The following is a 144,179-nucleotide window of genomic DNA, read 5'->3' on the forward strand; positions in this document are numbered from 1 at the left end:
TACGGTGACCGTAGCGCTAAAGATCGCTTTGTACCATGGTGCTTTGTTTGGTCTGTAGGTTATTCAACACCAAATCAGATTCCATAGTATAACAAATCCTTTCGTACAGAGCCTTCAGTGCAGGCAGAATCATCTGACAGCTGTGATTGAATGACTTTGTGTAAAAAAATTATTTTTTTAAAGTACATTCATCCAGTAATAAAACTGACCATATTACTTTGTGCAGTGTTTTTTAACACAATGACTTATGCTGAATGTGTGCAGAGATACTTTCAAGTAGGTTAGATTTGGTTTTGAACTGGGGTTGGTGTGTTCAAATTCCTTTTCTTGGAAAAGAAATTGGTTAACCCAGCCAAAAATATTTTTTTTATTGTGGCTTTAAGGCCATACGGTGCATATGTATACGTTTAATGGCTATTAACGACCTGGGCCTCCTTTCACAAAGCACTAAGGTGATCGTAAGTCACTAAGGTAACCTTAGTGCAATGTTAAAGAATGGGAGTTAAGGTTAACCTTAGTAAAGGTTGCTTTGTGAAAGGAGCCCTTGGTTATTTTTTAAGAGAACATAACATTACTATGGAAGTCTATGGAAAAACATTTGGTTTTGTGAAACCTGTAATGCTGTTAACAATTGACTACAAATCCCATAGTGTACTGGCCTCTTGTTTTTTGTGTAATGCAGTTAACAATTGACTATGAATCCCATAACACACTGGCCTGCTAGCTTGTGGCTAGTAAAAACCAAATCGGGCCAGAAAATCTCCGCAGTCACTGGCTCGACTGGCTAGTGAATTATTCATGGCATCATTTTTAAATATACCACTCTCTCAGACTTGTTAAGTTATGGGGGCGGTGGGGTAGCCTAGTGGTTAAAGCGTTGGCTCGTCACGCCGAAGACCCGGGTTCGAATCTCCACATGGGTACAATGTGTGAAGCCCATTTCTAGTGTTCCCTGCCGTGATGTTGCTGGAATATTGCTAAAAGCGGCGTAAAACCAAACTCAGTCAGTCAGTCAGTGTTAAGTTATGATACACTTTTAAATCATGTAGGATTATGGCCTGATAAATGATGGTATTTGATCTTTTTGTAATCTTTTGCTTAGTTTCTACATTCAAATTTCGTGCTAGTGACATATTTTGTGGGCTAGTATCTTTCAGGCATAGCTAGCCCGACTGGCTAGCAAAATGTGGAAACTATTTCACACACTGCACTGGTGCCTTGTTCTGTTTACAGCTATGCAGCTTGGAATTGGCTACATAATACCCTGAAATGAAGTGCCATCTTGAAGATGGCTTCCAGTCTGTAAACACATTTAGGGATACACTGACTGACTGAGTTTGGTTTTACGCCGCTTTTAGCAATATTCCAGCAACATCACGATGGGGGACACCAGAAATGGGCTTCACTCATTGTACCCATGTGGGGATTCGAACCCAAGTCTTCGGCGTGACGAGCCAACGCTTTAACCACTAGACTACCCCGCCGCCCCCATTTAGGGATACAACATAATGCAGTTATCATATATGTTATCATAAAGGTTCCCTTCACATCAACAGTGATTGAAGTGGACACAGTACACGGTCAGATGGTTACATGTGAGGCAGATGGCAGACCATGTACTTTGACAATTTGTTTAAAACAAACAACTGGAAACACCTGATACATAAAATGATTTATTCACCATGACTGATGCAACATCAGGATCTCATGTATCTTGTACTGTAATGTTGCAAATATACACAAACACTACAGGCATTGATCCACAGACGACGTCTCTACAATGAGCATGGATCATAACCCTTGGAGAATGGAAAGTAACATACAGCTGCCTTCGTTGATCAGGCCTGGACCAGACAAACCAGTGGTTGATAGAATGAGCATTCATCCACACAGATATTTGGTGTTTGAATCTGGTTAACTGCCTGTTTTACAAATGAAACTTTTTCAAGCTCATCATATAGCACCTTATGTCTGAGCATCTTCAGGAAACAAGCCTGTTTTAAAAAGAGTGTTCCTTGCCTCTAATTGGCACTAACACATCTTCATGTCCATTGTAGTGTTTTTAATCGTCAGTGCTGAAGTTGGTCTGTAGCGGCATGATGGTGGTGGAGACATCTTTGGCTGAGGGGTTCTGGAGTGCGTTGGCTGCGTGTGACAGCTGCATGGCGGCGCTGGGGTGCGCTGTTCCCGGCAACATTGTGCACTCCCGCTCCAACATGCTGGCCATCGCATCCAGAAGCTCCAGGAAGCCGAATGCCAAGGCTGCTCGACGTATCCGGTTCAGCTCCTAGTAAATGATAAACTTATTAATAACTTCAGCCTAAAATAGAGACTTGTGTTTCAGGTAATATTCTCTAACAGATACAGTCTGGCAGTTCAGTGAATATAACAGATATAGCCTGGCTGTCTGATAACAGACACAGTCTGTTGGGTCAATATAACAGATATAGCCTGGCTGTCTGATAACAGACACAGCATAGCTGTGATATATATTGGTAGAAATATATTGGCATTCCAACATCCCCAATGAAGTGTCCCTGATTATGTGTTGCCAACCTTATAAAACTGCTGCTGTTTTTCTGGTAGTTTCCGTGCATGTCGCAGGACTTTCTGTAGGTCGGCCTGTAACACAGAATCCATCAATAAATGGGTAGAAAGCTAGTTCAAATACATCATACATTACAAATATATACAGTTATCACAAAAAAAGGATTGTGCCATGAATTTGGAGAACTACCAAATAACAACTGCAAGCTCTGATTGAAACAGTGGGTTTTGAGAGCCACATTCCAAAAGAAGCTAATATGAATAAAAAAGCCATTCTTCCTCAATTAATTTGTGGTAGTCATTGAAAAGATAACTCATGTCTAAATACAGAACCTTCCTTCCAGATTATCACTCTCTAAGTTAAGACTGTCATCACTTCATGCACAGCAAAGACATACAGTGTGTGACAATCCAAATATATTGGTTTTAAACCCCACGCATGTCAATAAAGGGAGACAACTCAAATGTAACGTCAGTTGCCTCCCTTACAGTATCTAGTCAATCTAAGTCAATAGAGTGAGTTTAGTTTTACACCGCACTCAGCGATATTCCAGCTATATGGCAGCGGTCTGTAAATAATCGAGTCTGGACCAGACAATAGAGTGATCAACAGCATGAGCATCGATCTGCTCAAATGGGAACCGATGACATGTGTCAACCAAGCCAGCGAGCCTGACCACCCAATCCCATCTAAGTCAATAAATGGTTTGCGTCTTCAGAGTACAGTACTGATGGGCTACAAAGAAAACATTATACCTGTAAACCGGATGGTTTGATCCACACAACACAGCTCTGAGCATAGCTTCTCTTGTCTCCTGGGCGAACAGGAAATGGGGTCTTACTGTCATCTTCCCCGTACGGTGATTCCGAGAACTCAGACACGTGGGCTAGATTGTCGAGCTTCCCCAGCCAGCTTATCGTGTCCATACCTACAACAACAAGGTCATATTTCTAGTCTTAGACTTTGGATAAAACTGGAATAGGATTAGGGAAGTTTTCTTTCAGTGAAAAAGTGTCTCTTTCATTGTCCATGTCTGCATCTCACTTAATGCCAGCATTCTGATTTCAAGCATTAGACCTCTTCTTGGCTAGGTATTTCAAAACTCTAAACTCAAACTGGTAATATGGCCAGCTAAAGGAAAGAATGTGATAACTGCATCATAACGGACAAACAATACACAACAGTTACTGAACAGATCAGCAGACATCATCATTGGATGATTTAACACTGTCATAACACTTTATTTTTGCAGGCTATGCTAAAAAAAACAAGCATTAACTTGTTCATCTCCATTTATTTGAAACAAATTTGATAAATTCTACAAGTTAGCCATTGTGTCTGTGGGAGGTCTTAGTACAGTCAGTGAAGAGCTTGGATGGCGGCACTGGGTTGTGAGTGATTTTTTATCCCACGTTTACCAGTATCTGAGAAATATAACCAAAATGTCATGACTGTGTCAGGGATTTCAAGTGTTCACAAATTCTATGATAAAATTGAAAACAATTTTACCTGGGTAAAAAAAGGCCAACATGAGGTTTGATTTCTTCTTACTGTCAGCCCAGGAATACATGATCCCATACCAGTCTGGTCTGAAACAACATGGTGGTATATAGCATATATCTCACACACATACCAGTCTGGTCTGAAACAACATGGTGGTATATAGCATATATCTCACACACATACCAGTCTGGTCTGAAACAACATGGTGGTATATAGCATATATCTCACACACATACCAGTCTGGTCTGAAACAACATGGTGGTATATAGCATATATCTCACACACATACCAGTCTGGTCTGAAACAACATGGTGGTATATATATATATATCTCACCACACATACCAGTCTGGTCTGAAACAACATGGTGGTATATAGCATAGCACATATCTCACACCCATACCAGTCTGGCCTGAAACAACATGGTGGTATATAGCATATATCTCACACACATACCAGTCTGGTCTGAAACAACATGGTGGTATATAGCATATATCTCACACACATACCAGTCTGGTCTGAAACAACATGGTGGTATATAGCATATATCTCACACACATACCAGTCTGGTCTGAAACAACATGGTGGTATATAGCATACTAGTATATCTCACACACATACCAGTCTGGTCTGAAACAACATGGTGGTATATAGCATATATCTCACACACATACCAGTCTGGCCTGAAACAACATGGTGGTATATAGCATACTAGTATATCTCACACACATACCAGTCTGGTCTGAAACAACATGGTGGTATATAGCATATATCTCACACACATACCAGTCTGGTCTGAAACAACATGGTGGTATATAGCATACTAGTATATATATACCAGTCACTGAAACAACATACCAGTCTGGTCTGAAACAACATGGTGGTATATAGCATATATCTCACACACATACCAGTCTGGCCTGAAACAACATGGTGGTATATAGCATACTAGTATATCTCACACACATACCAGTCTGGTCTGAAACAACATGGTGGTATATAGCATATATATCACACACATACCAGTCTGGCCTGAAACAGCAGGGTGGTATATATTATATATCTCTCACCAATACCTGTCAGGTCTGAAACACCATGGTGGTATATAGCACATATCTCACACACTTACCAGTCAGGCCTGAAACAACATGGAGGCATGAAGCACATATCTCATACCCATACCAGTCAGGCCTGAAACAACATGGTGGCATGAAGCACATATCTAACAGCCTGAAACAATGTGAGAATGATTATACTTTGGCTACATTTAGTTTGTCAATCTAACTTGACATTTATCATGCAGTGATAAATAAACTAAATAAAGTTTCACAATTTTTCCTACCCCACTTTCGTGAGTGCCACCATGCCCTCGACCTTGAGGCTGCCATGCAGCAGCACCGTGAACGACGGCGTCTTCCCATCATCCAACTCTTCCTCTTCATCCCCTGCAGGCTTGCCGTTCTTCCCTTCCTTGCTGCCATTTTCTGAAAGGATGGAACATGCAAGTGCAGAAGGCAGCAAAATGAACACCCTCTAACACTAGACAAAGTTGTAAATTCACCATCTGTCACTGATATACTTAGCCATATCCCAGCTACAAGATGGCAGCCTGTCAGAAACTGAGTCAGTTACAAGACAGTTCAGTGATTGATAGTATGAGCATACATGCAAGACAGATTTACTAAGTCACCAAGCCTAACTAAACCTAACTAAGTGATTCATTAAGTCTAAATTCTATCCTGATTTCCAAAAAGGCAGCAGCCCAAGACACACCCGATACTGACATCTGGCTGTGACAGACAAACTGGATATAATTTTGTTCATGCATAAAAGGTGTGACATCTGGCTGTGACACAGGTGTGAATTTCATCCTTAAGATGAAACAATTGCATTATAACATCTGGCTGTCAGGTGTTAATATGTCATCTGTAGACATTGGGGACAGCCCAAGACACACCCGATACTGACATCTGGCTGTGACACAGGTGTTAATATGTCATCTGTAGACACACTGGGTCATCTGTAAACAGCCCAAGACACACCGATACTGACATCTGGCTGTGACACAGGTGTTAATATGTCATCTGTAGACATTGGGGACAGCCCAAGACACACCCGATACTGACATCTGGCTGTGACACAGGTGTTAATATGTCATAGACTGGGGTACAGCCCAACGATACTGACATCTGGGTGAGGTGTTAATATGTCCCAGGACACACACCGATACTGACATCTGGCTGTGACACAGGTGTTAATATGTCATCTGTAAACATTTGGGGACAGCCCAGGACACACCCGATACTGACATCTGGCTGTGACACAGGTGTTAATATGTCATCTGTAAACATGGGGGGACAGCCCAGGACACACCCGATACTGACATCTGGCTGTGACACATGTCATCTGTGTTAGATATGATACTCATCTGGCTGTGACACAGGTGTTAATATGTCATCTGTAGACATGGGGGGACAGCCCAGGACACACCCGATACTGACATCTGGCTGTGACACAGGTGTTAATATGTCATCTGTAAACATTGGGGACAGCCCAAAATACACCCGATACTGACATCTGGCTGTGACACAGGTGTTAATATGCCATCTGTAAACATTGGGGACAGCCTGGGACACACCCGATACTGACATCTGGCTGTGACACAGGTGTTACAAGACACAAAAAATTACATGTTGTGTGCACAAATCAAGAGAATGGATGCCCTTATCCCCAAAGTACATCTCACTATTATTTTTACTAAATTCCTAATAAAAAATATAATTTAATCATGAGGGGTCCTATGACCCCCGCATCTCTGTGATTTATAATAAATAGCGTGGACCCATTCACTTACACAGAATAGTTTTTTAAATCTTTTAAACTTTAAAACTGGTTTCTGAAACAAACCAATGGTGATGGGTCCATGCTACTTAAGTCAAGATACGCTGGATTAGTGAGTGAGTGAGCCTTTAGCAATATTTCAACAATATAATGGGAGGTGGACACCAGAAATGGGCTTCACACATTGTACCCATTTGGGGAATCAAACCTGTGTCTTCGGCATGATGAGTGAACGCTTCTACCACTAGGCTACCCCAACCCCCAACACTGGATTAAGGAAGATGACCCAGCTGTTGAGCTAGATCATATTTGTTCCTGATTGCTGAAGTATGTAAAGTGTTTTGACTGCAGTGGGCCTATGATCTAACATGTGCTTAACACAGACATAACATCTGATCTCTACATAAGACTGACTGACTGAGTTTGGTTTTACGCCGCTTTTAGCAATATTCCAGCAACATCACGATGGGGGACACCAGAAATGGGCTTCACACATTGTACCCATGTGGGGTTTCGAACCCGGGTCTTCGGCGTGACGAGCCAACACTTGAACCACCGACCCCTCTACATAAGAAGCATTCTCACTGCAGTGCCGAGATACAGAGCCGTAAGAGCATAAAGCATGGCAGTCTACCTTTTAAGGAATGAATTATTAACACTGTGATCAGTTCATCTGTAGCCCAATGTATCTGCAGAATATTAATGGCTCATTATTGAAATACCATCACCGTCTGACATTAGTACGTTATAATGATCTGTAGTTCATATACACTAATGTTCTTGGTAACATTTGTCTTTATATTCTCATACTATCTTAATGTATGTTAAGTTGTCTTCAATCACGTACTGGACTTCTTGAGCATGTTTCATGTGACCTTGACCTTGACCTTCATCATCATCTAGTTATATAACAATAATAATAATAATAATTAGTGAATTTATAAAGCGCTAAAATACTCCAGGCACAAAGTATCTGCTCTAAGTGCTATGATGAGTATATACACGGTATTTAAAATGAGTAGGAACACAGAAATCTAGCAGTGATAGTATTATCGGAAAAGGAATGTCTTTAAATGACATTTGAAGTTGTCTAGGGTTGGTGACAGTCTAATATCATGGGGATAGAGTTCCAGATAGAAGGAGCAGCATAGCTGAAAGAGTAGCCTAATATGTCAGATTATTCACATGATATATGGTGCAATTTGATTTGAGATATGGTTGTCCAGATCTTTCTTTGATATATATTGCCACTGACAATGTATGTATTGAGCACAGTACAGAAAGTACTGGGAACCTACCATCAGTGGGCTTGCTTCTGTCTTTAGGGATGGTCGGGAGAACAAGATGACGTGAGATGGTGGGGGGACTGGCTACATCTGCAATATCAAGGAAACCACACACTTCCAGGTTGTTGTTCAAGACGATCTGTTCATCTTCTCCCAATGCATTCTTCCTAGAAGAAATCAGCAAAAGCTTCATCAATGGTCATTCCTCATGATCTGCCCTATGTCATTTTGTAAAATATTCCACAAACAAAGAGAATTGGGTGATTGTAATCATGGCAATTTCAAACACAACATTTCAATACTTACTACCTCTTATCAAATGTACCTATTCAAAAGTGGACCTTTCATTATGAGGTGGTGAAAGATGGAATAGTGTAGTTTTGTACAGGTTTCAAGTGCTGATCAAAAAGATATTTCCAGTATTGTTACAATTCATATTCAGTTTTAAGGTTTTCTCAGCAAGCTTTGATACCAACAAATACCTTCCAGTGAGCCATGATATACTACATAGTTCTAATTGATAAACATTCTTTATTCATGTACTGATAACAGTAAAAACTTGCCCTGAGAAATTTTGTAGAATTGCATCTGATTTTTTTAACATGTCATTAGCATCCAGTACTATATATATTTTCCTAGTACAACCTGATATGGTACACATTTCATTAGCAACCATAACTACTTTTATGGACGATATACCAAAATGTTCAACTAGCACCCACAACTAGTTTGGTGGAAGATGTACAAATATGCTCAACTAGCGAACATAACTAGTTTCGTGGAATGTTCAAATGAAGGGAAACATTTTCTCGTTTCAGAATTCTGAAGGCATGTTTCAGAGATACACATTGTTGGCAAAGGTGTAGTGTCATAAACACAGATGTTTCAGGAATTGCAGAAAAGTATGTACACACAGTGGAACATGGGCAAGATTGTCCACAAAGAGGAACATGGACAAGATTGTCCACAAAGTGGAACATGGTAACATTACTATCATTAGCCTGTGTTACAAATTGCTTTGAGGAACAGGGCCCTGTATGGCTCCTAATCCCAACTGGATATCTTTACCTGGAGAGAGGTTCTGGGGAAGGAAGCAGCTGCACGTTGCACTTGAGATTGCCACACTGGATTGTTCCAAAGTAGGGAGAATAAAATGTCTCCCCTATTTTCTGAAACATCTGCTCCACTGATTTCATTGTTATGTTGGATTCTGGAATGAATATTTCTCCACCTTCTTGATTCATGTCAATGAGTTTCTGATACAAGGGCAGAGAACTCTGCAAGTCAGGATCATTTGGGTTAGCTACACATACAATGTGAAGTTTACATGGGAATGGAAACGGAAGAGGAAACTTGTCATCAGCTGTCTTGGACTGCAGGGATTCCTTTAGTGAGCCTTGGCCAATACCGCTGTTGCCATCGGTTATCAATATCACCTACAACAGAGTGAAGAACAACCATTTTTCAATCTAAACAATTTTGTCTTTTCTTGTTTTCCCTCCCTAAAAACAAGTCACCGTTGGATATGCAAGGAGAATGGTCTTCTATTTTCGATAAATAAAAAAACTGCATGGGGCGATGAAAATACATACAGAAATAACACCGAAACTTGGCCAACACCAATACAAAACCTTTTGTTGACTCAATATGTTTTCATGCCATGTACAATGGCTATGGTGTCCAATAGCCCATTACGTTGTTTTGACAGTTAAACTTCACATTTCATTCAAAATAACTGCTCCAAGAAATAGTTTAGTATGTAAGCTTCCACTGTATGTGAATTCCTTAGTCACGCTATACAAATTCTGCAAATAAAGTTTAAAAGAGCCCCGCCTCGAATACAATTGTCCAGCCAGCTGACATACTGAAAAAAAAAGACTCTGTCATGAGGGGCAAAAAGACTTTTAGTAGTATTATTGACAGTACTACCTGTATTGGTAAACAGTACTAGTTTATTACTACTGTCAGACATGGCGTGACAGTTATATTGTCACGCTTCCTCCTGACATGGTGTGACAGTATTATTGTCACGCCTCTACCTCACAGGGTGTGACAGTACTATTGTCCTGCTACTACCTAACATGATGTGACAGTACTATTGTCCTGCTGCTACCTGACATGGTGTGACAGTACTATTTTCCTGATACCACCTGACATGGTGTGACAGTACTATTGTCCTGCTACTAACTTACATGTTGTGACAGTACTATTTTCCTGATACCACCTGACATGGTGTGACAGTACTATTGTCTTGCTACTACCTAACATGATGTGACAGTACTATTGTCCTGATACCACCTGACATGGTGTGACAGTACTATTGTCCTGCTACTAACTGACATGTTGTGCCAGTACTATTGTCCTGCTACTACCTGACATGATACTACCTGACATGTGACAGTACTATTGTCTTGCTACTACCTAACATGATGTGACAGTACTATTGTCATGAATGTACCTGACATGGTGTGACAGTACTATTTTCCTGCTACTACCTGACATGGTGTGACAGTACTCCATTCCTCCACGACCAGGGACTTGATACCATTCAACACAGTCTCTATACATGTCTTGTTGAATATTTCTATCTTGTTCAGTGCTGATTTGATGGAGTCAAAGTCCCTTGTGAAAGTCACCAGTTGTTCCCATAGATAAGAAAACACCACCTGCATAAAACAAACATTTCGTCAGAAACATTTACCGATAACTTACACAATTATAATGAAGTGACGTTACTGTTGTTGCACTTAATTTTAAGCCAGGAATTAACTGGCCTTTCCATCTTAAAGATCGCATATACACTAAGAGGGTACAAATACATAAATCATTTAATGGCATCGTTATAAATCAAACCCTGTCATAAAAACTACTCATTCGACCTTTAATTAACTTAAATAGACCGTTTTGCACAATTCTCTCCCGTGAACGAAATTTCAACCAATCAGAGGGGCCCGTCTCTGTGACTTAATGTGACTGACTGACAGACTGAGTATGGTTTTACGCCGCTTTTAGCAATATTCCAGCAATATCACGGCAGGGGACACCAGAAATGGGCTTCACACATTGTACCCATGTGGGGATTTGAACCCGGTCCTTCGGCGTGACGAGCGAATGCTTTAACCACTAGGCTACCCCACTGCCCTGACATAATGTGAGGTATTGATATGAGGGGCACTGTAGAATTCATGTACATTTCCGGGGGTAAATTATCTTGTTTACAGATTTGTCTAAACCTGAAATCGTGACAATTGTTGTGAAAAATGAAAGCTTTATGTTTTTACTATCTACTGTCATTTAATCTTGTCACCTGCTTTGCCAACCTTCCGAGTTACAACTTGTTTTCATAGACGATTCTGTCAAAATCGCTTGTTGTCATAACGGTTACCGGTTGGCTAGGTCTGGCATTTGTTCCCCAATTTACTCGGATGTTAAACCATTTATGTCAAGTGATTTCAATATGGTTAATTCAGTGGGTTGTCATTTACAGTACAAAGCAGACTCTGACATGTCTGGAAGTAATTCAGACAGCGACAATCTTTCCATTCAATCTTCAATGAAGAAACAATTGCTAGGCCTTATTTGTTCGAGGCCTAGACACTAGTGATAGTTAAAACGATGATCACCTTCGCTCATCAGGATCGACTAGTATCTACATAGTGGTGAGCGGACGTTAACCACATGAATGCAGCAAGAAAATCGCACAATATTGTCACTTCGACCCCCACCTCGCTTCCGTGGAAGAAATCGTTATGTTACAAGTTGTGTCATGCAAAATCCTTTTGGTCATCAATCATATACATATTTTACTGCAACTGGTAAGTAGTTTTGATTTTTTTAACTCGATGAAAATGTTGAGAAATCAGCAAAATGACGAGCTTATTACACACTTTATATACAACTGACTGAAAATCATTCCTCACATAACGTCACTTCTGGTTCGCTGCAGTGCTCTGGCGACAGAGTTACGTAACCTCTCTGTGGTTTTGTTGGCGGGCGAGAGTGAAGCAGCTGGCTTTTAGGCAACTTTTAATTGCTTGGTATTAATAAACCACAATATTTTAAGAATGAATTTGGTGTTCCGCTGAAGACTAACCACAAGTCTTTCATATGTAATAGTTAAAAGTGTACAAATAGACAAAGTTCTAACATCCATTCCAACAAGTAAAACTTATACAGTTACAGAGTGAGTGAGTGAGTGAGTGAGTTTAGTTTTACGACGCTTTTATCAATACTCCAACAATATCACGGCGGGGAAATACCAGAAATGGGCTTCACACATTGTACCCATGTGGGGAATCGAACCCGGGTCTTCGGCGTGACGAGCGAACGCTTTAACCACAAGGCTACCCACCGTTCTACAGTTTCAGAGGAATCATGTATCAATAACAACATGATTCAAGAGACATCTGCTGATTCCAAGGGAAAGATGAACTCTCCCATTAGATATTCAGGATATCCCCATAACATGCAGGGGTTTAAAATGCAGTAGATGATGATAAAGGCAACATGAAAGAAAATAGTAATAATCAATAAACATGGTCTGAGAATGTCAAGGCAACAGCTAGGTACAAAACATAAATCATTTAAAAATGTGTGATCTGTCATTATTCTGATTTAATTATTCATCACATAGAGTTCATATCCAGAATTGGCTTAGTATGGGCTTCAGAAGCAGTACACTGGTTTTCTAGAGAAATACTTCATATCAGGGCATACAGGTTTAATATGCAAGAAAAAACTAAAGAAATAACAATAAGACAGATCGTCACGGCATGTCCATTGAATTAAATAAATTACACTGTAGAAAGACATTTAGTCCCAGAAATAGTTTCATTTTGAAAATATTCATCAACAAAAAAACACAATCCAAAAGGAGCCCCGAACAATTCATAGTTTTGGCAATCTGGACAAGCCAATCATTCCAGACTAATTGTTGGGACTCCTTTTTAAATATATTCCAACTGGTGAGTAAATATATAGCAGTATATGAAGACTTCAGTGTAACAAGTTATTGGGCACTCAGAGGCCCAGATAAGCTGCGTATCCGGGTAAAATACGGATATAAAATTTCCAATTTCGCATTGAAACATAATTGCTGCATACCAATTACGCATTTAAAATGTTAGATACGCAAAAAGTTTAAAACAAATGCGTACGGAATATATTTATAAAAATCGCTTGCGTAATGAAAAAGACATCGATTGCTATCAAGTTGTACTGTTAGTATAGGACAAGTGTTGTACTGTCAGTATAGGATGAGTGATTTTTTATGAAATAATTTCCATTATATTTAAGTTGGTTTTGATTAGGTATGACAAAAGGCAGAACATACCTGCTTAATAAACTTACTCAATGACATAATACTTAGGTGAGTAAAATGACTGAAATACGCACATATTTGAAAGCAGTGGGTAACGGAAAATGAAATACCCACTCAACATTCATAATACCCACTCCAAAAAAATACAGTGGGTACAGTATCCACACGAGCTAAATCTTATCTGGAGCTCTAGGCACTCATTACACCCTGGCCATTGACACCCACCAGAGATGTGAACTCTAACTTGCAGTTGACAGCCATGTAGTCCAGGAGGTGGTTTATGCCCTGCACCGCTAGGTGGCGCCTCTGAAACTCCCCCTGACTGTCGGGGGTGAAGACTGGCCGACTCATGGACAGCGACACATCAAGCGCCAACACAGTCGGCATCTTGACCTACTGCAAATAGAAATTCTTATGATTATTGATCATTGAGCAAGCCATTTTCACATCAGCTCTGCCTGCGTTAAGTGGGGATTAGAATCATGTATCAAATGAATCACAATAGTACTGTCATCACCCAGTTCTGGTTTGCGACATAAGCCATCGAAGACATCTGATTATCATGATTTTTACAGAATCTGGTCCCAAGGATCCATCATGTTCCAGAATATCAAGTCTATAGGGACACCAGCATCTGGCACCAAGGACCTATTCTCTTCCAGAATACCTAGTCTACAGGGAGACCAGCATCTGGCACCAAGGACCTATTCTCTTCCAGAATACCTAGTCTACAGGGAGACCAGCATCTGGCACCAAGGACCTATTCTCTTCCAGAACGGGGACACCAGTCTGGCATCAGGGACCTATTCTCTTCCAGCAGTCTATAGGGCACCAGCATCTGGCACCAAGGACCTATTCTCTTCCAGAATACCAAGTCTATAGGGACACCAGCATCTGGCACCAAGGACCTATTCTCTTCCAGAATACCTAGTCTACTAGGGAGACCAGCATCTGGCACCAAGGACCTATTCTCTTCCAGAATACCTAGTTTACAGGGAGACCAGCATCTGGCACCAAGGACCTATTCTCTTCCAGAATACCTAGTTTACTGGGAGACCAGCATCTGGCACCAAGGACCTATTCTCTTCCAGAATACCTAGTTTACTGGGAGACCAGCATCTGGCACCAAGGACCTATTCTCTTCCAGAATACCTAGTTTACTGGGAGACCAGCATCTGGCACCAAGGACCTATTCTCTTCCAGAATACCTAGTTTACTGGGAGACCAGCATCTGGCACCAAGGACCTATTCTCTTCCAGAATACCTCGTCTACGGGGAGAACAATGTCTGGCACCAAGGACCTATTCTGTTCCAGAATACCTCGTCTACAGCAAGACCAGCATGTGGTACTTAGGACAACTCCTGCTGCAGAATCCCATCAGAATACACAATTAAACATGGTAACCAACCTCTGTTCTCTAAATCTATATTCAGAAAAAACATTTCTTCAACTTACAGAATTGAAGAACATTGTCTCCATAAGTCAGTGTAGGTCAGATTGAACAAACTGATATAATCAGTCCTATTTTGACATTGAGGTGACTAGCCGTGTCTTGACATCAACAATGTCACAATAGTTATTAAGCCCAAACAAAGTGGCCAAATCAAGTCTCCAGCTTCAAGTGTAATATCTGCCATATAGTCATTACAGTCAGATAAAGTCTTTAATCAGTACAAAATTCAGTAAAAAATCAGTAAATGATTTGAATTAGCTTTGTTGAAGGGAAATATTACATTAGGAGCTACCTGTAATGCACAGTGATGTCTGAATGATATTACCATACTATTTCCCTTCCACTTGTTGTCAAGGCTGATTAGTTTATCAAACGTACAAATTTAGAATTGTTTTCATTCCCAAATGGACACAGAGACGAGACTTTACAAGTGGGAGTGGTAATAATATTTTGGAGACACCTGTACACAAGCTTAGAAGGTGAGCAATGTAATTTGTAATTTAACATATCTTTAACTAGTCTTCGGACAGTAACCAGTATACTGTTAGTAATGAAATAACCTAATTAATGCGAGTGTTGACCCCCTACCCTGAACTGCATCATGAAATTCATATGAGAAGCCTTGCCTTTGAGGTGAGGTGAAATGGGCTTTAACGTCGTACTTGAGAAAATTTCACTCATATGAGGACGTGCATATGTGTGTATGTGTGACTGCTTTTACTAGCCCAGACTTAAGCTGGTTTCATGGTGCTAGCCCGCTGAGATACCATTCCGCAGTTAAGAATGAATACCACACTCAGACACATTATGCTCTGAGCCGACCAGTCCTTGTACTCATTAATGCCGAGAGCCAGGCAGGGACCAACAAGTACCATATTTTATCGTCTTTTGGTATGAAGCGGGCGGGGATCAAACTTGCGACCTTCCGCTCTCTGAGAGGACACTCTAAGCACTACACCGCGGTGGTGGTATGCTGTGGAGGGGGATCGAACCTGCAACCTTCCTCTCTCCGGGCAGACACTATACCACAGTGGTAGTATGCTGTCACCGGGGATCGAACCTGAGACCTTCCGCTATCTGGGCGGACACTCTAAGCACTACACCGCCGCGGTGGTGGTATGCCGTGGAAGGGGATCGAACCTGCGATCTTCCTCTCTCCAGGCAGACACTATACCAAACTATACCACAGTGGTAGTATGCTGTCGCTCGGGATCGAACCTGAGACCTTCCGCTATCTGGACACTCCAAACACTACACCGCGGTGGTGGTATGCTGTGGAGGGGATCGAACCTGCGACCTTCCGCTATCTGGGCGGACACTCCAAACACTACACCACGGTGGTGGTATGCGTGGAAGGGGATCGAACCTGCGACCTTCCGCTATCTGGGCGGACACTCTAAACACTACACCACGGTGGTGGCCCCTTGACCATATTCCGCCTATATGGTGGCAGCTCTTTGTAGTCGATTGTTTGACTGATTGTTGTTTAACGCCACACTCAGCAATATTTCATCATATAGTGGGGTCTCTCTTGTAGGGATTCCAAAGCAGAAGAGTGGGGATTCCACAGCAGAAAAGGTCCCAAATTAGAGAATACCATGACTTTTCATCATGTTCGACATTCCCTTTTACAAATACGTGTTGTCAGAGGAACACACACATCATAATACTTATAGCTGTTGAATAGTTAAACACATCAAAATGTGCAAGCTTATAGATGTCAGAAACTGTAGCCCAGTAAACACATGGAGATGTGCAAGCTTATAGATGACAGAAACAGTGTAGCCCAGTAAACACATGGACATGTGCAAGGATTATAGATGACAGAAACAGTGTAGCCCAGTAAACACATGGAGATGTGCAAGATTATAGATGACAGAAACAGTGTAGCCCAGTAAACACATGGAGATGTGCAAGATTATAGATGACAGAAACAGTGTAGCCCAGTAAACACATGGACATGTGCAAGATTATAGATGACAGAAACAGTGTAGCCCAGTAAACACATGGAGATGTGCAAGATTATAGATGACAGAAACAGTGTAGCCCAGTAAACACATCTAGATGTGCAAGATTATAGATGACAGAAACAGTGTAGCTCAGTAAACACATCTAGATGTGCAAGATTATAGATGACAGAAACAGTGTAGCCCAGTAAACACATCTAGATGTGCAAGATTATAGATGACAGAAACAGTGTAGCTCAGTAAACACATCTAGATGTGCAAGCTTATAGATGACAGAAACAGTGTAGCCCAGTAAACACATGGACATGTGCAAGATTATAGATGACAGAAACAGTGTAGCTCAGTAAACACATGGACATGTGCAAGATTATAGATGACAGAAACAGTGTAGCTCCAGTAAACACATCTAGATGTGCAAGATTGTAGATGAAAGAAACAGTGTAGCTCAGTAAACACATCTAGATGTGCAAGCTTATAGATGACAGAAACAGTGTAGCCCAGTAAACACATGGACATGTGCAAGATTATAGATGACAGAAACAGTGTAGCCCAGTAAACACATGGACATGTGCAAGATTATAGATGACAGAAACAGTGTAGCCCAGTAAACACATCTAGATGTGCAAGATTATAGATGACAGAAACAGTGTAGCCCAGTAAACACATGGACATGTGCAAGATTATAGATGACAGAAACAGTGTAGCCCAGTAAACACATCTAGATGTGCAAGATTATAGATGACAGAAACAGTGTAGCTCAGTAAACACATGGAGATGTGCAAGATTATAGATGACAGAAACAGTGTAGCCCAGTAAACACATCTAGATGTGCAAGCTTATAGATGACAGAAACAGTGTAGCTCAGTAAACACATGGACATGTGCCAGATTATAGATGACAGAAACAGTGTAGCCCAGTAAACACATCTAGATGTGCAAGATTATAGATGACAGAAACAGTGTAGCCCAGTAAACACATCTAGATGTGCAAGATTATAGATGACAGAAACAGTGTAGCTCAGTAAACACATGGAGATGTGCAAGGTTATAGATGACAGAAACTGTGTAGCCCAGTAAACACATGGACATGTGCAAGATTATAGATGACAAGAACAGTGTAGCCCAGTAAACACATGGAGATGTGCAAGATTATAGATGACAGAAACAGTGTAGCCCAGTAAACACATCTAGATGTGCAAGATTATAGATGACAGAAACAGTGTAGCTCAGTAAACACATGGAGATGTGCAAGATTATAGATGACAGAAACTGTGTGTAGCCCAGTAAACACATGGACATGTGCAAGATTATAGATGACAAGAACAGTGTAGCCCAGTAAACACATGGAGATGTGCAAGATTATAGATGACAGAAACAGTGTAGCCCAGTAAACACATCTAGATGTGCAAGATTATAGATGACAGAAACAGTGTAGCCCAGTAAACACATCTAGATGTGCAAGATTATAGATGACAGAAACAGTGTAGCCCAGTAAACACATCTAGATGTGCAAGATTATAGATGACAGAAACAGTGTAGCTCCAGTAAACACATCTAGATGTGCAAGATTATAGATGACAGAAACAGTGTAGCTCAGTAAACACATGGACATGTGCAAGATTATAGATGACAGAAACAGTGTAGCCCAGTAAACACATGGACATGTGCAAGATTATAGATGACAGAAATAGTGTAGCCCAGTAAACACATGGACATGTGCAAGATTATAGATGACAGAAACAGTGTAGCCCAGTAAACACATCTAGATGTGCAAGATTATAGATGACAGAAACAGTGTAGCCCAGTAAACACATGGACATGTGCAAGATTATAGATGACAGAAACAGTGTAGCCCTAGTAAACACATCTAGATGTGCAAGATTATAGATGACAGAAACAGTGTAGCCCAGTAAACACATGGAAATGTGCAAGATTATAGATGACAGAAACAGTGTAGCCAAGTAAACACATGGACATGTGCAAGATTATAGATGACAGAAACAGTAGTAGCCCAGTAAACACATCTAGATGTGCAAGATTATAGATGACAGAAACAGTGTAGCCCAGTAAAACACATGGAGATGTGCAAGATTATAGATGACAGAAACAGTGTAGCCCAGTAAACACATGGACATGTGCAAGATTATAGATGACAGAAACAGTGTAGCCCAGTAAACACATCTAGATGTGCAAGATTATAGATGACAGAAACAGTGTAGCCCAGTAAACACATGGAGATGTGCAAGATTATAGATGACAGAAACAGTGTAGCCCAGTAAACACATGGACATGTGCAAGATTATAGATGACAGAAACAGTGTAGCCCAGTAAACACATCTAGATGTGCAAGCTTATAGATGACAGAAACAGTGTAGCCCAGTAAACACATGGAGATGTGCAAGATTATAGATGACAGAAACAGTGTAGCCCAGTAAAACACATCTAGATGTGCAAGATTATAGATGACAGAAACAGTGTAGCCCAGTAAACACATGGAGATGTGCAAGATTATAGATGACAGAAACAGTGTAGCCCAGTAAACACATCTAGATGTGCAAGATTATAGATGACAGAAACAGTGTAGCCCAGTAAACACATGGACATGTGCAAGATTATAGATGACAGAAACAGTGTAGCCCAGTAAACACATCTAGATGTGCAAGATTATAGATGACAGAAACAGTGTAGCCCAGTAAACACATGGAGATGTGCAAGATTATAGATGACAGAAACAGTGTAGCTCAGTAAACACATGGACATGTGCAAGATTATAGATGACAGAAACAGTGTAGCTCAGTAAACACATCTAGATGTGCAAGATTATAGATGACAGAAACAGTGTAGCCCAGTAAACACATCTAGATGTGCAAGATTATAGATGACAGAAACAGTGGTAGCCCAGTAAACACATGGAGATGTGCAAGATTATAGATGACAGAAACAGTGTAGCTCAGTAAACACATGGACATGTGCAAGATTATAGATGACAGAAACAGTGTAGCCCAGTAAACACATGGACATGTGCAAGATTACAGATGACAGAAACAGTGTAGCCCAGTAAACACATCTAGATGTGCAAGATTATAGATGACAGAAACAGTGTAGCCCAGTAAACACATGGAGATGTGCAAGCTTATAGATGACAGAAACAGTGTAGCCCAGTAAACACATCTAGATGTGCAAGATTATAGATGACAGAAACAGTGTAGCCCAGTAAACACATCTAGATGTGCAAGATTATAGATGACAGAAACAGTGTGGCCCAGTAAACACATCTAGATGTGCAAGATTATAGATGACAGAAACAGTGTAGCCCAGTAAACACATGGAGATGTGCAAGATTATAGATGACAGAAACAGTGTAGCCCAGTAAACACATCTAGATGTGCAAGATTATAGATGACAGAAACAGTGTAGCCCAGTAAACACATGGAGATGTGCAAGCTTATAGATGACAGAAACAGTGTAGCCCAGTAAACACATGGACATGTGCAAGATTATAGATGATAGACACAGTGTAGCTCAGTAAACACATCTAGATGTGCAAGATTATAGATGACAGAAACAGTGTAGTTCAGTAAACACATGGAGATGTGCAAGATTATAGATGACAGAAACAGTGTAGCCCAGTAAACACATGGAGATGTGCAAGATTATAGATGACAGAAACAGTGTAGCCCAGTAAACACATCTAGATGTGCAAGATTATAGATGACAGAAACAGTGTAGCCCAGTAAACACATGGAGATGTGCAAGATTATAGATGACAGAAACAGAGTAGCTCCAGTAAACACATCTAGATGTGCAAGCTTATAGATGACAGAAACAGTGTAGCCCAGTAAACACATGGAGATGTGCAAGATTATAGATGACAGAAACAGTGTAGCCCAGTAAACACATGGAGATGTGCAAGCTTATAGATGACAGAAACAGTGTAGCCCAGTAAACACATGGAGATGTGCAAGCTTATAGATGACAGAAACAGTGTAGCCCAGTAAACACATGGAGATGTGCAAGATTATAGATGACAGAAACAGTGTAGCCCAGTAAACACATGGAGATGTGCAAGATTATAGATGACAGAAACGGTGTAGCCCAGTAAACACATCTAGATGTGCAAGATTATAGATGACAGAAACAGTGTAGCCCAGTAAACACATGGAGATGTGCAAGATTATAGATGACAGAAACAGTGTAGCCCAGTAAACACATCGAGATGTGCAAGATTATAGATGACAGAAACAGTGTAGCCCAGTAAACACATGGAGATGTGCAAGATTATAGATGACAGAAACAGTGTAGCCCAGTAAACACATGGAGATGTGCAAGATTATAGATGACAGAAACAGTGTAGCCCAGTAAACACATGGAGATGTGCAAGATTATAGATGACAGAAACAGTGTAGCCCAGTAAACACATCGAGATGTGCAAGATTATAGATGACAGAAACAGTGTAGCCCAGTAAACACATGGAGATGTGCAAGATTATAGATGACAGAAACAGTGTAGCCCAGTAAACACATGGAGATGTGCAAGATTATAGATGACAGACACATCAGAATACTACACAACAGTACAACACGGTAAATGATATGCGAGATTATTACAAATAGGAAATTACATTTCTACATTAGATCGCTGCAGGAAATTAATTTCTACATTAGCTGCAGGAAATTACTTTTTGGCCAGAGTACTAATTTCCTAAAAATAATTATTCCTTTATATGTGGACACGAGAGGATGAATTACCGGATATTGCATGAGTCATACTGGCAGGTTATGTTTTTCCATCAGTGTTGGTTTTGTGATGATTGTTCTCCTGGGGTAGTAGACTGAAGACAAAGATAGACTTCAGGATCGGAGCTCATTTAATGTAATTGTTCAGTCAAAAACTGCTACCAATCATCTTATTCCATTTCTTGATATAAGTTAAACACCTCTATGAAAATGCTACATTGAAATAACAGAGGATGAAATCCATATTTGATCATTTAGACTAGAGCTAAATGTGAATGCCTCATCAGTTAGTGATCAGTGAGTAATGACAGTTGAGCAATCTTGCAGCTAAAAGAATGCCACATAAAGATACCAATGCTGCTGCTGCTGCTGATGTTGATGGTTGGGATATGTACTGCTACTACTTATATTAAGGATAAGTTCCTGCACATGCAGACTGAAGGAAGAATGCATGAATCACAGATCTATATTACCCTGGCGAGATATGATATGATATGATATGAGATATGATATATGATGAGATATGATATATGGTATGATATGATATATGATATGATATGATATGATATGATATGATATGATATGATATATGATATGATATGATATGATGATATGATATGATATGATATGACTGACTGACTGAGTTTGGTTTTACGCGCTTTTAGCAATATTCCAGCAACATCACGTGGGGGGACACCAGAAATGGGCTTCACACATTGTGCCCATGTGGGGATTGAACCGGGTCTTCCGGTGAGCCAACGCTTTAACCATTAGGCTACCCCACCGCCCTGATATGATATGATATGATATGATATGATATGATATGATATGATATGATATGATATGATATGATATGATATGATATGATATGATATGATATGATATGATATGATATGATATGATATGATATGAAATGATATGAATCAATCATGTAACCAGTTCAAGCCACTTGTTCCATTGTGTTTCCGTAGAAGACAAGTAATGGATGGTTCACGGATTCGAGACACCAAGCGATTTGGTGTTGAGAACCTGTGAACAATCTAATTTAGTGCATGCACATTATGAAATCCTAACATCAAACTGTGACCTTATGCAAATTTAATTCAAACTGGAGCTTTACTAGCGTAACGACATGTTAACACTTCGCAGCTGAAATAGAAGCCGCTGAAGACGATCTGAGCAAAATAATCTCTCGTGCTTAAGAGAGAAGATCTACTCTATGACTAAGATAATAGTGATCGCTTTGGTCCAGCAATTTGAGCGACAAATTGACAGAACGCCTAAAAGATCGGATAGCTAAGAAAACGAGCGCCAACTACAAATTTGCAACGAACACTTTTGGCGAGTGGGCAAACTTCCGGAATCAAAAGACACAAACGTTTTTCGAAGATTATTATCCTGTTCCAACTGACTTGGCGAAAGCTCAGGAAAAAGAAATTCCCTACTGGCTGACACCTTTTGTTATGGAAGTTTGTCTCAAGGATGGGAGTGATTACCCGCCTTGAACATTGTACAACACTGTGATGGGTATTCAGCGCTATCTACGTGAAGAATGTGGGCGTGTCCTGAAATTTCTGAATGTCCTGAAAGAAGATCACATTTGTTTCAATCCTTGAGAAAAACTATGGACGCGTGAATGAAGGAATTATCTGGAAAGGGACTCGGTGTGCAACAATGAACTGATCTTATCACTGAGGATGAAAATAAGCTGTGGGATTTTGGTGTGATGAATCTGAAAAATAAAACTGGATTAAGTTACGGTGTGTTTTTCTATTGTGGGAAGGAGTTTGCTTTTAGGGGATACAGTGAACACATAGAGTGTAATGTGGAGCAGTTCAGTGTTCAGTGGATTCAAGTGGACAGAAAGCATTGGTGTACCAGGACCATGGGAGTGAAACAGTTCAGTGGGTTCTCAATCAGTGAAAAGTAGAGCCGAAATGTGTAGTGCAATATAGTGACGCTTCTAACCCTCGTTATGTTGTTAACCTGCATGAAACCTAAAGTTCCTAGTTCTGCAAATGTCGTTGTTATTGAAGAAGATGGGCAGAAAATCCAGCTGTCACTGTAAAATTGCTGAAATACGTGTTAATATGTAGCATAGCTTGTGTGTTTCGTTAACCACGTGTAAAACATGTGGTAACTCCTCAGTGTAAACAAACTATGTCTGAATGATTCAGCCAATCCGATTGCTAGATTTCACCCAATACCAATCACGTGGTTAGCCTTGAACCAAGTCATACCATGGGATTTGGTGTTGGTGAAAACTAGCCATCTGATTGGCTGAAACACTTTGGCCATGCGCTAAGCACAGGTTGCTGACATGTATCCTTGATCTGGGGTAGATAAGCTTGGTTGTTATGAAAACTATGTATGAACATCAGACAGAATGAAGAGATGATGAAAAAGCACCCATACTCATAACTATGAAACATATACATGTTAATTTTCAAAAAACATTTAACACATTCAGTGGAGGAAATCTATTTTCTTTCCTGAATTTTTGTAGTGTTGCCTCATTATTTTCATATCCCAATTTCGTAGATCGGTACTCATACGGTTGATCATTGGATTGCCTGGTCCAGACTTGATTATTTACAGACCGCTGCCATGTACAGGTGGAAATAACTTTAAAATTGCTAGTGTACTCCGGTACAGTGTAAAATCACTTGCCCTGATAAGTTTTCCACTATACCGGCCGTTTTCTTGTTGATTTTTTTAAGTAAACAACATTATTAACATTGGAAAGTCAATTGGACACCGGTACAGCTTGGTATACAATGTGCTTGCCCGACAGAAAAAAACCTTGGACTCCGACGTCGGGCAATTGGTTATTCTTGGTGTCGCAAAGCTGTAGTGTTTAAACAAATGGATACAATTAGTATGTTTACCATCATAGGCGTTTAAAATCACTTCCCATAGATTGTACATACATGAATGTAAAACCTATGAAAAAATGAAGGGATTATCATAATAAACAAAACAAATGTGACACTACGAAATATGTCGCCACAATAGCGGTAATCTACGTTACAGAACGTAAAATGCATATATATTGACAAACATTTGTTTTGAAAGCTATCAAGTTTTTACCTGATATATTATATGTAGAAAAAGTGTCATCTTGGAACACATCGTACCTTATAAAACCGTACACAAAGACGAACCCGGTCTATAAAAATAGTTGTGTTAAGCATGAAAGCTGAGTTACCATTACTGTACGGAAACATGAATAAGAGCTACCTATAAAAGTGATTAGAATGAATGCATTGTGTTTCATAGTGTAATAAAACCGAAAAAGGGGGTGCAATATGCTTCCAGTCAAGATCATGGTAGTTTGCAAACGGTGAAAGTAATCTCCATTATGAAATCTACGTTACCACTACGTACTACCTTCATAACTATCACATGTTATGGGAGCTGTTATGAATATTTTATTTTTTGCTAATCATGTAGCAATAATGACTTTGATATATGGTAAGTTGTTGTAAAATCAGTCAATATGAGGACGATTATTACGTCCAATGAATTAGTTTGTAAGGTAACATAGATTACAAAAATATCATTGTTGAATTCTGACAGAATGGGCAAGACTCATGCCGAGATCCAGCAGGATTATGGAGAAAGAAGAATGAATGTTATTCATGTGAACAAGTGTTTTTTGAGCAAATCTGTAATCTACGTTACAAAGGCATTCATTCACAACCTGATCAATAATATTACCTTTCGTAAATGTTGTTGTATTGTCAGTGAAGTTCATGATATTACCTCTCAGATGTCGATTCTTTTTGTCGACTTATTTTACGTAAAGAACAGCATTTCACAGTATAACATAAAGTCATATTTTCAAGAGCTTTGACTTCATCAACTTTATTGTTATAATGCTAACAAACTCAATTGAGTGGAGAGGATGTTACATGTAATGTTGTTTCCTTAACGAAACACAACTTTGGGATTAACGACTGAACTTTGTGAATGATATGTCCCTTCAATGTGTTATGCAGCCATCATAAAGAACAGTCCGTAGATTACAACGATCGTGTAGGGTGGTATTGTCTGAGATGTGATGGATTTTTTACAAGCTCCCCTTGAGTGCTACAATTTCTGATTTTCGTTTGTGACACTTTCTTCAATGAAATAGCAACAACAAGTGATAGAAATATTGTCTTTAGTTTTTTTACGATTTGTGTCTTTCAAATTGGGCATTCTCTGTAAGAATTGGTGCTTAGCAAAGTCACAGATGTGTTGTTGGTACAATGAATAATATTGTGCGTTGTTCAGGATACAGTGAATTTGTTTTCTGCATCCATTCCCTAAATTTGCACCTACTGGACACACATTTGCACGTCACATAAAACCCTATAAAGGTATGTCAGGATAGAGTGGGAGGGCAGAACAATTCCACGCAGGTCACACCTTATCCAAAGGACAATAAACAGATGATAAAGGGGTGTTTCATTTTGAAAGGTTACCCAAGCCAATGGACCGTGGACGATGTTGGGTCCGAAAGGGGGCACATTCTCAATCAGAAAGGCAATCCAAAGGCTAAAGATAGAGTTGGAAGCTTCGATTTCACAGGATTTATCGGAGCTTGTAAACAAACAAATGTCACCAAGTGTTATTAAAATCCTCACCCAAGATTACATTCACACCAAATATAGCAATTTTACTCATATTTACACTGATGCTTCAAAGGATCCCAGAACCGGTCATGTTGGTGGAGCTTTCTATATTCCCGATATTGGTTTATCCAAAAGATTTAGATTGACTGATCATCTGTCTGTATTTGCAGCAGAACTGACATCCATACTTCAAGCTTTAAAATGGGTAAAAGATAATGAACACGAAGCAATAATTTTTACTGATTCGTTGTCAGCTGTACAAGCAATTCAATCAGGTGTACAAGGTCCATGCAGTGACACCCTATACGACATCTTGTATCTTGATACTGTTTTAAACTTCATGTACATCAGCTGTGATATTGTTTGGATTCCTGCACATGTTGGTGTAGCTGGAAACGAAGTAGTTGACACAATTGCTAAGATGGCTTGCAACAGACCACAGCCAGATATTCATTCAATTAAGCCCATTCCAAGAGATTACTGGTTTGTCATTTCATCTTCAATAAATGCATCTTGGCAAAATAAATGGGATAATGAAACTACAGGTAGACACATGTACTCTACTTGTCCTGTAGTAAACAAACATCTTAAAATTAAATTCGGGCGTTGTCGCAGAGATGAAGTTGTTTTAACTCGTCTCAGGCTGGGACATTGTGGATTAAAGGCATATAGAAGTATTTTAGATAAAGACTTATCTCCTCTGTGTGAAAGCTGTAACTTACACTGCCCAGAAACAGTTCAGCACTACCTCATTGAATGTCCAGCTCATGAAAACCCACGTAAGGCTCTTAAAGAAACTGTGCTTAACAAAACCCAAAATACTTTTTCAATGAACGCAATACTTGGCGATAATTTAATGTATGGTTGCATACAAAGAGCTGTTTTAGACTTCCTCGTTAAAACGGGTAAGTACGATGTTATTTAACTGAACAAAAATATAACAGTTTGTTAAGTGTTGAGCGCATATAGGCCTTTTAAGGCCCAAGGTCGCCCTAAAACCTAATATACATACATACATAGAGTTGGAAGGTAAAATGCATTAACCCTAATGCAGCTAACCCTAAGGAACAAAGAGGCATGCAAGATCAGTGAGAGCCACACTGGAAAGGGTGCAGTATATGACTGCAGCATGATGTTGCACTTATTGGCTCAGACTGCAGTCTCTGGTTTGCTTCACAGATGTTGCATGTCTCTTCAGTCATAAAAGTTGGGAACTCCTTTCCGATCAAACACCTCTTCGCGATTCTTAGGGTTGCGTACCACTTGCTGATCAAACACCCCTTTACAAATGATACAATCCTTTGTGTTGGGCATCTATTTGTAATTCTTAGAGTAAGTTGTGATGTAGGGTATGGGCCAGACTTATATAAAGTCTTTAGGATAAGAAATACAACAAATTATAATTAGATCTTCAGTATATATGCTGAAATATTGTGTGATAGTTTAGTGTAGCATCTCTGTTGTTATTTTACGAGAGTTTTTTTTTTGTCTCGTCCGGTGACAAGATACCTGTAATATGACCAGCATGAATACACCTGTTAAAACCCTTTTGTAATATGGGCCATGGCCTTGAATACTCGAAATAAATTGTCTATCTGTCTGTGTGGGCCAACTACCCTTTTAATGAATACATCCAATACAATTACACAACAGTACATACACTTTTAACAAGTTATGAGTTTCACCATATTGTGCAGAAAAGTAAACATGAATGGTAAACATTACTAAACAAATACTAATCATTTGTGATTGTCCATGGTCCTGTGGTAGGGTGTTGGCTAATGGGATTAGGTCCTAAGGCAAGTGCAGTTTTGCACCTGGTAAAGTGAATTCAATCATCCAAGAGCTGCTAATTGAAATTAGAAAACGGTTGACCAGTAAAACCAGGGAGACTCTATAAGGGGGAGTGGTCACTCCTCGGAAAACCCCTAAGCTATGCCTCGGCTCGTCACGTGACCAGTGTAGCCAATATGGCGGCAGCGTAGTTTTTAAGATTGAGCCCGGTTTATTTTCAACAGCTGATTACATACGCTGAGTGTTGTGACAATTGAAAACCTACATGTAGAAGATAAGTTACCTATTCTGTCACTTCATTTTAAGTCAAATAATTGTTATTAGTGTCAGTATTAGTACAGTAGATTTGTAGTAAAGTTTCAAGTTGGCTTGTTGTAGCTCACTGGCTTCAATTCTCAGTACACAGCGAAGAAAGACTAAATTCGATCGCTAAAGACTTCTTTCACATATTCGTTTAATTTTTAGAAGGGAAATATACCTTTAGTTCAAAGGTGTTTGCAAGTAATAGTGATAGTTTTATAACTAAATTTTTTTGGTTAGGGTGTATTTGAGGTGTGTGAAATATATGACATATCGACGATCTGCCATTGAAATACTACAGGGCGTTGTTTGAGTGTTTCTAGTTATTGTTCTAAAACATCTTTCACATACAACCTTTAATTTTATGAGGGGAATATACCATCAGGTGAAAGGTGTTTGCAAGTAATAGTGATAGTTTTATAATTTAATTTTTTTTGTCAGGGTGTATTTGAGGTGTGTGAAAAATATGACATATCGCCGATCTGCCATTGAAATACTACAGGGCGTTGTTTGAGTGTTTCTAGTTATTGTTCTAAAACTTCTTTCACATACACCTTTAATTTTTATGAGGGGAATATACCATCAGGTGAAAGGTGTTTGCAAGTAATAGTGATAGTTTTATAATTTAAATTTTTTTGGTTAGGGTGTATGAGGTGTGTGAAAAATATGACATACGCCATTGATGCTTGTGATGCTTGAGTGTTATAGTTCTAAAACTTCTTTCTTTCTTGTTGATCATAGTATAAGATATCTGAATTAGTTATTAATGTAAAAAAATGTCTGAAAGTAGATTTTTTTAAAAAGGACAGCTGATGTTAACACATGTGTTCTACCGATAGTTTTGCGTTCTTTAACATGTTTGGGGAGGGATGGCCGTGGTGTATCATTTATTCTTTCATTCATTCACATATGTTCTTTTTATTTTGTTCTTTTTCTTTATTTCTTTCATTCATTCACATATAATTCTTGCTCTTAATTAATTAATTCATTCATTGTAAAATTCCGACTGATACAATACACTGGCTGAAGTACTGTTAAACGCAGCCGAAGTTGCGCTGGGAATGAACCAAGTCACTGTGTGCGCTGGACCATGACGAGGCACACCCTAATTAGTACAAATGGTGAAGAAAGCCAGCGAGTGACCTATCCCTGTTGTAGAGTATCCCTGGTAAAACTGACTGACTGACTGAGTTTGGTTTTACGCCGCTTTTAGCAATATTCCAGCAACATCACGGCGGGGGACACCAGAAATGGGCTTCACACATTGTACCCATGTGGGGATTCGAACCCGGGTCTTCGGCGTGACGAGCCAACGCTTTAACCACTAGGCTACCCCACCGCCCCTTGACCAGTAAAATGCACCATCATCATATTCATCATACTAATATTTGTATAGTGACAATATCCAGCTCAGCTGCTCAAAGGCGCTTCGTTTTTCCCTAGATCATTGGATTATGGTATTTCAATCTCAACTCCCTGGGGATCATACAACTCGTGCAGCCATAGGCGCACAGAGTTATTGTGGCTTTCCCATCCTTACGAGGTGCTCATTCACAGCTGGGTGGACTGGGACACATAGTCACAGTACTTTGTTTTACTGCACGTTGCTGTACCCGCAACTAGGTGTTTGCAGCGTATTCATGTGGCCACCATCTGGCCATTTACCAACGGATTCGTGGGTTCTTTTAAGTGCACAGGGTTGTGTACTGTACACAAATGCATAAGGTGATCAAATGCCACCTGCATTGAATTGTGCTTCCCTCCAACACTATATATGTGATGTGCCATTAAATAACTGAAATATTATGGCATGGGAGCCTGCCGATGCCAATAAGCGCTGTGCTCGCTAAACTGCAATGTTCCTATTTTGTATTATATAGCCCTAGTCTACGTGACCGAAAACTGGACAGAATCTGTTTTGGAGAACGAACAGTGGGTGAAAATGACTGATCACATTTCTCTAAAAATCATGCACCACAAAGATAGAACACTGGTATCCTTACCTTCTGTCACGACGTGGGAGGGCTTGAAATGAAATACCTTAACTCAAACATTACAGTACAAAGCACTTTTGTGTACCACACGTGATCAAAATCGGGAAATAACTTCTCCCGTCATTGTGAATACTGAAATATGGAACCAAACATTAACGGAGGGGAAATATTTTGTAAACACGACGAATCACCGATTGGTGGGAACGGGAACGGGTAGGGGCACCAGATTAAGAAGGACTGAACGAGGATGAGATTATAAGGCTAGACAAAATTTATTTCTTGTTTTACGGATCTGCCGGTCGTATTTTTCAAGAATAAGAAAAAAAATTAATTAATTTTTCCCGCGCAAAAAAATAAATCCTAATGTTTTTATTGGCCAAAACTGTAAACTTACAAGAAAAACTTTTTAGACTGTTTTTTTTGCCCCATATACACTTCATAAATTGCCAAAAGTAAAATACTTTAGCATTTAAAAGGAATGTTACTTTGAATGATGATTTATTTTAAAAATTCCCGTATTTAGAGGGAGGTGGGCATAAAAAAAAATCGTCATAAGATGAGATAGTTATTTATATTTGCTCGACCGCTTCACCTTTTAAGAGGTTAAAAAATCATATCCTCGTGTTATGGGTTTCTGGACATTTGTTGTTGTCTCTGTTATTGCAAAGACATTATAAAAATATATGTCTCTGACGTATTAAAGACAACTTTTTCTTAAAGATAAACCATCTTTCGACTATTTCACAATGTTTGTGTGACGCAAGTCACGCAACCCGCCTCGTATATATAGCGAGAGTAAACACATCTGTCCGAAAACATATCATCCGACGATTATACGTGCCATATTATCGCACCCTGTAATTTTGAAAATCATATTTCGTTTTACTTTCCTGTATAGTTTTTGGCAACCTTAGCGCTTCAGAAGGGAGCAACTGTTTCACTAAATATTTCTTTTTTATATATTTTTGTGCTATTTGTCAGAACTTGATAAATAGAAAAGTTCAGGCTCCTTCGAATATACGAAATAATACACATGTACAATTCGTACAAAACATTTCCGTTTTCTGATATGATATACAATTATAAACGATACACAACCTCCAAACGGAAGTAGGTCACGATGATGCTAATTTGCATATCAACCTAGCAGCAGCTTCCTCAGCAACCAGATGGTCAGGAGCTTGGATTGCGATTTCTGTGACCTCCCGGATTGTAAAATTCTCCTTTGACAGACTGTCTGGTATAAAACTGTAAGTGGACAATACTGTTTATTTTATCAGTGTCGTTGATATTTATTTTCCACAGCGGACCGACAGAACGCCGCACTGCTAGCTCTTGTAGCAGGTGCCCTTGCGAACTATACAGCGAAGACAGCGTTCATATGAGATATCAGCGTATTCCCAGTGTTATAAGGGTTATCTTTAAAACGCGTTGGGCAGGATCTTCTAGGTAAAATACAAATATAGTTCCTCAATGTCATTTATTTATTTATTTATTTATTTATTTATTTATTTATTTATTTATTTATTTATTTATTTATTTATTTATTTATTTATTTATTTATTTATTTATTTATTTATTTATTTATTTATTTATTTATTTATTTAATTAATTAGTTCAATTAAAGCATTTTATTAATCCTTGTTCATGTATCACATTTCTCCAATTATATTTCTGCATAAAGCAAAACAAATCCTATGATGATAATTACAAATTAAGGCCATACAAGCATGCATTTTAAAACAAATATTTTCAGTTGTGTTTTATTCAGTTCATTCAGTACAATTAAATCATGCAAGTATTATGTTCACATTATATTTGTACAGCTTCATTATTTTAACATATGTCAAATGTAATAAGATAATGAAATATAATACCTTAAGGACACAATATTTTATAATGAATTTGCTAAATATGGAGATTTTTTATAATGGATTTGCAAAATATGAAGATATAATAAGTTATTAAGAGGGATTTAATACCTTAGTGACATTTGCCAATTTCATATTGAAGCGATACATAGTTTTGTTTCTTTTGGCAATAAATTTTGCCAAAATTAATATTTTCCATGACTTATTTAAATTTTGAGAAGCAGGCCCTTTTCTTTTCATACTGTTTACAAAAGTGTGTTTTGCATCTTTTTCAATAGTTGAGAAAGTTGACATATATCGATCCCCCTGAAAGAGTTTCATTGTTAGTAAATTGAAGAGTAATGATCTGTTTTGGATATTCTCGACATTAACAATTGTACATTCTAGATAAAAAGTGTTTATGTTTTCTTTTGCACTTCCACAGAATGAACAGGTATTATTGTCTATGAGTTTCATTTTCAACAGTTCCCTTTTTGGTAGACATAATTCTATGTAAAACTTTGAATTGAAAATTAGTAATTTGGTTTCCTGGGTAATTGTATACATTGCAGAAAAGCTTTTGAAAATAACTGAATAGTCTGAAGTATCAAGCTTTGTCAAAAGATGTTAATAAAAATACTTCTGTGGAATATTAAGTACTGCTTTTTCCTGTGCGACCTACTGATCGAAAGTAAGCATAATTGATTCCCCCCAATTGTGATCCAACCTTTGTCAAGACCATTCCTGCTTTTCCAAAGTCTGTTACCTGCACCACCAGGTTCTTTACGCGTTAAGATGACATGCAAGATGTATGTGAAATCTTGTTGAAAGGGCACTGAACCCAACTTACTCAATCCAGCCACTGTCGTACTATTGCTGTTTCTTGTTTTCATCTTTAATATTAGTCAATGAATGTAAATATTTAATTTACAAGGATGAAAGCAAAGAAATAAAAAAAAAGGATTGCCAACCCCACATAACAAGGAAATGTTGTGATTTATTCAACACTGCCTAAGCTTGTCATCTGTAACACAGACAACAAGAGTGGGTACCGAACTGGGTACATGATTTTTATGCTTCCTCATGAGTTCTTTTGACACATTCGTCAGGTAGATTATTTTGCGAAATCCCACACAACAATCCCCTGGTTGCCCTATTAGGGCAGCCCAGATAGGCCACTCGGAAAAAAGGTACCTGCGTCATAAGCAGATAAATCCACTCTAAGTGGTAATCTGGCAAATCTCTTGACAGCATTGTTAGGTTAGTGGAGACTGGACCAGGCTAACGCTCGGCCTACAGGGGTCTTGTACCTTAGCTGGGATAGGACATGCAAGATAGGCTTGCTGGCGATACAAGCTTGTGAACGGCAAAACTAGTGCAAAAACTCTTCATGAATATAATCATCAGTAATGGTGGATGAGGCTTGGAAGTTTGAAAAAGGTTTGTCCTTTTGACCTACATTAATTTTTGTGTGTCTATATTGAATTTGGTATTTGATCAGTCTTTTCTTAAATACTTTATAACAATTATATGTGTTGTTTTATACAGTTAATAGGGTTTGAGGTGTGGGAAGTTTTATTTGTTTTGTCATGCGATTTTATCCAAACATTTAATTTGTGTATTTTAAAGGTTTTAATAAAACATTAGTTTGTACTCTGCTTGAAAACAAACTGATGAGAAAAAGAAAATTCTGTTTTTCACAACACAGTGACTGGTTTAATGGTATGTAAATCAAATTTATCAGATTCTCTGTCTACACTAAAAAGACTTTTGAATAGTTATTTATTTAGCTGTAGGTTCTGTGACGTAAACCTTCATGAGTACAGCCTGTTCATTAGTGATCACTCTCTCCAAGGTCATTCGACAAAGACCAAACATTTATTGGCTTTGTACTACAACAAAAGATGCATAGGTTTTCCCACATAAGTTATTTTCTTTTGAAGAAAAACTATGCTTTGAAGCGAAATGTAATCATTCCCATGAAGATATACACTAGGGTGCCATGCATCAAAGTTACTGATGTTTAATTAACATTTGACTGTACACAATTAAGCCTCTTGGAAATATTATATAAGAAAGAGTTCAGCTTGTGGATCTCGAGGAGAGAGGTGAGGTGCAGATAACTAGCATATCAGCCTGTTATAGAAATTTATCTGAGATTTGAAACTTAGTCCCCCTTGCCTGAGAAATTGGGAAACATTGTTACTTTCTTCAAAATAATAATTTTTTAAAAGTTCTTATTCTTTGAAATTCAGTGGTATATTTTTACATTATTTTTATTTATATTGCATTGAATGCAGTAATATTCAACTGAGCGTTAATGGCTCTGTCTCTATACTGGTCCTGTTATTAGTAAAATACAAGTCACCTAACAAAGTCATAATATTTATTAATGAATTGGGAATGTTGAGCTCCAATTTAGTAATATTACTGATATGTTCAGAAGACTTTTGTGTACAAATCAGCCTTTGATCTGGTCAAGATGTATCCCTGAGGTGTCCATTTCTCTGCTATTTTATTTTTGTTCACACTGTGTGTATAGACACAAGTGTATAGCGATACTGGCGATTAGGTGACGGAATTTGGGTTCAAATCCCAAGTGTCACTCAGCCCAAGAAAGTGCTAGACTCTGTACGTTACTACTGGGTGGTGGGGGTAGCCAAGTGGTTAAAGCGTTCGCTCATCACGCCGAAGACCCAGGTTCGATTCCCTACAATGGGCGCAATGTATGAAGCCCATTTCTGGTGTCCCCCGCCTTAATATTGCTGGAATATTGCTAAAAGCGGTGTAAAACTAAACTCACTCACTCATTCACTATGTTGTTGAACTTGGCATATCTAGTATGGTGGTAGAACACATTCAGCTGTCATGCTGTGATTTTGCTGATGCAGAGTTTCACTTACTTATTGAAGCGAACAACACACAACTGGGAATTAGTTTCTTATCTGTAAGGGGAATCTGGGGGTAAAATAGGTGTCTTGACCCCTATGCTGGCATTAAAGAGGTGACTCAGTGGATTGGGTGGTCAGACTCAGTGCCTTGGCTGTTTGTCTGTCCTTGTAACCCGATGACCTGAGCTGTTGCTCACAGTATTGATAGCATGATTGTCTTATCCATAATGTATAATTTACAGGCAGTCTTATATAGCTGGAATATTCCTGATTTGATCTCAAGCAACAAACAAATCCTATTCTTGCGCAACCATTTCAGCAAATATGTAAACCAAAAATTCTTTCAGTTCTGTCTCCCTGCTGTTGCCAGTAAAAAGAGACATTTATTTTTTGTGAAAATGGTAAAATATATTTATTGTGAAAATGTGGAATTGTTAACAGACAGGAAGTAATGCTGGCCATATTTCCAGGACCTGCCATTCCATTTATGCCTAAGTTCAATGACACATTTGTATGCTCAAATTGCACTGTTTAAATAGCTGATTAAAGACATCTTTAGCTAAATTAAGATTCCGGAGGTAAGAAATAAGTTTCAATGCTGTTTACTTTCAAATATACACCTGTGAAGATCAGGGGATGAAGACCAAAAGGAATTGAGTGGTCAGGCTCGCAGACTTGTTTGACATATGCCATCCTATCCCAGTTGTATGGATTGATGCTCATGCTGTTGATCACTGGATTGGTTGGTCCAGACGTGATTATTTACAGACTGCCACCATATAGCTGGAATATTGCTGAGTGCTGCATTAAACAACAATTAATCAATCAATACTTTCAAATATAAGACAAAACTGAAAGTTATCACAACAATCCATATATCTCATAGATTTGTAGTAGGGTTGGGTATTGCCAAAATGTTGGTATTGCGATATATTGTGATATGTGTCAGCGTATTGCAATATGTATTGCAATATATTGTGAAAGTGTAACACATGGGTTAAGGTAATTAAATTACTGTTTCCTTTCTTTTGAAACAATGCCACTGGCCACTGTCAGGACTCAGATGTAATTGTACAAGAGATCAATTGAAAATGTTTCCAAATTGAAGACTTCTCTCTTAAGTTTGGAACTCGAGAAAAAGCGCCTGCAGCAGCGTCTGCTATTTTGGTTTGTTTATCCTTACAACGAGTGCCGGTACCAATCTATATTTTTTTATTTATATGATATAAAAGTCACTCAAATGTAATTATATGACCAATAAACATTCTCAAAACTATTAATGTATAATTATATAAAGGAAATACAAATGTTATTAGTAGTTTTGACTACATCACAAAAATTACCGATCGTATCAGGTGAACCGGTTCGCGAAAAGTATACTGCAAAATAACGTATTGTCAAGTTCAAATTGCAATATACCTGTTAACCGGTATTATCGCACGCACCTAATTGGTAGGTCAGACTCAATGATTTGGGGGAGGTGGGATAGCCAAGTGGTTAAGGAGTTCGCTTATCACACCGAAGACCTGGGTACGATTTCTCACATGGGCACATTGTGTGAAGCCCATTTCTGGTGTCCCTCGTCGTGATATTGCTGGAATACTGCTTAAAGCGGCATCAAACTTAACTCACTCACTCACTCACTCAATAATTTGGTTGATGCTTGCTCATGTACATGTGCATGGTTGGATGGTACAGATAGCCAAAATCAAATGCTTATGTACATGTATTATGGTACAATTGCCAAAAATTAATCTGTATTCCATTAATCTGTATTCCATGGTAATTTCTTTTGAGTGGAATTAAGAAATTGATGTGATGAACAATGGGGAGAGTTCTATGGATATACAACTTCTTTATCGTTAATATGAGCGACGTTTGGTTGTAGCTACTAACACCGTTATCATCACTTGCTTGATAAAGGTGTTTGTAGCTACACCAAAACGTCGTCAAATTAATAAGAAAGAAGTTGTATATATCCATAGAAATCTCCCCTATGTTCATCACATCAATTTCTTAATTCCACTCAAAGAAATTATCTTTTTAACGGTACGTTCTGGGACTGAAAATGGATTTCATATGCTTCTGCCAGAAAGGTTTATCAGTATTTTTCTTTAATTCACCTGATGTGATCAGAGGTAGTTATTGATACATTTTTTCACAGCAATGTGTAATGATAGAAAATTTAGCGACAGTTTTCTTCAAGCGAGCCACCAACACAAGTAGATATGTGTGGATGTATCGTCCCGCTGAAGACCTGGGTTCGAATCCCCACATGGGTACAATGTGTGAAGCCCATTTCAGGTGTCCCCTTCCGTGATGTTGTTGGAATATTGCTACAAGCAGTGTAAAACCAAACTCACTCACTCACTTATTGCTCTTAAATATATGTAGAGCTGCAACTATACACCATTGTTTCGATATGATACCTATCAGGGTATAGACCTCAGTTTGGTCCATGTCAGTTCAATGCACAAAGTGCATAAAAAATAAGAGAAATACAATACTTTTTGCAAACAAAGTATTATTTTTAACAAAACTAAGCAAATGATTAAATGTTAATCTCTAGAAATAGCATAAATAAAATATAAAATGATTATTGGCGTAAAGAATTGACCATTCAAGAGGCTCATTGTATTATCAGGAATTTGTCATGCTAATATTAGACTGAATGAGAGTACATAACAACAGAATTGAAAATTGAACCGATGGCAAATATCGCAGAATATTTGAGGACCAAAATACAAAACAACAAAATCGAAAATTGAACTGATAGTAAATATTGCAGCATATTTGAGGATCGATGTATACAATGGCGACTCTAAATATGCCACAAAGAATAACACACGAAGTGTATTTTTAAAGGAAATACTTATGTGTTTCCTTCAGGGCCCCTAGACATTTTACCATGTCATAATATGTTTAACCATAAATTAAGCACTCTGATACAAATTACTTAAACCCAGGGGGGTGCCATATTCCTGACTTACTGAATTTCTAAGGAATCACCGATATAAACCTGTACAGTCCGGCCTCTAAGAATGTTTTCAGTGCATGACTGGAATAGACAATGAATTGTTAGCCAACGCCATGATAAATGTTACATGTTTCAGGTTATCAGAGCCAAGCTCTACTTGACAGTGTCTATTGTTTATATAAACCAAACACATCCAGGCAGAACCACTCAGCACGCATGTCATACTCTACATGATCTTGTCTTCAGAAATGTCAATTATTTTGTGACATGTGGTGTCTACAAATTTGTCACCCATTTGTCTGTTAAAGTGTAAGTAAAGATTTTCTTTTCATTATTATGTCGGCAGTTTGTTACATGGCAAAAATAAACTGAAAGAGGAAAAGTACAGGTTTTCTTTTAATTATAATGTCAGCAGTTTGTTGTACAATACAATGGCAAACAAGAAATAGTTTGATAATTTAAATTTTGATTATTATTTAAAATTAAGTATTTTGAGGTATTATTTTTACAACTCAAGTTAATTCTAAAACCCCTGATTAGCAAGTGTGGTTTAAATAGCAAACTGATTGTGTATTACTACTAACAGGGGTGAATTAAGTGTGGTTGATTGTAACATTAGTTGTGAGGAGACTAGTGTTTTCATGTATATTGCTGGTATAGATTCGATGTATTTCAGGAGTATGGCTAGTTGGGGTGTGTCAAGCTACCTGCATTTAACATCAATAATATATTTTTAACATTTAAAAATATATTTATCAATTTAGCCCACCTTTAAACAATTTGTGGCATCATAAAGATATACACAACTTGAACTTTGCAGACAATTACTGCATGCTTTGTTAATGCAGGTCTATGATATACAGTGAGACCTCGGATATCCGGACACATTTGTGTTTATGTAAATCATCCGGATAATTGAATATCCGGATATCTGGATTTTTGGTTTTCATACACCTTTAGGATAAATCCAAAATGTTTATGATCATCAAGCCTTTATTGTACATGTATAGACATTTAAAAACAGCATCACAACATAACAATCATACCTTTACAATTATTCAGTTTTGAAAAAGTCTTTCATTGTTGACTGCTTACACTAGGTGCCGCTAAACACGGACAACATTTTGACTTGAATATCAATTAAGACACTGCACTTTTATTGCTTTTACTGGATAAACAACGTAACAGTTAGAACTCAATGTGTCAGCTAGGCCTACTTATCACCACCAATACCTTGCTGACTGATAATTAATCCGGATTAGCAGACCATGTCTCATGTCAAAACACGTGGGACTTTTGCGCTTCTCTTCACACTGTCAGCGCGAGATATAAAACGTTATTAATTAATAAAGATTCACATGTCTATGACATGTCAGGAATTACTTCTTTAAGAGGCATTTAGAAGCTGGGCAGTAAGGAAGGATAACAATATATGGATGAACAACTTCTTTATAGCTATGAGAGCGACGTTTTGGTGTAGGTTCCAGGAGTGGATACAGGTTTTTAAGAAAGGGGGGTGCACACTATTGAGAAAGGGGGGGGGGGTCACACTTCATTTCCACCTGAGTTTCAATGGTCATTTAATAAACTTTCAGGATAGGCCTATGGGTTCTATCACTGATATCAATCAAGTGATGTCTAATTGTGTGGACAGGGGAAAGTCTAAGGGTTGTAAAAGGGTGAAAAAGCTCATGCTGCTGGTCTATGCATTGTCTGGTCCAGACTCGATTAGTTACAGACTGCCGCCATATAGCTGGAATATTGCTGAGTGCAACATAAAACTAAACTCCCTCACTCACTCCTTTATATATGAAATTATGCCGTACCGCCAGTGATGGTCAACAATGAGACGACATTCACACAGATACAAGTTATGTGACACATAGCACCCATCACAATAGCACACTCTTTGCCTGAAAATATCTCTAGATATGGCTGTCACGTAAAGATAAACATGTTTAGATTAATACAACCCACCACTTTGGTTGAAAGTCAAGAGGATCGTTCCAGCCATACTGTGATACATGTACTGGTACTTTATGGAGCATGATATGCAGAAATATTAATTTTGCCTCGAAGCATATAAAGTGCAAATGCCCCTTTAACAAGTTAAATTGAAGCATAATTTTCAATTTCAACATAATTCAACTTCATTTTAAGACGGTACAATACAATGCAAGGTGTTAAAGAATTATGATTGCTGAACATTACAAGATTCTTTAAAATATAGACAAACTTTATGGAAAACAACTTCTTTATTTCATGAGTTTCTTTAAAAATGTCCGTGTCATTCCTGCTTGGCAACAGTACAAGAATCTGTATCGAAACATCGCTCTCACGAAATAAGGAAGTTGTTATCCGTAAAGTTTTCTATATTTTACTTCCCAACTTCTAAAATGCCACTCAAAGAAGTTAAGATTGTTCATAAATTGGTTTCAGATTGAAATGATGGGGAGAAAATGAATACATAAAGCTGTTTTATATTCAGCAAAATTTGCATACATTATCTAAGATCAGTCTAACACTACTGCAAAATTCTGTGGCAAAATATTGAAATAAAAGTTTAAAAAACAAATCTAAATGTTTCTATTTCATTGTTTGTTCATTTTTCAACATACATTGCATCAACCATGATTTTTCACTGAAAAAAATTGACAAGCCAAACTATAATGGCTATACTATGAAAGGCAAATACATTCGATCCTGATAACAGTTTACTAATGGAAGCTTGACAACAGTTGTTACAGTAACATCTGTGGAATATCAGTCATATTTTCCTATTGTACCAGCCTGACAACAGCATTACTGCACAGTGTAAGATCCACTTACAAAGGGCTTGAAATGGTCATTGTTCTGGTATGGAACATGTATTGGGCTTACCTTGCCTTGGTTGAATAATGAGCCGTATAGCCTATTAGCCTTTCCAGTGTATTACGAAATCTACTGTAATGCCTATGTGTTTTCTTTGTGAGGAGGTTAAAGGGATATGGTAAAGTAGTGTTTTAGAATGTGTGAGAATTATTGATGTGAAGCTCATGCAGTGTTTGAATGGCTGTTGTAATTGTTATTTCGTACGATGATATCAGACTGTAATAGGTTTTGTTGTATGCTCAAAGACTGCAGATACAGGAATTATATAGATATACTGATAGGTGAACCAGGTATGTTTTTATGATAATTTTATAAGATTACTGTACTGCGTTATCAGTCCTATTGTTTACATACGCAGTTTATGCAGTTTTGGTGCATATTGGGATAAAACAGAATGTTTTAAATTTTTAATTTAAATGGAAATATCAAGACATTTCAATGTATTTTGTGGAAGGAATTATGGAATTACCAGCATGGATTTAATTTTGAATCGAAATTACACTCAATCGTTATTTTATAGGATCAAAAACATCAAGACGGCATATTCCTTCCTTAGATGTATTTTTACTTGAATGTTATGTCTGATTTATCTGAGTTATGGAAATTTTAATATATCCAAGCCAGGTAGGATAATATTTAACACTGTTATATATATGATTTTACAGTAATGTATTCAGTGGTGATTGTTGCGATAAATTAACACTGTCAAAGATGTGAAAGAATATATTTTGTGATTGTTTCACTGAATATTAGGGGTGGGTATTGCAGAGAATTTTCACATTGCGATATATTGCGATGCGAAAGCATATATTGCGATATGTATTGCAATATATTGCAAGAAGGGTTTTTTTTAACAATAAACTACTTATAATCGAGTTAACGCCTTATTTATAAAGCAAAAACACAACAAAATCTCTATGCTTGATTAAGCTTTAATAAAAACTTTCAATCATGACAAAATAAGAATATAAATAGTATTTGGCACAAATGAAACAAGGAAAAGAATAAATTAACAACAGAGTGGATACTAGTTTGAACTAGTTTCTCCACTCTAAAAAAAGCCCTGAGAGTTTAGACAGCAACTTGACCTGGTCAGGGCATATCAGTGATCAATGGTCATTAATGAGTAAATATTTAAAACATTCTGATCCAAAACATTGCAAAACACTTGAACAAAATTAAGAACACAACTTCAAACCAAACTTAACAAACCAGTTAAATGTAAAATCTTTGAAGGGCATGTAGAAGTGGAATGCATAAGAAAAGCAAGATTTATGGATGTCAGCTTCATTCACAATATAGAAGTTGACATCCATAAATCTTGCTTTTCTCAGTTAAATGTAATTTTCACCACGATCATTCCCATCACCATTACCACAGTTGCCACGATCATCAAGGCTTCCTAGTGTTATGAAGTTTTCTGAATTCATGTCAAAATACCGGTTTTCGATCAGCGTATCGCAATACGTATCGTTTTCATGTCTGAACCGCTTAATACCAATAAACCGGTTATATTGAGCAGCTCTACTGAATATGATGAATAATACATAAGCTGATGGCATATTATTGTACTCATTACCCAATATTCATGATCAAATATATGCTTATCTGGTATATTTTCCTCATAATTGATTTGTTGCAGCTCAGTGTATCCTTTTACACTTTGTGTACCCATTTTTCTTCACATCGTCTCAACTCCACAGTGTTGAATAGTGCGTAAAGGTGCTACGTCTCTCTCCTTGTTGCTTAGACATGTGTGTCACGGATGTAATCAGATGTGGCAGGTTACACACTTTGGGCATCACACAAACAGGTGTAAATCAGGCCAACTGAAACACCATTTTTAACAATTAGATGTGAAGCTCATTTCCAGTGTTCCCCGCCGTGATATTGCTGGAATATTGCTAAAAGCGGCGTAATTACCCAAGAGCCTTTTTTGTGTGTTTTAGCCTTTCATGTGTACTTGATCATGTCAAAACTAACGAACAGCAAACTGTAAGGAAATAAAAAATAACTGACAATCAGCTGATCATGTCTGATCATTTTCGTACCATTATGACAACATTTTCCACAACATTAAATTCTGGCATTCTCAGCGCTTCGAAAAGGCACCTTTTCCCACCCTTTCCTTTTTAAACCTTAAAATATAAAACCAGGGCACCTAAGATGGATCAAATTTGTCATTTTGTTCCGAACAATTGTTATAAATAGTGAATGACTTCATATTTTAGTTTTATCTTGAAACCATTAGAGAAAATGGTCCAAAATGGTCTGATTGCCATGAGGGCTTGTGATTTGACTTGGCTGACTAAGTTTGACCTCACCTTGATAGCTTAATTGTACAGTTGTCGTTCAGTTGTCAGCTCCACCCACTTATATATATTTTCAGCCATCATAAAGTTGAATAGTTGCAGGGTACTTGTACTGTGGGAAATGCTAGAAAACTGCTTTTCTGGTATTGCTTCATTAATACAAATCATAGTGGTATGAAAATAGTATATATCAAAATGAAATCTACCTAATCTAGCCTGTCCTACCCACCCATACTCTCACTCACTCACTCAGGTGACAGATTCATTGATTCCCTCATTACATGTTGTCATGGTTTCATTCAGGAACTATTCCTGTAAATCAGAAATAGTAATTTTCAATATTTTGTCAATAATTCTGTCTGATTATAGTTGCCTAAGTTTATCATGGTAATGAAGTCTACTGCTGTCAGTATTAATTTGGGAAATGGTCTTTGGTGATGTGACAGTGTTTGGAATTGTTTGGCGATTTCAGCTGTTGATCATTTCATACTCTCATATGCTCTGCTGGTGGATAAGGCTTGGTTGGTTGGTTGGTTGGTTGGTTGGTTAACAGCTCAGCAATATTCCAGCTATACAGTGGCAGTCTGTAAATAATCAAGTCTGGACAGGACAATCCTGTGATCAACAGCATGAGCATCAATCTACGTAATTGGGATACGATGACGTGTCTCAACCAAGTCAGCGAGCCTGACCACCCGATCTCGTTAGTCGCCACTTACGACAAGCATGGGTTGCTGGAGACCAATATTCTAATGATAAGGCTATATATTCCTCCAGTGACGTCACTGTGTTGGGTTTAAGGGGGCCTTCATTTTGTTGGTAAACCTCAAGACGGTTAAGATCCTTGAAGTCTTTGACATTCTGTCAGTGTGTCCGAAGCTTTCCATCCAAATGCCGATATCACCCAGATTTTGTCTGACTTTGATGATATTCAACATTTTGAAGAACCTCTCACAACAAAAATGGTGCATCACAAACATCCATTTAATAGGTATTGGTTAAAAGTGACGATATCTATCACCTGTTGTGTGGACACACGTGACTAGAACATAATATACAATGGACTAGAACATAATATACAATGGACTAGAACATCATATACAATGGACTAGAACATAATATACAATGGACTAGAACATAATATACAATGGACTAGAACATACTATACAATGGACATGAACATAATATACAACAGACTAGAACATAATATACAACGGACTAGAACACAATATACAACAGACTAGAACATAATATACAATGGAGAGAACATAATATACAATGGACTAGAACATAATATACAATGGACTAGAACATAATATACAATGGACTAGAACATAATATACAATGGACTAGAACATAATATACAATGGACTAGAACATAATATACAACGGACTAGAACATAATATACAACAGACTAGAACATAATATACAATGGAGAGAACATAATATACAATGGACTAGAACATAATATACAATGGACTAGAACATAATATACAATGGAACGCTGTTCAAGAACACATCAGATATCTGGAAACCTTGCCAGTCAGGTGATGTTTTGTGAAACGAACATATACTGCATAAAATACTTCGTTCATTTGGATATTCAGATTCAAAATCCAGAAAGTGAATTGCGATTACCACCAGTGCCAAATACACAGTAATGTGTCCCTATTGTTTATCAACCAAATGTGTTATCACACATTCATTTACCCGAAAGTTCTGAAGGGATATAAAGTAGGGATTTTTACTGTACATACTTAGATTATCTTATGCAATATAATTAAAGGTTGTTGGATTTTTTTATGCCATAGAATTTGGATAGGGAGGTAACTGTACATATATTTAGACAATGTTTCATAAACTGTACAGTGAACTCCCAAAGTTGATAACTTGTGCTTTTTTCCAAAAAGGATTCCATACAACACCGAGGTAATATTTGAAATATTCACTTTGGTAAGCATCCACACCACTTACAAACATGCTGAGGTGTTCACCAATACAACCATAAACAGGGATATATGTTTGTTTTGAATGATGTTAGTTTAAACATTTATGAAAATTAAGTGGTTTGATAATGGTCAAAAACAACTGCATACACCTGCTACTTTCTGACAGGCATAAATTTGTCTCATGCACAAGGAAATACCGAAATGGTGTAGGTAATTAGGGGTGCTTCATGATTACTCAGATCTTGGTCTTGGAATTGGTCAAAGGGCACTTTAGAGCGAGTGAGTATGGTTTTATGTCGCTTTTAGCAATATCCCAGCAATATCACGGCGGGGGACACAGAAATGGGCTTCAGTCATTGTACCCATGTGGGGAATCGAACCCGGGTCTTTGGTGTGACGAGTGAACACTTTAACCACTAGGCTACCCCACCGCCCCAAAGGGCACTTTTTTATAGAAGCATGATCCTATTACAACAAGTATGGTGCAACTCATTCCTTATATATATGGTTTCCCTTCAGGTTGGCCTCATAGCCAATGCAAGAGTAAAATATTATGTATTTATTCACATATTGATTTTGTTTCTCTATGAGCGTAAGTTTTACAATTTCATATCAAAGATAGGTGTGTACATTTGATACATACATGTAGACATAACGCATTTCATATATTTTTCTCGACGTTAAACCCAATTTCACCTCACCTCATATATTTTTCTGATCATCCATTTTGACTTTTGATGGTCTATACTTTGCAGACTATTCGTCATTTACAGTATTTATTGCAAGTATATGGTAACCATGGTAACACAAGTCTGAGTAACCATTCTCAGCTTTTTGAATTACAAGATCGGAAAGGTAATTTTGATTTTCTCAGTCAACTTACTGTTATTCAGTCAGATAAAGGTTGTGATGTAGAATTGATTAAAGTTGTCAGCTGCTCATGCTGTGTAATATTAGCTTCAATTAGCTTACGTCTCAAACCTTTTATATAATTACTGTTTGTTTCTGGACCATAAATGTAATGTTTCACTTCAAGATGTCAGTACCTTCATTTACCCATGTACTGTTCTGCATTACTTAATTGGTACAAAAAATGGTAATGTTTCCCTTAATATGGCATCAACTATAAAACAGGTCTTTTTCATGAATAAAATCAATTACTTTATGAACACTTTACTCAGAGAATATTCATCTTCTCTTTATGAAATGATTATTTATTGTGTCCAATCCGTAAAGAAGCCTCTCACTGTTGGATTATTGACGTTGTTAATGCTTCATTAATGCACTGATTCAAAGTTCAGTGTATAAGCTAGAATCGACCTGGTCTCAGACATATGCTTAAGCACTCAGACAACGCACATAATAAAAAGCCCTGTAAGCCTCTTTGTACCCATGGAAGGCTAGTTCAGCTCACATAGACTTTCACTGAACATAATCTTGATGAACTCGCAGCTGTTGGACTAGTAAATATTAGAAGTACTCTGTAATAAACAGTAGTATGAAAATAGAAAGTTTCGATCTGCCTGAATCTGTGAGTACAGGTAGGTGAAGTACAACATAAACAGCCTGGTGGTGTTATTGGTGGAGTTGTTTGGAATGAGTGAGTTTAGTTTTATGCCGCTTTTAGGAATATTCCCGCAATATCATGGTGGGTGACACCAGAAATGGGCTTCACACATTGTACCCAAGTTGTTTGGAGAATTTTGGTTGGTAGTCAATCCACGTGGTTTAGGGATCACTTGTCACAAGAGAGTACTGGGTTTGATTCCCCTCAATGTCAACACTTTTCAGGTGTCCTCAGCAATTTGGCTGGAGTACTGTGAAATTTCATAAAAATATACTGCCTCACTGCCTAGTACCTAACCTCAGCCAGGTACAGTCAGCCTTATAGAAACCATCATGAAACTTCTTGAATGATGAAGCTTGCTATGTTGGCTCACAACCAAGGGAGATAATTCTAAATCACACTTCCAGTGCAGATTGGGCACAACAACACTCAATATATGTATATATTAATTAGGAAAGAATCAGTCATTTGCTGCCACAAACCCTATAAAAATAACCACAACAATCTCTACTGCCACCTGACAATTTGTTGATTGGTTTTCATTGTACTTTGGTTGTGATACTCATAATATCAATCGCTGGTTTGTGTGACCCGTTATTTACTGAGTGCAATCATGTAGTTGGAATATGCTTGGGTGTTTATGCCACATTCACTTACTGAGACGTAATGAAATGAATATGTTTTGGAAAAGATTGCACTACTTTTTCAGATCAATCCCAATCTATGCTAAGCTGCTTTAACCACCTACACCTTCAGGCTGGGAATTTGTGAGCCGTGTTGAAACAACCATTCTGTAAGCCCCTTTGTAAGCAGGACAAGGAAAGGAATATATGAAACATTAATAAAAAAAACCCTATGTATATTTTTTACGTTTGTATATTTTGTTACATTAGGGCTTTGACGGGTTACTAGGTGTTTTGGTTGGTTGAACAAAACTTTGCAATTGCAGATATGAAGTTGAAGCGTCTACATTTATGATCATATGACTTTGCCAGCTTCATCATGTGAAAGAAATCGTTTGTTGACAGCATAATGAATTGATACTACAATCATCCCTCGCAATAACGTCCTTCACGATACCGCGGTTTCAGTTAAACCGCAGGGTAATCTGTGACTCCCATAAACTGATTACCGCCTTGTCATCCTTGGACCCCTGAGACCTGTGTTATTGACTCATTGAAGTCATATTTGACAATTAATTGCCAGAATTTTGGTTTTGTGAGTGGCATGTACCGCGGGAAGTTAAAAGTGATTTGTCAAATTGTCCCATACGTAAAATGTATCCAGCTGTGTACCAAAAGTGCTAAGCCTTATGTTAATTATAATGTTACATATGTATGAAAAAAATGCATTATAATGAAACAATAGCGATATATTATCATTGTATAATAACTGCTTAAAATATAAATTATTCTGATAATGGAATAGAAATCAGTTATCATTCCTCTTCATCTGGAGAATCATATTTTATGGAGAGTACAAGATTTCATCAGGCAAGCCTGTTGTCATGGAAGCTAATCATTTTTGTGGTGTCAATGCTCTCATTATTTTTACAAAATGTACTTCATGTCACAGTAGGAAATATTTATTTCCAAATGTACTGATGCTGGACATGGTACACGGGGCCGCTACATTATCCTATTGTTAACGCTTAACCCCATGACAATAGATCAGATTCAAGACAGCAGTAACATTGATGACGGATTGGAAATAAGACAAACAATGACTCAGCTAAAATAATGATTAAACGACAGAGTAAGTGAATTGTGTTGTCCCACGCGAGACCTTTGTATCATTGAATAGAGAACGAAAAGAAGGTTGATCATGTTTCTGTTTTCGCCATGGAACCAGATTGCTGCCAACACTGAGAAAGTGATATGTTTTAGTGTCTATCAATAATTCTGGAACATATTTTATCATTATTGTAATCCCGTTTAATGGGCCTCTCTGGGGGAAGAGGCAATCACTGAAATTATGTCTGGTATGTATCCTGTCTCCGAGATCATTTATGACGTACACCTGAGAGTTCAGATAACTAAAGTACTTTTACAGACAATATTGGGCAGGATACGCTCACCTTTTCGCGAACACCTTGTGTCATCACTATTTCATAGTATTTCATAAACACATGCTCTGTCATCGCATCACATGGTGACAATCACTGGATTGTCTGGTCCAGATTCGATTTGTTTGAAACAAATATATGCTCATGATATAGTCACAACAGAAGAATCGACTCTGATTGTAGCAGAGGTTTCTTATGAATGTGGGTTTTGTTGCTTTCATTGTTGATAAACAACTATATTCATACGAACAATACCTAATCTATAGTAGTACCATATGTTACCAAAACAGTCCCATCCATCCTGGATTTCTTACCTTTCTGCAAACACCTGGTGTTGTCTATGATTTTCAATGATCAGTTCATATAGTTTTTATCGCTAATTTGCCTTTTATGCTGAGACAATGGAATCTGTTTTACATGGAATCAAGACTGCTTAGTTTTGGAATTAACTTTCTATGTTTACTCCAGACTCTTCTCTCCAAATAATGAACGCATGAAGACCAGGGGCGGTATTCATAAAAGAACTTAAGTCTGAAATATGACTTAAGTTTTTGGAAAAACTAAGTTTTTCACTTTTTCTGACTTAAGTTTTCAGATTTTACTCAAGTCATATTCATAAAGCAACTTAGGCTTAAGTTTTGGCGATTTCCGACTTAAATCTTAAGACTGGGCAGGGGTAGGCTTAACTGGAAGGTGTTTGACTTAAGTCAGTAAACAATATGGCTGCCGTAGCGCTGAGGCGTCGTTCATTTCACCAAAGAAGACAAAGTCTCGTTGAATACAGCGATGAAGAATTAATTCGGGCGATACCGCCTAGATGGGAATGGCATTAGATTCGCCGCCAGTCTAATAGCCAGACGTTGAGCCCACAACCACCTGTAACCACGCGACTGGATGCCTCACAAAAGACGCTCATCACATTGAGGTACTTTGCCAGCGGAAAATTTCAATTGTGCAATGGGGACGATCAAGGTGTCAGCCAGCCAACCATTTCCAGAGCTGTGAATGACTGCATACAAAGTTTGTCATCTGACAGGATTGTCAAAAAGTTCGTTCGCTTCCCACTACCAACTTCGTGACATCAGGCGTCACCAGACCAACTTTTAACAGGTTGCAAACTTTCCCGGAGTTGTGGGGGTGATCGACGCGCATGTTCAGATTCAAGACCCAACAGTAAATGAAAATGAATTTGTAAACCGGCATCACTACCACAGCATCAATACACAGATCGCTTTCGATAGCTTAAGACAGGATAATTGACGTTGTCGCCGGTGGCCTTGTTAGAAATCAACTATATGTATTATAATTGTGGACAAATAAGAGGCAGAGCATTTGGGAGAAAGGATATTTTTATAAAATAGGATTTCCTAATTTTTTTTATAAAAAGTAGGATTTCCTATTTTTTTAATTTTCCATGTATTCTTGAAATCAATTGTTCTAAAGTTGATTACACTTATGATGATAATACCTTTAATAGATATCACTCAAAGCTTTCATATTTAGTCATATATTTATAAACTAGAATTTCCTAAAAAAAATTATTTATAAAGTAGGATTTCCTATTTTTTTAAATTTTCCATGTATTCTTCAAGCCTACCAAAGAAAACTTTCCCACTGTGCAGAAAAACGCAGAAAAGCCCACATTAATCGTGGAAATAGCAACATAAACACATTACCTCGCTACTGAAACAGTAAAAACTGCAACGAAAAACTATGAAACTGCAACATTTTCATAGTTTTCATAGTTATCAGCGAACTTTGACTTCTACTGCGCATGCGCATTACGATCCGGGCTTCTTTCCAATTTCCGAGCAACCCTGAATCGCCTCGCGTAAAAAAAGTATTAAATATGTCGAAATAATTGCTGTCAAATTGTTTCATACGAATGGAAAGTAAACTAAACAAGTGTGCACACAAGTATCATGATGATATATGCCAAATAACACAACAGAAATACTTAAAAAGGAATGTAACTTTTGTCCAAGCTGGAAAATGTCAACATGCAGTCGAGACTTCCTCTTCCATGTGCGTATGCGCAAAATGTAAGTTGCGGGCTCCTCGTTTGATGATGCAGTGTTAGCGATTTAAAGTTGCCGTTTTCACTGTTTCAGTAGCGAGGAATTATGTTTATGTTGCTATTTCCACGATTAGTGTGGGCTTTTCTGCGTTTTTCTGCACAGTGGGAAAGTTTTCTTTGGTAGGCCTGTTCTTGAAATCAATTGTTCTAAAGTTGATTACACTTATGATGATAATACCTTTAATAGATATCACTCAAAGCTTTCATATTTAGTCATATATTTATAAACTAGAATTTCCTAAAAAAATTTATTTATAAAGTAGGATTTCCTATTTTTTTAATTTTCCATGTATTCTTGAAATCAATTGTTCTAAAGTTGATTACACTTATGATGATAATACCTTTAATAGATATCACTCAAAGCTTTCATATTTAGTCATATATTTATAAACTAGAATTTCCTAAAAAAAATGATTTATAAAGTAGGATTTCCTATTTTTTTAAATTTTCCATTGTTAGTAAACAAAACACAGGAAATTTTACAAATATTCCTGACACTACATGCTGTAGCCTCATCAAACTATTTATTTGTATGAGGTCATGTTCGCTTAAAAAAACTTTTTCGTTCATACATGTTCCTTTCCTTCGTCAGGTGACCTCGGCTAATCATCACCTACACCTACTACATTTTTCCAGTGTTTGATGCATTTTGGGCTGTTTCATAGGCGTACCAATGTAATTCAGAAAAGAGAACAGAAAATCGTACTTATTCAAAACAAATAAAAACTATGTGTGGCACGTAGTCTAAGACATTTCTGTATTCTTGACTACACCTTGACAGTCGGACCCAATGTTTACATTACCTGCCACGCCTCTTGCCGCTTAGCCGACGTCACGCCGGACTAAACTTCCCTTCCAACACTCTGCAGTTTGTTTTCACGAGTTCTGTCAAAAGCAGGACCTCGTCTTTAGTCCAATTAGGTTTTCTCTTCTTTATCTCAGACTCAGACATATTTTTCACAATGTATTACCATGTATCTCAAATGTCGTCTGCCGTAAATAGCAAAAGGGAGATCCCAACGAAAGCCATTTTCACACCTTTTTATAAAAGAGTTCCGCCGGAAGTCTAAAAATAACTCGGATTCACCCTAGTGATCACGCGGGTATGCACTACGAAAAAAACTTAGTTTGTCTTTGGAAACTTAGCTAAGTTTCTGACTTAGTAGCTTTATGAATAGCATCTTAAGTCTCAGACTTAGCTAAGTCAGTTTTAAAAACTTAAGTTTGGACTTAGGAAAAATCTTAGTTTCTTTATGAATACCGCCCCAGGGTCTTTAGGCACCCATGCTCCAGCTCGCTGACTTGGTTGACATGTCATCACATCCCAATTGTGTAGATCGATGCTCATGCTGTTGATCACTGGATGTCTGGTGCAGACTTGATTATTTACAGACTGATGCCTTATAGCTGGAATATTGCTGTGCGTAACTTTAAACAAAAACCAGCCAACCTCCAAGCACTGGTTTTAGGTAAACAATACACTGTTGTGGAGCAATAATCATGTTGTGTGGGAAAGATGGATCACTTTATGGCACTAGATTGCAGACTTGTCAAGTGTCCTTGATCGATTGGTAATAGTTCTGCCCTTCACTCCAATGACCTAATGTCCATTCATTTTCTTTATCAACCTCATCTTTGTGGCCGCATTCATGTTCCCTCTATATCTTCCTTGACCTCATCTCAGTACTTCTTTCAGAACATCTTCCCTGCTAATGTCATCGCAGTGTCAATGGGATTTGTTTAATACATTTTCTCTGCTCTGAACTTATTTTTATTCCTTCTCTTTTCCATGCCCCCTGTATTCTTACTGTATGCCCCATATATGTCCCCGCATCTTTCCCAATCTTATCCTTAATAATCCTCTTCATCAACTTCATCATTGTTGTCAGTCATTGTGTAGGCTCTTCCTTTATCCCCCCTGACCTAATTGTCATTTTGTTTCCTTCATTACCGCCTCATTGTCCGCTTTGCTGTCAGTAACATATAACAAGCTCTTCCTATTTCCTCCCTCACCTTGTACTCAGTCCTCAGCACTAATGCCCTGAAAATATGAAACACTTGTAGAACCAACTAACACCTCAGGAGATTCCTGAAGGTGAGTAAAATCGGGACGTGCTTCGTTTAGGGCTTTTGTATAGCAGGAAGGGCATGGTGGAGGAGACAGTCATGTGATTCTGGGACAATGAGATAGACTATACCATACATCTGCTTGTGAGTTTTACCAAAGGGTTGAACCTCCTGTGAATGGTGCGGTAGGGTAGCCTCGTAGATAAACGTTCTCTCATCACACCAAAAACCTGTATTCAATTCCCCACATGGGTACAATGTGCGAAGCCCATTTCTGGTGTCCCCCTATGATATTGCTGAAATATTGCTAAAAGCGGTGTTAAACCTCACTCACTCACTCACTCACTCACTGTAAATGGAATATTGCTGACTGCAGCGTCAAACAATATTCACTCACTCACTCCCCGTTGGCCCTTCATATCTTCCGACAAACATTTTCTATGTTTTTCTCTCCTCTCTCCATCCTTAAATTCCTTCATCACAAGGGCCTTCATCCCTCCTTTCACACACCAGAGGAACCAGGTAAGACATAGTCCTCAGCAGCCCATGCTTGTCGTAAGAGGTAACTAACAGATCATGTGGTTCTTTCTGATTTGTTGATGATCAAATCCCTGTTGTATAGATTAATGTTCATGGTATCAATCACTAAAATCTCAAATCCACACCGGCATATTCAGATAGGTGTAAAATAGCTGTAATATTTCTGAGTGTGGTTTTAAACAACAAACAAACAAAATTCATATCTTTATTCCTCCCTGTGGGTGGTGGGGTAGCCTAGTGGTTAAAGTGTTCACTTGTCATGCTCAAGACCCTGGTTTGATTCCCCATGGGTATAATGTGTGAATCCCATTTCAAGTGTCCCCGACCATGATATTGATGGAACATGCAACGTAAAACTAAACTCACTCACTCACTCATTATTCCTCCTCTGGTCTCTAATGACCATGCATCTGAAAACTCATCCAATATATGTCCACTTTGATTCCAAACCCATCACAATTGTGTGCAATACGTGACCTGGAAGTAAACACTGAATGCTGTCGCTGACAACTTCTGTATGATGTCCTCAACTAAAACCATGTCCTCCCTGCCTGTCAATGCTGGCAGTCTGTCACCTTTCCAAATGACCTGGTCACAATGATTAACCATTTTCAACTTTCGGTATGGCTGGCATTCAGTTGGAATTGATCCATCTGCTGTAATGTCCTAGCCTTTGGAGGTAGTGACAAACACTGAGTACCACGCAGTCCAAGGACTCGTCTCTATGCCAACCAATAACAGGTACATGCACACAAATATTGATCACCTGGGAAGTTGCTGATGAAGAGAAACTCTCCCAGTCATACAGGCAGGTACATTAACGTTTCGAGACAACAAACCAGCCCACTGAGCTGGACTTTATGAATTTACTTCAGAAATAATTCCTTTGCCATACAAATTAAAATACAATTTTGATTGCCAGCGCCATTGTACAAGTCGATATATATATGTGTGTATGCGTGATGCATTGTGGGACTGTATTCTCTGCCGTAGTTGTAGCCAGAAATACTTAGCTAAGTGATCAGTCATGCAACATGGCCGGCTAGTACTGAGGGTCTTGGATGGACTTATTGATGTATCTCCTGGTCAAGGAAACACTCACACAGGTATTCACATAATTCTACGGAGCTGTGTCCAAGAGACCACTTTGATTAAGGGAATATATACAGTTGTCCAGCTTCAGGTAAGTTTATTGGGCTCTTCATCATTTAGGAATTTAAGATAGAGTTCTTGAAGACTTAATATTCTTGTGTTTACTTCTTGTATATATTTTGTCATGTTTACATCAAGTAATCCATTAGAATGAGTTTTGCGGATGTCATATTAATCTTACAGTCAAGTATACTCAACTTCCCAGTTTGCTTTTATGAACTAAGAATTTGATGCACTGAAGAATACAAATCTTCTTTTTGATGTATAGTTATGTTGAATAATTCCACGTTTTGTAGTGGTGTAGATTTGTAACTTAAGACATTACTTGTCCAAAACTGTTACAGTTTGGGCTGTTTGGCCATGTTTTATGTGTTTTAATATCCTTGGTGGACCCAAGAGAACCCAGTTTTCAGAACCATTGTATTGTAGAAGTAGAAACAAAAATCCCTTGGGTACTATTTATCGTCATTTTAGAGAATGAAATTTGATGTTTCACAATTATTATTCCATACATTATGTTAGACTGAAGTTCCAGTAAGTTTGAATAAAACTGTGAATACTTTGTGTTAAAGAACATCATAATTGATTTGAATTGTCCTATATTCAGATTTGTACTGACCAGAAATAAATTCTTTATGAGTAAGTGCAGTTTCAATACTTTTCAGCTGATCACATAGGTACAATAACATGTGAGACTTATGCCAGGGCTGTCCAATAACTATCAGATTGAAGTGGGTGGGGTAGCCTAGTGGTTAAGGCGTTCGCTCGTCACGCCGAAGACCCGGGTTCGATTCCCCACATGGGCACAATGTGTTAAGTCCATTTCTGGTGTCCCCCGCCGTGATATTGCTGGAATATTGCTAAAAGCAGCGTAAAACTAACCTCACTCACTCACTCAGATTGAAGTTCCATGTTGAAACATTATCTGTGTGACTGGACAACCTCTAAAGGTAGATATGACTGTTTTCACACCATTTTGTCCTGTTTAATTTATTCTGATATAATTGAGAGTCTCGTATTCATCTTGATTTAATAAATAAATGAAATGAAAATGAACTGGGCAACCAAACAAAGTTTGTGGAATGTAAGCAAAGACTGATGCTTCTCTTTATGCTTTAACGGTATCAAATTTATCCTTAATAAATACATACAAAACATGTGAAACCTCTACACACTGTCAGATTTAGTGAAGGGTAACAAAAGGGTAACTTGTAACTATAAACCTTAAGATAACAGTTGCTCTCAATTTACCTATTTGTAGACTTTACTTTGAAAGGATTCCTTCAAGGTGGCGAAGGATGTATCCTGAAGGGTCTTGAAATTATTTGATCAAATGTTTTGTCTATAGACATTACATTTGTCACTGTTTTAATGAGACCTAAAAACATTAGATTCATAGATTTATAGAGGATACTAAATGACCTTCCGTGTAATACCATTTTTATCAAACGAGTTAATGATTTGATATCAAATGAGTGAAAGCGAGCTTGATACTAAATCTTTCACGAGTTTTAGAAAAATGGAATTTCACGGAAGCGAGTTTAGTATTCTGTTTATTACTCTCCAACATAACTTGATAGAAACTGCCTACAAGTGTGATGACTCTCATCTTTCCGTGAGTCAAGCAAGGTCTTATACCATTGTGACAGAGGTATTAGCATGATGACATCATAACTGTCAACCATTATGATAATATTGCAGTAAAACTATTACGCTGCAGTATCTTCCACGGGCGAGTAATAATACATGATATCCAATGAGGTATCTAACTGTATATTCTTGGAATCCACGATATTTTTTATGGATTAAACCTCTTTTTAATTTAAATTAAAATTGTAAATTAAAAGAAGTTTAATCCATAAAATATCTTGAACATCAATGTACAACTTCTAAATGCCACTGAAAGACATTATTCTTGGAATGTTTGAAGATGACAGAACGTTGGTTGCTGCTGGGATTATGGACAAGTAGACTTGAAAACTGAATATCTTCATAGCAAAACTTAAGTGCAAACTAATTTAATTTCATTTAGTTATAACATTAGTGTTTTGAGGTATCTCCAGACAGGGAGAATTTATTCATATATGTGGCCATGAGTTTAACAATATTAAAGATGATGTTTATGTAACCTAGCTGAATGCCTGTGTTTATAGGTTTTTACATAGCCTCTTTAACCTTTTTGCTAGGACATTGTTTCAAAATATAGCTTCATGTAAAATAATAATTGTGTTTTGGAATGTAGAAGAAGTATAAATTGTAGCCATTTGGGTTAACATAGTAAAAGCTGGTATATATTTGGGTCGTTCCTTATTCTATAATGGACATTCAAGCAATACATTGTACACATGTTCCGGTGTGCTAATACAACATGGGCATATAGCAATAGCAATATGCTCATCTTAAGATCTTCTGTAGGATCGAATCTTGAAATTAACTATACCATGTCTAAATCTTGTATAGCTCTTTGGTGCTGAACAGAAGTTAAATTTTTAACCTATATTTATAACCTACTTATAATCTTTATCAGTTCTGCTGCTTGTTTCTAACACAGTCTAATTTTGGGCATAACTTTTATGTCACAATTCAATAATGCACCAAGATGTGGTAATCATACTTTCTTTAGCAATTAACTTTGTTGTGTGTCTTGAAAATATGTAGGAAGTTATGCAGTTAAGAAAGGGTTCTACCTAGCCCACGGTTTCTTTGTCTCTCGTATAACTAGTTCATCTCTATGGTCTCTGTATCATCCATGTTGGATGATACTAGCCAATGTGAACCTTCTCGTGAACCTTCTCGTGAACCTTCTCGTGAACCTTCTCGTGAACCTTCTCGTGAGCCTTCTCGTGAACCTTCTCGTGAACCTTCTCGTGGACCTCGTGAACCTTTCGTGGGCCTTCTTGTGAACCTTCTCGTGAACCTTCTCGTGAACCTTCTCGTGAGCCTTCTCGTGAACCTTCTCGTGAACCTTCTCGTGAGCCTTCTCGTGAACCTTCTCGTGAACCTTCTCGTGAGACCTTCTCGTGAACCTTCTCGTGAACACTCATAAACTGAAGGAGTCAATAGTTAGATATGCAAGAGCAATACCCTGCAAACACAGGTACCTATTATTATACAGTACAAGCAGGCACACTAAAGCTCAATATTCATGGATTGTGTGTGACGTCAAGGCAGGAGTCATTCCCCTATTTGTGGCCCGTTGTCCTGATACAAGAACAATTGTTGAAAGAAGATTGACCTGGGAATCAATATCAGTATGTAAGTCTTATCACTCTGATCCATTCACGGTGTCTTCCACGCACAAGAGTCAGGAAGAATGCAGAATGAAGCATGTTGATACGGAACATGGTCACACGTACTGTCCGAGCTGTCAGGAGCGTTATGTAGTCTATACGGTTGCCGAAGCTGCGAGACACTCCTTCTCCACCATGTCTTAAGTGGGTAACAGAGACAGTCACTGAGACAGAATTTGCAGTAATAAATCAGCAAGTCATGGTTGTCCCTCGCAATATCGCTGGAGAATTTGGAAATTATATAAGAATATAGAAGCTCACTGCCTCAATGAGAAGATATCTTAAATTTTACTCAGGATTTGTTTTGGATCTGTCTCTTTTTTATTTTTCTCCACTTGTGTTAAAACTCATGTAACAACTGAACTAAGTGTCATTAAGAATTAATGTTTGATTAGATCATGGAATCTGTTAATCCAAACAGATTTAGTGTTAACTAACTTGTCAGATTAATAAGTTATAATGGTATAATAACAGCAGGAACATGGTTCATCATAAATTCAGTATACATTTTTATATGTAATTTACAGAAATTCAGATGTATTTTGAAGAAAAACAAAATTTAATGCATATTTAGGCTAAATGTACAGGAACTGTTCAATATAATGTCAACCTGGGAAGATCCGGAATAGAATTGATCTTCAGAAACCCGTGCTTGTCGTAACAGGCTACTAACAGGATCGGGTGGTCAGGCTCGCTGGCTTGTTTGACACTTGCCATCGTATTCCAGATGCGCAGATCGATACTCATGCTGTTGATCACTGGATTGTTTGGTCCAGACTTGATTATTTACAGACCGCCGCCATATTGTCCAGTGTGACATCAACAAACAAGCAACAAATATCATAGGTACTCTGGATAATCCATGCACTAGTTGAATCTACGTACTTTGTTTTGTATTGTTAAGCATACCTTGTCCACAAAACACAACCTGTGAAGGGCCGGGTTAGAATTGATCTTCTGTAACCCATGCTTGTTGTAAGAGGCGACTAATGGGATCGGGTGGTCAGGTTCGCTGACTTGGTTGACCACATGTCATCGGTTCTCAGTTGCGCTTATCCATGCTCATGCTGTTGATCACTGGATTGTCTGGTCAGACTCAATTATTTACAGACCGTTTTTTAACCCGCCATATAGCTGGAATATTGCTGAGTGCGGCGTAAACCTAAACTCACTCACTCACACTCTTACAGTGTTACCTCTTCTTAAAATAATAATTATTTATTGTCAATGAACTCATATGTGGCTTGATGACATTAGAAGTAGGTTACATTCATTCATCGTGCAGTGTAATATGAAATGTCATTGTATGTGGTACATTATCATGGCCAGTGTACCTGTCGGTAAAACTGATTGAAAACTCAATGGAAAAAAATGAATATTCATAAACAGAACCTATGTTGAAATTCATGAGAAAAATAATGTCAAAATTCCTGGCAATATAAGATATAATCTCAGAGATCTTTCACTGCAGGAGTTCATTTGGAGCATCATATTGTTGCATTTATGTAGTGGATTGATGTTTGAATAAAAAAAGAGACTTCTTAAAAAATCAGAAGAAGAGACGTCAGTGGGAATAAGCGATAATGTTGCAAATCAACAAACAGTAGTTATACAGTGATATGAAACTAAAAATACGAAACTAAAATAATCACTCCTGCTTTGTCTGTTACTTCTGATACTTTGTGTTGATCTGTAGCACAAGATTATGCCTGGATGTATTGCTTGTATATTTTTGTTCCAAATTTTATTAAAAGTTTTCAACTTAGTATCACTGTCTGTGCTTAATAACGTAGGTTTTACAAACTTAATGTTAGTGTCAAATTAAAGTCATCTTTGTATGTAATCAACTGAAGCCTTGACAATCCTTAGGTAGATACCTGATCAAAGCCAATGCTGAAATGACTTCGTTCACGGAGGAGAATGGAAGAATTCAAATCTGTTTGAGCTATCCTCAACCAGGTCTCTCTTTCCAATGTCCAATTATGAATCGGTCAAGTCGCTATGGTAACTACTGCCACAAACAGGGTACGGATGGCCAAGAAATCTAGGCATACCACGAACCTAGGATAATTGGTTTGAGTCTCTCATTTCGCATGATTATATTTCAAAGTGTACTTGAATAACTGTACTCTTGTTTACTCTCCTCCAACATCAAGCTGACCCACAACAACTGAAACATTGTTCCAATGGCGTTAAACTTACTAACTCACTCACTCACTCACTCACCTACAAAAAGGGATCAGGTGTCTGTGCGCTTTATTTCTTTATTTCTATGGGATGATGTATCATTATACATGTCAGGTTTTTTTTAAACTACTGCTTCTGTGCCAATTTTATGTGTAATCTTTTCTCTCTTCATACAAGTTTTACAGAAAAACTCAAAGCTGTGATTTTGTTCCAGTACAGGTCGAGGAAGCATTAAGCTAGTCTCGCTCCCTTACTCACATTCTTTAAGCAAAATGGTTAGTCATACATTGTTAACCAGACCTTCCAATTTTGTCTTGGATCACAGATGAGCGCCAAGTTTTTGAAAAAGCCAGAAAAATGTCCTTGAATTGTTCAGTGATTGCCCATGATTAAAAATCGAAATAATCTGCACGATGCCAACTGACAAAGTTCATATTTACAGTCCTGGATGTGTGGCACTGTTCTGGAAGAAAACTCATCAGAAAAAGATGCCTGTCTTTTTGCTGTAGCGAGATCTTTACGAATCATAATGAAAACTGACTCTTATTTTTATTACCAAAGTAATAAACACTCCTTCAGCGGGTGTTTGTACAACAAACCCTTGTTCAAGGGTTCTCTGTGTAACTGGCTCATATGACAAACCTCCATCCCGTCTATTTATTATTCAAACATTAGAATAAGACGTCAGCCAATCAATGGCCAAGAAAGCCATTTGCTGCGGATCTGATGTTGTTGCACACATGCAGCTTTGGCCTTAATTAAGCCTAACATGATCGGTATATGTATTGCCTACATCACACGGTATGACCACAAAGCCAGGATTTGGTGATGAGAATCGACTACATTAACGCTGAAGCCTAATAACCCTGTTCTCAGGGTGTTTTATATTCCATCAGAGAGTAATACCACACTGGACAGCATTACCTGTGAAACACATATTTATTTTGGTTCTTAGTGCCGCCGCTGATCAAGGTTTTATAATGTTTTCTCAAGTTGTCAAGTGACTGTTCTCTGTTGGAGTGGAAATATGGTCTTAATGTGTGTGTGTGGAGTGGGTGCTTAATGTCAATTGAAACATTTCAGTCTGCGTTTATGATGTTGCTATTCCTTGGTGTGTTTTATGTTTAGTACTCAATATGTTTGTGTAAATACTTGATAATGAGTCATGAATATATTGTCTTTGAACACTGCAACATGAAAGTATTGAATTATATAGGGAATGAGGTGTGATGTATATATTATCAGCTTTATTGAGGCAGAACTTATTCTTCATGATTAATCAAGAGCAGACTACTCTCTGTGTTCTAGTTGGTAGAGTGAGTGAGTGAATATGCGAGTGAGTAGATTTTTGCAGCACATTTAGCAATGTTCCAGCATTATTCCTGCGATACCAAGGAAAATGAGAAAAAGTGGAAAAACTTTACATGACCTTATTATCCCCTAAAACATTCAAGATGGTATTTTCATATATGAATTAGATAACTTTGGTTTATTCCAAATTGACTCCAGATTCTCCCTCTAAATAAACTGCCGAAGAGAAGAAGGTTAAAGAACGCCCAATTCTTTCATATTAGTAGCATCTAACTGTCATGACAGATTAATTACATCAAGATGAAAGGGTAGGGTGTTCCTCCACATATTTGTAGTAGGATTGATGGTGTGACAAATATTAATTAAACTATATTAATATGAAAAAATAGGGTGTTCATTAATTCTTTGGACGAGTATATCTTATACATCCACATTGCAACCATACTGTCAATGTTCAAGTTTTTCACATTCCAGAAACACGTCAATAATGGATTTTGGCTTTATTCATTTGTTTCTTTATACTGTAGTGTATAATGTTTTTGGTATCAATATATCATGCAGTTGTAATGGATGTTTACAGGAAGATATAGTTTCTCTCATTCTTACATTCTTATTGTATATCTCACTGACTCTTCTGTCCTAACAACCAAATCTGTAATGAAATATGTATCATGGTGACAGATCTAAGGGTGTGACTTGGAAACAGGAATTTATGTTTCCTGATGTTTGTAAGACTGCATTAGACAAATGATTCATAGTCCAGTGTCTTCACATAGGATGTCTGTTGGTGGCTATTTGACAAGCATGTAAGTTTTTGTCATTATCTAGTGAGTTACCTCAATAAAATATATATATTATGATGTTTTCTTATGGACAAATGTTCATTCCTATGTGTTGAAATAATATTACCTTTACCCCAAACTGTGACTGATTTCCTTACACGTCAATAGCACTGTGAGATGTTGGCTTGGTCAGAGGTGCTGACAGTACCTTTCTGATGATATAGTACAATCCTGTGATAAAGTACAATCCTGTGATAAAGTACAATCCTGTGATAAAGTACACTCCTGTGATAAAGTACAATCCTGTGATAAAGTACAATCCTATGAAGTACAATCCTGTGATTTGAGCTGTGAGCTGTTATAATGGACCGATGTCGTGATGCTGTTCAGTTTATCTAATGTCTCTATGGTAACTTGTTTTTTCATTTCTTAATTGAGAATAAATAAAATGAAAAAAGTCCCCAAATCGTAAAAAATGGGTTCTGTGTACAACCTACAATATGATGAGCATGCATTCAAGAAAAGTGGAGTGTATCCTGCCCCTCAACTAAATATGTTATGCTTTGAAGATTGTTTGTAAACATAATTAATGGGGAACTAGACTTGAATCGTTTTAGTGTCAAATTCAGTTGAAGATAAGCTGCTCTGACAGATGTTATCTTTGCAGATACTAAGACATGAACATTTTAGCTTATTTAACACATAAATGTCTATATTTGATTGTCTGAGACCCTTTATTTTCTAACAAGTAAAGTGCATTTCTTTTGTCTTGCCAGTCAAATTCCCAGGCAGTTGGCATTACATTTACAACATACCAACTGCAATTCTTTATCTCGCACTAATGATGTAAGATGCCATTCTCCAGATGTAACAATATTTTCTGAATTAAATAGATCGAGGGAATAACTCTGTTTATGTTTTTTAAGTTTTGAGAATATTATATGAATAATGAAAAATGAACAAAATTGAAAAATACCTAACCGAAGTATAATTAATGATTAGGACCAAAGTATGCGTAAGACATAGCATCAATATAATCAGGTTTATCATAAGATGATAAATATTTCCATTCACTCCCCATTGGGTGACAATGGTCAATGTTTGTTCGGTATTAGTTTATGTTCCGTAACCCCTAGCCCACTAACAGACAGGGTGCATAAAGCTGTATCCCCTCTGTAATCAGTGGAAATAGGGCTACGATGAGGGCTCCACTCTGAGGCGAATGTAATAGTTATCACGAATATCGAACAAATACAATGGTAACGAATACAAAAACATGTCAGCAGTTGTATCTTCATTTTATTTAGTGACACAATGACAAAATAATTCTTTGACATATTTTGACCATGTTGACAGTGTTAGTATCTCAACACAAGGACAAATGACCTCAGTGCTGTCAAATTTAATAAGTTTTCCTTATCCTGACTCATGCTTATTGCTTATCTCCCTTCTCCTTTCTGCGGTTAAGTGGATTCATTAACTTGAATCCTTTTCAATTCCCTAAAGCAATCGTATTATCACTCACCCAGAGTAGCCTCCCTTTTCCTGCCAAATTGGCCCCACGTGACCTGAGCCTAGCTCTCATCACTCTCTCCTTCATCGCCCAAGCAGACGGTTGGGAGGTCACTATGGGTGCCTTTCGCAGCTAATATCCTTCCTATTTAAAACAGTATAAAATACCAACTTTATCATAAAAATTACATTATACAAGCTCTGGCTGCTATCCTGCAAGGCTTGGATGTATTCCATTTTGTATGTCTCGTTTTGATAAATAACACCTAAATTCAAGTAAAAACACTCCTTTAAAAAATGTACAGTCGATTCTTGTGATTGCGAATAACAAATTGAATTGATGAAGGGATATGGTTTGATTCACCAAATATGCGAATAAATCACAACAGCGCATGCAGACAACCTATAATTTCCTTCTTTGGAAAATGGTAGATACTCCATGTATAATACAGTCTTGTGATGTGGAGAGAGGAAGGCCGTGATTATGTTGCTGCTTAAGATGGGTTGTGGCACACATGGTTTGTTTTGCAGATTGTGTTGGAGAATATACAGAAACTAAACAGACATCATGTATCATTTGTTTGTCACAATATGTTCTGAATTACAGCGTGAGTAATCTCCTGACAATCTTTTTCAATACCAGCGTATCTGCATGAGGATCTAACACCTCTGTCACAGAAGGTCATGTCAGGAGAACCTTGGGTGACCCTTGGCTGCCCAGTCTAAATACAGGAAGTCGCCAGGATAGTCTGTCTCACAGACCCTGAACCACATTATTTCCCTACTGCTTAGCCCTGCCTGCAATAGTGAAGCCCTACATGAAGTAAGTCTAGATTTTCCCAGGTTCAGGGTATGTTATTTGTCTGCAAGAATCTCCCATCTCACTGAAGGTCCTTTTCAATTTAAATAGGTTTATTTATTACTAATAAAATTATATATATCAGTGTTTAAAACTCCCAAAATTCCAAGCTAGACAACCAGACTGGTAACTTGAAAAAATTACCAGTCTGGATACAAACTTGCCTGTCCGGTTTTCAACAATGAAAATCAAACAAAATCAGGTTAGTCAGGTTACTGTTTGTAGGCATCGCAATGAACTACATAGCACTAACAGGCAATGCACCGAGTTTAGGTAAACTGAAAGTACACGTGTTGTCGTTGGTTATCGTAATATGAACTGTCCAATTGTAAGTAGTTTAACATAATCATCATAATACCGAAAACACCTCAAACTGACGAAAAGAAAACCTGTCTGATATTATGAAATATTTACTGTTAGGGGTAAAAATGTCTACCAGACCACCGGACAGGCTACTTTTGAAATTTGACCGTCCGTGATGAAAATAGACCGTTCCGGACAGTCGGGCAGGCGGGAATTTCAAATGCTGTATATATTTAGAGATCACCAGTAAACATCATTCTAGAAGTAGGACAGTTCAAATTTTTTGCTCTCACCAGATTTTGGATGCAGATACCATGGTTCCCCTATAATCCACAGTAATACATTATAACTTTTTTGAGTTAAGAATATGCATTACATTTGTTATAAGAATTCAGAAATTGGATATGATTGTCTGAAATCTTCACTCACCACTGTGAAGAATTTAGGGGCTTGAAGGATGAATGGCCGGTTAGAGGGGTCATCTGATGTCACCTCCTGAGCCATCTTCTGATCATTATTACTTATCATATCAGCATAACAATCTGATTTTATTGAACGTTCAATGTCTCTAAATGTAACCTACACATGCAAATACCTTGCAGGACAAAAGGTGTATTGTTGATTCCTAATGTACCAAAGGTACTGAAAGGTATGATAGTACATGAAGGGGTGGAAATAACCCATTGCCCGACGCCCGAGTCCAGTGTTTTTTTCTGTCGGGCAAGCAAATTTGTATATCACACTGTACTGGTGTCCAGTTGATATTCCAATGTTAATTATGTTGTTTATTTAAAAAATCAACAAGAAAACGGCCGGTATAGTGGAAACATTATCAGGGCACGTGATTTTACATGTGCCACTGTACCGGAGTACACTAGCAATTTTAAAGTTATTTCCACCCCTGACATGTATTATATGTAGTACTGAAATAATATATATAGATATATAAAAATAGTGTCATAAATGTTTTGGTTTAAGCTTATTACGGTATTCAATCATTCATTACATAATATTCTGTGAAAGCCTGTTACAGTCTAAATAGTCTGAAACAAGCACAGATTTATTATTTTGAGACATTAGATAAGTCAGGCATACTTCTACATCTTTCAACTATATGTAATTAAATCATGTGACACTGTGATCCTACTGTGAAAATTAGTTGCTTTCAAGATCCATGCTTGAAATAAAGCTCCCTTACAGTTTTGCAACGGAAGCTGTTCACCGTATACCTTCAGGCAGTGGTGTTTTATTAAAGAGTTCCAAATGGACGACATCCTCTATAGACATGGTACGTGCATTATATGTGCTGCTTTCTGGCAGTTGTTACATGGAGCAGAACATTACAGTGAAGTTTTGTTGTTGATGTTTTAGAACCTTAAGTGCCGATCAATGTTGTTGCTGCAAAAATATCATTACGTTATTTAACGAACCAGTTTAATGTCTTCTTGAGTATCTTGTTCAGATAAAATGGCGGTAATTTTTTAATGTGTCCATTATTGTAATTTATTGTCTATTTCTAATTAAAAGTAAAGTAGTAAAGTATTACTTTACTTTTTCTCTAGTGAAGTGGAAAAGAATCGATGATCTTAAGGGACCAACCTTTCAATAAAGACATTGTTGTGAAAAAATCAATACAACAATTAATTAAAGAACAAAAGATTTTCGTTACTGTTGTAATGGAATAACCAAAGTGAATGGATAAGAAAAAAACGAGATTAAGCTGAGGAGGAAATTTGCTTATACTAGTGACAAAAACTAAGGGAACTAATGATTAGAGTGTCAGCTGTCATTGTGTTGTGCATTTACGTTATTGTAGCCATAGATTGGAACCTTACATCAAATCACAATGAAATTTAATTACATGCATGAAGAGCACGTAACACACGTGCACGCAGAGGCCAAAGTGTGGGCGTCTATAGAGCAACTCACAATCACATGATTTGAATGAAACCACGAAGGCCAAAAAACACAACACCTACACAAGATCGTCTCATTACATTCATTGTACTAAGTAGATTCACATCTGATCATGTTATGGATAGAATTCTGAACAACACAAGGATGGCAATTTTCATTATCTTCTTTTAACTGTGCTCTGAGCAGCCAGCCTGGAAGCATGGCCTCCTGTACTAATGGTGTGACTGGTGATGCCGATTATTGGGGAGAACAGAAAGGGTGGGCCAGGCAACAACAGGGATGAGCGTGTGAGCCAATACTGTTACACCATATATACAGATGAATTAAGGTAAACAACTTCACAGATGGCAAAAAACGCTTTTGGTGACAAAGCTGCAAGAGATGCCAGGGCAACCATCTCTGACCGTGGGCCAGATGGGGGCAGTTGTGTTTTGGTGTGGTATGGTATCACATATGTCAGGTGACCCGTGAAGGTCCAGGTTAGTGTAATGATCTTCAGTAACCCATGCTTGTCGTAAGAGGCGACTAACGGGATCGGGTGGTCAGGCTCTCTGACTTGGTTGACACATGTCATCGGTTCCCGATTGCGCAGATTGATGCTCATGCTGTTGATCACTGGATTGTCTGGTCCAGACCCGATTATTTACAGACTGCCGCCATTTAGCTGGAATATTGCTGAGTGCGGCGTAAAACTAAACTCACTCACTCACATATGTCAGGTGAACTCATTTGTTATTGGAAATGAGCGTTTCACTGACCAGTGATATGTTGATGAAATTTTGGACAGAATTAAGGTTAAAGCCTCCTCACATGGGTACAATATGCGAAGCCCAATTCTGTTGTCTCCTGCTGGGATAGTGTTGGAATATTGCTAAAAGTGGCATAAAACTGTACTCACTCACTCACTACTCAATTCAGGTTGAATGGTGCTCAATACCGAGGACCACCATGTATATAAACAGCAGTATGCTATCAATGAGTCCAAGGACCACCATGTATATAAACAACAGAATGCTATCAATGAGTCCAAGGACCAACATGTATATAAACAACAGTATGCTATCAATGAGTCCAAGGACCACCATGTATATAAACAACAGTATGCTATCAATGAGTCCAAGGACGATCATGTATATACACAACAGTATGCTATCAATGTGTCCAAGGACCACCATGTATATAAACAACAGTATGCTATCAATGAGTCCAAGGACCACCATGTATATAAACAACAGTATGCTATCAGTATGAGTCCAAGGACCACCATGTATATAAACAACAGTATGCTATCAATGAGTCCAAGGACCACCATGTATATAAACAACAGTATGCTATCAATGAGTCCAAGGACCACCATGTATATAAACAACAGTATGCTATCAATGAGTCCAAGGACCACCATGTATATAAACAACAGTATGTTATCAGTGAGTCCAAGGACCACCATGTATATAAACAACAGTATGCTATCAATGAGTCCAAGGACCACTATGTATATAAACAACAGTATGCTATCAATGAGTCCAAGGACCACCATGTATATAAACAACAGTATGCTATCAATGAGTCCAAGGACCACCATGTATATAAACAACAGTATGCTATCAATGAGTCCAAGGACCACCATGTATATAAACAACAGTATGCTATCAATGAGTCCAAGGACCACCATGTATATAAACAACAGTATGCTATCAATGAGTCCAAGGACCACCATGTATATAAACAGCAGTATGCTATCAATGAGTCCAAGGACCACCATGTATATAAACAACAGTATGCTATCAATGAGTCATTCATGTATTGCCCAACATGGTGGACACACTAGATATTGATCTACAATACTGAAATACCCTTAAGTATCAAGTGTTTATCATCTCTGCACCCTCACTATCACGTCATCAGTTACCTTCGGAAGTATTTTATATTGTGGTGGAATGAGGCAGTCAAACACCGGAAGACCCGTGGAGTATGTAGAGGGGCTAGTAGACTAACAACTAGTCTCTGAAATGAACATATTTTACTGAAAAAAGTTCATGGTAAAAGAAAATATAATATAATGAAAAGGAGCCCTGAGACTTTCTTCATTTCCTGAAGCTGAGGAAATCTAGACTTGCCACATTTTCTAGACTTGCGTGGGCTTTCTTGGATATATTTGCTTCAGGGTCTGTACGACAGACTAGTACTGTAAGCTACAAGGCTAGAAATGGGCCATGTTAGACAATTACTAGTACTGTAAGCTACAAGGCTAGAAATGGGCCGTGTTAGACAAGTACTAGTACTGTAAGCTACAAGGCTAGAAATGGGCCGTGTTAGACAAGTACTAGTCCTGTAAGCTACAAGGCTAGAAATGGGCCGTGTTAGACAAGTACTAGTCCTGTAAGCTACAAGGCTAGAAATGGGCCGTGTTAGACAAGTACTTGTACTGTAAGCTACAAGGCTAGAAATGGGCCGTGTTAGACAAGTACTAGTACTGTAAGCTACAAGGCTAGAAATGGGCCGTGTTAGACAAATACTAGTACTGTAAGCTACAAGGCTAGAAATGGGCCGTGTTAGACAAGTACTTGTACTGTAGGCTACAAGGCTAGAAATGGGCCGTGTTAGACAAGTACTAGTACTGTAAGCTACAAGGAACTGTAACAGACTGAACCTTCGCCTGATCATAAAGTATTTATTTGGTCCTTTTACATACTTAATATTGTGTGGAAGAATGTTAACCCCTAGAACTTAGTTTGCCTGTCACATGGATGAAATAATGTTAACCCCTAGAACTTAGTTTGCCTGTCACATGGATGAAAGATGTTAACCCCTAGAACTTAGTTTGCCTGTCACATGGATGAAAGAATGTTAACCCCTAGAACTTAGTCTGCCTGTCACATGGATGAAAGAATCTTAACCCCTAGAACTTAGTTTGCCTGTCACATGGATGAAAGAATGTTAACCCCTAGAACTTAGTCTGCCTGTCACATGGATGAAAGAATGTTAAACCCTAGAACTTAGTCTGCCTGTCACATGGATGAAAGAATGTTAAACCCTAGAACTTAGTTTGCCTGTCACATGGATGAAAGAATGTTAACCCCTAGAACTTAGTTTGCCTGTCACATGGATGAAAGAATGTTAACCCCTAGAACTTAGTTTGCCTGTCACATGGATGAAAGAATGTTAACCCCTAGAACTTAGTTTGCCTGTCACATGGATGAAAGAATGTTAACCCTAGAACTTAGTCTGCCTGTCACATGGATGAAAGAATGTTAACCCCTAGAACTTAGTCTGCCTGTCACATGGATGAAAGAATGTTAACCCTAGAACTTAGTTGCCTGCCATGGATGAAAGAATGTCACATGGATGAAAGAATGTTAACCCCTAGAACTTAGTTTGCCTGTCACATGGATGAAAGAATGTTAACCCCTAGAACTTAGTCTGCCTGTCACATGGATGAAACTGACCTTTTCTGTTACCAGAGTCATGAACACCGTTTCATGTTGTTGTTTATTTTGATACATATGCTCATATCAGGTTTCTGCGTAAACTTTTCAGAAGTACGAAGACTGGCAAGGGGTTTGTTGTGCATGCAGCAATTGACTGTTCTATTTAAAGGAGAATACGAACGAAAACAAAACTTTTGATATATTGTAAAGGATATTCTAAAAGTCACATTCCGTGATTAAAATTGAACAAAAAGTTTGTAAAATCGCAATAAAAACCAAAAAAAAATGTACTCGTATTTCCGCCCATTACGGAAACACCCGACAGTTAATGAGCAGAGGGGGTATCAGGTGACATGACGTCATATGTGCCTGTTGCTGATGGCTGCCTCTTTGATTTTACCTCACAACTTAACAGTGCCCATGGATTCTGAAGCAGTAATAGATGTTCCTGATGTCATTTCTGAAATGGATGTTAGACCGTATCAATATGATCCGATTTTACATCTTGCAAATTTGGTCATTGATTCTAATTTGGTCAAAATTATTGAATATGATTAAATATATGCTGTAAATGCATAGTTTTTGTCAACATTGATATTATGTTCTTCATATAAAAGTTATTAGGAAGTAATATTTCTGATAAATGTTCCATTATTAAACTCATAACTATATACTTTTATGTGAAGAACATAATATCAAAGTTGACAAAAACTATGCATTTATGGCCTATATTTTATCATTTTAAATAAATTTGGGCATTTTAACTAACCCCTGGGGCAATTTGACTACCCGCTGGGGCAATTTGACCAAAACTCCGGGGCAATTTGTAGCTGGGGCAATTCAGCTGGCAATCGGACTTGATTTAATTCATGGTAAAAATACCACCGACAGTAAGTTATAACATGGAAGGATATAGTATAAATGAATCTCGTGGGTACTGCTTCCTTCTTCAGCCTAGCTTTGGGATTTTCATACCCCATGTGTGCATGTCTCTTTCATATGCGTCCGACTCGGAATGATCGGAACATTTCTCCTGCCTAAATCTGTCTCTTTACTTGGAAAACGGAAGATATGGTGGCTCTTTCCATTGTTCGATGATTCCGTGCATCCCTGGCAACGGAATACACCATCGTACCATTTACAAAAACGACAGAAACAACACGATTTGTATTACAGTAGTGCTTCTTTTTTAGCAATATGGTGCACTCAAGTCACATATAATGTCACGAGCAGAAAGGTCACGTGAGATCCCGCGGAATATGCATAAAGGCTGAAGCTCAGATAACAGAAACTGTTTTCGTGATAATAACATAATAAACCATGTTTTTTAAATTGGGGTACATGTTTCTGATGACTTTATCTTTCATCCTGCAAATTATTGCAATTGTCTATTATTCTCCTTAGAGACTTTCGAATGCCTGTGTTCATGCTGAATTCTCTCTGATGATTCATATTAAACCTGAAAGAATGCCAGTCATTTTGTTCATATCCTGAAATAGTAACATCATTGGATTTAATGTAAAACGGATTTCTTTGTCATCCAACTCGTGCATGCACCGTTTGCTTGTTGTGGTTCAGAAAACCTGTTCTGAACATTGTATTCAAACATTTCAGGTTTACATTAATAATTGAAGAGCTGTGTTGTCTGCATGAAAACATTCAAACATGCATGAAAAATACTCCAATAATATCAGATGTCCTGCTTTGTTTCCTGGTTGAGTCTGTTTTCCACCATTATGTTTTTTAGTGTGGTTTATTGGAAGCAGGTTTTCTGAACAAGATGTTTACAATTCATCATAGCAGTATCTCAGGGCAACAAAGTGTTTAACATCACACTCAAAAAAGTTGTGATCTGAAGTGGAATAATTGCTGAACAGAGTTGTTTCCCATAATTATGACAGGATTTCAAGCCAAATTTTGCAGTGATGATTCTCTGTCAGTCAGCAAGACAAATGTGTTCATGATAGACTAACTCTTAGTCTCTGACAATATATGTTGACAGAAACAAACTCCTGTGAAATGGAAAAGGAGCACCCATGAGCATGGAGCTTCGGAACCAGAGGAAATCTAGACTTGCTCATTTAGGGATTTTTAATGGCAGAAAGGACAGGGGAGAAGGGAATATTATGAGGTACATGGACTATGTGACAGACCATGGGTGTTGCAGACTCTGTTATAATGTGTCAGTTCGGCTTTCCTGTCACAGCCATGTTTGATGGTTTACTCAATAAGGCCACACAAGATTGATTACAAGATCTGTTCTTTTTAATGCAGGATACATTTTATTTTCATTTAGATTTTTTTATGTTGAAGTGATGTTGAACTGTTTAGGGAATCTTTCTCATCTAAGTGAGTGAGTGAGTAAGTGAGTTTAGTTTTACGCCGCTTTTAGCAATATTCCAGCAATATTGAGGCGGGGGACACCAGAAATGGGCTTCAAACATTATACCCATGTGGGGAATTGAACCCAGGTTTTCAGCGTGACAAGCTAACGCTTTAACCTCTAGGCTACCCCACCGCCCCCTCTCATGTAAGACACAAGCAGAATGAATGTGCAGCAGGACAATGCGGAAGGTGTGTTTGATGAAGTAGACAAAGAGAGATCTATAGATACTCTGTGTCAGTTAAGTTACTTGAGAAGGAATGTTTTGGTTGTGAGGCAGGTACATCCTCCTTAGTCTGGTAAAGCTGCACAAGTCCTGGATTCGTGCCCATGGTTCTTGAAAAAAAAAATCAGTTATTACCTGCCTTTCATATGCTTTACCATGAATTTACCAATGGACCAATGAGAATGCAAGTTACAAACCAGCCTCAATGTTGCGTTGGTAGTAACAGGGCAGCAAACTTCAGTGGCCATCTTGTCTGCAATAACATACTAATGTCATGCAAAGATACCAGTTACTTACCAAAGGTATGTTCATGTACTGAAGATCCACTGACATCGGTTCTTCACTGCGGAGCTAGGGTGGTGGGGTAGTCTCGTGGTTAAAGCGTTTGCTTGTCACGCCGAAGACCTGCCATGGGTTCGATCGCCCACATGGGTACAATGTGTGAAGCCCATTTCTGGTGTCCCCTGCCGTGATATTGCTGGAATATTGCTAAAAGCGGCGTAAAACCATACTCACTCAATGCAGAGCTACAGTGATGTTGTCAGTGATGTCATTTCAGGGGGTACGCTGCAAACAGCCAATCGTTTACAAGTGATATACAGCGATTCTCCTCACAGGGGAGGGCTGAAATTCAGCAGTCTGCATTTGCACCAATCGCTGGTTGAGGCTGTTTTGTGGTCAAACCAAACCACATCAAACTGCGGGATGTTTGAGTTGACGGCTGAACAAGAAATGTTTGCCTGGATCAGCTGGGAAATGGGCAGACGCAGTTTACATCCTCAGTTTGTTCCACATCTCAAAGTAGTCATCAATAGTCATAAATTGAACAGCTCATCATCGAGACTGTTCTATTATGTTCTTCATTAGGGCAATAGAAGCAAACGGTCATCATGCTGACATATTGGAAGAGTGGGCATGATTTATTGCTTATTCTAAGCAATTCACATCTTGCAATGCTCCTAGATCACAAGATCAAACAGACAGACATTAGTTTTATTCGGAAAATGGCCTCTGGCCGAACTACATGCAATACTATGATTATGTATGTGCATTTTATGTCAAATTTTAAAATGAAGGTAATTTCTTTACCTTTAGACACTTCTTCATATGAGCGAAATATCCTCAAGCTCGACGTTAAACCCAATTTCACCTCACCTCACCTTTAGACACCACTGTGACAGAACCAACTAAGTTTCAACTCTCACATGAGCTGTGATGTCAGTTGCCTAACTGAGACATGTTTTTAAGTACCGGTACACATGATACGCTGTTACCATGAGACTCAATCAGCTGTCATCAGCAGCATTGCCGTCCAACTGATAATTATACTTGTTTATCTGTGGGTGAGTAAAAACAGCCATCTCCTTCTTTCTCTGATGATGATTGCTAATTTCCTTCATCCCTCTACTCCAATATCCTGTCTCCTCCATCAGAGAAGGTCTTGCAGTGCTGCTGTCAAGGTATTGATGAGGAGATGGTTATGATTGATAGCTATGTACATGAGGTAATTCAATCACAGTTAAAGGTGAGGTGAAATTGGGTTTTACGTCGTGCTTGAGAATATTTCGCTCATATGACGATGTGCATGCGTGTGTATGTGTATGCATGAATATACCCCCACTCAGACACATTATACTGCGGCTGCTTGTACAAGCCCAGACTTAAGCTGGTTTTATAGTGCTAGCTCACTGAGATACCATGCCGACAGTGAAGCATGAATACCCCACTCAGACACATTATACTGACTCCGAGCCGACCTGTCCTTGTTGTACCCATAAATGCCGAGCGCCAGGCAGGAGACCAACAAGTACCACATTTTAACGTCTTTTGGTATGACGTGGTTGGGGATCGAACTGACCTTCCACTCTCCCATGCTGTGTAAATAGTACATAATCTTATCCAGTACAGAGTTTAGTCAAGGGTTCCTTTGAATGAGGCCACCATTATGAATGTTGATCTACACGAAACACTCAGAACGTGTTTTGGTTGATTGTTGATTTCAAACTCATTTGTGAAAGAGAGGCGATGGGGTAGTGGTTAAAGCTGTCGTTCATCACACTGAAGACCCAGGTTCGATTCCCACTAGTGGTTAAAACGTTTGCTCGTCACACTGAAGACCCAGGTTCGATTCCCCTAGTGGTTAAAGCATTCGCCTCTTACGCCGAAGACCCGGGTTCGATTCCCCACATGAGTACAACATGTGAAGCCCATTACTGGTGTCCCCCCACCGTGATATTGCTGGAATATTGCTACAAGCTGCGAAAACCATTCTCACTCACTCACTCATTTGTGAAAGACATGAGTTGAACTGTTGTTTATTCCCTTTATATCACAGCATACCATCTCAATGTGGGAAGAAAGTCCTAAGTAATGCAGATCACAGACATTTACCACTTTTGTGAAACACATTAGCCCAGGTATCGTGCAAACAAATCTAAGGATGAAGCAAGATTCAAACACGTGATCATAGAGTACAAGGGAGGCAACTCTACACAGTGAATTGTGGCACTTTATTAGAGAGCTGAAACGTGTGACATATCTCCCCACAAAGAGAAATCGCAGCGGGATCAGGGTTCATTCATGGCGATAAAATGCACCAGAAAAAATTAACGTACATCATTCCAAAATGGATAGGATGGAAAGCAAGGTATATCTGAGATCCAGCCACATTCACACAGGGATGTGTAAGAACCGATTCTGGGGTCTGCCGCAGGCCAGATTTCCAATTGCATGGAACAAACAAGTTCGTCTGCCTCATTTGTTACGTTTACTAATTGCCTGTCTTCCTCAACCAGCGTTTATTACTGAATTATTTGATCAGATTTGCACACTCCCTGAACATTGAAACAAAGGGGAGGACATCAAATATTTACTCAATCTAATTACCTAAATCCAGGCTGATTTTGTCAGGCTATTCTACTTCCCAGTAATTGTCGCAATCTGGTTTAGATTGTAGATAAGTGCTATAGATTCTCACCGTCTCTTCTCCTTAGGAAGTGGGTGCCTTGACAACTACCTCAGATGCTCATTAACATGTTATTTCAGCCACACCTTGGTCGGTTTGATTATAAATTTTATGTTGTTAGGCATGTGTGGTTTGTGTTTTGTGCAAACTGTGTAATGATTATTCAGATTTAATTATATATTCAATATGGAATTATTATTTTCTTTGAATAGAAGTATGACGCTCAGGAACCTGTGCTGTGGGTCCAGTGTGTCTACAATGATTTTTTAAATATTAAGCCATTAAGAGGACATCACGCCATTGCTGTTGTTGATTCCTAGGTAGAAAATCATTGGCAGTTCTAAACACATTTAACCAACTAATACTGCTGAAACTGTGAGTCATTATGCAAAGTTCCAGAGATATTATATATCAGCCCTAAGATAGTTTTAGTCTTGAGATTCTGTTGATTCCAAAAGTAACGTATCATGATTTTGTTGCGTTAAACGATCACAAAATTTCTGTTGCATGTATTTGGACGTGTACATATTGCTGTATAAATGTTGGAGACTCTTTTAATCTGTCATTGTTGCGCCTTGAGCATATCTGCTGACGTGGAAAAGGCGCATGAAGAAATCTCATATATATATATTTTTGACATTTGTCATTAACTTTAATTTAATGTTATCCTGACATGCTATCATGGTATTTTTAATATTTTGTTATTGGACATGTATGAGAATAATAAGTATATTATGTTTCCCCCCGAGTTGAGTTTCCATCGGTGTTGGCGTCAGCGTTCCCAGTGTTTCCGGAACATAACTATTCATGACTCATATATAGAAATCGTGTCAGACTATAAGTATTTGGGAACTGTTATAGACAATAAGCTCAACTGGAACAAGAATACGGACAGAATCTATGCTAAGTGCCAACAACGCCTGTACTTCCTGAGAAAACTTAGATCATTCAATGTTAGCACACCCACGCTTGTTTTATTCTACAAAACATTTATCCAAAGTGTTCTTTGTTTTTCCATTGAAGCGTGGTCGGGGGCTCTCACAATAAAACAAAGAAACAAATTCTCCAAAACAATAACTCAAGCAGGCAAAATTTCAGGTACAACCTTCGAGGACATCACATGTCTAGGTCAGCGGCAAGTCAGAAATCTAGCACTCAAAATTTGTACAGGTTCGAACCACTTTCTTCATCCCGAATATAAACTTCTTCCTTCAGGCCGCCGCTATCAAACTCCCCGCCTCAGGACAAAGAGAGCCACCGACTCATTTATCCCATACAGTATTGTTATTTTAAACAAACAGAAGTAGTTTTATTTATTCTTAGCATTCTACTGTGTTTTATGTATCTGTTCTGTATCCAGTGCTAGTCTTAAAGTGTTATACATTGTAGTTCATTTATTTATTTTCTTAATGTCCAGTTTTATCCTTCCCCTTTACATTCGTTTAATCTTTGAAACAACAACATTTGGTCATGTTATAACGTACTTTAAATCATTTTAACCACTGTTGATTGCTCACTGTGATCTGTGAGAGCTCCTCAGGTCGTGTGACTGATGTTGTTCGTGTTGTAATGTGTGTGTAATGGATATATGTATTTATTGTAATTCCAGCGTCCATAATGCAAGACAAATTCCCTTCTTGGGCAATAAAGTATTATTATTATTATATTATTATTATTAACTCTAAAACAACTTGAACAGTCTTCACCGAATTTGCTATACTGCCTCTATATATCATGTACATGTGCCTTTGGGGACTTGAGTTTCTTTCAATTTCATATTTTTCTGTTTTCATGGCAACAATTTGGACTTTGTCTTTTTGAAGGGTAAAGTTCGCTTCCAGAGCATAATTCTGAAACTAATTGACCCATCTTCACCAAATTTGCTGTACTGCCCCTCCATATCATGTAGATGTGCCTTTTGGGGGTTTGAGGGGTTTCTTTTAATTGTATTTTTTCTGTTTTCATGGCAACAATTTGGACTTTGTCATGCAGATTCATTCATGCATTTCGAAATAGAATCATTTAGAATTCTGAATGTTTTGTAAAATATAACTGTGGAGTTGTTGATTTGTTGATAAGCAATTAAGTTCAATTGAACATAAAACTATTAAATGAAGACTTGACAAACATATTAACATACTGTCAATAATATGTATTTTCATACTTAGAGATTTTGAAATTGAAGGAATCAAATGAATTGTATGAGGTCTCAATGTTGAATTGGGGGAAGGGGAAGACATCTGTTTTTACAAGTAAAAAACACTTTCTAGTTGTATTTTATTACTCTGTGGGGGTTTAAAACAAGGTGGTAGTAAAAGTTCTGTCAAACGAGAATTTTAATGTTTTATTCCTTGATTTTTGCAGTTGGTGATTTAAATACTCTGTCAATAGTGACCAGTGCTGACCATGCTCGTCCTGGAGTTGGCTTTTGTCACTTGCCAAATTTATAATAGGGAATCACAATAAATATGTTTGCTTCTTTAAAATTTACTGTAAGATGCATTGATTAGTATCAAAATATTGTCTGGTGTCAGATTTAACTTGATTTTGAGGGCTGGGTTCCTGGTTCATTTAGTTTTGATAAAAGAGTTTTATTCACCTGAAACTATGGCCATCCATGTGTTTCTCATATAGATGCTCATTCATCAGGAGATCTGGCATTCACAAAATATAGAATGAAAGTGTTTTTCACTGTTTGTGTGACTTATTTTATTAATTTTTTAAAATTTAGATCATTTGGCAATATAAATAAATTGATGATGTAGATTGAGTCACTTTGCTTTAGAAGCAATTTTTTTTGTAAATGTAGTTGTGAAACGGTTGGCCGCCATTACAAACACAGGCAATGGCAATAGGTTACGTGCCTAAAATATGGGAACATGTGGTAAAAGTTAAAATATGGAATTGCATCAGAGATCACTTTTGGCACTTTTATCTAGATCCAACAAATTTTGAGCAAGAGTTCAGGGATGGAAATAACCCATTGCCCGACGTCCGAGTCCAGTGTTTTTTCTGTCAGGCAAGCAAATTCGTATATCACGCTGTACCGGTGTCCGGTTGACTTTCCAATGTTAATTATGTTGTTTACTTAAAGAATCAACAAGGAAATCAGACGGTATAGTGGGAAAATTATCAGGGCAAGTGATTTTACATGTGCCACTGTACCAATTTACACTAGCAATTTTAAAGTTATTTCCACCCCTGGAGTTATAGACAACACTTTGAAATTTGTTCACAAAGATTGTGCTTGATGGTACCTAAAGAACTGTGACATGCACACACCAAAAACTAGAGCTGTTGGAATATTGCTCGACCAGAAAGGGAAAGGGACTTTTGCTGAGTTGAAGTCATACAGTTTTCTAACAAGGCAACACACGAGGCAGTCTCACTGGTTTCCTATTTCTCGTTTAGTTGGGTAATTCAGCGGCAGGGAATTGGCTGTGTGATGGTTATTATATCAGATCATCGATATACCTGAAGCGTAAGTTAAACCTCTTGAGCAAATAGCCTTCTTTTGACACTGCCAATCTAAGCAGCAACTCTCATTCATAAAGAAACAGATCTGCAAGGAGGAAAGCGCAGTTGGTACCCATGTTCATGCTCACTTCTTGTCTGAACGTCTAACTGAAATTTTACAAAGATTTTATAAATGAGGAACTTAAACTTTTCAAATATTGTTTTCACTGTAATGAAGGTGACATTTGCTTTCTTGCACATGTCTCCTTCTTCCAAATGGTCTTAGATCAAGCAAACTTACTTTTTCTGCAAATCATGACAAAACTATTAAAACATGTTTGTGATCTCTTCATAAAATTTTGTAGATCTTTCAAACAAGTTGGTACTTTTTAAACAATTACATATTATCATGTTTTGGAATTTCATGCTGACAGGGGCGGTGGGAGTAGCCCTGTGGGTGAAGCGCTCGTCATGCCGAAGACCTGGGTCTAAATATGATGTACTTTGTGTACATTTAGTTCCATTTTGCTCATAGTTGAGTTGGATGTACAAGTCATAGCACTGACAGTTGAAGACACCACAAAAATTTTAAATCTGCAAAAAAATATACATTGTGCACGCTCCACAGGACATATTGGAAGAAATGCATACCAAATAAATATGGAATTTGACCTTCGATCCCACAATCTACTTTCCTTGTGGCAACTACAAATTATCAACATTTAAAATCTGTCACGTCATTTCAAGTATGAGTTCAAGAACAGAAATGTATTTAAATGAAATATGTGATTTTCTTTGTAAAATGGTCCCACAGTTTAAAGTCTTTAACAGAAATGTACTTGAATAAAACGTAGGATTTTCTTTGTAAAATGGTCTGACAGGTTGGAAGTCTTCACAAGCAACATGTTTTTTTAACTGAACACAATGTACAACATAGCAAATATACTAAAGTCTGCACTATGATAAATTTAGAAAAAAGCTTCTTTCAGTTGTCCTTGGTACCTGGCTGATTTACAAACATCTACAGTCTGCTGATCATGCCTTTTAAACAAAAAACATTGGAAATTGATTTTTGTAAAATTGACAATTGACAATGAAATGGTTCCATTCCTTAGATAAATATTGATGTTTTTCTCAGCTTGATAAGAAATTAAAGATCACAAAATGATTCAGCTGCTTAGGATAATTTCAGTCCGAAATCAAGGATAGTTATAAACTTGCTTTGTCTCATCAGTTGTTTTTTTAAATTTGTCCAAATCTGTTTAAAATGAAAAAATATGTTTATTCTGATTAGTATTAGTTTTGGATAAAAATAAACAAGAAAATGTATTATTATTCTGTGACATATGTATTTTGAAAATAAGAACTTTAATAAAACACTTTTCTATCAAACTGTTCAATTGGAACCTAAGTAAAATGACTCCTGATTCAAACAGAAGCAGAAGAATATCCTAAATCTAACAATTCCTGAAAAGTAGGAAGTTTCAAGCTTGTGTGTGAGATTTTAAACATTCTTAAATCATAAAATATATTTTTAAAATATCGGTTAAATGGTTCCAGAGCCCAGAGTACAACTTGGCGGAGATCTATATCTTAGACTGTACTTGTTTATTTATGAGCAGAGCTGGAGAGCAACCATGGTGACAGTTCCCAATCAATATACCACCATTGACATTGAATGTATGCCAGCTTTCATGTGACAAGCACCTCGACAATCCTTCTAAATTACCAATCCTTGTGCATACTCCTGTTACCATGGGACTTAAACAAGAATATTTTTTCAATTAACGCCCTATGCTTGTTTATGTCTCCATATGCAACGTTAATTTCATCCAATGAACATCAGTTTCATCACATTTCGTTCTGCCAATCAGATTGTCTGCAATGATTGGGTGCTAATTGATGGTGAAGGTATTGAATTTCATGCCAGTTATTGCTTTACCCGCCAACATGATGACAGCATTGGATGTGCTGATGTTACTCATGGTTGGTGTACATTGTGGCAAAATTTGGTTGGGTAATACTGACTGCCGGACTTGTATTGTTCATTTCGGTGTTGACAGGAACGGACTATGTTAGTGTTTGTGGATGTGTTCTTGAACGTTGACAATCTCGCTTGTTGGATACTGTCAAGTACTTGTGTTCAGAGTATGTGCTACAAAACTGGAACACCTTCTTAAGATGGTGGATTGTCATAGGGATTTCAAAATGGAATATTTGAACTTTTTTGTTTAATTGTAACTTACATAATTTAACAACTTGTGTTTCACAATGTGTTAAGGTGTGATGTCTTTTTGTCAATTTTTCAGCTAGATTTATCAAAGTTTGATGATTTTCTGTTATATTTTAAAATGCTGATGATTTTCTTAATTTTGTTTGTTTGATTCTTATTTAGTTGATGTTGTTTATGTCATTGGAATATTTATTCATGCTACATTAAATATTGGAAAAGTAATAATATATTTTCAAAAGAATACTTTCAAAATATTACCAAGTATCAACTGAATGATGCGTGTTATTTCATTGCTTTCATCTGTATGATTTTTGCCAGTTTGTTTGTAAATAATCAGCCCAACTAACAGTATATTTTCTCTTTTCCAGATTTCAAAACTACAAGTGTTGGCAAGAGATTGTGAGAGAGGAATGGTGGAAGCAATGGTACATTGTTTTCAAGAACAGTTTCCTGACGCTCATTAAAGATGAAACAGATCAGACTGAAAACAATATCTTTGCGAGGACCGTAGCTACAAGCACAAAACAAAAGCCATGTCGTTTCTTCAGCTGAAGAAGTACATGTCCCGTAAGACCCGAGGGTACCGTCTTGTGTTTATCCTTGGCGTGTTCCTCATTGGCTATTTGTCAATGAACTATGTGTCCGTCCGGAATCCACAGTCTTTCTCAAAATATGATGAACCAATTCCTTACTCAGATACCAACCATCTTTTCATTCATCGACATCTGTTGTCGGATAACTCAACAACAGATGAAGGAATATACCCGCCTGCGGTCTTCACAGTGGAACAGATGCGTAATGGCGCCATCATCCTTCATGTGTTTGGCATGGTGTACATGTTTGTGGCTCTTGCAATTGTCTGTGATGAATTCTTTGTGCCTGCTTTGGGAGTCATTATAGAGAGGTACGACATCTCCGAAGATGTCGCAGGAGCTACATTTATGGCGGCAGGTGGAAGTGCTCCAGAATTTTTCACAAGCGTCATTGGTGTTTTTCTGGCAAAGAGTAACGTCGGTATTGGAACTATAGTGGGATCTGCTGTTTTTAATATTCTTTTTGTTATTGGGATGTGTGCAGTGTTTAGTAAACAACTGTTGACATTGACTTGGTGGCCTTTGTTTCGAGATGTCAGTTTCTATAGTATTGACCTTATACTGTTAATTGTATTTTTTTTGGACGACGTGATTGACTGGTGGGAGGCACTCATTTTGTTTCTTTTATACATTGCCTATGTGATGTTCATGAAATTCAACGAAAGGATTGAGCGATTTGTCAAAGGCTGTACAAAGAAGGCCTCTATGAACAAGGTGGCAAGCACAGACACTTTACTTAAACAGGTAAGTTCGATTCCGTTTTTGTTCTGAAGTCAGCCTGTTACCTGTAATCATCTTGGTTCTGGGTGTGCAAGGTTTGGGGTTAACAATCAAGGACCAGTTTTGCAGAGCTATTACAATAAATCATATGATTGTTGTAATGTAAGCAGCACAAAATTCAACGTGAGCACTTTTTTCAGTGCCAGATCTGAAATTGGCAAATCCTGTAAGTTAGATAATGTAATTCTCTCTGCAATCATCGTTTTGACATGATCTGAAAGTCGTGGGTTCACAGACATCAAGCCCACACATGGTTTCCCAGACACAAAATGTTGCTTTCAATATGTATACAATTTGTAAGTCGATGCAAATAATTTATTGACCAAAACTTTTGTTTCCAACAAGTTCAGCATTTATCAAGATACAGACAAACATGAAGAACACAGCAACAGTTACCAAGACCCCCTGATTTTCATCTCTGACTCAAAACCTTCACATGACAGTTTCTAAGACTCGTAGGGCAGCCGGCATTGGTAAACCCCTTCCAACATCAAAAGAACATTCATCACAATTTTTCAGCTGTACCAAAATACAAGATGTGTAAAAGAATGTGAAAATTGTGAAAGAACTGAAAAAACAACAGAGAGTGAATAGAGAAACTCCTTAAATAATTGTGAAACAGGAAGTAATGGAACGATTAAGAATTGCAGTATTTTTACGACAGTTTTTCAAAGGTAACATGTAAACAGAATCAGAGACACTGGTTGTGTAAAATTGAAATGAAATACTGGACCTATCATCGCTCAGATGTTAACGGTTTCAGAAAATAAGTAATGTTTCCAGGAGTATTGAAATCACAAAACACTTCGGTGAATCTGAATCACATCAATGTATTTCTCAATCAACACAACAATGGCCCAGCAGTATTTTAAAAATAGATAGATAAATAAATGAATGAATGAATGAATGAATGAATGAATGAATGAATGAATGAATGAATGAATGAATATATGAATGAATGAATATATGAATGAATGAATGTATAAATAAATAAATATATATATAAATGAATGAATGAATAAATAACAATAGTATATAAGACCAGGGGTAATAATTTAATACTATTCTAAATACTCAGACTAGATTGTGAATTTTAAATGCAGTCTGTTTGTGAGGCAAAACCAAGTTCCTCTTACACCAGCTGCACAAGAGATTTATATAAAGTGATATAATACTTCCTTGTGTCCAGTTTAGCAGTGAGGGAGCAGTGAGGGAGGCTTGTTGACTACAGGTTACTGACCCGTAACTGTCATCTGTGCTACAAAACAAGATCCCTCTTGATATTTGCCTACAAACTTCACAGAGATGGTGAACTTGTCTCCAACAGTACTGTGACTTGCTGTATCTCCATTATATAAAGTCGGACATCACTGGTAGTAACTGTTAGAAGTATGTTGTGTAGTGGTGGCCCGATTAATTGAAATAATCGAAAATTGGTCGTAGTGACTAAACGACCAAGCAATCGATCATAATTTCTCATAATCGAACAGAAACAATTGTGGAACACTTGTTTTCATTAACAATATTTTTCACGTGGTTGGTTTTGTCTGTTACATTTCGTAAGCACTACAAGCTCGTTTCAAGTCATGATTGAATTTATCTTAAAGATTCTAAGAAATCTATGTTCCATACTAGTCATCCTTCAAAGATGTGAAATTTTGCCCAAAAAACCCCAAAGAACTACATGTGTTTTTTCCTTATTTTTGTGTGCATTAACAAATTTCATAAATGACGCTAACCAATTATTTTCGATGATTGATCGGTAGTAATTAACCAATCAACAATTATGAGATTTTAACCACTTCCCAACACTAATGCTGTGGGCTTCTACGGTGGAAGTAATGTACATTTTAACATTTAATATTTATTTCTCTGCCAGCATGTGAACCTTTAAACACCAAAAATGATAAATGTTTTTTTAATGACCTGCTGCCACATATACCATCCTTTAAATAATTTTTCTGTATGATCAAAACACAAGTTAGGTCCTACCGATCTGATGTGAATCCAGCATCCAAGGTTGTTTCTAAAGATCGCTACTGTTTATATGAAGATAAGAGTGTATATCCCGTCATTACATGGGATCAATCTTCCCTTTGCGGAGACTACACAACACAAATCTTTGATGTAGTGGAAAGTATTGATTGTACTAATTGGTAAATGAACTTGGGTACCAACAACCATCAGTAGCCATTTAATGACAACAGCGGCTTTTACCATACCCTGTAGAGGTCACCTTCACAAGTGTTACCTGCGACTCTGACTTCCAGGTATTCAAGCAGGATAATGATATTCTCAATTTCCAGTAAATGGCATTGATTTTTTTAATATCAAGTCACCATGGCAACATATGTTTAAGTGGTGATATTCACTTTAGCTTTGGTACAGATGACATTTTGCCGTCATGATAAATTGGTTCACTGATATTGTGTGCACAGAATCAGCCATTGTTAGAATTGGGATTTTTTTAAACTGATCACAGTTTGAGGATACAAGACTTTGAATTAAGCTATACGTATTTGGTTTTGTTTCTGTTACTATAGCCAAATGGCTCGAAAGGTTGTGCTTGTTACAGGAAAGACAGTAAATGTACTGCTCTACCCTGACTTAGCATTTCTTGTTCCTGTGCTTCTGATCGTCAATGAACATTTTGAAAACACCATGTAGCAGTGTTGAGATTTGGTTCTGCAAAATGATTCCACTATGTGCAGTTCACAAACTTCTGACTGCGCTCTGATCTTTTTAACTTGATGACATCAAGTCTAAGAACTTTCCCACATTTGACAAACCCCCAATCCTGGCAACAAAGTAAATTGCCATCATTCTAGTGAAAAGATGGGGAAAAATGGAATGACAAATGAGGATTGTGTGTCTACAAGACAGTTCCAGGACTGATGCTATGACTTACTTATTGTTCTACTGTCCAAGCAAGTATAGTTCCAAGTTAAAGGGAAGTCTGGATATACATTCTTGAAGTGTGAAACAGTAGCATTGCAGAGATATTTATTTTGTCAAAACAATCCAACAGAAGTTCTGAAAACAATTAGGAAAGCCTTTTAAAAGATATCTTAAAATGTCCTTTTGGCAGTTTATTATCTCGGTTTGACGTCTTGATTTAGCAGTGACTTCAATCATTTGTAGCCATGGTTCTTCCCTGTCAAGATCAAATGTGAGAATTTTGAAAGTTTGTATGCACAAATTAAAGCAAAAAATTGTGAAATGCTCATAAAATTTACAAATAAATTTGGTAAAACAGATTTTTGTGTTTAAAAAATTTTGCTAGGTCACTTGAACTTTTATGACAATGAAAATGAAGACATTTACATGCTACTTTGAAGTGAGAAATGAGTTCAGTTTTGCAATTTCTGTTGTAATATTGAAACTTTAGAGATAACATTGTTAAATATAAATAAAAACAACAAAACCTTTCAACAACCACAAGAAATCTCTGTCAAGACCAGAGTCAAATAGTGATCATACCACTATTAAAAGGTGAAAAGGTAAGTGTATCCTGCCCTTCCTGATGCACTCATCATAAACACATGCAAAGGTTTGCCAATTTTTCACCTAAACATATTGGGAAGGTATGGTTCAAGTAAAATCAGACATCATCTGTGTAACCCAAAAATTCCCTACCCTAATTTAAGATTTTGCTGCAAACAGAAGTACACCATACTTTACATGTAGCCACATCATCATGATCATAATAATATCATTATGATCATAATAATATCATTATGATCATAATAATATCATTATGATCATAATCAGTTTATATATGTATGTTCATGAAACAATAAGTAGGTATATTAGAGAGTAATGATGATCTCTCTGTACTATACAACATTTTTGTCATTAAAAATAAAAAAAATGATTTCATGTATTATAACTATTGGGTAAATTAAATTAAATTAAATGACATTAATTAAAAATGACACTGGTCCAGCGCCCCTGGGTATACCTGTATTTTTCTAATTTCAAGTCATGCATTGCCTCACAATAGATCATCCCTGCTAATATGATATTGTTTGTCAACCATTCAGAATCTGGCACATATTCTCATCATAATTGTCAGTGGTGTCAATGACACACAAATTATTTCAATGTGAATAATAATAGATGCCTTCTCATGCTCTATTACATTGTCAAGCATTCATTATTACACGTAGTGCAGGGTAAAATATCCCCGTCCCTCAGGGACTTTCAGAAATTATGCATTAATCAGCACCTTATGTATACTTTTATTAGGTGAGTTAGTACATTTACTTCTATAGATTGCAGCCTCAATCTACTATCACGTCAATAAACTCCATTTTCTTGTTATTACACAGTCGTACCATGGGGCACAGGGTATCAGGGCATACCTGACGAGCTTCCACACAGGCATTAATGAGAAATGAAACACTACGATAGCAGCTCCCTTGTTTGATAGCAGCACTCAGGAGAACATTATCTGATAGTTGATCGAGTGGATACTAAATACTGATTAATGACAGAATGATTTTCTTTCTAACCTGCTCTGTTTTCCAGGTTTGTTGTCTGTATTCAGAGATAGAGTTGTAAAGGTTCACTTGGCTTCATCTCTTGAGTTTTGTCTAGTAGAAGTGTCAGATGAAAAAAGAATCTTGACATTTGTGAATTTAAGACAGATAATCACTAACAAGTAAGGTTAGAAATAATTATATATTCAATTGATGCATCATCATGATTTGTTGAGAGGCAACTAACTGTTTAATGTCTGTTTCTCATCTTTACCTGTAGGACAGTTTTTTCGAACACCTGGTGTCATGTTATATCATTTTCACCACTGTCTCGCCTTTTACACACAGTTCCACAAAGTGGCTGAGCGGGTTAGGTGGCTGACGTTGTGTGCTGGCGGTTAGGTGCCTTACTCTGAGGGTGTGGGTTTGAATCCCAAATGAAACTCAACCCATTAAAAGTACTAGAATCTGTACTTTACTGGCAAAGTTTAATGCCAAATATGACGTGTTACATTTGACCACTTTCTAAATGTCATTTTGTAATCATGCTCTACGTCATCATACTCATATAATTTTCTGATTACTTATTCTCTGGTGTAGTTTTTATTATTTGTTATTTTATTGTTACTTAACATTACTAAAACTGACATTGCACAAAAATTGCTTTTGTCACTTAAATGTCTCATTGCAAGTATGGAATTGCATCATTTTCTGTTAATTTATTAATTCAAAATCATGTTTCATTGTCAATTTATTGGAATATTTGAATATTTATGTTGCATCTGATTTCATAGTATTTGATTAACTTATAAAGCAATTTGTGTGTGTTTATGTGACCACAAACTCAAACCAATTAGTCTAGGTCCATAAATTGACTATGTCTATTGTAAGGCTGGGAATAGCATGGGCAGGGCTCTTGTTGTTTTGTTGTGCTAAACAATGTCAGTAATTCCATACTGTTGCAACGGTGTCTTTGTGTAACTGGTTGTTAATGTGCACACTTTACATAGACAGTGCACACTGATTGTACTTTTCATAGACAGTGCACACTGATTGTACTTTTCATAGACAGTGCACACTGATTGTACCTTTCATAGACAGTGCACACTGATTGTACTTTTCATAGACAGTGCACACTGATTGTACCTTTCATAGATAGTGCACACTGATTGTACTTTTCTACCCCCATCAACCAAACAGATGTTGACCACCACCAAAGCTTGAATATTGCTGAGTATGGCATTAAACAACAAACCAAAGTTGAAGTCTACTTTTTGGCATAGAAAAAGCAGGTTCTGGACATTCCTTGAAAAAGGAAATCCAAATTGTAGCTGATCTTGTTGTATTTTCATGGCAGTAAAAAAAAGACTTCGTTTTATGCCTGGCAGCAACAATTATTTATCTAGAACACGTATTAATTTCTCCAGAAGTATTGATCAGCGTTGTGATATGACATATTGAGGTGCATTGTAAACATAGTGTTCAATATTACATCATTATAATATTGACGGGCCTTCCAATAGTTCAAAGAAAGTTTTTTTGTCTTTCATACTGAGTTGTTTGGCAAGGGCTTGAAATTGCCATGACAGCTAAAAAGAGTCTCAGTGGCTGCCTGGGAGGCCAGGAATCATCGATAAAAAGACTTAAAATTCTCTAACCAATCTTGGTAGAAAATATCATTGTTTTCAGTGCAGCCACAAGTGCTGTGTATTCCCTCCCACATGTAGCTGGACAATCGATGGCATGAAGCTCTACAAATTGTAAATGAAATTGGGCAGTTAAACAAGTGCTTGGCATAGACGGATGCTGCTTAACTGGGATGGAATGGTGTAGTCAGAATCCACCGACATGTCTGGGTATTATGTGTGTGATGAAATTGCTTGGCATCAGCCTCTACGTTAGAAGTGTCTTAAAAGGAAAAATGGCTGCCCTAATGTCAAAGGGGCCTTAGATAATTGTAAGGAAAGGTCACCTCAACTGTGTGCGTAGATGTGCAAATTCACCTTTTGTAAGTCAGGAAATGTCATCTATGTTGAACTGTGTTCACAGATGTACAGATGTACATGATGTAATGGGGTGTCAGTAAGGTAATGTCACCTGTAATGTGTTCACAGATGTAGGGGTGTCAGTAAGGTAATGTCACCTGTAATGTCTTCACAGATGTAGGGGTGTCAGTAAGGTAATGTCATCTGTAATGTCTTCACAGATGTAGGGGTGTCAGTAAGGTAATGTCACCTGTAATGTCTTCACAGATGTAGGGGTGTCAGTAAGGTAGTATCATCTGTAATGTGTTCACAGATGTAGGGGTGTCAGTAAGGTAGTATTATCTGTAATGTGTTCACAGATGTACAGATGGGGGGGTGTCAGTAAGGTAATGTCACCTGTAATGTCTTCACAGATGTAGGGGTGTCAGTAAGGTAATGTCATCTGTAATGTCTTCACAGATGTAGGGGTGTCAGTAAGGTAATGTCATCTGTAATGTGTTCACAGATGTAAGGGTGTCAGTAAGGTAATGTCACCTGTAATGTCTTCACAGATGTAGGGGTGTCAGTAAGGTAATGTCACCTGTAATGTCTTCACAGATGTAGGGGTGTCAGTAAGGTAATATCATCTGTAATGTGTTCACAGATGTAGGGGTGTCAGTAAGGTAATGTCACCTGTAATGTCTTCACAGATGTAGGGGTGTCAGTAAGGTAATATCATCTGTAATGTGTTCACAGATGTAGGGGTGTCAGTAAGGTAATGTCATCTGTAATGTGTTCACAGATGTAGGGGTGTCAGTAAGGTAATGTCATCTGTAATGTGTTCACAGATGTAGGGGTGTCAGTAAGGTAATGTCACCTGTAATGTCTTCACAGATGTAGGGGTGTCAGTAAGGTAGTATCATCTGTAATGTGTTCACAGATGTAGGGGTGTCAGTAAGGATATGTCATCTGTAATGTGTTCACAGATGTAGGGGTGTCAGTAAGGTAATGTCATCTGTAGTGTGTTCACAGATGTAGGGGTGTCAGTAAGGTAATGTCACCTGTAATGTGTTCACAGATGTAGGGGTGTCAGTAAGGATATGTCATCTGTAATGTGTTCACAGATGTAGGGGTATCAGTAAGGATATGTCATCTGTAATGTGTTCACAGATGTAGGGGTGTCAGTAAGGTAGTATCATCTGTAATGGTGTCGCGTGGTCCTGTGCTTAAAGCTCAGGTCACAAATTGGTGAAGTTGAGCAGCGTCGAGCTCGGAGAGTCCTTGGATGGGTGACCGTGTTTGGCAGCTTGACTCCTGAGAGTTTCTAGGACTTGAGTCCTGCCCCACAACGAAGCACATGTGACACATGTGGTCTCACCTTAGGCAAGTGAGTTTGTTCAAAATTGTCTCTGTTCACCCAGCAGGAAAATGGGTACCCGGTGGAAAAAAGTCATATGACTATAACCTTCTAGCGCCTAACAGGCAGCTTGGGTTATCCGGGGTAATAATGGCCTTGATTGTTAGCGCTATGAGCATACCTAGTGTGGAGTTTGGCGCTATATAAATGGACACATTAATGTGTTCACAGATGTAGGGGTGTCAGTAAGGTAATGTCTTCTGTAAAGTGTTCACACATGTAGGGGTGTCAGTAAGGTAATGTCTATATCTGTGTGTTCATGTGTTTAATTGTTCCCGTAGTTGGAATTTTTGATGTAATAATATTAACTCATTAAGCCGGAGAGCCACCTCACTACTCAACACCTGGAACCCCTCGCTGATTGTCCACTCCCTGTGCCGAGACTAATTAGTGCTAATCACACCTGATTTCCCTGGCAGGTTTCAGGGATGACAGGAAACTGTCTAGTCGTACAAACAAGTCCTGTTTGTTTAATTGTGTCGTAAAAATATATGTTGAAGGAAAGCAGGTGTGAATACATATCGTGTATTGCAAAGTTTTATGTAATTTGTTTGCAAGTTTCTCTTGTAGACCTTTGGCGGCCTTGTACACCTTGTACATTTATATTTTATCACAATATGCATGTATTCTTTGTATGTAAGAGATGAGACGCACATAAACAAATTCTTTCTCTCATATCAGTGTGTGAGGTTTAAATTTACAAAACATCTATGACAATGACATACTGTTAAGAAGAATTTACTTACATACTTTATAATCTTCGATGAAAATAGCGTTTTTGCCGATACATTTCTAGTGTATACGAATTATTTTAATTAAAGTACTATTACGCTAGTCTGGGACTAACATAGAGGACATTCATAGCTTGGCACTTTGTTTCATCTAGATTTAATGCAGAAAACATACGTGACCATACCAACATACATATAAAAAATGTATACTACATATTCCTGGCATAGACATAAAACAAAGAGTCACTTGATAGGGCGTCATTAAATTTCCCGAATAGAACGCTCGGTATCTCAACTGTTCAATATAGTGGCTGGTCATATGTTATCTGTGACCAATGGCATCATGAGATACCTGTCACAGAGGAAAGGACAGGTGATGGGGCGTGGGCGAAATTTCTGAAGAGCACATTTGGTCACTCAACAGCTTGGATAGAGATTGATTATTGGCTATATCGTTGACCAGTCGATATGCTGGGTTTTGGCTTTATCAACTCAAGCTATCATGTAACAGTTTGTGTCTTGTAAACATACACACTGGTAACGATGTATGAAATATACACATAAGACAAATAGGAGTAGATAGACACTTTGGCAAGTTTATTTGACCTCATTTTAGTGTTTTTCGATAAGTAAAACAAAGCGATTGAAATCCACCCATTGAGTAGAGATAGTATTTATTTTCAGATACATTTTACGCACACAACTAGTACATAAAACATAATGGTTTGCTGTACATGTAAATATAATCTTCACCTTGATACGAATGAATATCCAAACTAAAGTACACGTATTACAGAATTCACGAAATGACAGTATACTGAATTATTATAGTGTATAAACTTGCAATTCAACCCACCCCCCAACCCCCAATATTTATGAAGGTGGGCGTGCCTATATTTATACTGAATGCAAACGAGGTTCATAAGATCTTAAGTTTCCGACTACATGTCATACCATCTACTTTCATTTTAGATATTATCTTTTCTTGTCATGATACTGTTTCATATATCTATGTATATTGGAGCGGTCTTCATATAAGTTCTTTCGAGCTTGTTGACAATCCAGTTCATGAAAATTCTGTCTTTGTTTTTTCATGAAATAAATATGTTTAAACCAGGTTCATAAGATTACAGATGTGCATGCTTGCATAGACATTACAGAGAGGGGTGTGACTCCATAAAGCAAGTTGTCCGATGATATAACAGCGCATCTGTTTATTTTACACTTGTCACGGGGCAAACCTTTAAACAAGGATGTAACTACATATGCATTCTACAGGAGGCTGTTATTTCAAGGTCGAAAGAGGTGTTCAATTATCTCATTACTGTAATCTGATTGAATGATTATACGTATGTGTATCGATACCGTAACTGGTATACTATCCAGCTTTTATTAAAGTAGAGACTGAGTTCATTGATACACATGATAACTACACCGGATTTGATAATTACAGAGATCAAATGCAAATGTTTTACACAATGCTCATGTAAATTACGTAGAAAACTGACAATTCAAATCAACATGAAACTTTCAACAGCTTGAACAAAAATGCTTGAAATACCTTTGTATGGTTTACATGTAATAACTTCTGTTTAGATGTGAGAATTTTTTTAATTACCAACTTTACTAACAAACGTAGTAAAAGATTTCATTGTTGTAATAACACTGACATGTATATATATATTCGATGCAAAGGCGCGACTTATCACTTTATATTCGATTAGGTAACATTATTAACTTTAGATTATGGAAAATAACTAATTACAATTCAGTAAGCTTCAAATTAGTAAGTTAAATTATGCCTAATCTATTCGACCTTGGATGTATAATTATTTGTGTTTATACATTATGTTTCATTATATGAAACATGACAACGTAATAATACCTAAAAAGTAAATTCAAACTATTCTATTGTGTTTGAATTCTTTGTATGTCCTTTAAATTTCGTGTATTGTTTCCTATTTATTAGGAAGTTGAAGAAAATATAATCTTCAGTAACTTCTAAACCATTACATCTAATTCAATCAATGTGCATACGAATTTGAAGTATTTTAGTATCCATTCCCAATGAAGAGTACCAGACACTTACCTCTGTAAAAACATCATAATCCCCTTTCTCGCCGACATGTGTTCATTTGCCAAACGATGTACAAGCCTATGATAATGATTAGCAATTGTTATCAAAACACTTTAAATACTTCTTCTGATTGACACTAAAGGTTGCATCTCTCGTAAGAAAAGCTAATATTTGCTCAGTACTACTGAATTGATTGAAATAATAGGTACAGTGCGATTTTTAAAAGTACGACACACATTTGCGTCTCTCGCTGAATAAGAGGTGCTTTCTGTTGACGAATATATGTGGCTCTCGCTGTGAGAAACTGATAATTACCTGCCCCATAAACACGTCACTCGCTGTGAGGAGCTGATTATTTCGCCCCATATATGCGTCTCTCTGCCTTAATGAGTTAATAGTTGTAGAAGTATTTTGAATGTATAATATCATCAAGGCACAAATGGTTTATCAATATTCAAAGTTTAAGTAATGATTCTAGTGTGACGTGAATATCAAGAATAATATAAGGGTCATGGACTTGTCTTTGCAAATAAAGTTTATTTTGGATAAAAACAAACAGTAAAGTATTTTCTTGACAATATATCAAGCTATTGACAAATATTTTCTTACATACGCTTAACAAGTGATAGTAGTCCCACTCAGGTTAACTGTGGTTACACAATGTTATAGGTAATTGGAGTGTTGCAATTTGCCCATAATAATTGGATAATTGCAGTACATTGATAGGTGCATCAGTTGTCTACACCCCTAATAAGCATTGTTCACCATTGCCATGGAAACCACATACAAACAGTAGGGAGATAGTCAGGGATTCATGTTGTCTCTAATCAAGTGATTATGTTTCAGAGATATGTGTAACACTTCCTTCAGAAGGACCTGGAAACCAGACAGGGTGATATTGACATTCTGGAAACTTAGGGTCAGATAGCCATGATGTATCAAGTAACTCACAGTCACCATCTCATTAAAACTGTTGACTGATAGTTGTATAAATGATTTTGCGAATATGTTTACACCAATTGTCAGTGTCTGGGGTCAACTTCACGGTGTCAAAATCAACTTTTGTCAGGGATACTTATCTATTGTCCATTTCTCCATCACTGTTACTGTCCATTGTACCTGGTAGCTTTCTTGAGACCATCAGTTCAAACGGAGAACCTCAGTATTTGTCAATCCATCTATTTGTTTCCATGGAAATTAGAAAAAATTCTCCATAAGAGCATATCGACATTGTTTCCATATACCATGTTCTATACATCCAGGGCCTCAACTTTGTAGGTTTGCATTTTGAAAATGTCAAAATGACCACTGCCCAAAAAGCTTAAGCGAAAAATACAACCTCCATGCTACTCTCTTAGGGTCTGAGGATCTCTGTCAGATCTATCAGCCTCTGTCTAAATATCCCAAAGTATCAAATGTATATAAGTCAACAATGTTTATGTGAATCAGTGTGCGAAATAGCCACTGACCCGCTAGCCCGTGACTAGTAAAAATCCAGTCAGGCCAGTAAATCTCCACAGTCACTGACCCGACTGGCTAGTGAATTTTCATGGGGCCATCTACTTGTAAATATATCACTCTCTCCGACTTGTTAAGTTATAATACACTTTTAAATCAAACAAGATTATGGTCTGATATAAATGTTTTTAATATTAGCAGCTTAATGATGAAACCGCTGTCATGCCAACAATATCTTATTCTCATCTATTCTTGTAATCTTTTGCTTAGTTTCTATATTCAAATTTCTGGATAGTGAATTATTAAGTGGGCTAGTAACTTTCAGGCATAACTAGCCCAGCTGGCTAGCAAAATTTGGAAACTATTTCGCATGCTGATGTGAATACTCTGTATTTATGCGCTGAAGCAGCTTAGAGGAACATTTACTCACTCACTCTGGATTTATGTTCCTGGTTGTAGCCTTAACCTGTTGTGTTCAGCTTCCTATAACTTATTGAAGTTGTATGATTCAAGAGGAACACCCCAACGTATGAATTTAAGATATATAATGTACAGTATATTGTGTTTTTGTCCGAGACACCTGCAGTCAGTTTTAGATGAAATATGTGTAATGTACTACAGTTATTATGCAGTAAAATTATTGGTCCTTTGAGTTCGTTATAAACTCAGTTTTCTGTATATACTTCCTGGTACCCATCCACAACATGGGGGGCAACCTATCCTGTGACAGGAGACCTTGGGAGAAGAATACGTTAGATAGCATTAAACCCAACTTCCACACTCACGCTAAGATTATTTTGTCTGTGTTACAGAAAGGTGAGCGGCCATGCAGTTTGCCAGTTCTTCACGGAGGGAGCAGTCGGTTCCGCCATGGCGTCCTGCAACTGATGATCCATACAATTGACCCTCTTGGTCCAGGTAAGGCTTCAATTCATTTTATAAATGGACATTTGTTTTACAAAAAGGGAATTCTGTTTATTTGCCTCTGATTATTATTATTATTACTAATTCTTTATTGATATTCACATGTTTGTTCATACAAGGTCTACCTTGGATGGGTTATGAGAACGGTATCATTCTATTTTAATTGTCTATCGGCAGTACTGACAATTTTTTGTGGCATTGATGTCATCGATTTTGACTTGACAGTGAAATATGATACAATCAGACAATGAGCAACCGCAGTGCATCAATATTTCAGTCATCGTTACAATTCCTTGTTCACTTGAGTGAAGGAAACTTTAATATGGGAAGTAAACAGTTTAAGAGTTCATAATTATTAATTTGTTTACGTGTCATTAATTACCAGTGACCAAAAAACCATTCAAAATTGAGATTTAATATTAACATTATAAATTAAACTAAAAAAACTCATCTAACATGAAACATGAATTTTCCAAAGGTCACTGGCTCATAGGCCAGGATGTTCACCATGATTTCTATATGTATACCTGACACGTTTATGAAGCTCTCTCTATAGATGCCTACCTTTACCTACAAGTGTACACATGTAATGGATGGAGAATTGATCTTGCCCCAGACTCCTACTGACTGTATGAATGCCTCGGGCCCGGTGATATGAAAGGTTATATTGAACGTGTCAAGGTTGAACGTACATTAGGTAAATGATATTGATATGGATTGTACTGGATTGAAAGTATTAATTACTGGATTGGTCAAAGGGAGTTTTAGTCAATTCAGAGAGTGCTGGTCAGTTGCCAAGGATACTGGTCAATTCAGGGGATGCTGGTCAGTTGCCAGGGATATTGGTCAATTCAGAGGGTGCTGGTCAGTTGCCAGGGATATTGGTCAATTCAGAGGGTGCTGGTCAGTTGCCAGGGATATTGGTCAATTCAGAGGGGTGCTGGTCAGTTGCCAGGGATATTGGTCAATTCAGGGGATGCTGGTCAGTTGCCAGGGATATTGGGATGTTGGTCAGTAGTCAGGGATATTGGTCAATTTAGGGGATGCTGGTCAGTTTGGTCAGGGATGCTGTTCAGTTGCCAGGGATATTGGTCAATTCAGGGGATGCTGGTCAGTTGCCAGAGATATTGGTCAGTAGTCAGGGATATTGGTCATTTGCCAGGGATACTGGTCAGCTTTTAGGAATACTGGCAAATTTAGGGGATGCTGCTCAGTTGTCAGATGCTACTGGTCAGGTCTCCCTGGCATAAGTACAGCTCCAAATTTCAAATAAACTTCTCAAAAACAGCACAAGACATAAATAAATTCAGTTTGCATGTTCACTCTGCCTGGTTTGGCAAGAAATCATTTATGAGAGACAACATCAGATAAATAGTCAAAGAACATAATAACTATTACCATAGGAATATGTTAGCAAATACAAACCTCAACAGCACAGAATACCTTTGATATTTCCCGAAGCAGATTCCATTTGACGTAAACAGCTAGAGAGTGATGATACCTGATTGTATAGCATTGTGATGAAACACTGATATGTGGACAATATGGTTTGATTTATCAGTTTTCTACACAACACACCACGACATACCATAACAATGAAATACATCTGAAACTTTGGTTCACCATTAAATGGCTCCAACATAACGATTTATGCCCGGAGTGCCCCTTCCCACAGTGGCCCCTCAGTTTTCACGCCTAGTTAACAACCCTTCCCACAGTGGCCCCTCAGTTTTCACGCCTAGTTAACAACCCTTCCCACAGTGGCCCCTCAGTTTTCACGCCTAGTTAACAACCCTTCCCACAGTGGCCCCTCAGTTTTCACGCCTAGTTAACAACCCTTCCCACAGTGGCCCTCAGTTTTCACGCCTAGTTAACAACCCTTCCCACAGTGGCCCTCAGTTTTCACGCCTAGTTAACAACCCTTCCCACAGTGGCCCCTCAGTTTTCACGCCTAGTTAACAACCCTTCCCACAGTGGCCCCTCAGTTTTCACGCCTAGTTAACAACCCTTCCCACAGTGGCCCCTCAGTTTTCACGCCTAGTTAACAACCCTTCCCACAGTGGCCCCTCAGTTTTCACGCCTAGTTAACAACCCTTCCCACAGTGGCCCCTCAGTTTTCGCCTAGTTAACAACCCTTCCCACAGTGGCCCCTCAGTTTTCGCGCCTAGTTAACAACCCTTCCCACAGTGGCCCCTCAGTTTTCACGCCTAGCCTAGTTAACAACCCTTCCCACAGTGGCCCCTCAGTTTTCATGCCTAGTTAACAACCCTTCCCACAGTGGCCCCTCAGTTTTCACGCCTAGTTAACAACCCTTCCCATAGTGGCCCCTCAGTTTTCACGCCTAGTTAACAACCCTTCCCATAGTGGCCCCAGAACACTTAAGTGTTCCCACACTGGCCTCTCTTAATCTAATCAGAGTAATTACCAACAGTGTTGGACTAATTATGGAGGCGTGATGCTTTGAAAGAGTAAATACCATGATGAAAAAGAAACACAACAAACCAAAGAGTGTTTTACGATACATGTACATTATTCATGTCCATGGCTTTACACATACATATCAAGTCATATCACAAGTCACATATCACACGTCAATACATATTTTCAGATAAGCAATGATCCACAAGCTAACAAATAGGAAGCCATGTTCCTCTCGCACATCATGTATTCAAGTCCAAGCTGGTAAATCTGATTGTTCAATAGCCTGTTGATGTTCACCTTCCTGGGGGTGGGGTAGCCTAATGGTTAAAGCGTTGGCTCATCACGCCAAAGCGGTTCGAATATGGGCCTGTGAAGCCCATTTCTGTTCCCCCGTGATGTTGCTTGAATAGTTGCTAAAAGCAGAGTCAGTCAGTCAGTCACCTTCAAGTTTGAGAAGATATGTTTGTTTGAGTGTTCTTCTTTGAAGAGTAGGATCAAATCATGCAGGTTCTGGTGTGGTTTCAATGCCCGTTTACTCACAATATCAGATTAAGTCTTTGTTTTGACAACTAATAAGTTACACATGTTATATTTGGGATTACACAGTAAAAAGTTTCCCACACTCAGTAAAAGTTGTCCCACACTGGCCCCTGCACGTGTATGTGTACACCTTAGCCCAGACTTAAGCTGGTTTTATAGTGTTGATACCATGCCGCAGTGAAGCATGAATACCCCCTCAATGAGCCGACCAGTTGTTACCTACCAGACAGAGGGATCGAATCCTGCACCTCTCTCGGGCGGAGGCTCTAAATACACCAGAACTGGCAATACACCAACATAACTACCATATATATGTTGATCTGTACTGATACGTGTTACTGGTAAATTGTGTGGATTCAATGTACTGGTTATTTTGAGGGGTTTCTCATTATGTACCATATTGTCTCAGAAGCGGTACCTGTGAGAGGTATGTGCACTGTGGATGAAGCCATCACATCTATGTACAGATATCTCTTGCTATAGCTCTGTTCGCAACACCACTGATTCAGTTAAACCAATGTCTCTCATCATTTTCATTATTTTACTCCAAATCACATCTTTCCATCATCAGAAAACACACGCCAACAAATCAATACTGATTTGCATAAGATAACCTATTCTTAAACTATAGTATTATATATAATATACATTGTATTCCTGGCCTTTATTTTGTCATCTATTTTATTAATTTTATTCAGATTTTCCCTCAGCAACGTTTTCATTAATTCAACAAAATCATGTGATAAGGGGTAAGCAGATCGCACCAATTCGCCATTATTTACAGCAACCACGATCAGATTACCACGGTTGACATGATGAAAGGAGTGAGTGAGTTTAGTTTTACGCCGCTTTTAGCAATATTCCAGGAGTATCGTGGTGGGGGACACCAGAAATGGGCTTCACACATTATACCCATGTGGGGAATCAATTTCGGGTCTTCAGCGTGAAGATTAAACGCTTTAACCGCTAGGCTACCCCACCGCCCCCATGTTGAAATGAACCTTTGTTTGAGAATGGATACATATTATATAAATTCCATTTTCTGACTTGATAACTTATTAGACTGACCTTTCCCAGTGACCACCAGGGGTCCATCTCTCCCGCCAATATATAATCTCATTGTCCACAGTCACCTGTTCATCAGCGTTATTACCTGTTCAATATCAGAAACAGTGACGATCAATACTCCTTGACCGCTCTGTAATAGTACATATTTAGGTGACTCAAGTTTGGGTGCTACATTCAATGATATATCAATGTCCATAAACTTAACTTCATCCGGTTTTATTGTGGTGTTTCTGGGCGGTATGGGGGTAGTCTAGTGGTTAAAGCGTTGGTTCATGCCGAATCGAACCCGGGTTCGAATCCCCACATGGGTACAATGAGTGAAGCCAATTTCTGGTGTCCCCTACCGTGATATTGCTGGAATATTGCTAAAAGCGGCGTAAAACCAAACTCAGTCAGTCAGTCATCCTGTTTTATTGTGGTTTTTCTGAATCCTTATGCTATCTGCTGGTATGGATTTGTAATCATTGCAAGCTGGTGGGGTAGCCTCGTGGTTAAAATGTTCTCTCGTCACATCGAAGGCCCCGAATCGATTCCCCACATGGGTACAATGTGTGAAGACCATTTAATGTGTCCCCCGCCTTGATATTGCTGGAATATTGCTAAAAGCGGCGTAAACACTGAACTCACTCACTAACTCAATGCAGAACATAAATGTTGTGTGCGCGAGTGTCCTATTTCTTTGTATGTTTAATGCCACACTCAGCAATATTACAGCTATCTGATGGCAATCTGTAAATACCTGAGTTGACCAGACAGTTCAAAGATTGACATCATGAGGATCAGTTTATGCAATTGGGATATGATGACATGTGTCAACCAAGACAGAGAGCCTGACCACCCGATCCCGTTAGTGGCCTGTTTCGACAAGCCTGGGTTTTACGACATGATGTCAAAATCCTCAATACAAAAACAACTACAATAATCAAAGCGCATTTTGTCCGATTCCTACTGTCCAGCTTGGGAATTCAATCAAATGTCGTTTTTATACCAGATGCTTTAAATTTTGAATTGTCCTCATATGTACGATAAAAGTTTTCAAAAACTTCACAGAGGCCTTGACTGTTGGATCCCTGATCTAATAGATTTTGAGCAAGCACAGGAAACCAACTGTATAATCAGGAGATGTTTTCTGCTGGAAATCTATAATAACACGTTAATGAATTGCAATCTGGAGACGTCATCACGTACACTAAGCTGCACTGATGAGCATAGGCTAAGAACCTTGACACTGACAATATGCTCTAATGTATGCCTTGAGAATAGCAATTATTAAGGGACAGGCAAAGAAGGGCTTGCAGATTTACTGCAGTGTTGAGACTGTCAATCACCGGAACATCTTCGGTACCTGTAATTAGGAGTTGATAACATCATCAGCGAGGTCGTTATTTTTTTGTGAACGATGGAAATACATAAAAAGAACTCCAATAATGACTTTATCATTAGGATGATCATCTCAATATTCAAGAGGACACTGTATTTCAGCTTTGAGGTCAGTATGACAGAAGCTATTGCTTTGACACAGAAAGATTGTGAAAGAATATTCGTCATTAATAATAATGGTTACACAACATCAATTGATTATTTCCACATCATATTTTATAAACAAAGTTTTCTCCTGTACTAAACATATATAAAATAAAGAATGAATTTAAAGTCTTTGAAAGGCATTTAGAGGGGTGAAAAATGATGGATGATTGGGTGAAGTTTCAAGGTTTTGGAGCCTATTCAGGACTAAGAATTCATTCCAGAATTTCACGTTCGTTATAATAAAAAAGTTAATGTACATAAATCCCCCATTAAACCATACATTTTATCATACATTTTTTCCTCAGACTAATCTTAAGAATATATTCTGTGTTCTCTCTTAAAGAGGCATGGAATGGGCATGTTTGTAGAGAAGGAAGTACCAAAATAGAAATACACAAATAAGATTGGTGATAGAAATAAATTATTCAGTTTAATGTTTACTTGTGTTTTCACATGAGTAGTGACATTTGTTTCATTGGTCAGTTAGCAATTCTCAGATATAGATGGAAATCTGAACTGCCCGCTGGTCAGTCATATGTGTGCATCACAAATATGGTGATAAAGGGTTTGATGTTAACATTTTTTGCTACTAGACCAGTGGACGAGTGGATCATAAAATCAGCAGGTTTATAGTGCATACTGGAAGAACAAACTATATTAAACACAAAAATATGTGATAATTGTTCTTTTTCTTTTGTCCATTATGAATACTGTATACCTTAACGCTTTGATTTTTCTGAAGAATGTTTATCATTAAAGTGTAGCTTTTATACTCTTTTTACACTTAAGTTTAATAACAGTCCCTATTATATGCATTATAATAGATGATGCTGTGCAAGATATTTTAAAAAGATAATAAACAAATATGGTGATTTGAAACAGCATTAATTAAACATCTATATGACCAGTCGGGCAAGCCAGACACAATTTTAACTAGTCCAGACTAGCTATTTACTAGTGTGATGATTCATCGACACACATCGATGCATCGATCCATGGGCCGCCGATACTAGTTTTACATTGTCGTATATCCCAATACGATATTTCAAATGGGCCACAATACATCAGTGTTTAACTTTGAATATGGCCGAATCGCGATATTTGTCAAGAAAGACTTACTTTTGTTTGATGATTAAAATATATGCATACTTATTTTCCCTTCGTAAGTTTCTCGGAAATTCTTGCGTCAGAAATTGTGTCAAACATAACGCTCGCAATTTATTAACATTCACAAAGTCTGTGTATAAACCTAATTATCTCATTTCCGAATGAAAATTGTAAAACACTGGCGGAATTTGACGAAATGGTTCTGTTTTGATCTTAAGGTGTTTTATAGTTGGTGTTTAAAGAATTAAAGATTTTAGTATCGTGATACGTATCTCATCGCCAACCTTGTATCAGGATTCATATCGTATCGCAGCTTCAGTGCACAATACTTTGGCAATATATCGTTGCGACTAAGATGTTAGTATCGTGATGCATCGTATCGCAGGCTGTAAGCCAATACTGTATGCACTACTATGTACTAGACAATGTCGTTCGCACATGCCTTAGTGTCAAACCCTGAGTGTATCGCCTTGAAAAACCTGGTCAGAACTGACATGCTGTCTTATGGACTGTGACAAGCACTTGCTGTAAACAGCACATGTGGCGGAAGAGCTTAGCAATTGTCATAAATGTGTATTAGGAATGGGTGCTCAGAATGTGTAGCAAAGCTGAATGTTTGCCATCAAACAATAAAAGCATGAATAATTGTCAAACATTAGTTACATCTGGATAGGATTGTTAAGTGATGAGCATTCTTTTTTTGTTTAACTGAAACATTGAGTTTGTGGAATTGAAAAACTTTATAAACTTTGAGGTAGCAGACAAATAAAATATTGACTTAAAGAGAATTTGATTCAGATTAGTTTTCCAAGTTATGAAACCATATTCACATTTCTTTTGCAGAGAAAGTTCAAGACAAGGCAGTGGCTCTTCATGCAATGGCTAGCCTACAGCTTATGATCAACATGGATTCCAAAGATGGCGCCAAGCAGAATGGCAATGTGGACCAAGACAACAATATGCAAGTTAATGTCATCTCCAACGGCAAGGTGTCACCTGCTTATGAGTCCACAGGGTCACTCAGAAAAGGTAGTCCTTCTGTGAGTCAAGAAACAGCCTTAACAATGGTGGACCAGGAACCAGATCAGAATGGTAAAGTGACACGACGAGATGTCAATGTTGCTGTTGATGGAAAACAGGAAGGCGATGATGAAGCCCAGAGTAGCAATGATTCAAAATCAGAGGTGGGATACTTGTTTCTTAGTAATCATGCACTAACCCCATTTGACATCGAATTTAAATATGAAATGTTTCAAAAGTATTGGAAATGCTGGATTTTGCTGAGAACAAAAAATCTGATTATAAATCCTGTTCCCCATTTCTGAATTTTAAAGAGTGTGTGGGGTAGCCTGGTGGTTACAGAATTTGCTTGTCATGCCTAAGTCACATGCTCAGATCTCACGTGGGTACAATGTGTGAAGCACGTTTCTTTTGTCCATCATCATGATTTTCCTCACTCACTCACTCACTCACTCAGAATATCAAATTATATCTTTCTCTGCTCTTTGTTTTACTTTTATGTTATTATGCATCTTTAATACAGAATTAAGTTCCCTTCTCAGAGTTTTCTCCCCTGCACATTGTCCTGATTTGGAGTTACCTCCCCTGTACATTATCATAATTCAGAGTTATCTGTTCTTGCAGACCCCAGGATGGGAGGAGGAAGAGGAACCCCTTGACCTCAGTTGGCCAGACACCTGTCGTAAACGTTGCACCTACCTTTTCCTGGCACCCATCATTTTCCCTCTGTGGTTCTTCCTGCCTGACGTCAGAAGGAAGGTAATATGCAAACAAATACAGAATGTCGTAAAAGATTGCCAATACGTCTGTGTTCATGGCTTGTTGGGTAGCTACCTCAAAGTCATTCAAGAGTGGATGTTTATGTTTCTTTGCCTTTAAGCATCCACCGCTCGTCACTCTGAAGACCCGGTTCGATTCCCCACATGGGTACAATATGTGAAGCCCATTTCTGGTGTCCCCTGTCATGATATTGCTGGAATATTGCTAAAAGTGCCGTAAAACAATACTCACTCACTTACTTATTTGCCTCTATTTCAGGATGTTTCAAAAGTTTATGTAGATGGCTTCTTCGAGAGAGCATACACACCCTGAAACATATTTTTCTTGATGAAGGTGTCATCAGTGTAGAGTAGGTGGAAGATTATTTGTTTAGATTGAACTCTACTCACTGATGATGAAGCTGTTGTTAACTGACTAAAATTGAGTCACACCTCAACTTACTGATATCAAAATCATCTCCTTTTCCCAGTGAGTACTAATGGTCCCTCATGGATAATATAAACATTAATACCTTTCAAAGCATTCCTCAAAAAGCATGCTGGCAGTTTCTGATAATCCCCATCATGCCTACAAGCTGCTAGCAGAGTGTCGGATGATGTCCAAAGTATGCTTATTATCATTGCAGAAAATGTATTGAGTCGGGAATGAACTAACAGATGTGTTGCCTGGATGCTGAAATGAGAGGCCTTTGTGTAGTTAGAGCTCTTGAAATTGTCATTTGGGCTTTCATCAGATATTGATTTATATATGAATGTATAATGCAGTGTACAGGTGGTGTAAGGTTATTGACTTGAAGCCTATGTACGTTCATTGTGTCTGTAAGTATGTTAAACGTCATCTTCCAAAACTTCCTTCCCAATTTGGAGATAATGCTTGTGTGAAATCAAGAGATATCTCCAAGGAGATATCACTGCAATCAAGCTGCATCAGATGATTCCTCAATGAGATACTACTACAATGAAATTCCTAAGCTTTATCATCCCAAACTTGCTTCCACTGGAGATAACGCTTTTAGGAAATCAACAAATATCCCCAGTGAGATATTGCTACAGTGAAATTCCTAAGCTGCCATTGTAGATAATGCTCATGTGAGATCAGGATTGCATCACAATGCTTTGCAGTCCACTGTGACATCATCAGTTGCCATGACATCACAAACTCTGGTGCCACTGAAGCTGGTCTTCAGCTTTATTCCAGAACATTGGTAATTCCTGTTTACAAATTGAAAAACAGGAAGAATGACTTTGGCTGCTAAATAGAATCCCACAATCAAATGCATAACACTTGCCCATAAATATTTAAACTCATTAAGGATGTCTAAACTTTTATGATAAATTTGATATGAGACTGATGAAGTTTTCTGTTTAACAACCTTCTGAAAGCTTCAAACAAAGGAAACCCTTAACCTGTTCTTGTTGCTCGGATGGGATGTAAAATACAAACTCAGCACTCATTTGGAATATACAATCTGGGAAGGAGATACACCCTTTTCATGTCTGACAGCAGTCTATGCCCTCCATAATTACTAGGTCACGTGGAATGTATAGATCAAGACATTTTGACCTTTGTAACATTGCTTCATTCCTGATTCAGGTGGCGTGGTAATTTTATGATATGTCTTTAAAAGGTCAGATGCAAATCTCATCAACATAGGGTAAAGTTTTAAAGTTTCTGCTTGAAAAAAATGAGATATCGCAATCTGCGTGTTAAGTTGAAATCTTTGTGCCCATTCCTGTGTATCTCAAATGTGGTGCACAGCAATAAATTTAATTTGGAGTATCATGTTGTAAACATCAACAGTTTATGGGGGTCTTTGAATGGCATCTTAGAAGTGATACCCATCATGATGGAGTAAGTATATACTCCGAAACATTGTGTTCCTCATAATAAAAAATCAATAACACTCCCTTCTTGTGTACAGTTGTGTAATGAGTATATAGGTACCATGTTTATTACCTCAAACACCAGTCATATTATCGGGGAGCAATGGTTCATTTTGTGCCTGAAATCTGAGTGTATTTCTGCAGGTAGATACCACCTAATGGTAAAGACATTGGTTTATCATACCATAGGAACCAATGGGTTAAATTTCAGACAAAGGAACGTGTGACGGCCATTTCTATGTACCCTGCTGAGATATTAATGGAATATTAATGGAATATTAACGGAGTATTTCTATAAGCTGCGTACAACCATACTTACTCACTCTTTCAAAAGATGCACATGACGCTGTCTTTTGTTTTGGAAGTATTCAGAATTATTTTGAGGACCATGGTTTCTTGTTGAAATTTCTGGTGTCTCCTGCTGTGATATTGCTGAAATATTGCTGAAAGTGGTGTAAAACTAAGCTCACTCCCTCACTCTTATTGAAAAGTAGAGAACTGAAACAATATTTTTCATTACATAAATAGTTACCTGATTCGACTGTTGGTTCTGATGGACCAATGTAATGTTTTGTGATGTATTCACAGTTCATTCAATTTCACATATGATCTTTTGTTGTTTTAGACAATTTTTAAAATGAAAATGTAATTTACAACCAATCAGGACTGAAATATAACACAATTAAAAAACAACCTTCTATTGCCATAGTGATGATTATGATCTCTGTTCAACAGTTTGGTCTTGTTGATTTTAAATTTAGTTTGCTACTTTGTAGTCTGACTGAATCATGTTATAGTTATTCTTGTACTTGTTTTTAGTGGTACGTGTTTAATATTTCCAACATTGGTTGTATGGGAACGTAGACATTCATCATGGTTGTTTTCGTTGTAGAAATCAAGCCCCGATTTCTCGAAACAAACTTAAGTCTGAGTTTTTACTCAAATAGAGAAAATGCATTTAGCTGAATGAACTGAAATTGATATTAAACTCAAACATACTAGACAATTTGAGTTTGGTGGATGGATTACTTAAGTTGTGTGGGCTTTTTTATTTTAAAAATGCAGTTGAGTTATAAATTCAGCTGTTTCAAATTGTCAAACTCAGTTTGAAATTTGAGTAAAAACTTAAGTTTGTTTCGAGAAATCGGGGCCAAATGTCTGGTTACTATTAAACAGATATCACCATATATCACTGTAGATCTCCAAGAAAACTTGGTCCAAACTTGATCTTAAAATCTTTATGGTATATTCAACACAGAAGCTGGACCAACAACCTACATGCATCTTCTCGCCATGAATCAGCCATCAGAAATATATGTTTGATATTTAAGTATTCAAGATCATACACATATCCATTTCTGTTGTGACATTACACTTGATTATGGATGGGACTTTCTTGTCGTTTCCATGGCAAAGACAACAACTTTGGGAGAAGAAAACACTATAGAATTGCTCCTGATAATAATATATCCCGATGTATATAAAACAGAAATTACAGAGTCGTTAGATCGGCCCTGAACATATATTGCAACATTGTTAATTATGTATTGAATATGTGATGTGGAAACTAAGCCTTTCCAAATCAATCAATCAATATCAGATCAATGATGGGGCTTGTGTGCGTCAACCAGACCAGACAATATGGCTAACACTGGCATATCTCAAGTATAGTATGCAGGACCTGTAATCAATATATAGGTATTTGCTCATATACATTCAAGAAATAATCACTTAAGCTTTTATCCTGACTGCAATGAATTTGTTGACTATCAATCATACAAATGTCAGAAACTGACAAGCTTATCAACCTGACGGGAATTTCATGGAGTAACAAAATCAAAAAAGGTTGGACTTAGTGTTTGTTTCCAGTCTAGAATGCCAAATACCGATTGTTTAATACCTTATAAGGCACTTGTGAGATGCATCATCAAATTGGGATCACACCTCTTACTGCTAGATTGACATGACGCCGTGAATCAGCGGAAATTTAAATCAAGGGCTTTCGGTTCTGTGGTGTATGTGAAAAACTGCCTAGTCACGTCCTTGATCAACCAGGGTTTTATATCCTCATTCTGTTACCATAAATACCTTGGACGATTGATCATCATAGCTTTGTTCGAGAACGGCTTCAGTACAGTATCAACTAATTGAGCATAACGTCTATTCATGAAAATAACAACCATGTCCAATGTCTCATATCAATGAACGTGAAGTATAGTCTACATTTATAACTTCAGAATTTTGTGAGAAACATTTTCAGATATATAATGAGCCCTAAAAGTTAGGTGTCATATGTTTTGGGATTTATTTTTTTGTAGTGAAGCCTAAGCACACAATTTCTGAAGAATATCAATCCGCTCACAAATATGGACGATCCCTAACTACTTTTGTTCAGTATATAATTAGATAAGAAAACAATCGTAAGTACCGTAATCGCTTTTCCTGAAATATGCTGTACTCAGACAGGTGATGAATTTGCCTTCATACTTGAAGTGTCGTGCAAAAGTTTGGTAATATTGCCCTGTGTGTCAGTTGAATATACTGCTAGTTGACTGGACAACTTCTTAAATGAAAATCTGAAGAACACATGTGTAGTGGATAGTTAAGGAGATGTTTGTCAGACAGATCACAAAGTGGTCAGTTTCCCCAACCATTACTGACTGTGCCCGTACTGTTTACATCTTAAGCCAGCAATTTAGTGGAAGGAGAGAATTACTGAAGTGAATATACCCAGTGAATTATTGAAGTGTCGGTGCTCTGTGAATTACTGAAGTGATATACATAGTCAATTATTGAAGTGAATATACCCAGTGAATTACTGAAGTGAAAATACTCATTGTGTAAATATATTATATTTTCATCCATGTTTTTACACTCATCCAAAAATCAATTACAGAGGGAAAATGCCAATACGTTCTTCATGGGAAGGAATTTTAGTGTGGAACCATGATCTTAGCCGAAGTGATCAAGGTGTTTTATCTGTTATCAAAAATAATTCATAAATAGAAGTTACATTGAAAATCCAAAGTTAGGATTTAATAAATGGATTTAAGAAATGAAAATTCAGGTAGCCCACTGGTTCAGGTGACTGCCTGTTACACTAAGAGCCAAGGTTCTATTCCTCACATCAGTTCTTTGTATGAAACCAACCTCTAATATATGAGAAACTGTTGATTTCTCGAGGTCACTTTTATGTTAAATGATAAAAAACCAATACATGAAATATGTGTTTACTTTCAGGAGAAGAAGAAATGGTTTGTGTGTTCCTTTATTGGAAGTATCTTGTCGATTGCCATCTTCTCCTACGTCTTGGTGTGGTTGGCCAATGAGACTGGAACTGCACTCGACATCAAACCGGAGGTAGGTAAACTGTAGGGACATTAGTGCCAGGGTTGTCTCGAAACACAATGGAAAATGTTTGGGGTGAGAAATGACTTCTCTGACATGTTTCATGCTTGAACAAGTAAATTTTCAAATTTTCATTGCCCTCCCTGCTAAACATAATTTTATTGTTCTTAAGTTCTCCCAACAAAGACATTCACAATGTGTTGTGTCTGCTTTCTTTAGTTTGGGCATGTCAGAAACTTGAATCCTGGTTATGGACCTGTAGTGACATCGCTCTATCGTTCAGTTGGGTTCCTTCTTTTACCGAGTAAACCTCTGCAGTCAGTGTCCTGGGCAATCTCCAGGAAATCCCATGGATTTCTTGAAGAATGCCCAGGCCAAAGCCATAGTCATCCTTTTCACCAAACAGGTAAACATCTAGAAGATTTGGGCGGTGGGGTAGCCCAGTGGTTTAAGCATTTGCTTGTCACACTGAAGGCCCAGGTCGTTTCCCCACATGGGTACAATTTGTGAAGCCCATTTCTGGTGTTTCCCACCGTGACATTGCTGGAATATTGCTAAAAGCAGCATGAAACCCAACTCACTCACTCACTCTGAGAGATTCATGAATTCATACATTCTTTCCATATCAAGCTGTCATGCTCAGACATTACTGTAACGTTGGTCAAAGTTAAACCAAACTTATTCCCTGACTGTCGGGCTTGATACTAGATGGTTAACTGGACTACATTTAAAAATAATTTACACTATAGTCCGTGCCGCTCAAAAGTGGACAAAGTTCACTATTTGTTACGAGGGAGGGGTGCAAAGAGAAGAGCAGCCAGATGTACGCGGAGCATGTGCACAAGTGCCGACAAAGTTATTGAATCATTTACCTGTGCTGTGCTGTTCCTCTCTTTGCACCCCTCGCTCGTAACAAATAGTGAACTGTGTCAAAATTTTAATAATAGTTTGTTAGACAACTTTTTTAATTTTAGGACATAAATTCTGCAAAATGATGTTTTGATAATGTTCAGTGTTTCACTGAGTATTATCTGTTTAGTAGTTTTCGAGTTAGATTGCAATTCATCGGTCCGATTATGAGCCAAACAGACTATAATTTGTTGAACAATTTGTTTCAGAGATCAGTAAAATATAAAAAGTAAATTGTAATTTACAAAATCTTTTACTAAAAATCAGGACTGGAACATAGCACACTCAAATAACCTTCCTTTGAACTTGAAATAGTAATAATAAAAACTACCACAACAACAAATCAACAAGAACTGCAATTACCACCTTCGGCTCTGTACACATGTCACTTTCCTTTATCCAAACAGTTATACAGAATAACTAAAACTTCTATTCATTGTTTAACTGAAAGTGAATTCATGTTTTTAAATAATCCTATGAGAGAAAAAAAATATTAATATTATAGTTGTCAAGTCAGAGTTACTGATACATAACCAAGTCAAAGGTCAAAGGTGACACTGATGCTTTGGAATTAGGGATGCGAGAGGTTTAAGTAAGCTAACCTTGAACACATTGCCTTTCAACCTGGGCATCATTTTGTTTGACCTTGACCTTGACCTGAGTCGCTCCTTTTCAGATAATGGGACTGACCTTTTTGGCAGCTGGGACGAGCATCCCAGATCTCATCACAAGCGTCATTGTTGCCAAGAAAGGATATGGTGACATGGCCGTTTCCAGTTCTGTCGGGAGTAACATCTTTGATATCACTGTGGGGTAGGTCCACTCTCTTCACACATACGTCATAATAATTTCAATAGATTATGATGTTATCTACATTGGTCTGAATTTTGTTTTCTACCCACCATCTGAAAAAGTTCTATTTTTTTTGTTATCATGTTTGAGACATTGAGTTTTTGTTCCTTGAGACACACGAGCCATGAAATATTTGATACAGATATGCATGATATATCACATGCTAGATGCTGTTGTCCTTGACAGGACACAGGAGTTGTTAACACTGATATTGCAATATGCTGTCAATAAATTGCCAGATCCGTTCCTCTGTTGGTGCTTTACAAGAATGAACCCCGGTTGGGATTAGAAACGTATAAAAGTTACCTACAGTGGCCACAAGGGTCCAGCAATTGACCAGAGGTCAGGCTGATGACTTGATTTGGTGTCTTCCTACACTAACTGCGTGGGTTATTTACAACAGCTGTCCTATAGCTGGAGAGTTGCTGAATTCAATTTAAAGCAACCCATGAAGATTCGGGTTAGAGTTGGTCTTCAGTAATCCATGCTTGTCGTAGGAGTCGATTAACAGGAATATTGCTGAGTGTGATGTTAATCAGTCAGTCAGTCAGTCAGTCAATAAGACAGTCAGTCAGTCAGTCAGTCAGTCAGTCAGTCAGTCAGTCAGTCAGTCAGTCAGTCAGTCAGTCAGTCAGTCAGTCAGTCAGTCAGTCAGTCAGTCAGTCAGTCAGTCAGTCAGTCCACAGTCAGTCAGTCAGTCAGTCAGTCCATCAGACAGTCAGTCACAGTCAGTCAGTCAGTCAGTCAGTCAGTCAACAGTCAGTCAGTCAGTCAGTCAGTCAGTCAGTCAGTCAGTCAGTCAGTCAGACAGTCAGTCCATAAGACAGTCAGTCAGTCAGTCAGTCAGTCAGTCAGTCAGTCAGGCCATAAGACAGTCAGTCAGTCAGTCCATAGTCAGTCAGTCAGTCAGTCAGTCAGTCAGGCCATAAGACAGTCAGTCAGTCAGTCCATAAGGCAGTCAGTCAGTCAGTCAGTCAGGCCATAAGACAGTCAGTCAGTCAGTCCATAAGGCAGTCAGTCAGTCAGTCAGACAGTCAGTCAGTCAGTCCATAAGGCAGGCAGTCAGTCAGTCAGTCAGTCAGGATTGGGTTCCCAATCCTGTGAAATATATTCCCACATGCATTATTTACTAAAATAGTCACATGAAACAGCACTGTTCAACGTTTGCATGAGATGAAGACGAGTTGAGAACAAGTGTATATATTTTCAGGTTGCCGGTGCCCTGGCTGCTGTGGAGTGCCATCCAGGGAGGTGCTGGCATTGATGTGAGCAGCAAGGGCTTGCTGTGTTCGATTGTCCTTCTCTTCATCATGCTTGTGGCAGTCATTATCACCATTGCCGCCAGCAAGTGGAAGATGAACAGGACTCTGGGAGCTATCATGTTTCTCCTCTACATCGTCTTCATCACTCTCAGCGTCCTGGTGGAAATTGGCATTATCCCATGCCCGGATGCAACCTAGCCCGGTCACAGATCCTAGCCACAAGGAGCTAGGCCTCATCCTGGTGCATCTTACAGGATAATAATTGGATGACTTATACTTTTGGTGTGATATTGTTTTATTTGAAGAACAACTAGAAGATTTGACGAACAGATAAAGGTCGAAACTTACCTGTCAACAGCAGAGTGTTTGAGCTGATCTCCTTTTCCTGAGACGTTTATGAAATCTTCTTGTTCCCGAGGACTGAGAAGAATGCATGAGGGAAAAGCTGACAATTAAACTGGGATACAGGATTGCCCTCACTGATGCTTTCTGTGGAACTCTTAGCATTTGAATATGATACTGGATTAAGACTCTGTTCCGACTTGTGGTGTAATAAGATCTTATGTGTTTGCTTCCTAACGACTGAAGCGACAAAGCCTTGACGCTATTCATTCTGGTCTGTGGTTTTGTCGCAGGCTGTCCACGTTGGTGACTTCTGCATCCTTGTTGGTCTCTTGATCTTATCCTTATGTGTGATATTTTTTATAAGTAATGGGACAGTTGAAACCTCATTGATGCCTGATGGAGCTTTGAAGAATAACTCAATGATAGAGAAATGGGTAAGATTTTCTGATTGACAAGAAGATAGACACCTACGAGGAATAGTGTCCATAAGAGATAGTGTCAAAGAGACTTTGTCCTTAAAATATTTTGTCAAGGAGACATGAGACACTTTGCCAATTTGAAAGTGTCCATGAGATGTTTTGTCAAGGAGACAGTGTCCATGAGAGATGGTGGCAAAGAAAGACACTGTCAGTGTTGGTGTCAAAGAGATACAGTGCCCTTGAAACAGTGTCAACAATGCCCTTGAAACAGTGTCAAAAGAAAATAATGTCCCTGATGCACAGTTCATTGAGAGTCAGTGATGATGATGATGAGAAGAGTCAGTGGTGGTGATGATGATGATGATGATGATGATGATTTGGAGATTTAACATGCGCTTTCCGACATATTGTGTATTTCGCATAGGGGCCCGCCAGGCCATTTAGTGTTTGATCGAAGGAGGGGTGATTTGACCCAAAGATATGGCAACCTGAATGGGGCGTTAATGTTACATAATTAAAGTCAGTGAGAGACTGTCCATAAGATATGTCAATCATGGACACTTTCAGTGAGAGACAACAAAGGAGAGAGACTGACAGTCAAGATTGACCATTCATCAGGTGAAAAAGTAGTGTCAGCGTCTCATTGAGAGACAGTGATAGTGAGGGAGTGAAAGTGAGGTACAGTCCAATTGTGATGGTGGAAGGTTACAGTTCCAGACAATGTTGGTGACATTCCTCATCTTAAAGAAATGGATGCATAAAGAGGGACAATACAACAAACTCTAACGAGGTCCAAGGACAAATTGGTGTTACAATCTAATTAAGAAATCTTTCAAAGGATTGTTATCTCACAAGAGACTAATGCAATGGATGAATGTCTAGCACTGTCCAACAGCCATTCATTCTATATCCGTGCCTATAGAACGGCCATGTTAATTGATGGCACCATTGACTGCAGCCATATACATTATGTCATATAGTGCTTTATTCATCATGGTACAGATGGGTAACAGGAAGAGATGTAACCATGCAAGTATGTACATATACATAACAGTGATAATTACATCATTGTCATGGCAACCACACAAACAAATGATCACATTGTTGCTATGGCAACCATATCCTAGCAGAATGGTAAGTGATCTTTGATGTTGAATATTTTTCTGTATAATTCGGAGTTTATGAAATGGCTGAAATATTTTTTCTAAGTTCCCCATGACCAAATGTTTGAACACATGGTTTTAGTCTGTTCAGAATGTCTTTTTCTGTGATAAGAGGAAGCATTTTGCCAACACATTCTTGTGTTCAACAGGAGTATGGAGGACATGTAATGACATTTAATTATGTAATGGAGACACTTTCAAAATGAAATAGTTATAGAAATACAACTAAAAGTAAAGTATATTCAGTAATAACATTCTATCAAAGTAGATGGAATATCTGTATTGGTCAATAAAACAGTGACGAATACTGTCAAGTTAGCATCTGTGATACGTTTTTCCTTGTTTTCAAATGAACGGTATGTGTTAGTGTTATCATGCAGTTTGTTAGTTCATATGGTCTGGCTGGCTCTTCAGAAGTCTTGCGGACCATTTATTGTCTTTCAACCTTGTACATTTCTACCCAACCTAAGTCAATTTGTGCCCTGTAGTTAAGCAGACCAACTAGTCACTGTGTTAATCACCCTGTGATAGATACAAGTAGAAAGGTTTATTTAATTATTGGTTGTCATGACCAAATCGTAAACAGTAATTCTTGTTCTCAGTATTAGTGGGGGTGGGGGAACGGGTGGAAGGGTGTTTGAGACACCAATGTACAGATAATAATGACCCCCTGAAGCTTGTCGTATTTACGATGATCCTTTTCATCTCCTTGTACATTGTTTCATGACCCTCTCTGAAAAGACAAAATTTCTATTTTGTTATAAACTTCTTTGTGACCCTGTGTAACGTTTTTTTACCCTCCTCTTGAGGCTGTCATATATTATGGTGAGAATAATCCCTGGTTTACTCTCATTAACCCACCCCTATAAAAAATGACCGGTTCATTGTTGAAAAATTGCTAGTGGTGTAAAACGTTGACTCACTTACTCACTGAGACAGACAGAAGCAATCACTAGGTAAATGCCCAAAACTGACTGTTTTTACACGTCTTTAGGCCATACAGACTCTGTACTCAGCAATATAAATGTTTACAGTGTATATTTCAAAGATCAGTGCTCTGACTAAAGTAATCTAAGTAATCTGCTCTCTATACCAGTCATATACATAATGCCATTTTAGCACCTGGAAAGGTAAGAAATATTTTTAATTAAATTTTTTTTAATTAACTAAATTTATGTATTTTTAATATCACTAAAAGAGTTCTTGAAACTCGTTTTAATGATATCAAAGGAAATATGATTGCAAAACATGTAACATTAGGCCGTATTTTGAACTCTTAGACATGAATTTATGGCTTACTCTTTTCAGACTGATATCTTTAAAATTGCTCGGTATGCTATTGTCTTGAAAAGTTTGTGGAATTGGTATCTCCGAAACAGTGGTGGAATGAGTGCCACATGGTGCTACTTGTGGCTGGCATGTAGAGCAGATATTGTAGCTGTCATATTCCATAAGGTCAAATAATTCTAAAGATGATGGTATTTGTCGTTCACATTAACATTTAAACTAATGAATAGTTTAGAAAATTTAATCTATCATCCAGGAAACAACAGTCAGTTGAACATTGTGTGAGTTGAACTGGTGTTGCAGCAAAGCCTAGGGAGATGTTGGATATTTCATTATATATTTGTGCATTAAGCACCCCACTTCAATAAATGGAAACTGATAAACTTCTCAGTCAGAAAGTTTATTAAGTGTGTTAAGTCTGAATACAAACATGGCAGTAATCAGATTCATGCATTCATTGCATATGTATTTCTACAAAATTCAGCAATGTAGAATGGCTTCATATTAGACAAGTATCTATCGTCTAAAAAGTTTTCATCTGCATTTAAAGTACCCTGTAAGATAGTCTGGGACAAAATATTTACTTGTAAATATTGTAAGAAGTTTCCCACTGTTTCTAAGCACACAGGGGGTTCGTTTATTCAAATGTAGTATGTAGAAATTTATATTTCAATCAGCCAAAATTTGTTACTCGAGAAATCCAACATCAGTTTTTAGTATTTGGTTTTCCTAAACATAAATTTCGAAGTTTTTATTATTATCATTAAAAGCTCAGTGAGACTTGCAATTCTCAAATCACATATTGTTTAATGCCATTATGAGTACGAAACGTCATAAAACATTATTCAATCTTGTTTTCTATATTTAATTTCTGTAGCTTAACAGCTAATGGACATGTGGCATCAGCCCTGAATACTGTGACGTCATGATACAATGCAAGAGGTTATATGCTGCCATGACCATGCCGCTAAATAGACCTTGGTAAATGCAAACAAACATCAACTAACTCCGATCTTTATTGGGACAAGTATTAGTCAATATTGGATGCAGGGCACTGGGGTAACCTAGTGGTTAAAGTGTTCGCTCGTCACGCCGAAGGCCTGGGTTCGATTCCCCACATGGGTACAATGTGTGAAGCCTACTCCTGGGTCCCCCGCTGTGATATTGCTGGAATATTGCTAAAAGCGGACTAAACTCAACTCACTCACTTTCATATTTGAGGTATTTTCATACTTATAATGAAACATATTCGTGTTCAATGGGTTAAAGTCCAGATGTACAATAGGCCAAGCTTTAACCCCGTTTAATAACATTTTTAAAAAATCAGACTGCAGCACTCATCCATTCATTTTAATATTTAAGATAAGTGTATGGTATAAAAGCTTTACTAGGCATTGCAATAAGTTTTCTTGCCAAAATCAGTTTACACATTTTTGAAAAGGCTACTAAATGTTTGATAAAGTGTTGATGTATTTTATTCTGTTAAAGAATATGCAAAGAGAGAACTTCTATCCATGATTTGTTATTTTACATTTAAAATATGTTGAAATGACCATTGGCAGAATGAAATACTATTAGCATGACAACATCTTCAAGCATTCAGTCATATTAAGTCTCCATTCTGAATGAGAAGAATTCTTTGTAGAGTGTTGATTGCTGTAAGTTCAATTTCGAATTCAGAGTAAATTATTAGAGTGACAGTTTTGATGACATTTGTAAATACTGTAGATAATTGGTTAATCAAATGGGTTTGAATATTTGTGAAAATAACTTTTCAATTTTATTCCTGCAAGTCCTTCACGTGTTTCTGTTGGTTTTCAGAAGATGAATATGTATGTATAAATTTTGCATCAGAAGGTCTCTTAGGTATGACAGAACAGAATTCCATCCACAAGTTTCAGTTCAGCTGTGAATGAAAATGCATGAATATTATGTTTAAAATTCCATTTTTCAGGCAAAACAGCTAACATGTCATAAGGATTGGGATAGTGGTTATCTGTCCTAACACCCTTGTAGACAGGAATTGGAATTAAACATACAATTCATCAGATCAGTTTGAGGAACTTTTCAAACCTAATCTCACAAATGTATCTACTCATTTGACATGACAGCCATGTATGTCCCTCTTCAGTTTTAAATCTGTTTTTCTTAAACAAAATATTTTTTGTAACATCCATGACATGTAACCCTATGTAGATATGTTTTCATTCATTCTTGTAAAAAAACGAATCTGTGATGCAAATATGTATAAAGTCATGATTGTGTACCTTTTCAGTGGAATTGTTATCATTAGTTTTCCAAATACATGTTTCTATTAGCATCTCAAATTGCAAATGTGTAACATGTATACATTTTGGTCTTTTTAAATAGACAAGTAGACAATGTAAATAGTTGGGTTTTGATATGAACTATTTTGTTCTTTCAAACTCTAAAAGTGGCATTGTAAGTATGAATTGGTAAGTCACATAATTAGTCTGCTTATGTAAATCAACTTATTGTTAATGTGCCTGTATAAATTGTGTTTTTTTCTCTGGTAGAAAATACTTATTTTTCTACTCTTACTTATTAGTTAAGTGTTCGATCTCACATGCATTCCACATGATGTACTAAAGATGTTGGTGTGTGCCTGCATCCTTTAATTTGCTCTTGATTATACACTTTTCTTGTGATCTCAATGTCTTACCATGACGACGTGTTTAAACATGATATTCTACCAAATCTATTTTTACCCAACAAATTATAGTTGTTTTCACCCGTTGTAGTCATTATTCTGATTGAATGTTGCTTCTGTTTCCTTTTTTAACATTTTCACAGTTATCATTGAAAGTAGGACACATTTTTTATGTTGGAGTCAAAAATTATACTTTAGTCATATTTTGTTATTTTACTTAATAACTTTACTTTTGTTATTTTCCTTCTATACCATATTTGTATGTCAGGTGTCACAGTAACCGTGTTAGTTATCTGATTTATCATTAGACTGGTTGTACATCCCTATTCGAATTTAAAAGATGACGTGTTTCAGTAACTTTATTTTTGAGTTTTGAAAATAGGTGCAGCAATTATCTTATTCTATATATCGGAATACATCCTAGATACTTCACCCTACTGCATGTGTCAACTTGTGATATATTAGATCCCAGCCTAGATACTTCACCCTACTGCATGTGTCAACTTGTGATACATTAGATCCCAGCCTAGATACTTCACCCTACTGCATGTGTCAACTTTTGATAAAATAGATCCCAGCCTAGATACTTCACCCTACTGCATGTGTCAACTTGTGATACATTAGATCCCAGCCTAGATACTTCACCCTACTGCATGTGTCAACTTGTGATACATTAGATCCCAGCCTAGATACTTCACCCTACTGCATGTCAATTGCAACTTGTGATACACTTAGTTCCCAGCCTAGATACTTCACCCTACTGAAGTATTAAAACCCAGCCTAGATATTTCATCCAATGGCTTGTGTCAACTTGTGGTGAATGTTATTGTGCCTTAGATTTTATATCTTCACATTTCCTCTGACTGTCTCGACCACACCCCAACTCCCCTCCCCAACTCCCCATCCCACACCCCCTCAACCATGACTACAACAGGTTCTCACAGGGTAAATACAGCCATTTCATCAGCTGTGTTTTACATTCCACAAGCATTTGTGTTGATGAGGTTAGCAAACCAGATACTAGTTCTTCCATCAATCTTACTTTGAAAGGTATTGTTCCTACTTGTACCTTTAAGTAACCTGGACTATGTTAATTTTGGGGCCTAGTTGAAAAAAAGACCAACAGAACAAAATATTTTTTTAGGGCGAAAGTTAATCAGAAATAATTAGGAATTTCCTGTGTTTGTAAAAAGAAAAATTGTTAAAGAAAAGGTAAGTTCGACAACTCTATGCACAGTTTCATGTTATATGTGAATTTTTTTTAGTTTCCAAAATCACAAGTTTAGTTGAAATATGAAACATTCCAGTAAAACAGTCAAATTGCTTACAGGTAAGCACCTCCAAGCACTGTTACTGAAATGTTTCATACAAAGACAAACGGGCACAGTGGACAGAAGCAATCAGTGATACATGATTGCCAAACACTCAGTGGCACTTATTGCTTTTATGGGGTTATCAGAAATCTTTGGTGAAAACAGTTGTTTGCATATTAATGATGATGTTCATCTTACCTCTCACATTTGTGCACAAAACTTTTTTTTTTCAACAATCTGTAGTTCTTTGATGTGTATTAAGTTGTTTTTGTGCCCCTTCATGCTCGCATGTACTATCTTGATCCCCAACGTCCTCAATGGCCCCATTATGGATCCCCAACGCTCCCAGTTGATGTTATATGTATGTCAACATATTCATCATCCTTTAGTTCATCTTGATGTACAAGCAGGATTCTCCGTCCAAATATTACATGATGAATGAGACAAATGTTTTGCATTTATTCTAGTTGTCCTATTCCCGTGTTTTTGCACGTTGATAGAGTAAACCTTCCGTCCCAACGATACTATGTATGTCACTTTCTCTCTCTCTCTGGTCTAGAAGCAGACCTCCATCAGAGGGTCTCCATGTATAGATATATTTATTCATTGTTGTTGCGCTTATAATGTACATAATACATATTTCTTGTTTGAATAAAAGTCTAAAAATATATATATACGCATTTACTTTTTAAATCATCTGTACCAAAAGTATGGAAGCTGACATATTTAAGTGTGAAATTAGGATGTGAGTGAGTTTAGTTTTACGCGGCACTCAGCAATATTCCAGCTATATGGCGGCTGTCTGTAAATAATCGACAATCCAGGAATCAACAGCATGAACATCGATCTACGCAATTGGGATACGATGACATGTTTCAACCCAGTCAGCGAGCCTGACCATCCGATCCCGTTAGTCGCCTCTTACACCAAGCATGGGTTACTGAAGATCAATTCTAACCCGGATCTTCACGGGTCGTGAAATTAGGATGTAGGTATATACTCATGTTGAATACTTTTCAGACTACGAATACTCGATTCTTTCACAATATACTATCATAATCTGCGTTGCCATGGCATATAGTAATGTATATAGAGAAATGAATTAAGTGTTCATAAATTTCTGTTGAGTAGCATAAAACAAATTATTTTCTGTCTTGAAAACCATAGTTTCAAATATTTAGTAATCACATTTCGTTGTGGTATATTCAATACTTTTCTGTTGGTTTAACGTTAAAGGTGGTGTCTTGCGTGTTTCCGACCTTTTGTAATATTCTAGACTCGTATGTATACTCCATACTTTGTTATCCATTTTCACTTAAATTCTTGATGTTGAAGTAAGTGCACTGCGCGTAGTATCAACCACTGAACACAGCAGTTGTTCGCAAAAAGGTGTTCTATCCTGCCACAAGCGGCACCCTCACAATCACAGCCGACAATAGTCCAAACATTACTGTACAGAGAGGGAAAGTATGGAAATCTCCACACCTCTACAATAGAACCTTTTGAACGCACAGGACAACGTTCCGGCGGCGTGGTCGCCTAGTGGCTCAAGCCTGCGTCCGTCACGCCAAAGACCCGGGTTCGATTCCCCATATGGGTACAATGATTCAAGCACATTCCTTGTGGCCCCTGATATTTAATAATAAAAGCGGTCTAAAGCCCAACTCACGCACTCACTCAAAAGAGCGGCAAATCCTGGTAAAGAATTCCATCACCTACACCTACCGTCGTGTGTTGGAATCCCTGGTTCACCGTGATATTGTTCCTTGGTTTGTCATTCCCGTTAGAGGGTTTTCCCGAGGAGGTCAATGTTTATGTAAATGTTTGTTAAACCAATCCCAATCACTGATTTTAAGAACACTGTTAAACCATGAAGAAAATTACGGAGGAAAATCTAGTTGGTACATGAACAAGAAAACAAAATATATATTTTATAACATTGTTTAAATGTCAGTAATAACGCCCTTGGCCTCTCTATGGGCACTATCAGTGGCTTCTAATGCCATGGAACGAAGGAAGCTTATGTCAATCATCCTCCTACATTGCATCCTGTTGACCAAAGAAATATGGAAGGAAGCATGTTTTTCGGGATCCTTTCAAAGTCATATTCAGGATGCTGGATCAATCCCCACCTGGGTCTCCCTGGCCAGACATTAAGCAGGTTATATATATACATTCATAATACCTATCAAGACTTGAAAGAAAGTCGCTCTCCGACCATTTTAAGGAGTGGGCATGCTGGCGTTTGTGATGTATTGTGCGTGTAATTATTGTACAGCGGAGAGTTCCTCGGCGCTCTGATGTTGGTGATGGTTACAGTGTCCTCATGCCATGCCAAAGTGTAATATACATCCCCAGAGTAATTTGTTTTGTGTCTGTTAATAATAGAAAGTACTATTTGTATCCTTGCATGAAAGGGCATGACGGTAGAGTATCATTAAGAAGACCATATTGGTCGTGGTATTGTATAAGTTCCTGCTTCTGGACTCGTAGCCTGGCTATTGTTGTGGAACTGTTTCAATTTGCACACGTACTTTGAACCTGGAGATTCCATGCCAGAATAGGATCATAGTTAGACTCACGCTTAGTTTTTGAAATTATATCATTTTGATAGAAATATTAAAACTTAAAAGAAGCCCCAGTGAGATGGTGGATTCAGAATTGTTGGAAAATATTGTGGAGCATTCAGTAATTCTTTAAAATCTGGGTTGAAATAAATTTCTTGTCATTAGGGACTGTTGGACACACTACCGAGCAGCCTATCCTGCAGTAGTTGGTGACGAAGTAGGTGGTGGGCAAGTTCGGCGGTTTGTGTGCCACTGTACCCTGGGGGAATTAATGCTTGCTAATAAAGTCACTGGATTATTTGGTCCAAACTCGAATACTTGTATTCACAGGACAATGTTATAAGTGTAAGAGACTGTTATTTATCATGATAATTATTAGGGGTGACTATTGAGGGGGGGACAACTATTGCGATAGCGACAGTCTATTGCGAGCAGTACTATTGCAATAGTTTCTTTTCTCCTTGAATTGCCTCATTTGAAGTCATTTCTCAAATGAATGTATAATTTATATGAAATAAAAACAAGTTGAAGTAATGTCAGTATCTTTTGATAACTGAAGCTTGAAACCCAGATCAAGTAAACAGTTGAAACAAATATTTAATGAAGCTGCAAGTCTGCACCCAAGCAATAAACAATACAAAACAACATACATATATAATATAAATAAATAACCATCTAAATATGCATTTGGATTGAGCATGAAAACTGAAAGTATCTAGGAATTTCACATCTGATAGAGTAACTGCTGTAAGTCCTCAGAACACAACAGTGAGATATCACAATAATAAAATGTCCAGATCAAAGTCAAGGAGTATTTTGAAAAGTTACAGATGCCAAAGCTTAACCATATGTTTCAACATATATCATGTATATTGTCAAACTAGGATTATGGATTTAGCAAAAAAGAAAGTTGAATACTTCAAAATGTGCCTGAATAAACATAGTAACTTATAATTATTAATATGAAATTATCATTAACTCAACAACTTCAATAAGAGCTCAGTTCTTACAAAACACTTACAGTCATATGTCAAGTACAAGGGTATAATAGTATCACACCATGTGAAATATAATTATTCATTTAGCACAAATAGTTCAAATATTGATCTCAAAAGTACAATTTTATATTCGACCTGTAGTGGTTAGAGCGTCCGCCCGGAGAGCGGAAAGTCGCGGGTTCGATCCCCGACCGCGTCATACCAAAAGACGTTAAAATATGGTACCTGTTGGTCCCTGCCTGGCGCTCGGCATTATGGGTACAACAAGGACTGGTCGGATCGGAGTCAGTATAATGTGCCTGAGTGGGGAATTCATGCTTAACTGCGGCATGGTATCTCAGTGGGCTAGCACTATAAAACCAGCTTAAGTCTGGGCTAGTACAAGCAGCCGCACATACACATACACACACATGCACGTCGTCATATGAGCGAAATATTCTCAAGCACGACGTTAAACCCAATTTCACCTCACCTTACAATTTTATATTCCATTTAGCAATGAAAATACATATTTTATGTAAAAAAAACTAAAAAATTGACTGAACATAACAGACTGACTTTATAATCTCAACCACTAGTATGAAGAAATGGTCCTTACTTGAGTCAATCAAAAGTAGTGGTCACAAGTCAAAGACAACACATTTACTTAAATAAAGATATTCAGTTTTCAGTCACAATGCAGATGACAAGACTCAAAGAAGACTGACTTACTGAGTATGGTTTTACGCCGCTTTTAGCAATATTCGAGCCAACGCTTTAACCACTAGCCTACCCCACCGCCCCACTCAAAGAAGAACAGATAACAGCAATTTCCAACATAGGTGAAAATGACAGCTTTTCAAAGGTACCACAGTAACAACTTTAAAAGCTATAAGTTGACTCATAACTAATAAGATTTGTTTTAGGAGACTTTGCATTAGAGAAGACGTAGTTTTATAGTATTTACAAAACGGTATACATGTCATGATCATCTTCTTAATTTACATAAGTTCTAAAATCTTCACAAAGTTTAACATCCATTATTGCGATTGATTTTGAACAGCTTCTAAAATATTAAAATCCTCCACTTATTAGTTGTGTGCATAGGTTAGTTAAGTTACAACTCTTAAACAGTGACGTGGTACTCTTCAAGAACATGGGGGACAGCAATGTTCCTAGCCGTAAGGTATGTGGCAATTCCTGATGTTCGTTTTTCAACAGAGTTACTCAATGGTCAGTGACAGCTTTACACTTCCTAGCTCTTTTTAAGGAACAGCAAGCGATCCACATGTTCAGGACTCAAAGACGATCGTTGGGCAGTAACAATATCGCCAGCACTGGAAAAAATGGCACTGACGTAGCATGAATTGCCAAATATCTTTTGGCAAGGGGAGATAGAGCAGAACATTTTGTGCAATGTCCTTTTCAACAACACGTGTATCGGTGTATCATTTATCAACGAAAGTCAGTTACTAAACTATCGATAGTCACACATTCTATCGATGCATCGATAGTTTTTCGTTTCTACCATCGATTAATTGCTATCGGAGTCTCACCAAATGCAGTCCATCGATGGTTCGATTTAAGAAATACAGTTTCCTGAACTATTATAGTTAAAGTACGAGGATGCTTGCATCGTGACGTCGCTTACATTGTGATGTAATGTAAAATGGTTCGATTACAAGGGGGCACACTAGAATGGCGCAGTGACGGGATAACGTCATTCAATTGTTACGTCATCACAAAAACTATACCTTTATTGTCTGATAATGTTTGTTTTTTTCGATTGTTCTAACCGCTAGGTATCTTAGAAGCATCGTTCTAATATGCCTAGCGGTTAGAACAATCGAAAAAAAATTACATTATCAGACAATAAAGGTATAGTTTTTTGATGACGGAACAATTGAATGACGTTTTCCCGTCACTGCGCCATTCTAGTGTGCCCCCTCGTAATCGAACCATTTCACATTACGTCACAATGTAAGCGACGTCACGATGCATGTCAGTTGTCATCGCCTCGTACGGCCTCCTACAGTAAACTACACCGTTGCATCCAGTTTCTTGGTTTGCTGTTGCTTCACGCAGCTAACATCACTGGTGGAAACAATACGTTTATGTTTAACGACGGTTAAAATGTGTCATTTCGACTCACAAGTTTTCAGCGACACGGTAACGTTCGTAATGTTTACATTCCCACAATGCAATTGTAGAATGTCGCTTGACTACTCAACTTCCTCTGGATGTACTGATCTAAACTTACGCTGGTAGTAGAAATGCAACGTTCATATTGCCCCATATGGTTTACGTTAATGACAGATGTAATTAAAATAATTCAGAGAAGATATTTAATCCGAACGTAAACCGTCATCAAACTGTTATCATTTGTTTTTTTCTGGTAACGTTCGTCTTAACGTAGGGGGCAGACACATCAATAGAACAGCGCGCCAGTTAGCCCTGTGCGAGGATTCTTAATTTAGGTCACCGACACCGTCGTTTGTTTTCTGCCTTAAATTAATCGTAATTATCTTTAGAAAGTATTAAATTTGGCATCTTAGAAAAGAAATACACTTCGCCCTACCACCATGTATAGTGTAATAAAACACACTTTCGCCCTGAACTATTATAACGTTATAGCAAAAGTGTGTTTTATTACACTATACATGGTGGTAGGGCGAAGTGTATTTCTTAATTGCAGCCCTAATAGTTATCATATTATTGTTGACCCTCTGTGGTGATGGTAATCAGATACCGAATAGGGCTATACCTGCATTGTTCCACCTGCTCTTCCATTTGACCGACACATTTCCTATTTGTGTCACGAACCGAGAAATTTCAGGTACAGCATGTGCATCATATAAACTATACCTATAATATTTTTTATTTTCAGTATAAAGTATATATATTAACTATTTTGGAAAGTATCTCGGTGACATCTCAGCCTTGTATACTCGACACTTTTCGCAAGAAGTCAAGACGCTGAAGCTGGTGCCTTGCATGTTTCCGACCTTTATAATATTCTGGAAAGTGCCACATATCGTGCTGTGTATATTATGCATAGTTTTTTGTCTGTTTTCAGTTGACTGACTGACTGAGTTTGGTTTTACGCCGCTTTTAGCAATATTCCAGCAACATCACGGCGGGGGACACCAGAAATGAGCTTCACACATCGTACCCATGTAGGGATTCGAACCCGGGTCTTCAGCGTGACGAGCCAACGCTTTAACCATTAGGCTACCCCACCGCCCCGCGCCGTTTTCAGTTGAAATCTTGAAGTTGAAGCTGGTGCCTTGCATTGTGTCCATGTATAATCACTCGAGGACTAAACATATACTGAGGGAAACAAATAAGGGAACAACACTTCATTGCGGTGTTCCTATATTTATTCTCAGATTTCCCCCCACAGCGCTTTTCAAAGCTGGTGATGAAAACTGGAAAACATTAAAGGAACATTTGAATTTTCCTGTGTTCCTTTATTTGTTTCTCTCAGTATATTTTAATGTGCGGCTAAGTTGGTCCTCAGCTGAATAACCCAGGGCGCCCAAACCTATAGCTAGTTTCATCGAATGGATAAGTGTAAGTATATATTTTAAATATTTGTTTTATCTTCGATAAAAATACGTTAGGTTAGCGATAGTCGATAGCAAAAATATTTGTGGTGGCGCCGAGTCATCACATAACTTAAAGATATATTTGTACTTAGGGTTTTTCGTCTTGAAAAAATATATAATTTGGTAATAAAATAACAACTTTTACAAAGTTTGCAAATTACAAAACTGCTGAAAAGATCTGAGAACTTCATCTTTGAAAATCAATACATTGGTTGTACAAATTAATTGCGAATTCATCTTTTACCCTTGTCTTCATAGGCCCAATTATTTTAACACAAACATACAGTCTACGTTTTAGAAACTATGGACGAAATGTGTGACTGTAAAATAGACATAATCAAAGTTAATAACGCATCTCTCATTTTTTGTTACATTTTTATATTTGATAAAAAAACAAACAATCAAATTTAATAACACATAATTCATTTTGTATTCATTATTATATTAGATACAAAAAAGCCAACCAAACCAACTTGGTTTTCCTTCGATTGCCTTTGAATATATTTTCTTGACACATTGCTGTTTACATGTCCCGCCTTTAGTCAAGGGATTCTGTATACTAGTATTCCGAGGGAAGTTAAGCACTATGCATAGGGTAACATAATATTTGTACGTTTACCGCTCGGGTTTACTCACGAGGACAGGTTATAGTGTGGACAAACCACTATAGTACCGTGAGATCTTTATAAGTCAACTTTGAATGACAATGCGGTAAAGATAGACGTCCATCAAAATATACTGACTTGCAAGGGGAATTCTATGGGAAGTTGCTGACGGACTGAGATGTCATAAATTCCCCAAACGAAGGTGTGGCTTAAAAATGAGCCGTATCACGAGGTACATATATCCCAGGTACATATCATGATACGATGGAGATATTTTCTCGGAGAATTTGAACATTTTGCGTAGTCTATCTTACAGTGAGTGAGTTTAGTTTTATGACGCTTTTAGCAATATTCCAGCAGTATCACGGCGGGGGACGGGTGGGCTTCACACATTGTACCCATGAACCCGTGTCTTCTGCGTGACGAGCGAACGCTTTAACCACTAGAGTACCCACCGTCCCTCTATCTTACAGTCTCCAAACCGCATCATTTTCCCTTCCGCTCAGCCCTTTCTGTAATGCCAAAGCTCGAAATGAAGAAAATCTAGATTTCTTCAGGTTCTAAATCTCTCAACAAACCAGAGCTCCTTTCAATATAAATGGAATTATTTGTTTGTATCAAACTTATATCTATTCAGGGATTAAGCATTAGTCTACGTATGGCGGCGTGTCATACCTCCGGGCCTCCAGTGTACTGCCTCGGGGATACAGCTAACCAGAATAAATTCTTTCGGATCCAGAGGCGGTGGGGTAGCCTAGGGATTAAAGCGTCCGCTCGTCACGCCAAAGACCCGGGTTCGATCCCCTACATGGGTACAATGTGTGAGGCCCATGCATTTGTGGCGTCCCCCCGCCGTGATATTGCTGGAATATAGCTGAAAGCGGCGTAAAACTCACTGATCCAAAAAACTCAAAATAGTCTAGTAAACATCACTCCATCGTTTAAACCGCTAGAACCAAACCCTTCGCACGCAGTTGATCCCATTGTTAGAACTGGTGTATGCATCATTTAAATAGAGTTTACATGGGGACTGGGGTCCTAGTCATTATTCAAACTTTACATTTATCGCGGGTTCGATTCTCAACGTTGGGATAAAGTGTAAAGCCCATTTCTGGTTTCCACGACCCTGGTAATCCAATGATATTGTTAAACGGTACATAAAACCATGCATGCTCGCTCGCCAATTACGATGGCCACCTGACCCCAAACACTAGTCGCACTTATCGTCCAGTACTGGGTAATCGAGACACTCCATCTCGCTTCAAGCTGCGGGAGTCTTCTCCGACCGGAAATGCATGCAATGCACACAGCAGCAGGCGGTTTACCGTTATGGACCATTTGGCATTATGCCAGCAATGTTTAAAGATTTTCCTTACGCAATCACAAACACAATGTTTTGGGGAACCATTAAATTCTCATCAAAGACGTTCTTCATTATACGCCATTAATTATTGTGTATAAACCAATACAACGTAAACGAATTATTTTCCATCCATATTACCGTGGATGAATGCCAAATTATATACGCCAAGGTTCAGCCATGTAAATAATTGAGCAGTTGGCAGTTGCAGAACCAGCCAACGGGAACAGTGGTTTCATATGCCCGTTAGATTATAAACTATTTAACTTTCTTAACAGTTAATGCTTTAGACGTTATTATGAGTCATCCTTCAAGGTTGCAGCATAGACACATTGATTTCTTGCCTCCGATTGGCCAGAAACGTTACCGAGCTCCGTTTGGGTTCATTCGTGACGACTCGTGTTACTCAGGTGATAAATGGTGTTGAAGAATAATTAGATCATATGTTCTCTTTGTATTGAACGAGGCAGGGGACAAGGTCAAGGAACCTGCGAGATTTGTAGTGATGCTGCACGCTGGCTGTTGACAAATGGTATGGTTTTATCAGAGACTCTGGTTTTATCTAAGAAAATAACAACGAGAGGTTGTTTATCGGGCAGTAAAACACTGCAGGTAGATTATCCAAGAGGAGTCCAGCCGAGAGTGGTTTATTTGCTGTGTATAGTATTTTACTGCTTGATTAACAACAGCCACGAGTATATTTTCTTTTTCGACGGAAATGACGTCACAATGGAGCCGTCAATCATCAGACAAAAGCACGCCTTTTGGCTCTGGAGTTCATATAATGGAAATATGCCGTTGAACTTCTGTTAAGTTTATGATTAAGGCGAATTCAAAGGAACCACTAATTGAGTTTAGTTCGTTTTAACCGTTGTTCGACTAAAATATACAGGAACGAGAAAAAGAGTACCTGTGCCCGTCAGTTCGTTGCAAGCGTGTTTGTTATAATCGTAGTACGCTGTAGATAAAAACATTTTCAAAGAAATCATTTATAAAGTACTCACCATAAATATTGTACGAGAGTAATGTCAAAATTTCATTAGCTGAAAACATTTCCCATAGACTCCGTGGTTTTGTGGATGTCAAAATCATAAAACTAATTAACGAAAACATACTGTAAAAATATTGATTAAAATATGTGCCAAAAGTTCGAAAAAATAGCTAATATCGGACAGTACGCTGACCAATGCGAGCTTTGTAACACGTATTATATTTGGGATTACACTTTCTCAGTAAAGTACAGATTCTAGTACTTTTGTTGGGTTGAGTCCCATCCAGGATTCGAACACATACACTCAGAGTCTGACACCTTATCGTCAGCACATAAATACAGCCATCTAACCCACTGAGCCACTGCAGTTCTGTTGTAGTTCACTTGATCTTCGTCTCACTGTTAGATGGCTGACTTTCTAAATGGTATTGGATACGAGCAATGTGGCTATCGCTTCAACTGCTATGTACATCCCATAAAGAATTTAACTTGACTTACAGATTTTCTAATGTTAAGATAACAGGAGAACGTTACAAAGATATATTCTGTGAAAGCGTAAAAAAACCAGTTTACCCATTTACATAATCATAAGAAATCTGTGCTGAAAAAAGTTCATCATACCATTTCGACTATATCATAAATAGTGATGCTACAAGGTGTTTGCGAGCGTGTATCCTGTCCAACTGGCCACATGCTACTAACACGTCCATCGTTTAACAACCCACAGTTGTCACATAGTTTATCAATATCTCAGTATATCATGCTGTTAAACATATGAAAACACTTAATTCTGAGTAAAAGTTTCAGAAATATCGTTTGGTCAAGTTGAAATGTTCCTTTGGACCAACATGGTTTGGCCATCCTTTCATCGTGTATACCTTCAGAATAATGCTTCTGAAATAGTGGGGTAGCCTAGTGGTTAAAGCGTTCCCATGTCACGCCGAAGATGCATGTTCGATTCCCCACATGGGTACAATGTGTGAAGCCTATTTCTGGTGTCCCCGCGATATTGCTGGAATATTGCTGAAAGCGGCGTAAAACCAAACTCACTCACTCAATCAGAACTAGACCAACAGAAATTGAGTAATTATGAATAATAATGAGGAAGTGTACCAAAGCCAGTTGTAGTTCACTCGACCTTCGTCTGACTCACTGTTAACCGCTCTGTAATATTTATAGCCGTTTGATATAGTATTAATGAAGGCTCGCCCTCTGGAGGCGTGTTAGCGCAGTAGACGCCTGCCACGACACCCACTGGACGACTACCTCGACATGTCGTTCCCCACCTTCGGCAACGTGGTAAGCCAACGCAAGCCGACGGCGGGGATGCGGCCACGTCCCGCTGTATAGTGTTTTAACCATGGTCATATTGTAACACATTAGGCATGCAAGTGTAGCTTAGTCATTTGGACCACCTGTCGATCAGGTAGACAGCCGACTTTATATCGGGTATATGAGTGTTTCTATTTTACGAATTTATAAATATAAGAAAACAAACGGGGGCGACTAAAGTTTGCTCGTTAATAGTGAGCGAGTGAGTTTAGTTTTACTCCGCTCTCCGCAATATTCCAGCTATATTGCGGCGGTCTTTAAATAATCGAAACTGGACCAGACAATCCAGTGATCAACATCATGCGCATCGATCGTGCTCGTTAAATACTTGTCATTGTTCTCCGACTTAGCGATACATATCTTATTATTTTTGGCCTGACTCGATTATTTACAAGCCACCTTGAAATAGCGTGAACGTTCCCCATGCGTAAATAATAATAGAAAAAGAAAACAAAAGAAGCAAAGAGGAACCCGGAGAAGTAAACAAACAAACAAACAACAACAATATACAAAAACACCAGCAAACGTAACGAGACACGGTATGCGATTCACACACACCTGAACAGGAAAGTATGTACTAGGACAGTTACACCTTTGCTAACTTATGACATGCCACGGGGTGCTACCAATACTGTCGCTGTAATCAGTGGCAATACGATGTAATAGTTAATAACCAGTCATGGTACGATCAAACTGGCATCCGGCGCTGCACACAAATGTGATCGTTGATTGTGTGATCGATTCGAAGATTCGTCCCAATTAATAATGACAATTATAATGAGGCCACTTGTATGGCGCTCAACTCCACGTAGCACGTACATGCTTAAAGAGCAATGCCATACATCGAAAAGATAAACAATTGTCAGTAATTAAGGACCAGATGGGTCTTTAGGCCAGATTTACAGGCAATCAAGGACGGAGCCAGTCTGGGTGAAGGGGAGAGTTTAAGGGCACAGCAGCAGAGTGTTTGAATGATCTGGCACCAAATGTCATCAACTGGAGGAATTTGTCAGCTGATTGAAGGTTTCTGGAAGGTTGATACACTGTTGGAAGATATGGAAGGGAAGGGGGGAATCTTGCGAACTGATTGACATAAGGCTTTGAATTGAATTCTTTGATGGTGTTGTTCCCAACTGAGTACAGGCTATATGTGTTCTCTAAGCTTAGTCTTAGAAACTAACCTTGATGCTGTATGTTGAAATCTTTGCAATTTGTGAAGTTGATCCTTTGAAGGCCATAGATGAGGTTGTTGCTGTTGTCCAGGAGGGAAGGCCATAGAGGAGGTTGTTGCAGTTGTCCAGGAGGGAAGGCCATAGATGAGGTTGTTGCTGTTGTCCAGGAGGGAAGGCCATAGAGGAGGTTGTTGCAGTGGTCCAGGAGGGAAGGCCATAGAGGAGGTTGTTGCTGTTGTCCAGGAGGGAAGGCCATAGAGGAGGTTGTTGCAGTTGTCCAGGAGGGAAGGCCATAGAGGAGGTTGTTGCAGTTGTCCAGGAGGGAAGGCCATAGGAGGAGGTTGTTGCAGTGGTCCAGGAGGGAAGGCCATAGAGGAGGTTGTTGCTGTTGTCCAGGAGGGAAGGCCATAGAGGAGGTTGTTGCAGTTGTCCAGGAGGGAAGGCCATAGAGGAGGTTGTTGCTGTTGTCCAGGAGGGAAGGAATACGTAATCGCATGAGAGTTGCAGTGGCATTTCTAGTATGAAAATGCCGAATAGAACCAATATTTATGAAGTGGAAGTGACAATTTCTGCAAAGATAGCTAATGCTGTTTCTCATGTTTATGGTCGATCCAAGTAGACTCCAAGATATTTAACGGACTGTAAGATTGGAATGGGTTTCTGACCAACTGTTAGACTGCTGACATAACATATCTGTTGTCTGAGAGGAGTAGAAATTGCAGTTTTGTCTGTATTACGTTTGCGCATGTTATCCCTTACCCAGAACTTGACACAGGAGGGACATGATTCCATGCTGTGACATACCCCTTCTTGATTTGCTGTGTCCAAAGCAAAGATTTCCATCAGCTAGGAATAATCAACATAGAATTATGATCATTGGTCATGGGGATGAACACTTACTCAATTGGGTTTGATTCCGTCATTAATCTGATTTGAACTTCCGTTACACCCCAGAATAACCCATATGTAATGTTGCTTCATTACATCCAAGAATAACTGTTCCATATATAATGTTGTTTCCTTACATGCCCACTCACCGTTCCATATGTAATGCTGTTTCCTTACGTCCACACTCACTATTTCATATGTAATGTTGTTTCCTTACGTCCCCACTCACTATTCCATATGTAATGCTGTTTCCTTACGTCCCCACTCACTATTCCATATGTAATGTTGTTTCCTTACGTCCCCACTCACTATTCCATATGTAATGCTGTTTCCTTACGTCCCCACTCACTATTCCATATGTAATGCTGTTTCCTTACGTCCCCACTCACTATTCCATATGTAATGTTGTTTCCTTACGTCCCCAATCACTATTCCATATGTAATGCTGTTTCCTTACGTCCCCACTCACTATTCCACATGTAATGCCGTTTCCTTACGTCCCCAAGCACTATTCCACATGTAATGCTGTTTCCTTACGTCCCCAAGCACTATTTCATATGTAATGTTGTTTCCTTACGTCCCCACTCACTATTCCATATGTAATGCTGTTTCCTTACGTCCCCACTCACTATTCCATATGTAATGTTGTTTCCTTACGTCCCCACTCACTATTCCATATGTAATGCTGTTTCCTTACGTCCTCACTCACTATTCCATATGTAATGCTGTTTCCTTACGTCCCCACTCACTATTCCATATGTAATGCTGTTTCCTTACGTCCCCACTCACTATTCCATATGTAATGTTGTTTCCTTACGTCCCCACTCACTATTCCATATGTAATGTTGTTTCCTTACATCCTCACTAACTATTCCATATGTAATGTTGTTTCCTTACGTCCCCACTCACTATTCCATATGTAATGCTGTTTCCTTACGTCCCCAATCACTATTCCATGTGTAATGCTGTTTCCTTACATGCTCACTAACTATTCCATGTGTAATGTTGTTTCCTTACATGCCCACTCACTATTCCATATGTAATGTTGTTTCCTTACGTCCCCACTCACTATTCCTTGTGTAATGCTGTTTCCTTACTTCCACACTCCCTATTCAATATGTAATGTTGTTTTATTACACCCACACTCACTATTCGATATGTAATGTTGTTTTATTACACCCCGCAATCACTATTCCATATGTCATGCTGACACATTTAATATTTACAGGACATTTTGTCTTAGAATGAAGCATTGTTTGCACGATACGTTTCCTTTGTCGCGTCAGTGTGCCTGGTACCAGGTATCAGTCACTGTGGACATATAGTCTGACCCGGAGTGTGTCTGGTACCAAGTTTCAGACACTGTGGACATATAGCCTGACCGTGAGTGTGCCTGGTACCAAGTATCAGACACTGTGGACATATAGTCTGACCCGGAGTGTGCCTGGTACCAAGTATCAGACATTGTGGGCATGTAGTCTGACCCAGAGTGTGCCTGGTACCAAGTATCAGACATTGTGGACATGTAGTCTGACCGGGAGTGTGCTTGGTACTAAGTATCAGACGCTGTGGACATGAAGTCTGACTGGGAGTGTGCCTGGTACCAGGTATCAGACACTGTGGACATATAGTCTGACCCGGAGTGTGCCTGGTACCAAGTATCAGACACTGTGGACATTTAGTCTGATCCGGAGTGTGACTGGTACCAAGTATCAGACACTGTGGACATTTAGTCTGATCCGGAGTGTGACTGGTACCAAGTATCAGACACTGTCGACATTTAGTCTGATCCGGAGTGTGACTGGTACCAAGTATCAGACACTGTCGACATTTAGTCTGATCCGGAGTGTGACTGGTACCAAGTATCAGACACTGTCGACATTTAGTCTGATCCGGAGTGTGACTGGTACCAAGTATCAGACACTGTCGACATTTAGTCTGATCCGGAGTCTTCACATGTAGGAGGTAAATTGATATGGATAAGTTTGTTTTTTTTCATTTACAAGGGTTGGTAAAGTCAGTGCCTGAGTACTTTGGACAAGCTAACAGCTTTAGTAAGTGAATATCAATACTAGGCAACAATATATCGATCTAGGCTTGACATGTGTCCAGTTTGTGGATTATTCTTAAAGCCTCCAAGCACAAAAGAATAATGTAGAAGGTCAGAGAGTTCCATGGCATATTGCCCAACGTTATGTATATCCTTTGCATGCTGAAGGACACGCCGTGTGATTACCTCCACAGACCAATAAGCTTGGCGAGTAATATCCCCAACAGCATTGTTGTACCTGAAGTCTCAAATCCAAGCAGGGATATTGGAACGGAAGGGTTGGTGTAGTGTTAAATAATGGATGCTGTAATTAATGTCCGGTTTAATAGCTGGTTTTAGGGTAGTGGTTCAACAAGTGACTATATCGACTAACACAGAACATATATTTTTCAGGGGCACGTTACACAGAGTGATCTTAGAGTTACGGCGATCGTAACTCCCATGCTTTAAGATAGACGGCTGTCGTATTGCTACGATCGCTTTGAGGAACGGAGTGAACGGAGCCCAGGGGCCCGTTTCACAAAGCGATCGTAGCGCTACGACTGTCGTAAGTTTATGCTAAAATATGGGAGATACGATCACCTTAGCGCTACGATCGCTTTGTGATATCATCAGTTTTAATTACACATATACGTACGCACGTTTGTGCGCACGCACATAACTACGTACACACACATATAAGCACACATCGACTTTCTTTTCTTGGATGGAGTATTCTATGTAACGCTGTCTATATGTTCTCGTTTAAAGATAAAGTTACACATATTCTGAGTCAATATTCGTTTTCTTGGCAAAGTATTTTTACGTGGACGTCACGAGATGTCACGGGTTTCTTGAGCAAGACAAACCATTCAGTTAAGGAAGACACTTTTAAAATCGGTTTGCAAAGCTTCAATAATGATGTCTAAAATAACGATATTGGTAAACTTGGATTTGGTGAATTACAAGAATTACACGGCATTTCAACTCAGTGAACATTTTCCCTACTTGGAGTGGACAATAGAGCGTCAAAAGAGATCGTTGAAGTTCAGTGAGGCTGGCCGCAGCAGCCATGTTGCCGTTTCACGAAAGGTTTTTAGCCCTACGACGTAATGAACCACCTCTTATAGCAGCTACTTCGATTTGGTGCCGTCTCACAAAGACCTCCCATAAACTCCTACTGACTTTGACCCGTGAAGATCCGGGTTAGGATTGATCTTCAGTATCCCATCCTTGTGGTAAGAGGCGACTAACGGGATCGGGTGGTCAGGCTCGCTGACTTGGTTGACACATATCATCGTATCCCAATTGCGTAGATTGATGCTCATGCTGTTGACCACTGGGTTGTCTGGTCCAGACTCGATTATTTACAGACCGCCGCCATATAGCCGGAATATTGCTGAGTGCGGCTTTAAACAACAAACCGACCAACCTACTGACTTTACATCCCATCCTTAACAACCTCTTGATTACGTATGATAGGTTACAGACACTTGTAACTATCGTACGGCATCCTACGTCACGGTCTGATATGGCAACATTTTTCACCTAAAATTGTTTCACATAGCGATCGTAGCGCCAAGATTATCGCAGCTCCCATGCTTTAACATACTGTTACGACTGTCGTAGTTTAAGAAGGGTTCACTATGGGAAAGCGATGTCTTCAAGAAACGGCCATAAAACATGTTGTCAGGATATCGTAAACTAAATTGTAGACTTAGAGGACGAAGTGCTAAGAGGATTTCGTGAAACGACATCCAGGACAGCATGATCTCCTTCACCATCGAATCTACGCTCACTTCAATGTCCACTACAACCAATACAACCAATATTTCTGGATTCCGTGTTATTTCTACACGGACAGTCCATACCAGCCCCAACCAGCGGATTCACAGCAAAACAGGTCCTACGTTGGAGTTGTTTATCTCGACAAAATCGACTCAGCTGAAAAAGTCTCACCTACACCATCAGTTGCCTCAACAACATCGGCGTAGTGTTTGCTTTAATGACGAATCCTGTTTCCTACTTCAAAGAAAACATGGGCGGATCCCCCCTGAATCAGGTGTTTGACCATCACTGACCAGGTTGGTCGATATACCTGAAGCTTGGCCAAACATCCTTATATACATGTTGCCAGTCAGTGCAGAAAGTTCTAATCATATTTATACAGAAAAGATCCGTGTTAAGGAAGGCACAAGTTTTAATCATTTGGGTGTAATGGAACGGGGTCAGACCACCATGATCGCAGGCAACACCATCATCTACACGAACCTGTCCGTCTTCATGACAACTATTCAGGTCACAGCAAAACACACACAATGAAACCCTCCTCACGAGGCACGCTAAGATGTGGTCAAATTGGGTTTAACGACCCGTGAAGGATTATTTGACTCATACATAACCTACACGAACGTCTTTGTGCCTATATGCGTGCGTGCACTAATTCCATAGTATGCCAGTTTATCAATCAGAGATAAAATGCTACAGCGTCAAAGATGACAACTACAAATACCATATTTTAACCTGATTTTGGTATGACGCAGTTTGAGAATCGAACGCCCGACCTTCGATCCCCAGGCAGGGGCTCCATCCACAACACTAAACTCTTCAAGTGAGTGAGTTTGGATTTACACCGCTTTTAGCAATATTCTAGCAACATCATGGCGGGGGACACCAGAACCCGGTGAGTGAGTGAGTTTGGTTTTACGCTGCTTTTAGCAATATTCCAGCAATATCACGGCGGGGACACCAAAGTGGGTGAGTGAGTGAGTTTGGATTTACGCTGCTTTTAGCAATATTCCAGCAACATCACGGCGGGGACACAAAAGTGGGTGAGTGAGTGAGTTTGGATTTACACCGCTTTTAGCAATATTCTAGCAACATCATGGCGGGGGACACCAGAACCCGGCCTTCGGCGTGACGAACGAACGCTTTAACCACTAGGCTACTCTGCCGCCACCACAGTCTTCGAGATCCAATGCACTTGTAAATACTCGTATATACTTGTCACACCAGATCGTATTATCGATATCACAGTGTTATAATAATAATTCAATGAGGGCATTGTTGAGGTGGTCTACTGAACAAAACTGATTGACTATCGATAGGTACACTGAATGTTTCAAAGTTGAAAATTTCTGACACATCAAAACGTCTTGTTTATAGCAGACTAATGAATATTCTAGGTCAATACTTTGATAAGCCAGTTGTTGATCATGTAAAGTTTACTCTACAATGGAATCTTCCATATAAAGATACAAACATGAAATTGTACAACTATACAATGTACTTAGTTTTCGAATTTGCATCGTGAAGGAAAATGAGAGCCATGTCAATTTCTATTATGGCTGCCTAATTTCAAGGTGACCTCCAATATATCACAATAACTGTCTGTTTGCAATTCATATAGAATGTTCCGATTTCTGTAATGCTGTTGATCACTGGATTGTCTGGTCCAGATTCGATTAGTTAGACCGCCGCCATATTGCTAGAATATTGTTGAGTGTGACGTTAAACGAAAACAACAACTAACCAGCCAATCAACCGATTTGGGTCCTTGAAAAAGTTATATATCCATCTCTCCTTGGACACCGGAACCAATTTTTTAGTTCACGCAATGAGTGAGTGAGTGAGTTTAGTTTTACGCTGCTTTTAGCCATATTCCAGCAATATCACGGCGGGGGACACCAGAAATTGGCTTCACACATTGTACCCATGTGGGGAATCGAACCCGGGTCTTCGGCGTGACGAGCCAATGCTTTAACCACTGGGCTACCCCACCGCCCCTGTTCACGCAATGTACACGACTGTGACAATCATTGTGTAGAATGTTTCACAGATGTTGTTTACATAAAATTCCATATTTACTTAAAGATATCTCCAAGCTTAGCAGCTTGCATACAAAAGGGTTAGAGTCTATCTAATTGATTTGATACTGTTCCAGTGATTTTCATATTGTTCAAAATTACGACATCATTTTCGCGGAAGCTTAGAAAGGTCATTAAAGGTCATGCTCAAAATCTGGAGTTATGGCGTAGGTTATATTGATTACATTCAACAAATCTTAGACCTTCTATCAGACAACGTATATAAGACTTAATGTAATAAATGTGATGTCTTGTTTTGCTTGGAAAACTGAATGAGTATTTATGTTGACAAATTAATCACTGTATTGAAATTTATCTGCAAGAAACTAGTACACAGGCATAAGGATGGTAAAACGCGTGCCAACCATTTGCCTCTAGCTACTAAGTTAATGTCTTGATATTGTTAATGTCACTGAAACGACAACGCCAATTAGAGAAAACGTTACAGAATTGATTACTTATCATGGGATATTATGACTAAATGGGTATTAATTCTAAAACTGACAAGAAATTTACAATAAATCTTAAAAACGAATTCAGGAACAATTGTGTTCTTCGATTATGAAATATCACTTACTCTCTTCATCAAACGCATTTGACGTTTTGAAATGATATATATACTAACGACGTCTAACAGCGTCACAATCAAGGATCTTTTTGTATGCCGGTACGGCTGTCTGTAGAGCTATTACAGTGACCTTTGCATGTCGCCAACAATGCCGTGGATCGCGTGAAATCGTCATGGCATGAGTGAGTTAGTGAGTTTAGTTTAGTTTTACGCCGCACTCATCGATATTCCAGCTATATGGCGGCGGTCTGTAAATAATCGAGTCAATCCAATCCAACCAGACAATCCAGTGATCAACAGCATGAGCATTGAACTACGCAATTGGGATACGATGACATGTGCCAACCAAGTCAGCGAGTCTGACCATCCAATCCCGTTAGTCGCCTCTTACGACAAGCATGGATTACTGAAGATCAATATTCTAACCGGATCTTCACGGGTGTCATGGCATGAACCTCATATGACTATTATCATTATATCTAGAACAACATGGGTAATAATTGATAGGGATCTGTTCAGTGGACGCATCGAGTGGGTAAAGACATCTTGAAACATATGGAGTGTTGAAGAGTCTATATTAATGTATACAAAGGTAGCCAAACGGTTAAAGAGTCCGTTCATTACACCGAAGACGCAGGTTCGAAATCCCAAGAAACTATATTCTAAAAATTAGTTGGATCAAATATTTCAAAGGTTATCAAAGCTGAAAAACAACCAGCGACTAACAGCAAATCTACGTTCCGAAAGACAACAATCAAATGCATCACCATTCTTTGTTTCATCTTTAGCCGCCATCAAACATGTTATTTACAAATGCAACATAACGTGGACCGTTATACAGACAATTCCACCATTCTGAAAGCCACAAGCATGGGTGGGGTGCTACCAAGACACATGGTCAGGGTAAATCGGATTCGAACCCACGATTCTAGCACGCCAAAGACGTAACGCTTTCCAGCATGGATACGGCTCCTTGGAAGCGACGGGGCACCCCTGGGGCCATTCTATTTAACATGGTGTTGTTGACCATACGGACACATAACGTTCCAGGCAAAAGAAAGTAACACCCATATTTGTATGAGGTTGGGTAAAAGTGAAACGAACAAGTGAGTGAGTGAGTTTAGTTTTACGCCGCACTTAGCAATATTCCAGCTATATGGCGGTGGTCTGTAAATAATCGAGTCTGGACCAGACAATCCAGTGATCAACAGCATCGATCTACGCAAATGGGATACGATGACATGTGTCAACCATTCAACGAGCCTGACCACCCGATCCCGTTAGTCGCCTCTTACGACAAGCATGGGTGACTGAAGATCAATTCAAACCCGGACCTTCACGTGTATGGTTAAAAGTAATACGAACAAGAAATAGTTAATCGATTGTGAATATGAAACGAGTTTCAGTCAATATTACTACATGCATGGATAATAGATAAGACACGGGACTAAAACCAACCAAGTAACATCAGTGATTATCCAGTTTTCAAGTATATACTTTACTTTGCGAGTTAGTTTACACTGTATACCATCTAAATGTACAACGTATATGCGATGACAGTCTCATGCCATTTATTCAGGTAGATAATCTCTATGTGTTAATAGACTGAAGACGTTTCTCGGCTCCTCCTATTGCACGTATCTACTGTTATTTATTCTGGTGTCTATAGAAACCAGGCAGTATTACACGGCTGACAAACAAGGATGTTTCAGCCCTTTATCGATCTCCAAAGTCGGCGTGCAGTAAAACCAGGTCTCCTTTGGCATCTATTCAGAAACCCTGGCACGGAGCCAAACAGTCTATTTGGGGTGTCTTATATCAAGGACACGTTTACCCTGAATTATATATGCAGTGGCATTGGAACTTACAACTCAAGATATGAAATTACAATAAACGTATTTATTGTGCCATTTTCTTGACGAATAACGCGGGCCCGTGAAAGCATTACTTTGAAAAAATCGTTCCTCGTTTGATTCCGATAGGCATGTTTGTGATGTAACGGGGAACACCAATGTTGAATTGATGTTACTTTAGGGGGATATGACTTGAACTAAATCTGTACCCAGCTCTTACAAACCAGTCGTTACCATATGCTAAACTGACATCCACAAAACTAGTCACGCGTCTACTTGAAAACCAGGTTGTACATTTACCGATCTAATACAGATGTCCTTTAGTCGTTAGTGTAGGCCTACCTGTGTGTCCGCGGTGTTTTTGACCTGTCTAGTCGTTAGAGTCTGCTTACCTGTGTGTCCGCGTTGTTATTAACCTGTCTAATCGTTACTGTCTGCTTACCTGTATCTCCGAGTTGTTATTGACCTGTCTAGTCGTTAGTATCTGCTTACCTGTATGTTCACGGTTTTATTGACCTGTCTAGTTGTTAGTGTATGCTTACCTGTATGTCTGCGTTGTTATTGACCTGTCTAGTCGTTAGTGTCTGCTTACCTGTGTGTCTGCGTTGTTTTTGACCTGTCTAGTCGTTAGAGTCTGCTTTCCTGTGTGTCCGCGTTGTTATTAACTGTCTAGTCGTTAGTGTCTGCTTACCTGTGTGTCCGTGTTGTTATTGACCTGTCTAGTCGTTAGAGTCTGCTTACCTGTATTTCTGCGTTGTTATTGACCTGTCTAGTCGTTAGTGTCTGCTTACCTGTGTGTCTGCGTTGTTATTGACCTGTCTAGTCGTTAGTGTCTGCTTACCTGTGTGTCCGCGTTGTTATTGACCTGTCTAGTCGTTAGTGTCTGCTTACCTGTGTGTCCGTGTTGTTATTGACCTGTCTAGTCGTTAGTGTCTGCTTACCTGTGTGTCCGTGTTGTTATTGACCTGTCTAGTCGTTAATGTCTGCTTACCTGTATGTCCGTGTTGTGATTGACCTGTCTAGTCGTTAGTGTATGCTTACCTGTGTGTTCGCATTGTTATTGACCTGTCTAGTCGTTAGTGTATGCTTACCTGTGTGTCCGTGTTTGTATTGACCTGTCTAGTCGTTAGTGTCTGCTTACCTGTGTGTCGGTGTTTGTATTGACCTGTCTAGTCGTTAGTGTCTGCTTACCTGTGTGACCGTGTTTGTATTGACCTGTCTACTCGTTAATGTCTGCTTACCTGTGTGTCCGTGTTGTTATTGACCTGTCTAGTCGTTAAAGTATGCTTACCTGTATGTCCGTGTTTGTATTGACCTGTCTAGTCGTTTGTGTCTGCTTACCTGTATGTCCGTGTTGTTATAGACCTGTCTAGTCGTTAGTGCCTGATTACCTGTATGTCCGCGTTGTTATTGACCTGTCTAGTCGTTAGTGCCTGCTTACCTGTTTCTCCGTATTGTTACTGACCTGTCTAGTTGTTAGTATCTGCTTACCTGTGTGTCCGCGTTGTTATTTATCTGTCTAGTCGTTAATGTATGCTTACCTGTATGTTCACGATGTTATTGACCTGTCTAATCGTTAGTGTCTGCTTACCTGTATATCCGTGTTGTTATTGACCTGTCTAGTTCTTAGTGTATGTTTACCTGTATGTCCGTGTTGTTATTGACCTGTATAGTCGTTAGTGTATGCTAACCTGTATGTCCGTATGGTTATTGACCTGTCTAGTCGTTAGTGTATGCTTACCTGTATGTCCGTATGGTTATTGACCTGTCTAGTCGTTAATGTCTGCTTTCCTGTGTGTTCGCATTGTTATTGACCTGTCTAGTCGTTAGTGTATGCTTACCTGTGTGTCCGTGTTTGTATTGACCTGTCTAGTCGTTAGTGTCTGCTTACCTGTGTGACCGTGTTTGTATTGACCTGTCTAGTCGTTAGTGTATGCTTACCTGTGTGTCCGTGTTTGTATTGACCTGTCTAGTCGTTAGTGTCTGCTTACCTGTGTGACCGTGTTTGTATTGACCTGTCTAGTCGTTAGTGTATGCTTACCTGTATGTCCGTATGGTTATTGACCTGTCTAGTCGTTAGTGTCTGCTTACCTGTGTGTCCGTGTGGTTATTGACCTGTCTAGTCGTTAGTGTCTGCTTACCTGTGTGTCCGTGTTGTTATTGACCTGTCTAGTCGTTACCTGTGTTAGTATGCTTACCTGTGTGTCCGTGTTTGTATTGACCTGTCTAGTCGTTAGTGTCTGCTTACCTGTATGTTTGCGTTGTTATAGACCTGTCTAGTCGTTAGTGCCTGCTTACCTGTATGTCCGCGTTGTTACTGACCTGTCTAGTTGTTAGTATCTGCTTACCTGTGTGTCCGTGTTTGTATTGACCTGTCTAGTCGTTAGTGTCTGCTTACCTGTATGTTTGCGTTGTTATAGACCTGTCTAGTCGTTAGTGCCTGCTTACCTGTATGTCCGCGTTGTTACTGACCTGTCTAGTTGTTAGTATC

The 144,179-nt window shown here is 38.2% G+C and overlaps 2 protein-coding genes across 5 annotated transcripts; one reads left to right on the top strand and one right to left on the bottom strand.

The window, feature by feature from the left end:
- Positions 1-1,660: 1,660 nt before the first annotated feature.
- LOC124268984 (integrator complex subunit 14-like) lies at positions 1,661-30,481 on the bottom strand. Its single transcript, XM_046704015.1, has 10 exons — positions 30,371-30,481; positions 13,723-13,893; positions 10,673-10,843; positions 9,246-9,613; positions 8,190-8,344; positions 5,393-5,534; positions 4,058-4,137; positions 3,304-3,476; positions 2,557-2,622; positions 1,661-2,287 (listed from the first exon to the last, which is right to left on the bottom strand). The coding sequence occupies exons 2-10, from the start codon at positions 13,882-13,884 to the stop codon at positions 2,063-2,065; spliced, it is 1,542 nt and encodes a 513-aa protein (XP_046559971.1). The 5' UTR covers positions 13,885-13,893; positions 30,371-30,481; the 3' UTR covers positions 1,661-2,062.
- Positions 30,482-31,510: 1,029 nt separating this feature from the next.
- Positions 31,511-120,542, top strand: LOC124268986 (sodium/potassium/calcium exchanger 1-like). Of its 4 annotated transcripts, none has more exons than XM_046704017.1 (8): positions 31,511-31,611; positions 81,901-82,869; positions 95,846-95,951; positions 103,464-103,804; positions 104,265-104,399; positions 109,544-109,663; positions 111,237-111,373; positions 112,623-120,542. In XM_046704017.1, the coding sequence occupies exons 2-8, from the start codon at positions 82,066-82,068 to the stop codon at positions 112,870-112,872; spliced, it is 1,893 nt and encodes a 630-aa protein (XP_046559973.1). In that variant the 5' UTR covers positions 31,511-31,611; positions 81,901-82,065; the 3' UTR covers positions 112,873-120,542. The 4 variants fall into 4 exon arrangements, with proteins under 4 accessions (XP_046559973.1, XP_046559974.1, XP_046559975.1 ...); XM_046704018.1 differs by lacking the exon at positions 31,511-31,611 and adding an exon at positions 54,339-54,711; XM_046704019.1 differs by lacking the exon at positions 31,511-31,611 and adding an exon at positions 81,213-81,285.
- Positions 120,543-144,179: the final 23,637 nt, after the last annotated feature.

Source organism: Haliotis rubra, unplaced genomic scaffold (assembly GCF_003918875.1).
Source record: "Haliotis rubra isolate DU_JTF1 unplaced genomic scaffold, ASM391887v1 Scf141, whole genome shotgun sequence".
NCBI classification, from domain to species: Eukaryota; Metazoa; Mollusca; class Gastropoda; order Lepetellida; family Haliotidae; genus Haliotis; species Haliotis rubra.

What these genes read in the sequence shown, in the direction of transcription:
- LOC124268986 (XM_046704017.1), top strand. Translation starts at nt 82,066, where the DNA reads ATGTCGTTTCTTCAGCTGAAGAAGTACATGTCCCGTAAGACCCGAGGG. An exon ending in CAGACACTTTACTTAAACAG is followed by an intron (nt 82,870 to 95,845) that starts GTAAGTTCGATT and finishes TCTGTGTTACAG; the next exon opens with AAAGGTGAGCGGCCATGCAG. An exon ending in TGCCTGACGTCAGAAGGAAG is followed by an intron (nt 104,400 to 109,543) that starts GTAATATGCAAA and finishes GTTTACTTTCAG; the next exon opens with GAGAAGAAGAAATGGTTTGT.
- LOC124268984 (XM_046704015.1), bottom strand. Translation starts at nt 13,884, where the DNA reads ATGCCGACTGTGTTGGCGCTTGATGTGTCGCTGTCCATGAGTCGGCCA. An exon ending in GTGGCACTCACGAAAGTGGG is followed by an intron (nt 4,138 to 5,392) that starts GTAGGAAAAATT and finishes ATGTTGTTTCAG; the next exon opens with ACCAGACTGGTATGGGATCA. An exon ending in TCAAACCATCCGGTTTACAG is followed by an intron (nt 2,623 to 3,303) that starts GTATAATGTTTT and finishes TCTGTGTTACAG; the next exon opens with GCCGACCTACAGAAAGTCCT.